Source organism: Lampetra fluviatilis, chromosome 31 (assembly GCF_964198595.1).
Source record: "Lampetra fluviatilis chromosome 31, kcLamFluv1.1, whole genome shotgun sequence".
Taxonomy (NCBI): domain Eukaryota; kingdom Metazoa; phylum Chordata; class Hyperoartia; order Petromyzontiformes; family Petromyzontidae; genus Lampetra; species Lampetra fluviatilis.
This window is the reverse complement of record NC_136305.1, coordinates 1,130,001-1,255,831: the sequence shown is the minus strand read 5'-3', so window position 1 is coordinate 1,255,831 and position 125,831 is coordinate 1,130,001. Positions and strand designations below refer to the sequence as shown.

The 125,831-nt window shown below is 47.3% G+C and overlaps 1 protein-coding gene across 4 annotated transcripts; it reads left to right on the top strand.

Moving 5' to 3' along the window:
- The first annotated feature begins 21,201 nt into the window (after positions 1 to 21,201).
- On the top strand, positions 21,202 to 87,596 carry LOC144943415 (fidgetin-like). 4 transcript variants are annotated; one of them, XM_078870803.1, is made up of 4 exons: positions 21,202 to 21,503; positions 74,817 to 75,929; positions 78,031 to 78,119; positions 78,763 to 78,891. In XM_078870803.1, the coding sequence occupies exons 2-3, from the start codon at positions 74,829 to 74,831 to the stop codon at positions 78,088 to 78,090; spliced, it is 1,161 nt and encodes a 386-aa protein (XP_078726929.1). In that variant the 5' UTR covers positions 21,202 to 21,503; positions 74,817 to 74,828; the 3' UTR covers positions 78,091 to 78,119; positions 78,763 to 78,891. The 4 variants fall into 4 exon arrangements, with proteins under 4 accessions (XP_078726929.1, XP_078726926.1, XP_078726928.1 ...); XM_078870800.1 differs by lacking the exon at positions 78,031 to 78,119 and having other exon boundaries at positions 78,763 to 87,596; XM_078870802.1 differs by lacking the exons at positions 21,202 to 21,503; positions 78,031 to 78,119 and adding an exon at positions 28,744 to 28,876 and having other exon boundaries at positions 78,763 to 87,596.
- The last annotated feature ends 38,235 nt before the right edge of the window (positions 87,597 to 125,831 follow it).

Sequence of the window (125,831 nt, the reverse complement as noted above, 5' to 3'; positions counted from 1 at the left end):
ACCTCCCGTAAAAATCCATGGGTGTGCACGCGTGTGTCATTACAGGCGCACGTGTGTGTGTGTGCGGCCACCACGGAGAGCGGTGGCGTGGTGGTCAGCGCTACGCTGCGCTGCGCTACGAACCCAGCGACCCGAGTTCGATTCCTGCTCACGGCCAACACCGATGGCAATTATCTGAACCGGTTCTGGGCCTCCCCTAGGTCCACTCAGCCTCAAATGCTACCTGGTGCGATGTGTAAACATCGCCACGAGGGAGACAAATGCGGCCGTGCGTGGTGTTAGCCACCCACCGCTTTGTGTACCGTGCCGGCTTTCATAGGTGCTCACTAACAGCACTTGTCCCAGCAGTCTGTTAAGGCTATACGGGGGGATCTTTGCCTTTGTTTTGTGGCCACCAGGAATGTGTGCGTGCGTCCGTATTTTGAGCAACGGCGTGGGTTCGTTCATCTCGTTCGTACGGGTCACGCTCCGTTTTGTTGACTTAGAAGGCCGTGGTTTTATTTTTTCAATTGTAATTCGTGCGTAATTTTTATTTTCTCGTGAAATATCGACGGTTTCATTTGACCGCCAGCTAATTGGGATTTCGTGCAGTCGGGGGGGGGACAATGCGAGCCTCGACGACGAAGACGCGGCCGTGATGCAGATGAAGGGTCTGAGAGTGGGCGGGTGAGGAGCGGCTTGAGACCAGGCAGGCCTCGTTGGACGCGAGGCTGCACTCGCGGTTCAAGCTCGCGCGTTGGTCACAAGCTCGCTCTCAGGCCGCTTGCACACCTGACATTTTCATCTCAAACTAATTTATGCTGCGTACATGCGCGGAGACAGTCCTCGCTTCCAGCGGTTACGCGGCCTTTCGCTGCACAAGGAGCTTTCAATCCCAAATTGCGGCCATCAACGAAGATAATTTTTTTTCAATTCGGAAATGATTGAACGGTAGCACCCAAGGCCTCGTCTCCCAAAAAAATAATTACTGAGTTTTTAGTGGCGACTTTGTGGTCGATTGCTGGAGCAGTTGGCCTGCAACTCAACCACGGAACACAACAACAACAACAATAGAGCATATTCGCACCCTCGCAGCCGCGCACATACGCACACGCCAACGTACACGCGTGCGCGTTTTTCAGGGAAGGTGCCGCAAAGACGGCGTCCTGAGAGTCCTTGAGAGTGAAAGAGACATTGTCGACTTCGAGAGGCTACGCCGCGCGCGCTTGTGCAGAAGGACGGTCGCCAATTTGAACAATAAATATGTTTCAACGTCCACCCTGCTGTTTGTGGCAATTGTGATGTCTTGTGGAGCATTGCATCCTGAGTTATTTAATTTCCAAGTGCCGTCTAGGCCTCACAAGGACACCTTGTGTATCCCCACACAATGTTGATGCCCCGGATTTTTACTTCCCAATTGTTTTTCTTTCCGTGCGGAGACCAGGTTTGCAATGTCTCTTTCCAAACGCGAAGGATACAATTTTTTTTTCCTCCTGTTTTTTTTATTTTGACTTCATGTGAAACGGAAACAAACTAAATAATGAAATATACGTACGTGTATTTGAATGCGACAGTTGGAGATTACGTGCAACGCTTTCTAGTGCTCTTGACATTACAGTATTAAATGTGCTTGCTGTCTGTCCCCTTGGGCCAGCCTTTCATCATACCAAGTAGGTGTCCACCTTCATTCGTCTGCTGCAGTTGCCAAGCCATGCAATGTTAACATAATTACCTCTCTCGGTTTACGTAGGAAAATCTGCTGCACCTTGCATTGGGATGTTTCAAGCAATTCCTTAACGGAGATTTTCTTTGCGCTCGGGCGGAACAAAAAAACACCTGGGAGCTCTGCAAGGGGGTGCGCATTAACCATGTCCTGCGTGTTGATACATTGATGGATACGGCGGCCCTTGGCCAATCCACTGCTGGATGAAAAGCGAGCCGTACTTTGACAGCCATGTGGGGAATTATTTGACCGTACCTCGCCACCCTGGTCAGCGCAGCTTGGTGGTGAAAGGGGGGCCCAGGAACGAACCGGTTCAGACATCTCACGAGCCACTGATACCATCATTCGTCATGTAAAATCTCTGTATGGATCTTAGTCCATGGGCCAACACAGTAACTGGTAACACCTTCAAGTGGCAACATTGCTGTGGTGTCGATGCTTGGTTGACAGCAGTGTCCGCGCAGTGGTGCATGCCTGCAACCCAGCGCTGTCGACTCGAGGGGGTGGGTGGAGCACGCGAATCTCGTGAAACTACCTTCCTGTGGGTGTCGAGGCGCAATACGCTGGCTTTCCAGGAAGAGGCAGTGCAGCAGATGAGGACTCCCATCTGTTCCACCTGTATGGGTGGTTCGTGTTTCACTCACATGTGTGGATTTTTTCCGGTCCTCCGGTTTCCTTCCCGGAGCATTAATTGGCAAATAACACCTTAATATACAGAGGACTGCAAAGCTTGGGGGTAGGGCTGGTGGGATTTGGCACAGGGTGACCGCGTGGCTGCCTTCCCACGTGCCTGTGGGTTCTCGCACCTCTCAGTCGTTCTGTCTTCGCGAGCGAGCGAATACTGTGCACGTTACAAGTTGAAATTCTATGAATTATGAGATTACTGTACGATTGATATCTAATTACCTCATTGTAGCGTTCATATTTAATTTACAGTGATTAATATTTGCAACAACAACAACAAAAAAGCACATTTATATTTTGATTGATAGATTTTATTCTACCAGGAGAGAACCGAATTAGACGTCAAGTGCCCTATTCAAGCGTGACGTGGGTCAGCAAGAGACGAGGCCTAACGGGCGAAGATAAAACCCCAGGCGTTACCAACAAGTGAAATGTGTGGCCACAACTTGTGCAATTGGGTGTTTCGCATTACTACTCATTTAAAAACAACAGCAGTGCCACCACTGGGCCACCCAGCTCTCGAAGAGGGCTCGAGGTCTGAGGGAGCTGCGTGAGAAAGGCTCTGGACGTGAGGCCTAAGCGTCCGCGGGCCCTGCCCCCGGTACTGGCGTGTTCACAGGCTGGCTGCGTCCGCTCATTTCCCCTCGATTTACAGCGGCCGCCTTCAAGGTGTCTCCTCCCGCCAAAAACTCGGCGGAGTGGAGAGCGAGGCGTGTTCGGGGGTGGATGGGTGGGTGGGCCTGATGCCCCTCCAAATTAAGTGGCGTCCCTGGGCACCGCCATCGGCCTGCCCCGTCCGCCCCCCCCTCCATAACCCCCCCCCCCCCCCCCCATCATTTTCAAATCCCCCGGCAGGCCACCGTAAAGCCGGTCGTGACCGTGGATCTTGCCAAACAGCAACGATGCATAGAATTAAATTACGGATGTTTTAAATGCATTCATGCGGCTGGTGAAGTTATTGGTGTTGACATTAGAGTTTTTATTTAACTTGGCCTTTTGCATCAGGGGAGGGCTAGGGGGGGGGGGCACTGTGTGCTGTTTGAGGGCCACGCAGGGCTGCGGGTGACAATGGAAAAACACCGCCGGACGTGTTCACGTGCCGCGCCTTGGCCGCCGCGCGTGGCGTTTCAGCCGAGGCACTCACGAACGCCTCCACCCCCCCCCCTCTCCACCCCCCTCCCCTGCAGTTCCCACAGACGCCTTCGCATTTAAATTTCCTTTAATTTGCCGCGGAGAAAATTAAACTTGCTTAAGGACTTGGAAGTGTCTGCAAATATTGAACTGCGCGTAGTTCAATAACGCTGTGCGCTCTTCTCCCTTTGTGTGTCAGAGTGACTGCGAGCAATGTCGAAGCGAAGCCTTTCATGGAGACGCGGGCGAATTGAATCACGCAGAGCTGATAACACAGAGGGCAGGGGCACATTCAAAAATTAAGTGTAAACCAAGAACTGGCGTGCCTTTATTCATTTACTCTGTGAGCATATCAATAAGTTGGCACTGGGAGCGGAGGCACACGCCTGAACCACAGATCAGGAGATGGTTGGTGGACCATGCAGGGAGGGGTGGCGCTACAACGACAAGGAGACAGAAGAGCAAGTGGGTTCCTGGCACGTTCGTGTGGAATTTGAATATCACCCCCCCCCCATACATGTGCGTTTTATTCACCACATCCACGGATACTCAAAGGGGAATTGGTCAAACATTCTAATCAGGGGCCATCCTGAAAATAAATCCTCAGACTCACTGAGGTTCTACTGAGAAAAAAAAAAATCGCAGTCATATGATTTGCATGGATAAATCATCCCTCTGAGTGTTACAGATCTAACGGAGGAATGCCACGTTGTAGCGTCTTCCCTGAACTGTGCGTGAATGTTTAATGCAATTGTTTTTAAATGCTTATTGATTTTTCGCCCTCGAAATCGCTGGGGCACGCGAATGGCACGGCAGCGTTGACGACGACCGTGTGAAACCTCGCAGGGCCATGGCACAACATTATCACACGAGACTAATAAAACACCGCCCCGGAGTGGCACTGCGAATGTTCCTGGGTTACATTTCGATTTAAAGCTTTCGTGACTGCAGGGATTCATCTTCTTGGTTCTTTCGGTAAAGTCAAATAGAAAGAAATTAATATAGTAATACAAATAAAACATTATAAAATAATTCTCACGACGTTTCGGCCACAAGAAGACGGTTCCACCTGAAGACGGAAGCTTGTGTTGCCTCCGAAACGTCGTGATTTTTTTTATTTCACTTTTATTAATTTTTATTTTTTTACCTACGTGACTTTGCCGAAAAAACCTAAGAATAAGAAGACGGCTACTTGCGTTGTGGCCGAAACGTCGTGAGAATTATTTTATTATGTTTTATTTTTATTATTTTTTATTATTTTATTAATTTCTTTCTACGTGATTTAACCGAAAGAACCGAAAGAACCAAGAAGATGTTCCTGGGTTATTCCGGTTAAGGAGGCAGTCCTGCTATAGGCCCCAGTGCGTAAGTGCACCCTGCGTCACGTCACGCACTACGCTTAGCAAATAGCACACGCGTCAGAGTTAACGCTGATGAATTACACAGATTAGTCCGGCCAATCAAAAACAGTGGGCACGGCTATCATAGAACAAGTAAACACACACATATATATATACAACCAGAGTAAAAAACACATCTAAATTGGCACCACTCTGGCAATAGACATTGCTTAAGCCAAGTTTGCGCGAGTCTTTAGAATATGTTGTCTCGAAACCTGCAAACAGCTTGTGATATTAGACGAGGGTGGTAGTTATTTTTACCGTGCCTTGGGTGTATATATAAAAAAAAGTTTAACAGTTTTTGATGAGCGCGTGCAGAATTGTTGTTTTTCTTTCGTCTCCGCTTGCCAGCCACGTCTCTCGGGCGTTACAGGTGTTCGGTGGCATGTTCCTGGCACTTTGTCAACAATATATATACACCATTAAAACAATAATACTTTCCCCACTATTTTGACCTTGAATCTGATCCAAAAAATAATTGGCTTCGCTCGTCATTAAAGTCACGGATCGTCGAAAGTTTTACCGCAATCCATTTCGGTCGTCTGTGAATTCTTGCCGTTATGACATTGTGTGGCACAGATGGACAGGCATGCCAGCAATGTCATACCTTACAAGTAATAATAAAAACTACGCTGTAAATCCACTGTTGCTTTAAGCATTTCACAATTACTTGTGTTGTGTTTGCGTTCACAAACATATTCAGAGCCATCGCACGGACACCGAGGTGTTTATTTTGGGCAAAACTGTGCAGTGAATCGGCTTGGCGATAGGGGGCAACAAGAGGCTGTTTCCTTGGTCAGCGAGGCAGGAGACCCTCCTGGGTCTTCTTCCATCAGACCCAGCAAACAATGCTAATACAGCAGCCTAATGCAGTGCTTCTCAAACTCCATTCCTCACACCCTCCATCTCGCCCTCGGCTCAGTTTTCCACGCACGCCAATCTTCTCCATTACAGGGCTACTCATCAAGTCGTTGCACCTTGCGTGCACCTGACGGTTGGTAGGAGCGGAAAGCTGCCCCGTGGTGGCCATGGGGGGGGGGATGGAGTTTGAGAAATCCCTGTCCTGATGTGACCTTATGGCGAATCAAGTAGAGCTCCTGAACGGACGCGAGCCCAATCCCACCGCTGGTGGTGTAATCGCCACTTTTAATGGGCGAGCGCGTGTCGGAAAAGTTGCGCGTAGGAAAAAAACCCAAATAACTTTTAGTAACTATAAAAAACAACTATAAACTTTTTTTTATTGTAGCTGGTAAGCCCTCACTAAGCTGTATAGCTCTTTTCCGAAGCGATCTGTCCACGAATGATAGATCAATGAAGTGGCTCATTACGTGGAAATTTATAGAAGCCAAATACTCTAAGTGCATGTTGATTCTAAATGTGGAGGGTAAAACTGGAGGATGCTGAGAAAAATCCACGCGACCACGGGGGGAGAGACATGCAAACTCGAAATACACAGGCGTTAGGAGTTGGGATCAAACCCATGACGTCCTGAATACCAGGCGTGGTGGTTAACATCTCTCTGCAATGATTGAATGTAAAACTGAGATGGTTCTGCATGGCTCTGTCCCACGGGACAGAACTCGGAAATGCCAGGAGAGTCTGAATTCCTCGAGCATGTATGGAAAGCGGATCGGGATCAAAAATAAAAATAAATGGGCAAGAGCAGGGAGAAGTGAAAACCAAATGAGGAGCAGTAATAGCAATGAGCCTGAAGCTTTCAGTCGGTGCATATTACTGTCGATGACATGGGTTATAAGCGTGCTGAATGGAGAAGAAATGGAGCAAAAGCTGAGATGTGCACACAGAAGCAAGGAGAGTGCACGCTTGGAATGGCACAGTGAGTCTGAGAGAGGAACGCGTGGATCGGGGATATGTCATATCGACTGTGAGAGACGGCTTGGGTAGAATACAACCCTATATGGGAGGATTTGCCGATGGACAAGGCCGGTGAACGAATGGCAGCCAAAGGAGATGACGTGCCCAAGAGGATGATGACCGCAGAGATCGATGCGATAAGCTCGCGTGCAGCAGGGAGATTGGTTGTGGCATCGCAGGACTGCGAGATAGCAATGACATGGGGAAGGCCGTCACGTAACGGTGGACACACAGTGGTAGATGATTGTGAATAGATTGCAATGTCAGTGGTTTATTTTGGAGCAAATCAATTGTAAACTTTTGCCATTATCAGGAAATGATTGCGATCGCTGCACGTTCTCCATCCCTTTCATGTTGGCCATCATATCAATGTGCAGACTTTTGCAGTTGACATATCAGTGGTATCTTCATCCCAAAAAAAGAGACGGCTCCAGCCTCAGATTTATTTATTATAATAATTGTAGCCAATGGCTTATTGTGATCTGTGGGCTCTTAATGTCTGGCTTAATGAGACGTGCGGCTTTTTAACAATTTCCCACTATGGTTAAAAGCGTTAATGGCATTGGCTCTGTCCGCCTGTCTGCAACACGGGGTCAGAATAACATTCGTAAAAGATGACCCAATACAAACCAACATTTATATGAAGGTGTGGTTACTATTTGCGACTTGTGTAGAAAAATTGACAAATCGATACAAAAATTTGGCCCAAAACTTGAAAACGGAAACTCGTGCTCAAATAACTATTTGCCGATCTGCAAATGTGTGTTTGCCTTGAACGCTTCCTTACCGCTAATGATTCCTTTTGGGGACAAACACGTGTCGGAAAGCATTACAGCATCCATGCACGTGCACGATTTGCCTTCCCTCGTTTTCCGTTTGCTTCCTGTGCACAGTGTCTCGAAGCAGGGCGCGTATTTAGGTGTCGTATAAAATCCAAAATTATATTAATGAGACGGCGCTGGGCGGGCTCCGCACCGCTCGTAGCGCGAGGCTAATTGCGCCTCGCATTCGCGGAGCGCGAGGCGTGTGCGTGACGAGCTCCCAAGACGATCCTCACACACCATATTTTCCTGTTTGCGCCCCCACCCTCACCCTCCCAAAAGAAACCGTATCGCATCAACAATCGTTTTTCACACGATGCATACGAAAATTGTCTTATGGTTGTTATTGTTTGACTTGCCATCCCACTGGGATTTTTACACTCAGCGTTGATATTCGGTGCTTGTTTTCTGGCAGACTTTGCTGGTTTTTTCCTGGATTTTTCTGTTGCGCGTCGCCACTTTAAGATGTTCTTTGTTCATGTTTTTGTTTGTTGCGTTTGCACCCGAGACAAAAGCCGCATGGCTCACATGGCTCTACCTAATACATTAAACTGAAATGTGTATATGCTGTAGGCTTTCACGAGCAATATTACGATTTATAATTGGTTTATTTTGGGTGAGGTCGTGTGTAACTAAACAAATGTGTGTCGTAAACCCTCCTCCACCCGACGCGGTCAGTTAATAAAATAGTCACGTGAATCAAAGGAGACGGATGTCTTACTGCTTCGGCAGCGCCACCTGTGTTGTTGTTGTTGGGGAGCGGTCTCACAACATCTACACTGGGTCCATCTCGAGATGTGAGCTCCCGTTAACAACCTGATGGTGCTGAATGCGGTCTCCAACGAAACGTCTGCAGCCACTTCAACGTCGTTGACATTCCCCTCCAAGGCCAACAACAACAACAAAACATCAACAACAACAACGCCGGTGGTGTGCTGCTGAAGCAGTACGACATTTGGCAGCTTTGATTCGCGTGACACTTTTATTTAGTGGCCGTGTCGGGTGGAGGACGGGTTTAACGACACACATTTTTACACGACGACCGAATCCAGAAAAAAAGGCAATTATGTTACAATCTTTCGATGGGAGTGGCGTGCTCACAAGATCATCTCCCGTCGCGCCCTCATCCCATTCCGTGGGCTCTCGACAATTGTTCCCGTAAATTATGTTTCCAATGCAATAATGCTCTTTTATACTTTTTGTTTTTCATAGAATTTTATTTATTTATTTGCGAATCGGGCCCGTGCTCTTATGCCACCATTGTGTTCTTCTACGCCACTGTCTTGTTTTTTTGTTAATCGCGAGCGCAATTGTTATTTGTAAAATTGCCTGCGATGTATAGCAAAATCACGCTGTGTAAGAGATGCACTGACTAAACTTTGCTCTGGTCTGCGTCGAGTTAAATTGATCGTTGCTTCCTCATACGTTTGGTGGGAGATTAACGCAGTGTTACGTTAGCTTCACACCCGCGCGGTCGGTTTTGCAGAACCACAACCTCCGATCTGAGCGACGCTTGGAGAGAGCGTCTGTCTCTATCGCGAGCAAACCTCGTCGCGCAACTGCTCACAACCGGTTGCACAGACGTCCACATCCCAGCGATTCAGTTGCATGCAGCCAAAGTTCAACACCTGATGGCTCATTCCAGGGACCTTGCTCCAGACACCCAGAGCTCAGCTCTAAGTCGCATCCAAACGCATGGCTGCATAAAACAACAAACGGAGCATTCTCGACTGCACGGTTAATGTGTCGCTGCGGAAATGTGTTATGAATTTAAATAGAGCTCTTGTGCACCAAAAGACACAATGAGGAGCCTTTCTCATCACAACTGTAAATTAAACACCACACCTTCATGTGAAGTTGTTGCATCCCCAAAAGTATGAATGATTAAACACAACGGCCATACCCTATAGCAACAACAAAATAATCCCATAATGATCAAACTGGGAAATATATTGTTTCTTTTTTACGACTCAATGTGACATTACCGAAGCTCTGCAAGTGCACATTTCTGAGTTTGTCCATCGTCACGTGGTAAGAGTTTGTAGATTGTCACGTGGGAGGAGTTTGTAGATTGTCACGTGGTAAGAGTGTGTAGATTGTCACGTGGTAAGAGTGTGTAGATTGTCACATGGGAGGAGTTTGTAGATTGTCACGTGGGAGGAGTTTGTAGATTGTCACGTGGGAGGAGTTTGTAGATTGTCACGTGGTAAGAGTTTGTAGATTGTCACGTGGTAAGAGTTTGTAGATTGTCACGTGGGAGGAGTTTGTAGATTGTCACGTGGTAAGAGTGTGTAGATTGTCACGTGGTAAGAGTGTGTAGATTGTCACATGGGAGGAGTTTGTAGATTGTCACGTGGGAGGAGTTTGTAGATTGTCACGTGGGAGGAGTTTGTAGATTGTCACGTGGTAAGAGTTTGTAGATTGTCACGTGGTAAGAGTTTGTAGATTGTCACGTGGGAGGAGTTTGTAGATTGTCACGTGGTAAGAGTGTGTAGATTGTCACGTGGTAAGAGTGTGTAGATTGTCACATGGGAGGAGTTTGTAGATTGTCACGTGGGAGGAGTTTGTAGATTGTCACGTGGGAGGAGTTTGTAGATTGTCACGTGGTAAGAGTTTGTAGATTGTCACGTGGGAGGAGTTTGTAGATTGTCACGTGGTAAGAGTGTGTAGATTGTCACGTGGTAAGAGTGTGTAGATTGTCACGTGGGAGGAGTTTGTAGATTGTCACGTGAGAGGAGTTTGTAGATTGTCACGTGGTAAGAGTTTGTAGATTGTCACGTGGTAAGAGTTTGTAGATTGTCACGTGGGAGGAGTTTGTAGATTGTCACGTGGTAAGAGTTTGTAGATTGTCACGTGGGAGGAGTTTGTAGATTGTCACGTGGTAAGAGTGTGTAGATTGTCACGTGGTAAGAGTGTGTAGATTGTCACGTGGGAGGAGTTTGTAGATTGTCACGTGAGAGGAGTTTGTAGATTGTCATGTGGTAAGAGTTTGTAGATTGTCACGTGGGAGGAGTTTGTAGATTGTCACGTGGTAAGAGTTTGTAGATTGTCACGTGGGATGAGTTTGTAGATTGTCATGTGGTAAGAGTTTGTAGATTGTCACGTGGGAGGAGTTTGTAGATTGTCATGTGGTAAGAGTTTGTAGATTGTCACGTGGTAAGAGTTTGTAGATTGTCATGTGGTAAGAGTTTGTAGATTGTCACGTGGGAGGAGTTTGTAGATTGTCACGTGGTAAGAGTTTGTAGATTGTCACGTGGGAGGAGTTTGTAGATTGTCACGTGGTAAGAGTTTGTAGATTGTCACGTGGTAAGAGTTTGTATATTGTCACGTGGGAGGAGTTTGTAGATTGTCACGTGGTAAGAGTTTGTAGATTGTCACGTGGGATGAGTTTGTAGATTGTCACGTGGGAGGAGTTTGTAGATTGTCACGTGGTAAGAGTTTGTAGATTGTCACGTGGGAGGAGTGTGTAGATTGTCACGTGGTAAGAGTTTGTAGATTGTCACGTGGTAAGAGTTTGTAGATTGTCACGTGGGAGGAGTTTGTAGATTGTCACGTGGTAAGAGTTTGTAGATTGTCACGTGGGAGGAGTTTGTAGATTGTCACGTGGTAAGAGTTTGTAGATTGTCACGTGGGAGGAGTTTGTAGATTGTCACGTGGTAAGAGTTTGTAGATTGTCACGTGGTAAGAGTTTGTAGATTGTCACGTGGGAGGAGTTTGTATATTGTCACGTGGTAAGAGTTTGTATATTGTCACGTGGTAAGAGTTTGTATATTGTCACGTGGTAAGAGTTTGTATATTGTCACGTGGTAAGAGTTTGTATATTGTCACGTGGTAAGAGTGTGTAGATTGTCACGTGGGAGGAGTTTGTAGATTGTCACGTGGGAGGAGTTTGTAGATTGTCACGTGGGAGGAGTTTTAGGGGTTTATTTGGGGGGGAGGAGGGTGCAGGGGTGGGAGGGATAAAGATATTCTGGCAAGGCTACGATGCTGCGAGTGTGATGTAGCTTGATATGTCATGAGCACGCTGCAGTGCAATCCATTTTTCCTGCCCAGACAAGAGTGAATTCCTGGTTGTGATAGATACGTAGCTTCTGAATGGAATCGGTCAAGTCCAGTTTGCATTTCACGATTATTTCTATTATAAATGTTTTTTTACGAATTTACGTCTTTTAGATGTACAAGGCACTCGGTGAGTAGTTACGTGTGTCTGGCGTGCATCAGCGAAATTAAAATGATACCGGGCCAAATAAACGAACAGACATTTTTCAACTGACGAGTTCAAGCCGGTCATAACAACTAACTGCGGGCCAAGCGAGTGGCCCCATTGCATTTAACTTCATCCTGACACTTGTGTTTAAGTGGCACTGACTCAGCAACTATTGACATTAACGTGCGTTGTGTCAGGTCGGATTTCATGCCAGCGAAGGTTTAAGCATTGACAGTTATCAGTCGAGCCACATCCATTCCTGAATAGCCACGAGTCGACTAAACTTGAGACCGTGGCTTAGCGGACGCCTTTTCAATGTTTATCTCATCAAACATTCCTGGGTTCATTTAGCGAGGCACCTCCTCAAATCCCGCATTGAATAATAATAATGAGTACTTATGCAGAATGCAAAGTGGCATATAATTGTATATTAAACAGCTCATTTGTTGAACATTATAATGGTTGCTGTGTCTAGCTAATGTTAAGCATGCTTTTGGAGTACTGGACATTTTATCGTCATATTTGTAAAAAAAAATATTATTTTAACAAACAAAATATTAAAATGAGCCTTACTTTTTAAATAGCCTAACTACGTTCTAATTGATAAGGTGGATAATGTTTCATGAATGTCCCATCGATCATAACCGTATTGCAACCCAGAAAAAATATTTGAACAAGCCCTGTGTTTAGAGAGAACTCCGAGCTATCACGTGCCCTAAAAACAATATTCAAAAATACAAATATTCACAAACTCTTACAATTCTCCACTGGGTTTTCAGATTGACAGGTAGGGGAAACAAAAATAACGGGGTCTCATTGTGACAAAATGCTTTATTTTTCGGCGGTTTCGAGCCACAGAGTTTTAAAAAGGAGCGGGAGATAAGGGTGCAAGCGAATGCTTTGTTCGTCCAAATCCTGGCGTTTATGGAAGATTGACACGGAGGCTGTGATCCAGCTTTGCTCAAGATTGATGCGGTGCAATAATCCGAAATCATTGAGCCGCTGATGTATCGCGGCATGTATTTGTCATCGCCGTGCAGCGTGGAAAAAAGGGCAAAAAAAAAGCAATTACATAATACCCCGGCAAAGCCGCTGGGGGACGGCTGTCACCACTGCATGCCTTGATAAAGACGTGGATAAGGGCTGCGATTCTCCCTGCTGTCATGTTGAAGTGGTATGAGGCAAGCCTCCCCCCCGCCCACCCAGCCAGCAACCCTGTGTTTAATACACACAATTTGCCTGGGCACGCGACAGACACGCGGCATCCCCGACTCGATGGAGAGAGGGGCGCTTCTTGAAAGAACGGCGGAGGAGCGACGGTAGCGGTGCCCGATGCACCCCTGGGGTGCGTCTGCTCGCCGCTGGAGGGATTTCTTCTTTGGAACGGGATGTCGGTTCGTTTAAGTAGAAAACGGCGACGATTGTCACCGGACGAGTGGACGTGACGGCCGGAGACACGCGCAAGATTTGCGGTGGCACGCGGCCCTCCACCACGGCCGATGGTGCGACCTGCAGAGATATTCCACAGCGGCCAAAATGCTCTGACAAGGAATTCGAGCGAAGGTTGCGTGTCACAATTAGTCAACCTCTGCAGTCATTATATTCGTAAAATGTCAGCCGTCATAACTGTACAGAGACCACTTGAAATGGCTGCGGCCGAAGGTCCGTCCGCATCATCGCGGGATGAATCGGCCTGTGTTTGGGAGGATTCTATCTGAAGGCGTGCGCTGTGCATTGCCACGCCAGCCAGAAGCCCCCTTTTAGCTGAAACGTTACATTCCTCAATGCACACCTCCTCCCCCACCCTCCCCACCCTTACTTTTTTTTACAGACATACAATCAATTAATTTTCACGCAACATTATTAAACATCCACAGTGACGGATCGCTCCCCGCTGGAGGTGTGGGAACAAATGAAGGGAGGTGTGACCGTGTCTCGTGCCAACGACACAAAGCACCCCCCCCCCCGACGTCGCTGTCGCACGCTGACCACACGAGAGTGAACTTCGTCGGAAGGCGAGTGCCGAGCTTGACTGTTTTAAATGGTAAAGAAACTGTTTGACCTTTCGCTCCGCCAAAACAGTAGTTAATTCTCTTGTTATATCTCAGCTTGAATGCTGTGACCTCATTTGGCTTCAAAGGCGCCTTCGCAGTCCCCGGGCTACTGTGTGTGGCACCTTGTATCGCAGCTGCGAGGCTGATTTCGCGTGAGGATATTTCACCCACTGCCGTGTGACTTTAACTCCACAGTTTACTGCCTCTCACCTGCCCGCTAGTCCTCGAGTTCACTCGGTCGTATTCGTAGGCGCGCGTGTGTGCGATGTGTGTGCATGGGATGTGTGCGTGTGTGCGATGTGTGTGCGTGCGTGTGTGTGCGTGTGTGCTTGTGTGTGTGTGTGCGATGTGTGTGATGTGTGTGCGTGTGTGTGCGATGTGTGTGCGTGTGTGGGTGTGTGGGATGTGTGTGCGTGCGCGTGTGTGTGCGTGTGTGCTTGTGTGTGTGCGTGTGCGATGTGTGTGCGATGTGTGTGCGTGTGTGTGCTTGTGTGTGTGTGGGATGTGTGCGTGTGTGGGATGTGTGCGTGTGTGGGATGTGTGCGTGTGTGGGTGTGCGTGCTTGTGTGTGTACGATGTGTGTAATGTGTGTGCGTGTGTGCGTGTGTGTGATCTTTGTCTTTGGCGGGGAGCGGTGGCGTAGCGGTTAGCAGCGCTGCACTACGAACCTGGCGACCCGGGTTCAATTCCCGCTCACGGCCAACACCAGTGACGATTACCTGAACCGGTTCTGGGCCTCCCCTAGGTCGACTCAGTCTCAAAATGAGTACCTGCTGCGATTTGTAAACAATGCCACTGGGGAGACAAAGGCGGCCGGGCGTGGTGCTGGCCACCCACCCCCTCGTGTGCCGTGCCGGCCTTCATAGGTGCTCGCTAACAGCACTTGTCCCAACAATATGTTACAGGCTATACCTTTGTGTAGGGGGCAGCACGGGAACAGGCTCAGCTGCGACGTGCCACTGACGATGTGCACTACTGGTAATTGAATCCAGGTAGCTAGGATCGTTTCAGTCAAGTGAAGAAGAAAGCACCACATTGCTCCGAGTGGATGGGGGTTGAGCCAGAGATCTGTCGTTGGACAAATTATTAAAAGGGAGAAGATGCAATTGTTGCACTGTGTGCTAACCACTTTGGCACTGCTCGTGTCCTGGGGCGTCTCAACGTAAGCTCAGTCTTCAACGAGCACCAGGTGTGGTGTTGAAATAGTAAGGAGACAAAGGTGGCTATGCATGCTGCTTGGTCACACAACCCAGCCGTGTGCCATGCCGGCCTCAATGATTGCTTGCCAACAGTAATTGCTTCTACAAAGTATAAGGATGATCTGTGGGTCTGTGTGTGTGTGTGGACTCATATGGCTTGCCTCCATCTACCAGGTCAGCAAAACTGCCAATGCCTTCATATTAATTGCACCATATTGATGATTAAATATTTTCACAGCGTTCAAGTTTTTTTTGCCACATCACTGCTAAAATAATATTTCAGGAATTGAATTGGCAGTCGTGTAGAAACAATCACTGAAACTATTGTTATCAGCACAATCAACATAACAACACTGCCTTCTACTGTAGTGGGATAGTTTCTTATATAAGCGAATATATGTACTGTATCGAGGGTCTTTGTTTATAACCAGGAGAGAACACATTTAGACAACAGGATATATTTCAAGGGCGACCTCGGTAAAAAAAAGATAATATACAGAAGAATAAAAGAATGCAGGTGCAATGTATGGAGTGGTGGCGCAGTGATTAGCACACTACTACGAGCCCAGCAACCTGGGATAGATTCCTGGCTACAGCTAACATCAGTGGTGAGGGATACTTACATTGGTCCTGCCCCCCCCCCCAGCCTTTCCCATATTTGACCTGCATGGTGTAGTAAAAACAAAAACAACCCCCATGGCTGAGAGGTTTGGGGAGGCCTTCAGCAGTGGATTGACAAAAAGGGCTCATGTTTTTTATTTTTACATGTCAGAGGAAAAAAAATATAAATGATGTGCAATTTAAAATTACAAACGTCAAGGATTAAACAACATGATTCAAATTGACACAACAAAACATTACATTCAAATTAAATCAAAATAGTAGATTGGAGATGACACATTCAAAAGCACAGGCATTCAAAGGTTAATTAAAAAACACTCACGTTCACAACATCTGGGTACTGAATAAAATCGCTTAAGTTTGACTCATGTTTATTCAATGGTGTTTCTTCAGCTCAGAGTGATGACGAAGGAAGCGTACTGTTGAAGAGGGATGCAGCATTTTACAATTCGGTCCTTTGATAAGGCTGCTGAATTCTTGGAGAGCGGTTTGTGTACAAGTGGTCTTTGGACAAAGATTCCTGTAACCAAGTCATCTATTGTTGAGTTCAGTTTAAAAGAGCTGTCCTCAAAATCGCTTCGGAGAAAGGCTGAGCACAAATAATGATTCCCCCCCCCGTCCACCCGCCCTAACGAGGTGAAATCCTTCACATCCATAATGCACCATTTATCCTAACGCAAACTATTGACTACGTTATGTCATTTTTATGTAACGCATCTTTGAATATTTACTGTCCGTTCTGTATCTAATGGAACGTAAAACCCTCAACCTCTACTCAATCGCCACCATTCACAAGCATTGCATAGCATGGGATGTTGCTGAATTTTTGGGAAATCTTTATTGCAATCGTTAACGACACACAAGCTAATAGGATTGTCTGACAGCGAAACCCAAACATTGTTCTCAATTAGTTCGCGCATTGCATATCGTTGCGTTTTCTTTTCTGTACATTTTGGCGTTTGTTGTTCAACAAGTTCAAGGCACTGCAGGCGTATATCACGACGGCAAATCCTCAATAATGATGGTTTGAATGAACCAAAATGCTCTAGTAAATGTCAGCCTATTTATTCAGTTAATTTAGAGCACCTTTGCATACTCCCCTCTTGGCCTAATCTTCAAGACTGCTGTAAGCCTATTTTGCGAACATAAAATGTATATATGAATATTGGATTTCCATAAAACATATTCATATATAGCATATATTATTGTAGGTTTCGTGTTGAAGAATATTTTCAACGGTTTTGTAGGAGTAAGACTTTCAAGCGTAATTAATTTCGATAAGGTTGGTTTCGTTGCTTAGTATTTCCAATAAAATCCCTTGTCTTGATATTATCACAGATAATTTATGGAAATAGTACTTTAAAGAATTAGTATATTGACACGATACAAATCTCACTGAGGTGGTTGTCCACATGGTTTTTTGTCAACCGAAACATCCCATTTAAAAAAGAAAATGTATTAACAATCCGCAGCACTCAAACTCCGAGAAAATAATTATTGTAGAATATTAGGAAATATCGGTAAATGCCAGGAAACAACAGGACATGTTAGGCAGGCCTAGTAAGACGACTCAAGTACATGCAGTCACCCTCGATTTCCCAATTTCTGGCATTCTAATGGACAAATTCCAGATGACACTTCCATGCAGTCACGGTGTGGCTTGCCAAAAAACTTTCAAAAACTTTCCAAACTGCGCGAGCCGTGGCATCGAAATCAATTTCATAGCAAGGTTATAAGCCATTTAGTGTCCCTGTGCAATATTTTAACTTTTATCAATTGGGGATTTAATTTGTAATCGTTTACGCGCTCATTAGGCTCGCAATTTAAAATCGTTGGCAGCGCGAGCACGAACCCGCTTACGTAGCATCGCCCGGCTGAAGGTCCCATCAGGTGTGAGCGAGGCCCTGGCATGGACAACACGTTCCCTCCCGTGTGTGACAGCTCAATCCGTTTAGCGCCGACGCGAGGCGCCGCCTTCAATAAGCGTGGTTTTGTTTACGTTGCTGCGTTGCCGTTCACGCATTGTGAACCCACATTGCAAACAATGAAAACAAAACTGGTTCAAGCAAAGCCCATTACCCAAATTCTGCACCGCGCGTCTTGGATGGCCACACGAGTGCTGACTTAGATGTTTTCTAAACGCAATGTATAATGGTTTCAGTAATAGTAATAATAACAATTTACTGTCCTTTCATCAATGCCCTAGATGAAGAACTTTTCACGCCGAGGCATTAGTTGTGGTTGGTTCACCATACTTCACCGGGTTTATCAGCGCAGACTTGCGAAGGGGTCTCTCCCAGGACTTGTTCAGATATCACTCACTTCTGATGTTAGCCGTGGACAGGAAATGAACACAGGTCGCTAGGTTTATATATTTGTAAATGTAGGGTGTAACATTACTTTCGAAAAATGAACTACATGAATTATAAAGTAGCCTTGCATCTGAACAGTGGCTGGGTTTTCATATAAAATAAGTATTGTCATGGAGGCTCTTTTTGCATCATGATTTGGAAAACCATTTTTTGTGGCTTTGGGATGAGACTTTTCTCTGGAGCAAATGTTCTATAAACTTTACAAACATTTTAAATAAACACCAAAAGCTCAAACGACCGAAATAAACACACTGACAAGACATTGATACATTGCACAAAATATAAGACTCTAATACGGTACAGTGCCATTGTCTATCTCTTACCGTGATGTTTGTGTTTGGGCTTTCAACGAGCACTTACACAAAATATATCTGCCACGGCACACGTAGAGGTTTAGTCAACATTGTCAATAGAATGCATGGCTAAGAATCCAAGTTAGATTTTTTTTTAAAATATACAGTATGTGGATGGCCGAGCAGTACGCAAACTGCCATGTACGCCAATCATTATCATAATTATTATAGCAGTGGCCTAAACACGGTGGACCTGGTCCCCGGTGCAATGTGGTTTACCTGTTTAATATCCATCCCTCCTCTTGTGTGGGCTCCCTGGCGCAGTTGCACCGTCTGTATACTCGGAGAGATATGCCACTGCATCATCACCGGCGAACGGATGAAACGCAGTATATCTCGAACCACCCTTTTTGCAATGACCTCTCAAAATATTCGACCACAGCTGGGGTGAGGCTGTTAAGGAAACGAAGGTAACAGCATGGACGCACGCAAACCACCGCATACCTGGAAGGGGTACAATTTGTAATTTGGTTGCGGTAATTTAGAATTTAGACCGTGACATTGACACACAAATGGCTTATTCTTGAGCACCACACTCACTCACAAGCCAACCACTCAAGCTAACCATATAACCACACATCCATACCGACGCTCACACGCAAACCATCCACACAAGAACACAATCCATCCAGGGAAACCCATACAAACCAATCGTACACCCACCCAGCCATAACCTACTCACCAACAAACCAACCCCAAGCGCTCACTCCCACCCACACACCTCAACATACGCACACCCTGACACACACTCTCTTCAAAGATACACACCCCGACTAAAGATGCACACTTCTTATGAACATCATCACGTATCAATCCAAATGTCACACACAGACCCCTGTCCACACACACACCTCTTCACAACCCAATCCACACGCTCCCTCCACACTCCCCAACACACATATACAAAGCCACACACGCACAAATACATCCTTGCTCCACACACCCGTACACATCCCATATAACATCGACACATACTCTTCCACGCTACCCTCCATCAACGGATACACACACACGACCATCAACACACGCTTCATCCACGCAAAAACACCCCCATTCATACACCCCATTACACACCATTCCACATATCAACACACACGCGCATACATACACAATCCCTCCATCCACACATACCCCTCGAATTCACACGCAACACCACACACGCACAATATGCCTATCAGCACATGTTCCACATCCCTGTACATGTTCCACACGACCAACCCTTGCACACCCTTACACACACACACGGACCCTCCGTATCACTCGCACACTCCAAATGTGCACACGCGTCTTCGCACGCTTGCACACTCTTGCCAACATACACACGTACTACATAGACACGCAACCCAACACATCACGGGTACATCCATCCCGTACACCAACATCCGCATATGCACTCTCGGCACAAACACACCCCTTCACACACACGACGAACAAACGACGGTCCCCATGTAGCCTCGAACAGACTGTTGGGGCAAGTGCTGTTAGTGAGCATCTATGAAGGGGGTGGGTGGCCAGCCCCATGCCCGGCCGCCTTTGTCTCCCTAGTGATTATGTTGACACCCCGCACCAAGCACTTATTCGAGGCTGAATCGACCCAGGACCGGTTCAGATAATCGTCACCGGCGTTGGCCGTGAGCGGGAATTGAACTCGGTTCCCCAGGTTCGCAGCGCAGCGCTAACCACTCCACCACCGCTCCCAACACACTGCCAAACACACACCCCTCGTACACACCGAACCACGCACAGCCCCCTCCACACACACACAACCCTCACACACCCGACCCACATACCCCGTTCACACACACACAGCTCTACCCACACGCATAAACATACACACGCCTCGTACACTCCAATCCACAGACACCCCCACACACACACACTACACCCCCTGCACACACACTCACACACACTACACCCCCTGCACACACACTCACGCACACTACACCCTGCACACACGCACACTACACCCCCTGCACACACACACTCACACACATTACACCCTGCACACACTACACCCTGCACACACACTACACCCCTGCACACACACTACACCCTGCACACACACTACACCCTCTGCACACACACTCACACACACTACACCCCCTGCACACACACTCACACACACTACACCCTGCACACACTCATATACACTACACCCTGCACACACACTACACCCCCTGCACACACACTACACCCCCTGCACACACACTCACACACACTACACCCTGCACACACACTACACCCCCTGCACACACACTACACCCTCTGCACACACACTCACACACACTACACCCTGCACACACACATTACACCCCGCACTCACACACACACCCCACACACACTCACGTACACTACACCCCCTGCACACACACACACTACACCCTGCACACACTCACTACACCCTGCACACACACTCACACACACTACACCCTGCACACACACATTGCACCCCGCACTCACACCCCACACACACTCACGCACACTACACCCCCTGCACACACACACACACTACACCCTGCACACACACACACTACACCCTGCACACACACACTACACCCTGCACACACACACACACTACACCCTGCACACACACACTCTACACCCTGCATACACACTCACGCACACCCGTCGCACACCCGCCCACCACGGACCGCGCGCATGCGCCCGGGGCGTGATGAGGAGGAGGTGGAGGGGGGTGCCGGTGGGGGGGGTGGAGGAGGAGGAGGCGGCTCGGTGCGGCGCCGAGTGGGGGTGGTGTGGGTGGGTGGCTGAGCGTGCGGGGAGGCGCTCTCTACCCCCCCCCACCACCACCACCTCGCTCCCTCCTCTCGCCGCTCCTCGCTCCCTCCTCCTCCTCGCTCGCTCGTTCGCTCCGCGGACATGGCAGGCCGAGCGGGCGGACAGCTTTGAAAAACTTGGCCCGCGTTCAAGACTCTCTCTCTCTGTGTGCGTGTGTTCGTGCGTGTTCGTGGTCGCGTCCCCTCTCGTGCACGAGGAGCCGAGAGCCGTCGTCGTCGTCGTCCTCACGTGGAGCCGCCCGCTCCGGGGCCAGGGGAAGACGGAGGCTGGGACTCGGGAGGCGACGTGAGTTCAACCACTGTACCACCACCACAAACACTGCTGCTACCACCACCACCATCATCATCACCGCTCCATTCGTGATGATCACTTCTCTCCTCCTGCTCCATCATCATTATGTGGGTCCAGGAGGTCGACCTGAGTTCACCACTCACTCAACCATCACGCGTTGCCGTCACCACGAGCGGGCTATACTCTTAACCATCACCGCCTTCTTCCTCCATCGTTACCATCACCAGGAGAGGAGACTGGGACCACAAGCATCGCTTGAGTGCAGGGTTAAAGGAGGCTCGGTAACGACGCGAGTTCCACTATCTTGAGTTAGACTTCGTCATGTCCACCTTCTCCATCGTTATCACGATCTGTGGCGAGGTGAGGAGATACCTGGGGAATTCTGTGGACGCGGGTTCAACCACCTCGAGACTCGATCATTATCGTCACGAGCCGCCTCCAACGCCATCTGAGTCCAGGTGGAGATGCCTGCGTCTTGGAGATGTTGTTGAGTATCACCTCCAAGCTAGCAACCCCAACCTTCCCCCTACCATCACCCACCACCATCACCCACCACCATCACCAGTAACCACCACCAGTAACCACCACCATCACGCACCACCACCATCACCCACCACCATCACCAGTAACCACCACCAGTAACCACTACCATCACCCACCACCATCACCCACCACCATCACCCACCACCATCACCAGTAACCACCACCAGTAACCACTACCATCACCCACCACCATCACCCACCACCATCACCCACCACCATCACCCACCACCATCACCCACCACCACCACTAACCACCACCACTAACCACCACCATCACCCACCACCATCAAACACCACCATCAACCATCACCCACCACCCACCACCACTAGCCACCACCACTAACCACCACCAGTAACCACCACCATCACCCACCACCACCATCACCCACCACCATCACCAGTAACCACCACCAGTAACCACTACCATCACCCACCACCATCACCCACCACCATCACGCACCACCACTAACCACCATCAAACACCACCATCACCCACCACCCACCACCACTAGCCACCACCACTAACCACCACCATCACCCACCACCATCACCCACCACCATCACCCACCACCATCACCCACCACCACCACTAACCACCACCACTAACCACCACCATCACCCACCACCATCACCCACCACCATCACCCACCACCATCACCCACCACCATCACCCACCACCATCACCCACCACCATTAGCCACCACCACCATCAACCACCACCATTAGCCACCACCACCATCAACCACCACCATTAGCCACCACCACCATCAACCACCACCATCAACCACCACCATCAACCACCACCATCACCCACCACCACCATCACCCACCACCACCATCACCCACCACCATCACCACCCACCACCATCACCCACCACCACTAGCCACCACCACTAACCACCACCATCAACCACCACCCACCACCATCAACCAGCACCCACCACCATCACCCACCACCACCACCATCACCCACCACCACCACCATCACCCACCACCACCACCATCACCCACCACCACCACCATCACCCACCACCATCACCCACCACCACCACCATCACCCACCACCACCCACCTTCACCCACCACCCATCACCACCTACCACCACCCACCACTACCACCATCGTCGCCGTCGTCACGCGCATGAGTTGAAGGCTGCAGGCGACGTTCGTGGCATCACCACCACCCCGAGTGAGACCTCCATCTCCATCCGCCATCCTCATCGTCTTCACTCCTCATCTTCGTCGGCTGAGGTCGCGTCGCGAGTTCCACCTCGACACGGGGCGACAGTCGCCCGTCACCATCACCGCCACCATCCGCCACCATCACCGCCGTCACCACCGTCACCGTCACCATCACCGCCACCATCACCGTCGTCACCCGGGGGGGGAGGCAATGGAGACGGATGCTGACACTCACTAAAGCACGCGAGTTTGAACTCGTGAACTCCTCTCATCGTCCTCGTCAACATCATTACCATCACCCGCATCATCCCGGAGAGACGCGAGTTCCACCATGGAACGAGAGGACAACTTTAACACTCCGTTATCCAAACATTCTCAATCATCATTAACTCTGGTGCCATACGCTACGTAGTCTTCGACTCGATTTGGACGACGACGCACTTCAACACTCCCCACAAAGCACAACTTGCACGATCTCCCTCCTCCAGCACGACATCTCTAGCGCCAGGGGACGATCCATGAGTGACAATTCGATGATCTCCCTTCTCGAAATCATCAATAGCCCCTCAACATCATCGCGAGCGTCGTGACCGTCATCACCGGTGTCACCTGTATCGTCACAATGCATCAAGTCATCAACAGCAGCGTCAGATCTCACCTTTATCATCATCATCATCATCTGTGGGTATCAATATCGCCGTCATTTAAAGCCTCTTCACGTTCTTTTCATCATATGTCGCCTTCACTCGTTTCGCATCTCGTCCCAACGAGAAGTTATTTAAATCGTGACCATTTAAAACTAAATACACAAAACTGTTGAGGACGTTTGTGTGCCTCGTTCGCGGTTCTTTTTGCGGTGTTTTGTGGAGCTAAAACGTCCACGGAAAGCGAAAGGAGGAGGGGGGCTTCAGCCTGGCTTCTCGGTGACGGGGGGGGGGGGTCCCCGGCCAGGGTCCTGTACACGGGCGGCGTCGGCCAATGTTGGAAAGGAAAGTCCGTAGGCTTTTAGTTTTGAGTAGGCCGCGGTTCTCAATGCTTTGGGCACCCGCCTGGCAGATGAAAACATTTTTTTATAAATTCTGCAAATGTCAAAAACCATTATGTGAAACATTGCTTTTGTTTCGTGAAATGTTATCTACGTGTGCTGGTTGTTGTTGTTGTTGTACAGTGTTCGCGTTGTCTGTGGTGTGTATTAATACAATGTTGTAATGTTTGTTGTGGTGTCTAAATTATTGTACTTTCATTTAATTTTCATATTAGCCTTCGCCTAACATTGTCAATGTTGATTTTATACACAGTAGCAATTTACCATCTTCAAAATATCGTCAACAGTCTGTTTAAAATGAATATAAATACCGTATCTTGGCATTGTGACAATCACGGGAATATTTCCTATATTAAGCGCTGTCAGTACAGCCTTGTGAATTGGTTTATAATTATTAGATGTGTATACGTAATTTCAGTATTTTCCTAATGTAAGCGCAGTGTAATATTTAAACCTATTAAGCTGTTTAATATTGTACGATTCGGCGTAGATCGGATAACCATCCGACTCGTATTTTGATGCTGTTGCTATTTTTGACAAGTTCCATTTCACAAAGCTGCCGTGGACTCGAGACTAAACAGAAACAAGTTGTTGGTGGTACAATAACCACAGACTACTCTTCAGATATTCGTTTCTCTCACGACACACAAAGCCGTGGCACTTGTACATTGTGTACATTGCGATACAAATCGGAAACAACGCGTTCCCAACATAACACGTGGTTGAGGTTTCTGGACACAACAACATCAACAGCAGCATTAGAACATTGATATATCACTGTGCGTATAAAATATTGGGAAATACGATGGTAAGAAGTGTAAGTATACCCTTAAAAGCAAAAGGCGCTTCGAGTAATGCCTGTTAAAAAAAGTTTGCAAAGTGAAAAGGTGATTAAGGGGGGAGTAAAGGAGTGGAATGTTATTCATCTGAAGGAAAGCAGATGGTTTTTATTGACGGTGAGCCGTCCCTGCGTGCAATCAATGGGGCCAAACAACGAAGGATAAACCCAAGTCCTTCACGTGAACCCGGCCCAGAACAACCTTTGTGGGCACATGGTATATTCAATACCTCATAACGCCGAACCTTTTCCCCCCGGCGTGGGGGCGAAGCAATGCGTGGCCGCTATTGGTATACAATAATAATAACGATGATGGATGGATAGGTAGAGAGCGAGAGTTCCTTTATTTAAACCAGGTGAGAGCACGTTGAGACAGCTCAATCTCCCGTGCAAGGGAGATCTGAGTACATTGGGATGGTGTACGGCAGCGCGCGTTTTCTATTTAGTGTTATCAATCATAAGACGGTTAACTCTGTGATGGCGATAATGATAAAGCTTAAACCAGTCAACCATTCGCATAATTTGCCCACTTTCTCAGATGATGGAGATGGTATTTTGTGTTTTTGCAGGAGACTTGTAATAATATCAAAGTTAAGATTGACCATTGCAATATGAGTGAAACCAATCTATGTAATTTTGAGAGATGGGAAATATGGAAATTTGAATTTTTTTAATGTTTCTATTTGTAAGCATGGACTCCAAGTACATTAGTGAACATTTTAAGCGTTTTAGCCGTTCACAAACATGGTCAGAATTTACATCTGTCTTGATCGTTTTTACGTGTTGGATGTTTCGTGTAAAACTGAGTATTTTCATTGCATTTAAGATCTACTTGTTTTGCGATTTGGTCATACACAAATATTTTCTGCCTTTATTAATGTAGATGTACTGCTATCTTAAGCAAACTTAATGTTTCCACAGTTTTGTGAACGTTTGCACTAGGGGCATTTTCCATTTAAGTTGCTGCAACATTTTTGCGTGATACTGTATTAAATGTCCAATGAAATAATAATGTATACTATCTGCAGTGTTTGTATGCACACTGTATGTCATCATCATAATCACCTTCATAATGAGCAATTCAGAACAGATCTCAATAGGCAATCATCACAAGCACGATTCAATGATATGCTTTTACAAAGGAAAACATGCATTGCATATTAAACCCATGAAAGTAAATATTGTAAAACAAGGTAATGCTACAACGTTTTGATAAAATATTACACACGTGAAATTAAAAGTCAGAATACCCATAAAACAATGATATTACATTAAAGACAATTAATGCCTAAGAAATTGACCATGAATATATATGCTCACTTCCATCATCTGCAACATACATTCTACAATAATTGATATACCAGCAGATAATATATGTTAAGTAGTACACACCTGCACACGTGTAATGCGGTATAATACTGTGTATGATGGAAAGTCTTGGCGTTGGACAGTGTGTATACACTCGTCAATAGAATTGGTTGTGGTTTGTCTAAATGTTTACATTACAATAGTTAAAATTATTTGAGATCTTAGTCAAAAGTGCTTTATGTAATTATATCTGTTAAAGTATCAAATGTTTAAGTACTTAAGGATGTGAGAGAAATTATAATTCCCCATGTAAAATTAAATGCAGCATTGCCATCAATGTTTCTTTCGTGGACTGCGATGCGTGCAATTTTTCTGTGTATATGATAGAAGACACTGAAATAATAATTGCGTACTATGATCAGTACTTTCACGTGCAGTCGGTGAATATCTGATCTCTGCTCTAAATAAGGGCCGTTGCCCAAAACATCAGCCTTTTTAAATACTTTTACCTTATAACGCAGTTTCAATTATTGTATGTGTGTACTACTGCCGAAGCTGTTTTTTTTATTTGTGTTTTTAAAGTTGCATAAATCCCTCTGCTAATGATGTTGTCAGTGTGTTTTCACATACTTCACTTAATCACTTGTAATGCTATGCTAAACCTACTAAACCAGGACTAGGATATATGAGGCCAGTGTTAATTCACTGCTCATTGCACTACACTTTTGCATTATGTTTGAGATAATGACAATATGTTGATGGTGATTGATGGCGATTCATATCGCTGTTGATGGCGCTATTTTATAATGGTGATGACATTCACGTAAATGTGTTTTGTACAAAATTTTACGCTTCCAGAATAATAATACAAAGCATCTGTTTTGTTGTATTTTGGTTTACATATTTATTTTCGAATTGTATCACCGTGTGCATTTTTTACTGTGTGCATGGTTGGAAGCATCGTGATGCCTTATATTTGGACTTGAAGATAAACTGTTATTTTTGCCATGAGACTAATTTGTAATGTCACTACTTATAGTGTGACATAAATATTTCGAGTTTATAAGTTTGTTTAAATTACTGGCACACGGCACATACACATCTGTATTTTTTCTTATTGCGCTTACCTTATCTGTACACTTCAAAAGACAATCTAATATTTTAAGGCACTGCAGTGTTTCAAATGAATGTTTAATAGCAATAAGAAATATATGCGCTAAATAAATAACTGTGTTTGCCCTTGCACACACATGACTCACTCACACTATTTGTCATTAACATTGCCTTGTGAAGGAAACATATATAATGTAGTTGGTTGACGTTTCGGCCAATGACCCTAATTCAGACAAGAGCCCCAGAGCTATTGACTTGAAACATCATCCCTCTATATATAGTTCAGTTATCGGGCAGTAGTCGTGATGAATGTCGTTTTTTGAGTTATGCCTGCGCACCAGGTCTACCAATGCAGCCCGTGATTTTTTCTGTTTTTATTTTGCATCAATGTATGGCTCTGCGCTTGCTGCTGTTAATAACTTCTTATACAGTAACGTTAGGCTGCCTCAACACCCGCTGAAAGGAACCTGTCTTCAGAAGGCTAAATCATAGGTGAGCAGCCGTCACCTTTAAAAACGCGTGGGATTTTTGTTCGCACTTTATAAATCGAATCACATGTAGCGCCGTTAAGTGGTAATTTTTTTTTACCAAAAATGCTACCAATAATTGAGAGAGATATTCTTGTGTAAAAGATCAGGGTGTTTTTTTCTCCTCCCCTAATAATTGTTACTGATATATATAGTACACGGAAGAGCACACGCATACCTTCACTCGCAGAATGATGCTTAAACGTTTGCTCTGGCAGCACTTACACGCGTCAATTAAAAGGGTGGGATAGAATACACTCCTTGAGAGGAGGGAGAAGGCCACCACTGTAAGTGCCTGGGATGGGTGCGCGATGTGGTGGTGGTGGGGGGGGGTGCTAGTGGTGGTGTGCTGGTGGGGGGGGTCTCAGTCAAGCCAATCGATGGAACAGACACGTGTAAAATCGACATCCCTATTCAGCCCGCGGTGGGGGGGCGCTTTAATTAATCGTGCACGTGTGCGTTAATTGTCGAATTGATCGCGATGCCGCCGCCGCACGCTGGCACGCCGCTCCACTACTCCGCCGCAGCGGTTGGCAGCGTTTGAGAGCTTCTCGGCCGTTTCTTCTTCGTCTTCGTTTAAAAAAAAATCTACACACACACGTCTCTTCTTCAGTAGTTTCAACCCCACGGCGATATTAGCTCGCATGAGGCGGTGCCGCATTAGCCACCGCCTGCCAAGGAGAGGGGTGGAGGAAGGCTTCCCGCTGTCCTGTCTGTGCGGGTGTGGACGGACGTGTTGATGACAGTTTCTGATTTTAAAAATCTGCAGCGTTGGCTCCAACACTCCGTTCTGGGAAAACCTTGTCCTTTAGGTCAGGTAATATGTGCGCGTGTGCGGTTGTGATCGTATGTTTATGTGGAACGCGCGTTCTATATGTGCCTTTGTTATTGCGCCGAAGTTACATTGTCAACGACTAAGTTGAAATGCTTTCATGTTCTGTGACTATTCTCTTTCGTGAGACAGAGTTTTTTCAGGATATATAAGATAAGTGCTTGATTTGCAATCTCATCCACCCTTATTGCATTGAAGCATTTTATGACCCAGTGCAAAAAACTGCTTTCAAAGCCTTTGAAATACGATGAATGCGTGCGTATCTTAATCATGAGCTCTTCATCACATGCGCGGCACTTGCAAACTATGCATTTTAGAAAGTGGATTCCTCGATTTGCCTTTCACAAAATTAATTTGACCGTATTTTGCCAACAGATCATTCACAGTTTTTTTTGCTGATTAATATTTCACTTTGCTTGACGGTGCTTTGAGAAGTCTGTTGGGACCACACACACGCGGAATGCGATAAATATGAGCGATTGTTGGCCCTGCCGTCAGGGGCCCCTTACTCGGTTTCCCAGAGACTGATGGATCTTTAATAACAGACTGGCTTCAGTTTAAAAAAAAAAACAATGCATTTTAACCGCTGCCTACTTTACTGTCAATTGCAGTTACGGCTGATAATTCTGATCGCTGAAGTACATCGGTCACGATTGTTGTTGGGTCAGTTTACATTTTACTTTATATCAATTTTGTTTGTGTTATTGCACTTTTGTGCATTGAAATACTTTCAAATTTGATTGGCAAGTGTTCTCCGTTCGTTGATGTTTGTCACAGAATCTGCCTGACTTTAGTTGTTTCCCACTGGCTCTATTATTGAACTAAATGTAAGTTGGCAATATTCAGCACAGTTATTCCCACTATATTTATTTTGTAAGTGCGCTATTGATTTTTTTATTGCTTATAAGATGTCGTTAAGCTGCAGTGAGTCACGGCGAGTTTGCCCCGCTTTGAGTGAGGACGTCGTGCGTATGACGGATGCTGAGAAACGGCTCATTCTTTGAGTGCAAATGAAAATGTAATGTAACCCGTCAGTTTTTTTGGGGGTAGCTGTGTTGGTATTGACCTCTCTGCCTGCGTTGAACTGAATGTTGTTAAAACAGCATTCCCCTATTTATAGGACGCGTGTCGTACCAAGTGTGCTCAAATTCCTTCCACGTGATGGGAGCCATATGCAGCTACAGTGGAGTCAACACGCCGAGCATAACTTAGAAAAGAGAATTCCAAGATCGTGTTGCATTTCGCCTGGTAAATATGCATCTGTAATTTCTTCAACGGATTTTCTACTTTCTTAAATTATTTTGTTGTATTCCTTTGTTGTTCCATGTACTAATGGCAGATGTACGCTTGAAAAGTGCCACAGATTAATACAAAAAGATACAACCCGACTATCTTTAGATGAGCCCAAACTAAAGCGCTCATAATGACATTCAAAATCTGTTAATAAATATTTCTGTCCGGAGCTTTGGGTGACCTTTTTGGTAAAATAAAACCGCCGCACGGCTCTGCCACACGAGACGCACGTATGCCCTGCGTTGCATTCACTGGCGTGGCGTGCGTGCAATCCCACCAGGTGCAGCAGCCACTGGGCAGCTAAGTACATACAGCGCTTGGGATGACACTTTTCAGTTTTCAACTATAAGTGAATCATAAGGTTAAACAACAAAGAAGGAATGTCAATCTAGGCCTAACTTGATGATCAATTCCTCGTGCTGTTGTGCCGCTTGTGCGCCCCGGGCCGCCGCTGAGAGATGTGTTCGCGCCTGGAATTTTGGAGAGCGCGCTCGTGGCAGAAATTCCTTTTCTCCCAACCACTCCGAGTTTAAAGCTGCCATGGGGTTGGGTTCCGATCGGCATGACAGACCATGGCAGCTGAATAATTACGCACGAGCACGCATGAGGTTATTCACCCCCCCCCCCTCTTTATAATTCAACCTTTTTTGTTATTATTTCCCGACTTCCGTGTTGCAGTGGTCGTTGCGAGGGTGATGGAAGAAAAAAAAATCAAATGAGAATTTACATAATTCGCTGATTTGATGCAAGGAGTTGTGCCTGCACTAATGCTGTAAGCGATTCTAATGGCGCAGCGTGCACGCTAACTCGGGATTGCGAATGCAGCGGTGTACGCGTGGGCCAGCGATTTATAGGTGCACAAACCTTGGCCGGTCGGATGCATCAGCATTCCCGCACTGTCCGTGAAGGTTCCTGAAGAACGTCTATGAGTCATTGAATCTGTGTCGCTGCTGCAAGCTGGCCTTTTCAATAACTGGCGCATTTGAAATAGAGGACGGTGGAAGCGAATGTTCACGATCGAACAGAAAATGTTTCTAAAATGTTGCCTTCACATCGGGCAACTAAGTCCACATTTGTGCATTTAGGTGGTATTATTGCTAAAATTTCTGTTATGACATTGGTGAATTAAAAAAACCGTGTCAGGTTTTATAGCATATGTTTGTTGGGTGTGCATTGTATATGGCAATGCGGGTGTGCAATGTGGGGAGCTGTAGTGCAACGGTTAGCGTGTTGCGCTACGTACCCGGCGACTTGAGTTTGATTCCCGTTCATGGCCAACACCAGTAACAATTATCTGAATCGGTCCTGGGCCTCCCTTAGGTCGACTCAGTCTCAAATGAGTACCTGGTGCGATGTGTAAACATCGCCACTGGGGAGACAAAGGCGGCCGAACGTGGTACTGACCACCAACCCTCTCGTGCGCTGTGCCGGCCTTCAGAGGTGCTCGCTAACAGCACTTGCCCCAACAGTCTCCTAAGGCTATACGGGGGATCTTTGTCTTTTTTTATACAGCCAATAGGAACATTTGTAGACGAAACATTTCAGAAATTGTCAAGTGAAGGGTTCTCTTTTTCGTTTGAATCATGTGCATTGCAGTATTTAATAACCACTGATGTTAAACTGTGATGCAATTTGCGAAGGAGCAAATGCATATTTAAGGACATGCGTGCCGACCGTTTATTTAATCACATTACGTCAGCGTGGAGGAAGTGCTAAGAACTTATAATGTAACCGAAATTGCTGAACATACATTGCCTGCTCAGCCGAGATGCATGTTCAGCGTGCAAGGCCAAATGTGACCTGTTTTATATTGCGCTTCATGGGAAGGTGGCTGGGTTATTGTGTGTTTTTGAGGTTCATATGGAGGTTGGTGAGGTTTGTTTAAGGTGTATCCACAGTGCATGAAAAGTGTGTTCACGCGGCCATGCCTTGTGGTGCACCTTTTGCACATTTTTATGCATTCGCCTGTGTGTGCTGGTCACTCAGCTCAAAGATTAACGCAGTATATACACGCGTGTGTGTTTTAAATGTGTGGGGAGCGGTAGTGTAGCGGTTAGCGCGCTGCGCTATGACCCTGGCGACCCAGGTTCGATTCCCGCTCACGGTCAACACCAGTGACGATTATCTGAACCAGTCCTTGGCCTCCCCTAGGTCGACTCAGCCTCAAATGAGTACCTGGTGCAGTGTGTAAACATCTCCACTAGGGAGACAAAGGCGGTCGGGCGTGGTGCTGGCCACCCACCCCCTCGTGTACTGCTCTGGCCTTCATAGGTGCTCGCTAACAGCACTTGCCCCTACAGTGTTTTAAGGCTATAAGGGGGATCTTTGTCTTTTGTTTTAAACGTGCACCGATGCACGCATGCTCCTCGCATTCTTAGTTGGCACGTGTGCGTACCCCTAGTGTGCATGCGCGCTTGTACACATTTGTATTTGGATGGTATTTTGTGTGTGTGTGTATATATATTCGGTCCATTAAATAACATTGTATGGTCGGTCGTGATGTGTGCTTGCATTGGGTATGTGTCTGTGCTCGTGTGCACATGCCTCGTTCTATTTCTGTGCGGACACATGTGTCTGCGTGTGCTGTTACGGCGCGTGCATGCACACGTGTGTCTTCGAGGTGTGCGTACGCATGAGTGCGTGCGCACGCGCGCACAATTTGTCGTCCGTGTGCACGCGCCTGTGTCTGCTCGTGTGCTCATGTTTGCGTGTATGTGTGTGTGTACGCGTAATATCCTTCTTCCCTTCTGACATATGCTGGCCGGTCTCCTGGGAAATCGGTGGGGCGAGTGCCCGCTGGATTTTTTTACGCGGCTTTGTGATTGCGTGCGCACGGCCTGCTATTGGTTTCAGGGCCTGTGCTCTGGTTTCTGTGCTCCCCCACCCCTTCAAATCTAACAAAGCCTCCTGATTCACCACGCTACAGCAATGCAGTCAGTGTGCTCTCTGGCATGTGAAAACACCAATACTTTTGGGAGCCAGATCATAAATACGTTAGGTGCTGCTGCATTCTGTTTAAGGTCTGTGTTGGGGACACTTCCTAAACGTAAAACCATCGCTGCTCAAATAATCGTCCTGATTGCATTAAGAATCGTAGGTTTGTCCATTTTCAATTTGTTGAGGCTCCAGGCTACTCTATAATCAACCACTGATGCAGTTTAATGCAAAGTTACCACAAAATCAATGCTCAAATAAACTGCTTGTGATATCACTCTTTTTATTTTTGCTGCAATTTGTATGAAGAACTTGTCACTGACAAAAGTGTGCGGTGTTTAGAATGCAAATCGCAACTGAGCGTGGCCTCCCATGGCTGTTTTTTAAGTTGCCTCCTATCGCCCGATGATTGGGACTCAGCTTGCTATTGAAGCGTACGGCTATTTCATTGACTTGTTGGTCAGGTTCATTGGACAATTCGGACAATTTAAAACCTGTCTTATTGTGAATGATTGTGTGTGGGGGGGAAAAAGCTGTACACTACTAATATAATAAAATAACTAAACCCATTCTTTTTTGTTATTTAAAATTAGACTTGCTCTCATCATAACTGTTTCGGTTATATTGAATGTTGGTGAAATAAATTGTGTTATTGTAAAATGCAAGTACAGTATTAATTGTTTAACTTAATATATCATTGTTTTTATTATTTTTAATATATAAATGAATGAGGTTAAGTCAAACGGTTTTGGAACATTATGTTAAGTTCAGACATTCACAAGTTTTATTCTATATCTATCAGAGGTGTGGACTCGAGTCATGTGACTTGGACTCGAGTCAGACTCGAGTCATGAATTTGATGACTTGCGACTCGACTTGGACTTGCATAACAATGACTTTGTCCCACCTATGAGATGTGGACTCGAGTCATGTGACTTGGACTCGAGTCAGACTCGAGTCATGAATTTGATGACTTGCGACTCGACTTGGACTTGCATAACAATGACTTTGTCCCACCTCTGATATCTATGGTAGTTTCCCAATGGAATGTACTCTGCCACCATGCCAAAGGTGTGGGGCCTAAATTAAACCTAACCCATGCTTGATATGACACTTAGTTTTGTACGCATAAAGCTTTCTTTAAAATTCCTGACCATACCTCTTATGTATAGTTTAATATGGGTGAGCGCTCGGTCAATTTAAAAGGCTAAAATAATAATTATGAACCAGGAATTTAAAACTTGCCACCCATATCCACATGATGAACTATGGACATTTGGATTGAATCTCAACTGGTGACCAATTAGGGCGTAAAATCCGTTTCCTTTTCATTATTTAAGCACAAGTAACTGCGCAGTCATTAAGGCTTGGCTATCGCACTTTCAGAAGAAAAGCGCACATTGCGTGCGGTAACTTTCGCTGTCTGCACTTGGCAGCGGAGACGCGGCGTAAGAGGAAGGAGAGTGCATCTAATACTCTTGGTTGGCAGCCAAAGGATCTCATGCAAGACGCAACCTCGTAATACCACAAATACCAGCGTCTGCTCAGCTGTGCAGCTCTGCCTTGCCAAAAAGTAATGTAGTCAGGATCTCCAAAAGCTGGAGTGCAGATGCACACTTAAAAAACAAACCAAGACACCCGAACAAAAGAGGGAGATGGCGATGATGCGTGGCAGGCCCCGCGGTGTGCAGCGTGCTGGCCAAAACGTGCGGTACAAGGGAGCGACGTTTGCGGGCTCCCCGTTATTGTGTAAACATGCCTTGATGGCGATTGGCTAATCCCAACGGAGTCCAGCTATTCCCCTTTGAATCATTAGCCACAGCCATTTGGGGGGCTTGGCCATTAAGGAGCGGACAAAAGATGAATGAGGTAATGTAATACCCAGGGAGGGCGCTGCTGTTGTTTTTTTCTCTTTTTTTAGGCAAGATACTTCTTTGTTTGCTCTTGCTAGCATTCTAATTTTAAATTTTCTTTGTTTTTAAACAGACAGGCTGCCGTTTAAGACATCTGGCGGAACGGTAATGAGCAAAGCAGACTTCTTGCGTGCTCTTGTTTCTGGCGAAGGTTTTCAGAATCTTTTTGACCGCTGCACCGCTTTAACTAAATGGTACACGATATGAGTAAAATATAGCTCGTTATGGACCGGTAATGCATCTCTCCAGGAGTACGATTGGCATGCAGGGAAAATAATGATGTGTCAGTGTTATAAACTAATGCAAGCTTTCATACTGCGAGTGCAATAATGAAATAGGGTTCCATGCCTCTAGCCTTTTATGTTAATAACATATCTTCCCCGCGGAGTGAGCGTTTACTTTGGATTACTAATATTGATGCACATTTGTGCAAGTGTTTATAAATGCATGTGTGCGAGTACACATATATAGTGTTACACTGTGCACTTAGATGGATTTTTATAAAATAATCTATAACGATGGTTCACCGTGACTTCTGGGAAAGTTATTTATTAAATCATTAATACTGTATTGATACATAACCATTAACAGATATGTGCCCGAAGTTCTGTTAACCATTAACCTGCGTCATTTTTCACTCATTGTAAATGTCCATCTTTTTTCACTTTTTCTAAACAAAATCAAATATATGCTGGCAAGCCCTTGAAAGGGATTTGAATAAATCTGTCAACAAACCACCACGGAAACTTCATTTTTGTCACCGCCTTCACTGTCTTTTTTTGACATATAAATTACAGGAATATGAACGATTGTAACCTGCCACTTCTTCCCATAGATTAGATCACAAAAACAACAAAAATGTTCCCAACACCCAAATGGCAACTGATGACACTGTAACACAATGTTTGTTCCTGGGTAGTAAGTGTTATTTCGTAATTGCTTATGCCTAAAAAGTATAGAAAATGCCTTCATATTCTGTTATTCCCCACAAACTTTGCTTTTGTGACCAGGACAGTGATATTTTGAAATCTACCTATTTTCAATGATAAAACGGGCGAATTTGTGTCTTTTCGTTCACATAAAGTCAGAAAAAACAACATGAATCAAAATTAACGTGTATTTATACTAAAGTAATACAAAAATGACTAGAAAATATTTAGAAATTAGTAGTTTTTCGAGATTTACGATTATATTGTAAATCACTTTCACGAATCAGCCCCCAAATGTAGTCTCCCATCATGTTCTCGTTGTACTGTCCTTGGTAGCGGCGTTCAAAGTCCAGTATATCCTAGTGGAAGCGCTCGCCTTGCTCCTCCGAGTACGCTCCCATGTTCTCCTTGAATTTATCAAGATGAGCATCAAGTAAATGGACTTTGAGGGACATCCTACAGCCCATTGTGCCGTAGTTCTTCACCAGAGTCTCAACCAGCTCCACATAGTTTCGTGATTGCACAGGAAGCCACGAACCACTGCGACAAAGCTGTCCCAAGCCGCTTTCTCCTTACTAGTGAGCTTTTTGGGGAATTCATTGCACTCCAGGATCTTCTTTATCTGTGGTCCGACGAAGACACCGCCTTTGACCTTTTCCTCAGACAGCTTAGAGAAGAAGTCTTGAAGGTACTTGAAGGCTGCCGACTTCTTATCTACAGCTCTGACAAATTGTTTCATAAGGCCCAATTTGATGTGCAGTGGTAGCATCAGCACCTTCTGGGGGTCTACCAGTGGCTCCCACTTGACGTTGTTCCTCTCCACAGAGAACTCGGTCCGCTGTGGCAAGCCCCGCCTGTGGTAGTGCGCCTTGGTGTCCCTGCTGTCCCAAAGGCAAATATATCAGGGAAACTTGGTAAAACCGCCTTGGAGACCCATCAGGAATGCCACCATTTTGAAGTCTCCGATGACCTCCCAGCCATACTCATCATACTTCAAGGCGTCCAGCAAGGTCTGGATGCTGTTGTAATCCTCTTTGAGGTGCACCGAGTAAGCCAGGGGAAGAGATGGATCCTTGTTACCATTTTGGAGCAGCATGGCTTTGAGGCTCCTGGAGGAACTGTCAATGAAGAGGCGCCACTCATTCTGGTTACAGGCGATTCCGATTGCCTCGAACAGACTGGTCACATTGTGGCAGAAGCAGAGCCCATCTTGACGGGTGAAGAAGCTGCAAAAAGGTTGGTGACGCTTCCTCTGATCTGCGACTTGCATGCTTTCATCCAACAAGTTCCACTGCTTGAGCCGAGACGTCAAACGCTCGGCATTGGACTTAGTGAGACCAAGATCTCTGATCAAGTCGTTGAGGTCTTTTTTGTTGGGGTAGTATGGGTTTCTCTCCTCAGCTCCACCTCTGAAATTGTCATCTGGATCTACATCTTCCTCGCTCTCTGACTTGCTGCTCTCTTCTAAAGACGGCTGCTCTCTCTCCGGAGGAGTGGGTACGGGGAGCTCATGGCAGTGTGGCACCGGGGCGATGGATGAAGGAAGGTCTAGATACGTGATAGCTGGTGCATTCTTGCGAGTCCGACGTTTGGAAGGGTCCACCATGCAGAAGTAGCAGTTGCTTGAGTGCTCAGTGGGTTCCCGCCAAATTCTTGGGATAGCGAACTTCATGCCTCTCTTTTCCCGTCTGTACCATCCTACAAAAATACATTCATTTAAGCCATGACTAATGTGTAAGAGATTCTCGCAACATTTTTCATGTATGATATATGTTTTCAATAACATTGAAAACTGTAAATTAAAAACTTGTACAATTTTACAAATTTTTACAAATTTTATCACGTAAAATTTCAAGTAATTGTCCATCTTACCTTCCAGAGTTTTTTTGCATTGCTCGCAGGTGAAATGAGGTTCCCAGGGTTTGTCTTGATCCCTGACAGGCATGCCGAAATATGCCTTGTAGGCCTCACACATCTTAGCAGATGCTTCCACAGAGTACTTTTTCGCTCTTGTCTTGATAAATTGGCCGCAGACCTCGCAAAATGCGTCTGCCGGATGCTTGCAGCCTCTTGATGCCATCTCAGAAAAATGCAGATTTGTATCCACTTAGGCAGCTGGAACTAAACTGAACTGGTGGGCTTAAGGCACCTGTATTTATACTACTATTACATTACTGGAAAGTTCTAGAATGTTCTAGAAGTTACTCCTAGTTTACTCAGCACTGAATCTATCTGGAATGTTCTGGAAAATAGGTCAATTTCAAAATATCACTGTCCTGGTCACAAAAGCAAAGTTTGTGGGGAATAATAGCCATTTTCTCTACTTTTGAGGCATAAGCAATTAGGAAATAATACTTACCACCCAGGGAAAAAAAATGTGTTACACTGTGATCAATCTAGGCTTGCGCGTGGAACGCCTTGTGCGGCCCGTTTCTCGAACTGGGAGCAAAATGGGATTAAAATATTTATGCGGGGATTCGGGGGCGGCGCTGGGTGGTGCACACACTCCCTGCGGTTGATGCAGGAAGGGGGATTTGGTTGGGTACCCAGCTACTTGTGCCAGTGGTTGTGTGTGTGCGTATGTGTTCCTTGCCTACGTGTGTGTGTGCGCGCGTATGTGTCTACGCGGAGCCGGGACCCCGCGGTCTTGTCACGCACAGTGGTTCGGCCACGCACGATGCGTTGCGGACCCGGTGACCTGGGTTCGATTCCAGCTCGTGGATGATAACAGCAGTGGCAAGTGGTGTATTGCAGCCTTTCCTGGGCCTCTCCTTGGTCTACTCGGCCTTAAATGAACGATACCTTGTGCGGTGGATAAACATTGGCACCGATGAGACAAAAGTTGTCAGGTGTGTTGCAAGAGGCATCTCGCTCGCAGCACTTTCACCGACAATCTGGGTGGCTGTACCGGATCTTTGTGTGTGTGAGCGTGTGTGTGCATCTGTGTGTGTTTTACCTATTTGATTATTTCTTAATTTTTTTTGTTTTGCGGAGGAGTGGCACGGGTGGGTTGAGGGGAGGTGGAGTGTGGGAGGCGAGTCGGAGAGTACGAAACGAAACCCAAGTCTTCGTCCTCTCTCCTGGTAGCAATTTATTTGCCCTTTGAAGTGGGCCAGCGGCCGTGCTGTGTGTGGGGAAATTATTTTAGCATGTTGGGTGGGAGGCCCCTCTGTAATTCTGCTTTGGGCGGTTTGGCCTGAAAATAGCTTTTTAACCTGCCGACTGCCTTGATAAGAGGATAAAAAAATTTGCCGCTCACGAAAATGCAATTGCAACTTATAGTTCTATTGCACAATGTTGTTTGGAACTCTCAACAAATAGGCATTCTATAGTATTTTGCAATGTAGATAACACAAAGTGGATTTCTTTTCCAGATGTAGGATTAGGCATTTTGTTACAGTTTTTGTTATTTATATTAAGACACCAAACTAACCCAAGAGAAACCACAACTGTCATTGTTTTGATCTTGTGAATAATGGGAACAAAAAGATATACGTTGGTAATGAAGTGTTACAGTCGAATAATCTCTTATACAATTTATAGACAATTGTGACTGAGTCTCTGTTGTAAATTCTCATGATCTTATAAAATGGCCAGGATGTTGAAAATGCATACAAGTACAGTAGGGACCATCCTTGTAGCAAAAACAATCCCACAACCTGCATCTTCAAATTTGGGCCCCCAAAATTGATCACCAAAAAACTGATTGATTTTATTCATAGGACAGGATAACTACAGTCTTCTGCTAAACACTTACAAATATATGACCCCCATAATCAGCAAACCAAGTAATTCGCCTCCAGTGGAGTGTGACACGAATGCTGATAGAAAGTGGACGAACCCAGCTACCGGTTGCTATTATACTTTCTAGTTAAAGTATAATATATTATTTTTGCTCCCAACCATTTATTATTAATTTGGCAATCAATGTGTCCTGGCTACAGATAACACGCTGTGTCCAGAGCTTGGGCAAGAGTGGTCTTTAGTGGTGCTGCCCTGTCTCGGCGGACATTTATTGCTTGACTGCCTCGCAGCCATCATCATCATCATCGTGCTTGCTCGCTTGCCTGGCGGTGGGGAGTTTGCCTCCCGAGTCTCCGCCTGCCTTTGTGTATTTCTGTAAATATTGTTTTGATTCATTTGCTCATCATGCCGTTTTGTGCCTATTAAGATGCCAGCCAGCATCCTGGTTGGCTAGCAGGTTGTGCTGGTGGCTGTTGTTGTGTCGCATGCTTTTATACTGAGAGTACAGAGCAAACCGTGTTCCTGCTAAAATTGATTTTTTTTCTGTCTCCAAAATAACATGTGTACAGCCGGATACATAAAAAAGACTGACATTCCCCCATTTAGTTTTATATACTGTTGAGACAAGTGATGTCCGTGAGCACCTATTGAGGCAGGAGAAGCATGAGGGCATGGTGTGGCTAGAACCACGCCCAGTGCCCTTTGTCTCCTGCGTGCTGATGTGAACGCATCGGTGAAAGTGCTCATCTTAGGCCAAGACTATGGAGAAGATGCTCACTCTGTTCGCGTGCCACTTTTCATTGATGTGCACGGTCAGGAATTGAGCTCAGACTGCCGGGAACACAGCGCAGCATGCGTGAACCTCATTGCTTCTTCGCCATATACACGTATATGCAGTACCAGCACATACGTTCGCACAGTTTTGTCTCCAAGGCAATTGACATTGCAGATCTTCTCAGGACGTTTCAAGTTGTGATGGCAACATCATATTACATGCAGACAGTCTCGTTTTATAATTAACACTTTTTTAAATTGATTCTGAAAGTCCTATCGCCGAGAAAGATCGCTTCCAGATCAGGGTGCCGATGTGTTGGCAGGGGGCCTTTTACGTAAAGATAATTTGCAGCACCAAAATTATTTTTTGAAAGGCAGTAATGTCACTTTTAAAAATACTTGGGTCAGGCTATGGTATTTCAACAATTTTCTCAACAATGTGGTAACGGCTATTACCTGTATTTATCTCAGCAAATTATAAAATAAATGCTACCTGCAATAAGGATAATATAATTTTAGTTGTATGCATGTCAGTTTCAAATGCATTTCTAACTTTAAAAAATTACAATAATTAAAAACAATGACAGCTATGCGAATCTCATTCTTTCCTCATCAAACGTATCGGACAATGTCATTCAGGTAAACCCTTCCCATTTTGTTTTAGAAAATTGATTTACCGCGCCGAACGGCATATTAATGAAGGCAATTATGCAAAGCAAAATGCCAGTTTCAGTATTCTTTTTGTATGCCCGAATGCCACTGGGTAACCCTTGTTGCAAGCGTGCCGATACACCTGTACGGAATGTAAATGCGTCCTGCTGCTGTGTGCGGCTTGCCCCTGCGTACGGGAACGCCGCCGCTCCACCGAGGAAGACGGCCGCACGGAGGACATGTGAAAGCCGGTGCAGCCACGGCGAGTGTACTTGTGGTGGCAAGGGGTGACGTCAATACAGTTTGCGCTCCCCAAGCACTCTTCCGTATGTCGATGGTGAACATTTGTGCCGGAGCATTGCGAAACTTCTCGGCAAAAAAAAAAAATTGTGAAAATAATCCGCTTGGGGATGCAGCGTCGTTGTGTATATATGTTCCCCAAACGTAAACTACGTTGTGGAGTGTGGTGGCTGCCTTGTCCACGGTGCTCGTAATGCCATCGGATTCTGTTCACGATCCACCACTGTGTATTCTACTTGAGTAAACTCCATATGCGGTATTGGTTGGGAGGCACATACTATATGTTGTGGTAGTCTTCTCATTTTGGTTCAATGTGTTTGTGAAATTTGCCGAGTGTTACAACTTTGCATTCAACATGACAGCTTTAACAATTAAAAGTGACATTGTCATTTGATCTTGATGTCTTTGATATGACTAGGCATGTAAAAATTCACTCTCGCAGAAATTCCTTGAATTGTTGTGGTTCAGGGTACGGATTCGACCAATGAATCAAATATTTATTTGGCCATTACGGTGACTGTAGAATGTCTAGTGACTGCATGGTTTACGTGAACAAACCACGTGTAGTGTAGTAAAGTATGTGAATATCAAATAATTCATTCACAATTCAGTGCAGCGTGAGTATAAGAATTGCTTTCAACCGACGAATCATTGCATGCTTGGGAATAACCATCTGTGCAGTAATTCAAAATATACCCTCATGTAGTGGTACACTTAGATATAGCGCTCACAGGTAATCGTGATAGTTTTTCTGCCCTAGAGGGGAGGGTACGCTAAACACCTTGTTTGTCATCGGGGAGGGGTTTTATGTGCACTAATGAGGCTGCAATTGAAGTTATAATTCGTAAGTCATTTTTACAATCAATTAATATCAATAGACACTGTGGTGTGGAGAAGGCTGGTTAATTTTGGCAAACATTTATTGTACCTCTAAATCAATTGCAATGATCATAACCTGCCTCGCGGTTTATAATATAATGTGTAACGTAAATCGGTGCTATTGTACGATTTCGTATGGAAGAATATAAATGGAGGTTTCCTTGTGAGCGTGTCATCAATGCCACAGCGTGCATGTCTGCATGCGTGTTTATTTGGAGACAATTTTGGAAAGGCAGTTTCTCTTAGTTGCGAACGTCCTCATTAAAAGTCTGACTTCGACCAGCCCAAGTGCAAAAGATGAATGATAACATTTTTGGCATGGTTGAGTAAAAAAAAGACTATTTTCTATATATTTTTTTCCCCTTCAAATATTTCAAATGTGGTCCACAACCCTATCTCTTGAATTGCACTTTAGCCGAGCGCTTGCAGTCCCTGCTGGCTTCTGCAATACCACCATGTTGCTGGGCTGATAGCAGATTTGAACGTGCGGTGCTTTTTTTCTGGCCCTATTCCAAAAAAAAGGACCGCCAGACCGCAGTCTCTAGCCAGTTGTATACGCCGCCCATGGGGGAGGTTATCAACCCCACGATTGTGGACATTTAATTGCCGGTGTAAAACTGGTAAGCTTTTGGCGGCCCAATCGGAGAATTGTATCTCCTGTCCAATTCTGGCTTTGATTGGCAGGCTTAATAACAACAATGGCACTCGTAATTGCAGTCGTACTCGTGTTTTATTGAACTATGTAATGTACTATTGCGGTGCATTATACATCGCAATAGTTGGATGGCCATGCATATATCCTGCGACCCAAACCTGCTTTCCACGCTCCTTATACCTGTTGTAAAAAAACGGCATGTGCTGCATCAGGCAGATTTCGAATACCTCTGGTGACGATATACCTATTGCACACTTTAATGGATGTTTTAAAAAAAATGCTGAAAATGCACTGAACGTACTAGACGTGCAACAAGTCAGGACAGGATCAAGCAGCTAATGAGAAACCAGTGAGCTACTGGAGTGTCTTGAGAACACGGTTTGTGTATTTTAGTGCTTTGTCCGTGTGCTTGTGTGCGCGCGCACGTGTGAGTGAGCCCGTGTCATTGTGCCTGCGTGTGTTTCCTGGCCAGATTTCTGGAGATTTTTTTTACTGTTCCTTTTTGGCAGCAAATACGAAGTACAATTTGCAACAAAATGTGTGTGTGTTGTCGCATGTTCTAACTTATATGAAAACAAATTAAGCAGGTGTGCTCCCCCCCACCACGCCTTTCCCAGTTTCAAGGGTATACGTTGTGTTATTAAATTTGCGTTTATTTCTTTACGGTGTCACAGCCACCTTTTGGAGGTCAGTGTGGTTTTACTGCTTTTAACAGAAGACAGGCTCCCAGATGTATATTTGAAGAGAATGGATGGACACATCACGAGCCAATTTAAGCACATTTTCCAGCTGACGTTAAGTACACCTATACCGATGCGTGCATATACTCCGTACGCTCGTGGATTTACACTGGCCTCAGGGATTCTTTTTATGTTTGCGTGGCTGTCTTCAGTGTTTAAAAGGCAGAGGAATTGCATGTGAAATGAGCCGGCTGCTCATCGGAGAGATCCTGCGATGTCCCCAAGGACTGCCTGTGTCTGTGACTGCCCCCTTAAAACCAGATTAGAGGAAGATCCACTGTAATGTGTGTCAGAGTTAGCCCGCATGCTGCTTGGGTTTTATACAAAAGCGGTGCTGGAGCGTTTTGGTTTTTGATGCGTTTGACATTCGTACAGTGATGTTTTTTGGTTAAAGCACAAGTGCAACAAAATGTGATCACTTTACACCGCTGGGTGTAATGCACTGGGAATTACCATGACGGGATAACTCGTATCCGCTATGATATGGGGGGGGGGGGCTTTTTCGCAGATCCTATTTTTTCCGTGGGGTAATAAGCGATTTTATTATTACCCGCATAGTAAAACATAGCGGATAACCTGTGGTTAATAGGATACACTTTCCCTGTGATTCCTCTTATCCTCAGAAAAATTGCAAGTATTACGAATAATAGGAAAATATGGCCGTGGGTAATAAGAGTTTTCAGGACCCTACAGCTGCCACGGATAATTATAAGAGTCACAGGTAATAGGGCCGCAGATAAGAGGCATTCTCCTGTTCTGTATTATTACTTGCGATAATGCGTTGTTGTGTATTTTGTGTTGTAATGTAAAAATGTTCGTATGAATCCAGGCTGATGGGTTATACACACAGACTACGGAGGCAAGTGCTGTTAGTGATTGCCTATTAAGATCAGCATAGTACCACGCACAGAGAGGTGGATTGTCCAGCATCACACAGGCAGGCCACGGCGCTGGTGTTCGCACAAGGCACCAGATACTGAATCCAAGATGGGTTGACCTAGGCCAGGCCATGTTCGCATGCTAACACACACACACATCCATATGTACACTGTGCGCACTACACATTTTACACTACAAATTGTGTTTGCAGATACGTGTCACCATATCTAACTTAGTGTAGCCGGCTATGCGTGTGTCCGGGTATATGTGTATATGTAAAATGAAACATTTATTTAACGCGGAACTAATTATATTGAATATTACATAATTTACATTTGGAATTGCAAGTGACATGAAGGCCACTTGGAAGTGGTGTCTAGAATTTATTTTTCAATTTAGTAGAAAATAATCATTATCTTTGATTAAAAACAGATATTGTATATCACCATTTCCACAGAAAACATTGGTCTTATATAGACTCAGCCCTACATATTTTTGTACATAATGGTTAATGCTTGGTATGGGTTTTTCTTCACGTCCCAAAATGTATAACCTTTGCATCGTATAACATTCTCCTTGTAGAAATACTCGACTGAATGCGATGTTCGTCACGACCTGGCAGCAGTTCTTGCAGTGATGCCACAGCTGGTGCTCACGGCACTGTACCATGGACCCTAAATAAATGTGAAACATCAGACCAAGCAGATTCCTTCGCTGTCGTGAGCTGTTGGTTAATTATGGCACGTACAAACAGGAAATAGGAAGTGTGGCACCGATGACTCGCATGTTTATGGGGGAGGGAGGGGGGGGTTGCGAACAGAAAGCCGGGTAATTTCAAGCGAGCATTGTGCAGTTAATGGGGGTTTGCGTACAACAGGAAGTGTTGTCACTGTGACATTGCTGACGAGGTCCATTTTCACCCTCACTGGGTGTATCATTCCCCTTGACGCAGAGACCCAATATAGTAAACATAGGGAGGAGGAGACCGTGTTCCTCAATAGCCTATATTTAGCCGAATAAGCGTGGTACATGGCCATTGCTATATTGCCTATATGCAATTTTTGACTTTCAATAAAATGTAAAAAATGAGCTGATGTACCAATGCGTCACAATGGCAGTTTTAATAATAATAATAATAATGCTGGCATTAAGATATACCTTGTGGAATTTCCCATTGCCGACTTTGCAAGTTGTTGGAAGAAAATGCTAAATACAATAATTGCTCAAGTAACAAAAGTCCCATCATTGCCCAAGAATGATCTAATAATTTCCGAGTGACTGAAAGGCTATGTAAGAATAGTCTTCCAAACGTAGCCTTTTCACCATAAACACAGTATCGAAATCCCTCACTCGCTCCTTTACCCATTCTAAATTATCACACGTTGGTTGTGCTTCTAATTTGAAAGCAGGAATATACCATATGCGAAACATAAACGTCGATTTGCAGTGCATGGGTTGATATAAATGTCCACCACGTACACGCGTATGAGCTTGCATTGGGTGCGGTAAGCGCAGCCCCCGATGTGGGGAAGCTGGAAAACGCAACCGCGTTAAATGAGCAGAAATTGGCAGAAATGGGTTAATCCCAATGACTGTGCCAGTGAGCACCTTTCCGCAGCGTGGCAGTCACAGGGCGCGAGGGAGTGTAACTAATAGTGTTACAGACTCGCGTAATCAAACCAGTGTCTGCATCGATACTTTTGATGGCTGACTGGAGACTGGACGGCCTTCTCAAGTACGTCCGAACAAACTACGCTCACTTGTAGAGAAGAGGGGTATTGATTTCTCCCCCCCTCGCCACCATTCTTTTCCCCCCTCTCGCCGTATGCTCGGCTTGCCCCGTTTGTAAAGTGTGAACCCCCTGGTGAAAAACAACTCTTCGTTCCCGGTTTTAAGTGAGACGGTAAAAGGTACATTTCTGTTCTGTTGAACGATTGCGAGTGTTTTTTAGTTTATTCATCATTGTGTCGGCGGCCTGCTATGCTCGAGTCGATGGCATCGATTGTCATTTATGGTTATAGGAAAATTGATGTGAAACTCAGCATCATTTAAACAATAGGCATCTTGGTTCGGTTAAGGGAAAAAAATGTTCTCCCTTCCCTGCTCCCTTTTCATGGTTTTCAAAAGCGGCACGGTCGGTAACTGAGATGGTGTTTATGTTAGAGCGGTGTTTGTTTTCTGTGAGACTTACGCTGCCTTGGGTACTAGTAACGTTGGAAGAACTGACAGCCGAACTGAGCACATCTAATCATCCAAACGCAACGAGCAGATGACTTTTACATGAGGTGTACCACACTTCCAGACCGGGCATTTGAATCGCTGCTCACCCCCCCCACACCTCTTTTCCACCCCTGCTATTTTTTTGCGATTTCACGCACCACCCGTGAGCGTTGATCTCGGTCGTAGGTTTGTCAAGAAGCTGACGGGAAGTCTGATTTAACGACTTGTTTGGTCGTCTCCCTATGACGGATACTGTTTCACTTTTAGATATCTTACTACCTAAGGCTGTACGCTGTGTCAAAAATGACTTTTTTTTTATTAAGTCATTTGGGTGCGTGTGCACTTGAACTAAAAAGACAGCTCTGTAGGACAAAGTTTATTTTTGGAGATCTGCCTGCCGCACCGTGTACCTGTTTCTTTATCCCTCACGAAGACTTGTTGTTGTAGCATCGACAGCGCACTGAGGCGGGTGGTTGAGAGACGAGGCTCGGGGTCTGAGACCGCAAGTGGTCACCGCCGATTGACCACATTCTCGTCCTGTGTCTGCGTCAGCCTCAATTGAAAATTAAGATTTATCTTCAGATCGCAGTGCTCAAGTCTCTTTACCATCATTGGTCCATATGAGCACTTCCACTGGCTTATTGGTTTCATTTTGAACCCTTTGTGAATTTACTGCTGGATGAAGGTCTTCCCACCCCCATGTCAGTCGTGCACGTGCTGTTTAGCTGTACTCTACCGCGCTGGTCAATGTCGATGTGTTATCACCATTTCCTACGGATTTTAGCCGTGGCCTGGAATACAACTCAGGCAGTCAGGTTAATAGGGCCTAATAGGGCCATGCACTAACCATTAAGGTGTATTAGCTTAGTGTAATAATTTGTTCATAGTAAACAATAGTGCTTATTTCTTATCCAAGAAAGCCTCACTGAGTCACTCGACGCTCTGCATTGGAATGTTTGTCCAATTTCATCAATTAATGTTTAGCATGTGGGAGAAATCCAGAGTATGCAGAGACAACCAATGCATATGGGGTCGTGGAACTCAGCACTGCCATCTCCTGGCTGTCCTGCAGCCCTGTACCTGCAACACCTGGCAAACCCGAGTGGTCACCCATTCAAATAATACTCAATCTCAACCCTGCTTAGTTTCCAAGATCTGACAAGATTGGACACACTTGTGGTGATTTGGTCGTAAGCTATATTTGTACAAATATTTTGATTTCCTTCTATTTCCACTTCCTTTGGTGGCCCCTTCCCAGAGAAAACAAAATGTAATTCCTTGGACTAAGGAAAACCATTACGTCTTGTCCTAACAGAGTCAGGTGTCAAAATATCTCAAGTAATGAACAGTTGCTGGTGCGGAGTCGTTTTCAATGGGAAGCGTTGCAAATCTCTGCGCAATCTCCTGGGAGGGGCAACTGACCAAGAGGGCTCAAGACGACCATCTCGCGCACATCGATTTTTGTTCCCCCCCCCCCTTTTTTTTAAACACTTTAACATTCCACCTATGCGAGTGCCGGTTCGTTGGGCCAAGGGGACTTGCGTCTTCTGGGGACGAGGGCACCTTTCGGTCGACATGCGGCATATTTTGTTCTAGCTTTTCGATTGGAACACGGTCAGTACCCAGACGTGGCAGTCGAGATTCTGGCCAATCGGCGGAGCTGTTGTTTCGTGCCTGAAACGCCGCTCCCCCCCACTCCCTGCCTCTTCATCTCTTGCCATTTTTTTCTCATCTCACCTGAAAAGCACTTGTGTACAATATTTCTGCGACGCAGCCATGTGCCAAACCCCGGCGTACGTACATCCACTTTGCGATGAATGCATAGCTATACCTACTTACATATTATACATATTATAACAACAATAATATTGACCAATAGCCGATGCATCAGCACAGCCGTGCCCGTTGAGCGAGTCGAACTGAAAGACAAATTCCCAACACATTGCCGTCAGGAGGACATCCCCATTGATTTCAGTTTTTTATTTTGAGCAGGAAAGTGATATTGCCTTGCCGTGTGGGTTGTACGGTTCGAGATCCCACTTTGACAATCGGCGTATTTTCGTCCACTTGCTCATGCGGCAGTAATGTGGTTTGGCAGAGATTTGTGACAGCTAGTGGTAGCTGTTGCTGCAGATGCTGCACATTAAATTGGCCCTTGCCCTGTCCTGGCGTGTTCTAAACTTAGCGTTTATTTAATTGAACATCACAGTCCGCTTAATTATCTGGCAGCAAGTGGATTTTGAGAGGCAATTAAAAAAAGTTTTTTTAATGTATGTTATTCTTTGCTACGTGAGATGTGAAGCACGTGTGTTAGCGGTGCCGTGTGTTCTTATTAACCTTTAGCCTGTAATTAACATACCTTTGTGTTTTATGTATATAACGTCATATTCAAAATTAAATACAGGTAAATTTCGCATGAAAAACGCTAATTGTGCTAATTTTAGGATAGACTTTTGATGGATCATACTTTGTGTCATTTTTATCATTTACACTTCAATGTTTTCAGAAGTGATTAATAATGGTTACCCCTGGCTATAAAAACAAAACTATCTTTACTTCATATACAGTGACGGCTGGAAATGTGGATCTTTGATTTCGTGGCCACAACTAGGCCGGTACGTTTGCCTAAGTTCACATTTTCAAATGCGTGGCTAAACGAAATGCGCATGCTCATGCAACATTGTTCAGTTTTTTTAGAAACGTGGTATGTTTGTATATAAGCGTGTGGCTTAAAACAGCGTGTAACTTTTGGAAATAAATTGTTTACAGAAACCCGAGCATGGATGAACAAAACCCACGTTATGGTAAAAAGTAAAATAAACATAAAACAACAATTGTAAATGGCAAAACATGCCATTCAACACAATTGACAAATAACCACGGCAGTATCATGTTTCTTCTAGTGTAATGTATATGGGTTGTTATATCAGTGTGATATGCCCATTCGAAGAAAAAAAGTTCTCATTTTCGAATTTTTTGTAAAGTAAAATTGAAATCGTGCAAAATCTAGCACCAGACCTACGTTGTAGCTGAGAATGTTTTGAAATGTAAATGTACTCCGTAAAAAGTAATAGCTCATTAGGCTTATAATTCAACAAACTATATTTCGTTAAAACATTTCCTTAAATAAAGCTCATCGTGGTTCTTGGCAGAGAATTTAGAAAATTATTTTTTGACATTACTTTCTGACATTTGTGCGATGATTTAAGAAGGATTATAACAAGTACGTCTTTTAATATCCAAGAAAGCAATGGTGCCCAAATCCCCATCCGTATTAAAAGTTTGTTTAAGATTTTTTTAAATCTCATACTTGACAGTTCAGTCAGATTCAGGGAAAAGTCACTTCCATTCTTAGTCTCCAGCCTGCCTCACAAGCCTGCGCTGCCCTCAGAACGCTACCTTTAAACGAGATTCGGCACAAGTGATAACAACGTTACGCAGCCCAGAAGGAGTAATGCGTCCTATTGAGAATCCTATCCATTACGCGTATGTATATTATTACGGCAAATAATCTGCCAGCCGACTCGAATTCAAGCCTGCCACCTTCCCCGTCTCTGTAATGATATCTCGACGGCCCGCTGAAATGTACGCACAGGAAAACCTCTCCCGTGCAGCCAAACAGGCAGATTCTCCCGTAGGCTGTTTTGTCTCCTGCGGATTGGATTAAATTAGAAAACCACCGGTAACAGGACAGTCCATTAGCAGCGGCCACCACAATTTGGATTTTATTCCCCCCCCAACCACCTCCTAGCCCTGAACCCCCCCACCCTCTTCTCCAAACGAGAGCATATCTTGATGGAGGGCTGTTATTTTCCACAGGCAATTTGCTGCACCCTTCACGTCTGCTGTCCTGGCATATTGCCGTTTCATTACGTTTACACAGTACAGTAATTTTATTATTGCGTGGTAGGGAGATTGCTTCAATTTTCTTCACGCTCGCCTGCCCGTTGTCTAATGCGTGCGCGTCTTTTAAATTGACCTATCAATGCAGCGAATGTCAGCGATAAATTACTGAAACTTCGCCAGGAGAGCGCCTGGCTTAATTATCTCGCCACGGCGATTCAGCACTACTTCATTACTGATCGGCTTCTCGCATTAATTATCCTCTGAGGCGGCTCGGCGCGCTTGCCCCGCACGCATGTGCACGCACGCGCTCTGCCTCTTGATGCGACAGTGTGAGGACACTGCAAAATTGCGCCCGTGCGCGCACACATGCGCGTGTGTGTGCGCATGCACACTGACAATTTTTTTTTTTGCCGGACTTCCAGCCGAGCCCGGCTAGATCGCCCACGCACTAAAGGCCAATGACATAGCGAGCCTGGCTTGTGCAAACTTAAGAAAAATCCGAACTTTGTTTCGGCTCGCGTAAGTTGCGCTGGAAAGTCTCTGGGAGTCTTTGCTCGCAGGGGGAAATTCTCAAACGCTCTGTTGTCTGCCTGCATAGAATGGAAGCCGATGCTGTGTTTTTAATGTTCGTGTCTTTATTCGCGATTTTTTTCCAGACAAATGGATAGAAATGGACTTGTACTGTGTTTTATTATCTTTCCCCCCCCCCCCCACGGGCAAAGTAAATAGGTTCAAAAAAATGTTTTGTTAATAAAGTGTTCAAATTTACATCCTAAATTTGGATGTCATTGTTAGCAATACGTATACATTGTCCATACATTACTATACGTGTCCATTTAGTATAGTCTCATTGGATTCTTAGAACATCTGAAAATAATATTTTTAAAAATGTCACGCCACTGCTGGATGAAGGCCTTCTAATGCCATATCGATGATGAGGCTAAGTTGACCTTACTTCATGCAATTCCGTGTGGGTTGCTGAGGGGGGTTCGGAGGGGATATATAGTCATGGTTCAGACATTCTGCTCTCACTTGGCTTCAAATGAAGTCAAAGTTACTGACTTACTTGGCAACCAACAACCAATATTTTTTATTTCCCACCGTTTGCCCATTTTCTCGCCACCCAATCTCGAGTATGAGACAGGACTCGTTAGATATCTTGGTCGTGGCCAGTGGTCTCGCATTTGGTGATGCGCAGGTAGGAGCAAGTGTCCTCCTTTAGCCCTTGCAGGTTAATAGGTTTGGAATGACTAATTACGTCGGTGGGCCTCATCACATGCACTTTCCGCTGGCCGCGGCCCAGAGCAGGTGGCCGGCGCTCACTGCTCCTCGGCGGTGGACGTCATGCGGAGAGAGCTGTTGTTTGTTTACGTGGCCGGGTAGCACCGTAGATATATAGTGTTGCGGGGCTTGTGGGGGTCTTTTTTTGTCTCCTTGGATGTATCGTAAGTAGGTCCTGGCAAGGGCACCTTGTGTTAGCGTGCTAACGTTACAACAGAGAGCTGAAAGAAATTAATATACGCACACCCTCTGTTTTAATGAGGACTGGTCAGAAAGTTCAGTGAATACGATCGTAAAAAGTGTCCATTGACTTACACAGCCAGAATAAAAATTGCAACACTTTTGATAAATGTCTTCTTAACTCATGAGTAAATAAGATTTCAGTGAAAACAGAGTGAACCTACTAAATGTTTTTGTATTGCTCTTGCGTGGTTTAATAGATAGCCTTAGGTAACCTTTATAACCACGGTATGGCCCATTGGGATGGAGTGGTGGCTTAGTGGTTAGCGCAATGCACTATGAAACCTATGATCCGTGTTCCCGGCCATAGCTAACATGCATGGTGAGTGACACCTGAATAGGTCTTGGGCCCACCCTCCCCTTGCAATCCTTCACAATTCCACACTGACCAGAGTGGTGAAGTATGGTCGAACAATCTCCATGACTGAAAGGCATGATGGGTTCTTCATCCAGCAGTGTTTTAACAAAGGGATATGAATTATTAAGAGCACGTTGAAACCAGAAGTCGCTTATTCAGGGCAAGCCTGGGATTAATGTTGTTTTACATGTGGACGGAAATTGGAGTGCCTGGAGAAATCCTACGCCTTCGAGAGAAGATCGCTTAAACTCCGCAAAATAAGTCAGCAACCTACTTTCAGTACTGGGAATTACAGGAGCCTTCCTGCCCCCGTTGGTGTAAGTGTTGATTAAAACCAGGAGCTTTAACATAAACCGAACATTGGGCTGGCATGACAAAGCCACTTATATTTCTTCCAAGAATATTATGCTCAAAACATTCCGACTTCCCACGTATATACTGTACGTACACACTGCAGCCCAGACCCTTGTCCTACGTGATGATTTTCTGTTCCGAAACCTCACGTCTCACCTCCGTGGTACCCGATTTGTGAAAGACTCTGTAGAGATGTGGTTTGAGGGGCAACCGGGTGAATTTTTCTGGAAGGGTATTGATTTGCTGCAGAAAAAATAGTGATTGCATTGATGCTGTGGGCGACTCCATTGAAGAATGAAATCATAGGCACGAGTATATGTGTGTGGTTTTAATAGTTTGTTTGCAAACACTTTCATCAAATATGTAGTCCGAAAATAAAGAACAATCATTGAAATTTGAAGGCAGAAAAATAATTTTTTGGAAGGTACAGATAGGCTTTTGCGGAGTCCATACAAAGGCTCTTTATTAGAAATGTTGCTTTCTGTTTGTGTAGGTGAAAGGTATATTTCTGGAAAAAAATGTTTTTTTTTACTACATCTGGATCTTACGCGCCACATTTGCTGAACAAGTGACAAATTATTGTGATGAAGCACCACTACCTGAAACATTAGTTCCTTATAAATCGTTCCATTTCATGTGTCAGTGAGGGTATAAAATTTGACCTTTACATATATATACACACACACAGACGCGCACAGTACACACCATATACACCGATAGACGTATAAAAACTCTTGGGTAAAATGTTAGCAGGTTTTTGTTTCAAGAGCCTGAGTTTGGCTACACTGTGACCTGCTTGGCAAGCTGCGCGTTGCTTTTTCATCTTGGTTCGGTGTAGCGTGTTTCAGGCTGGTGGGGCTGTTCACTTGCTACTGCTGCCCCAATCCCTATTTGACGACGACCTGCTTTCTTTCCCTTGTCTTCACATCCCGCTGTCTCTGTCTGTGCACCTCCTCCATGCGTGCTTCTCCCGCCCACCCGCCCACCCGCTCGCTCGCATTCTCACCTCTTTGTCGCGCTCGTCCTGTCTGCCTGGCGCGGAGGAATCCGCACGCCGTGCTGATGCCGCTAAATGCATGAGCATTGCGCTCTGTTTGGGTGGGGGGGGGCGGTGGCGGTGGTTGGTATCAAATTAGTTTCCCGATGTTTTTCAAAATTGTGTGTTACCCTAAACGCGCACTGTTATTCTCTCACTTTATTACTTATTTTTGTTTAAGACAACTTGGATACTGACAGGATGCGACCCTTTATTTGGCTGTTTTCACATGTAAATTAATAAATAACCGGCGGGTGGAAAAAAAAACCCAGAAATAATTGCTTAGTGCTCGTATGTGCTGCCAGATGGGCGAGGTCAGAAGGCCCACCGCGAGACAAGCCGAGCGGTCTATATCTTAGCTCGGCGAGTTAGCTCAGCACACTCTTGAACCTACCATGCAGCGCTACACGCTTGCAGATGCTCGCCTCGCATGCTGTTCAGTGCCCAGCTTCTCAAAACACTGCGTCCTGGCAAAACCTTTGCGTCCTAACAACGTCGGGATGATTAGGGTGGTATAGACCGCTGTGATTTTTCGGGTATTTTTCACACAAAGACATCAGGGCTGTGTGCTCGAATATGCTACGGCTGCTGCCTTGTCATTTGGACACCTGAATGAATGGATTTGTCTGAATTTTACTTTCTCCTTTCCGACCTTAAAGGACCGTGCCCATGGCGACGTGGCCGTTTGTAAACAAGAGAGTGCCTTGTTCCTGAGGGTCAGTCCCCATTTGCTGAGAATTGCGTTGGGTGGTGCTCCACTCCTTTGGCAGTGCTGAACCAGTGCTGGAATTTCCCTTTGGCAGAAACCAGTCTATCCATAGGACAACAACTTCCATTTACTCTGCCATTCATGAGCCGTATTTGTGTGTAGTTGATCCTTCCATGCTTAACCAGGATCACAGCTCCAAACCGATGCATGACAGTGAATGGGTTTGTGAATGGTCCCCAGAATGGGCTGTTTGAACACCAGTACCCAAGCTACTCCTGCCCCTCTCTGTAAGATGAATTTTCATACTATAGAGAAGCGTTTACACAGGTATGGCCCCAGATTGCTTGTAATTTTCAAGATTGCCATAGTTTTCTAACCGTCAATTGATTTATTGATCGTGTAAAGTCTGGTGCCCAATTTACAAGGGTTATGCCCATTTGTGCCCTGCTTTTTCTGCAATTGTAGCTATGCATAGATAGCTGTATGACGTCGGGGGCGGGTGAATACGGTGTATAAAATATAAAATACGCAGTGCGCATGCACTGTGGCTGCTCTGACCTCCCTTCCTATGAGCTAGAACTGTTGAGGTTTCAATGGAGTACAGCCACCGTTTACAATTCACTGGCTTGTGTTTTTTTACAGTGTCAAGATAATCAACACACTTGGCGCAGCCTGGTGGTAGCATTTTTATTTTATTTTTAGGCAAGTCATCCGGGACTGCCGAGGAGGTAAAACTGCCCGTCCTAAATAATGCAGATGCCAAGGCGGGTGATCGGGATTGATGGGGCCCAGGAAGAGAGAGAAAAAAATCCACGGCTTGTCATAACTGGAGGCCAACGTACCGTTTAATACGCCTTTAATTTCCAGTGTGTCCGTGGGGGCTTTTGAAGTGCACCGGCCGTGGGGATGTTGTTTGACAACATTTTTTTGAGATTAATACATCTCATAGTCTGTTGTTTTTAAAAGAACCATTAAACAGATGCATATTAAGCACTCATTTAACATGCTTTTGCATTAAAATGCAGCGGTATAACTTAGCCTGAGAAGCAGAAAAGCTGTTTAGTAAACATTGGCACATGGGTGGAATAAATATTGACCACTATCTTGTTCACCAAACATTCTCGCAGCAGTGATTGGTCTATTTATCCCAGTTCAGGGAATAGGCATTCAGAGCAGGAATTAATGAGCAACATCACGTAATCGAAAATAATTAACATTCCTTTTTCAGTCCACTGCTAGATGAAGGCCTCTGCACGCCGTATCAGTCATGGGGTTCCCCCCCCCCCATACTTTACAACGCTTCGCAGTGCGGGCTACTGAAGGGGGAGGGGGAGCCGGATTGAATGAGATATCACTCACCACTGATGTAATTTGTGGCCAGGAATCAAACTTAGGTCACCAGGATCATATCAGAGTGCGCTAACCCACTGCAACGAAACACACGTCGGTGGAAATGCTCGTGGCCAATCGTGAGCCCTCTGACTCAAAAGCAAACCTCACCCCTTTGGGCCAATCACAATGTGCCGTTGTCTCCTTCGGCGTATCGAGTGCCGCCCCAAAGAGCATTTTTTTCTGGTCCAGCTGTCATCTTGGTGGTGTTTCATTTCCTGCTCCAAATTTGTGGCAACCAAAGAAGTCAATTTCACCATCGGCTTTTTCAGCTGTGGTGGTTTCTGAGCTAAAATTGTGAATCTGATGTTCATTTACGAAAGAAGCGCCTCGACGGGTGATGTGAAATGTCAAGGCTTAATTTTGACATCATTGGTTAACCGCCCGTGTATTTTATAAACATGTGACCACATATTTGTCTTTAGCGTTGTACGTTGTTAGAAAGATATTGACATAACACCATACTCTCTGGTAAATGTAATCTGGGAAAATAATTTAGTTGTTTCCTTTCACTGTGGATAGAGAGGTAATGAAGATGTACTGTTAAAACATGATATTTTGTGTTTACATATTTCATCACCATCAGCCATACCACGTGCAAATATTAATATATACGGCTCGTGTCGGGGCGAGAGTAAGGTGCGTTTTATTAAATCAAAATAAATGCATAAAATATAAAGTATCTCTGTATGACGGTTAATACTTAATACGTGCGTGTTAATTTAGTGAAGAGCAGGCCCCCACGTATGTCATGGAGCAAGCCTCAACGTCCACACAGCATTTGTGCGCAGCACGCAATGAACGGTAAACGGTGGCTTGCCGGTACAGCACCGTCGTGGTTGGCGGCGCATGCCGATGGCCAGCCGGCTTATTTAAACGTTTTGATGCATCCCGTGCCTTGGCAGGGCAGCAGGGAGACAATCGGTGTGGGGCACCGCGCGTGCCACAAAGCTGCGCCTGCGTCCCCTACGCGCTTCTCCCGTGTCGCGTGTTTAGTCTCGAGCAGCAGATGGTTCCATTCAACGGCGTGTCAGCCCCGCGCTCCGAATGGTACGCTCCAACGTAAACACTGCACGTCGCACGTCTCGTGTAATTCCGTAATTCCACAAGGTTTCGGTGTGGCCTGACCGAACTGGTTTGGGTTTTTAACTCGGAATGTGCCACGTTGATGAGGGGTCACATGGGGTAAATAAAATTTCGAAATAAAAACACACGAAGGGGACAAAACTTTTTGTACATCGGATTCTAATACCCCCCTGCGGAGTTTTGAAGAATGTTTGGGGTCGTTATTGTGCTGGTGGCTATAAGCATGGCCAATAAGATGCGTGCCAAAAGGCAACGCTTCTCGCACAATGCAGTGGCTGTGTTTGTGTGCGCACGCTTGTCGCTGGCTTCACATGTCTACGGGTTTCTCTGCTGTTGTGCCCACAGGAGAAGCTCACAGTTGTCATTCAGTATTTGTAAGTGGTTGGTCGTCCCCGTGTCCGTAGATGCACGCTCTAGTGTCTGTAGGTGCGCACGTTACGGCCGTGCAGTGAAAACGTGTAGAAAGGCAACGTTACGGATAATGACCCTTTTTTAATGCTTCGCAAGAAGCAGTGTCGTTACGCGAAATGCTCGTGCTTATAAGTGCTACCGACGCGCCAGTGACAGCTCGCGCTCGTATGCACGCACACATGGGGACTGTTACTGCCGAAAGTGACGGCGTTAACGATGGCCCCTGTAAAGTATTTTCAGCCCGTGCCCGACACACTTGTTAAGACTGTTCATTGTGCTTGTAGTTGTGTGCGAGCGTAAAAGAATGAATGTGAAAACCGTAGCCCCACGGTGCATTGGCGAGCGCCGCCGGTGTGTCACGGCGATTCGCACGCTGTTGCCCACGCGAGGGGTGGTCAAATAATACTTTACATATATTGTGCTGCGGTCGTGGAGGAAGGGTCACCACCACCACCACCATCCCCCACCCTCCCCGACCCTCCCCGACCCTCCCCGACCCTCCCCACACCACACCAACCGATTCCCCCACCACGACACGAGTACTCGCCTGTCAGCGCCCCGAAAACAGCGGCATGTGTTTAAAATTTGTACTGTTCAGTCCAAAGTCCATTTTTGCAGCTCTGCGTAGCCCAGTGTGTACATAGTCTAACCCGCTGAAACCCACATGAAATTTTGTCACAAAATCACCATCAATGCGCCTGATCTTATCAGAATCTCAGAAGCTAAGCAAGGGTAGAGACCAGTTAATACTTTACGAGGGTTATGGGAGACTTTGTGACTACTCAGGTGTAGACTTTGGCTGAGAGGTGTCCTGGAGATGAGATCTATAGCAATGGATTATATTATCGAATCAAACTGTGTGGAGCTTTGATGTTACCCCTCATTAATGTGGGTTTATTCAGGGGGTTGTGGTTTCCTCCCACTTGCTGTTCATGGGACCCTCCTTAGAATTAGTTTTTGATTTTGTTGGGTAAGTAAAAGGCATTTTAGTGTCGGGTTGATCACTCTGTTTCCCCGATTGTCTACAACTCGCTTCCTCAACCATCCGTGCTGTCGATTCTCTTCCCCTGTCCAGGCTCGAGATGATCCTGTTTTGCTTTGGCCTGTGTACACCATCTTTAGGATATTGTTACATTTAGGTAATACCGTGTGTATGTATACATCCAAATTGTAGTGTATATACACGTACATTGGTTAGTGTGCTGCACTACGAACCCGGTGACCCGATTCCCGCTCACGGCCAACATCGGTGACAAATATTCGAACCTGTCCTGGGCCTCCCCTAAGGTCGACTCAGCCTCAAATGAGTACCTGGTGCGGTGTGTAAACATTGCCACTCGGGAGATAAAGGCAGCCGGGCGTGGTGCTCTCACCACCCACCGCCTCGTGTGCCGTGCCGGCCTTCAACAAGTCTGTTAAGGCTATAGGCGGGGTCTTTGCCTTGTTAAGTGTATATGTTTATACAACAGAATTATATTTGATTGTCCTACAAGCTTCAGAATGCTTGAGGAAATGCCTCCAAATGATCTGCGCATACCTGAAGGTCTCTTTTACATTCACCTCCAAAAAAAGGCACACGGATAACGCTTTCCAAGTCGGGTACCATTGACATTAGTCAACAATTGAAAAGAAGTAGCAGTGCCTTCTAGGGTGGCACGCGGTGACAACAACGAGGACGGTGAAATAAAACCGCCCACGAGGTCGCTCTACTTTTAAATTTGCGCCTTGGCTTTAGCTGCCATCTGTCAGGTGAGAGCCCATTGATACAAACGTCTGTTGCAAGAAAGACCTGCTTGTATTCTAAAGGGGTTAACAAGTTTTACTTTTAAAGTATAAACAACCATTTGTTGTACGTTTCTATATTTGAATGATGTAATGGCTGAATATTTAACGGCACGTTGCATTTAGTTGTGCTTGAGTTGAAGGGAGGTTTTGCAAAGCCAACTTGCGCTTATTTAGGAGGCATATAATCCATGGCACGTGCCTTGGTGCACCGAATAAAATGGGGGTACCCTGTCCCAATTTTTCCCCTTTTTTTGTAGCCTTGGCACGTGGGCCTGTCTGCCCATGGGCCTGAGTGCAGTTTCCACACTTGCACACTTGATAGCTATGATATGCCACATAATGAGTCACGCCCCTTGAAATTTAATGATCCGTTATAATTCAGGGCTCACAATTTGATTCAACAATTGCACGAACCACTGGATCACCTCTCAAAGAGTACAAACATGCCCTGTATGGCCAACATGCTGTCAGGGCAAGTGCTGGCACTGCCCACGAAGGGCCTAATGTGACTCTCCCCACGCCCGGCCACCTTTGTCTCCCAATATCTGACATTTAAACATCTCAGCAGGCACTTATTTTCAGGCCAAGTCGACCTAGGAGTGTCCCAGGACCGGTTCAGATAACCATGTTATCCGGAGCACGATGCGCTTACCACTATACCACCGCCATACTCTCTCCTAACACACACACACAGGATTTTTTTTTCTATTTTCTATTTCTTGTGCTGCCTCGCAACCGTTAACGCTTGTGAAAGGTCAAACTGAGACAGCCAGCCTGGTCACGAGGCCCTGCGTGTGCAGAGCACGTGTTGGCATAGCTCTTTCTAAATTGGCCAGAATTAAAATTTTCAATTGCCGGCTGGGAAAGAGAGCGTTTTCCTGTGTTTAAATGTGGTCTCTGTTAGCACATTTGAAGGCGAAGGTAAGCCTTGCCGTAGCTAAACAATTTTTTTAATAAATATAAAGGAGAGCTGTGCTTTCCAAAGTAGAGTTTATGAATAAACCTTGACTTAAAGCTTTCGTGACTGCAGGAATTCATACTCTTTGGGTCTTTCGGTAAAGTCACTTAGAAGAAAAATAATTTAAAAAATCACGACGTTTCGATCGCAACACAAGCAATCGTCTTCGGGTGAAAAAATACAGCAGGCGGAATGCTGAGGTTGTATTTTTTCACCTGAAGACGATTGCATGTGTTGCGATCGAAACGTCGTGATTTTTTATTATTTCATTATTTTTCTGTCTACGTGACTTTACCGAAAGACCCAAAGAGTGTTTATAAATCTACTTTTCTCTCCCCATTTTTTGCATGTTAATTGTGTGTTTTTCTTTCATGCCCTAAATTATTATTCTGTGAATATTGGCTCCTTGTAAGTGTTTACTTGTCGTTGCTGATCGACCAGTGATCTACTCGAGTTCGAATGTTGTCGTGACCGAGCTTAGTAAATACTACCTCGTTATATAACCAACCACTCGTGGACCTGGAAGAAAGTTCACCACTCTTATCAGGGGTGTTCACTCGAACAGGTTGAATGGCAATTTGAACTGCACCTTCGAAGATATGCACAAGAGCACTAACGCATCACTGCGGACGTGTACATTTGCAGTTGTACAGGTCTCCTCGACAAATGCGAAATTAAAACATTACACACACCCAAGTACATGTGCACACTACAGTTCATTGTAGAGCACAGTAATGTATAATACATTGTTGAGTGTCCTGTATATTACACAGTGTACTGTATAGTATATTGGCAAAAGCAAAGGAAGATTTTTTTTTTACCAGCGAGTGCGAATGTTTTACGCGGGGTTGCTAACAACGCAATCGATGTGCATAGGTCGACATCAACACAGGAGGGTGCTTTCGTGCAGGTGCGTTCTTGGTAAAGAGGAGGCACCGTCGTTAACGGCGTTCTTCATTCGAACGAGATGTTGCTGTATCCACGTTAAATTTTTGTAGGTCGTGAATCGCAACGAAAGGAGTTTTTAGTTTTCCCAATAAATGTCCGTCTTGCACCAAAAAAAATAAGCAGCAGACATTTGTCTTGTGCGGATCTTACCTGCGTCTAAGTAGATGGCGGCGTGGCTGCCTTTAGCCAAGAAGGCAACCCACTACGCTGCCTGGCCTTAACCAGAAACCCAGTCACCATTGTTCTCATGAGCGACGTCATGGACAGGTGATTGAATTTACGGAGCAGGGCTTCCACTGCAAGGTTAACGTGTCCTCAATATAGTTGCGTGTAATGTTACAGTGTTGCATATTTCAGAAAACATTTCCCCTCTGCCTCGTTTACGAGCGTTGTTTTACCCTCTGTAAAGCAGACTTCTTACTGCCAGTTTAACCTGTGCGGAAGTGTAAGCCTGTGGATGTCATGTGTCTGCTCTTGTATTTTTTGTGATGTCTTAACTTGGTCTCTTTATGGGTACATCATTCCTGCTGGTGTACATTTGTTGCCTTTAAACGTACGGCGGTGTTTTCTTCCCAACGAGAAAATGGCGCTGCTTAAATATGTATTTTCAGGACTAACATAGATGGAACATTTCGGCAGCAATATATTTTTAATCGTAGGGGATAGATTGAACGGTGTTCACAGATGGATATACTTACAGTGAATTATTGATGCTGCACCGTCATTTTGGCTCTCGTAAAATTCTACTTCTCCTCGGGACTCGGTGGCAAGACGAAGCCGTATAATTAGAGAAGCCACTGCTAATAATGTGACTTCACCGCGTATATTAATTTGCACGGTTTGTTACGGCGGTGTTAGTGGTCTCGTTCTCGGACCTGTGAACCAATCATGTTGTAACGTCCTATGAGCGTGTTCATCAAATGTTAATAGCTTCCATACAAGACCATGCGATCGTTGCTAATGGAGGTTTTTTTGTATTTAATTGGGAACAAGGTTTAATATACTATGGAAATTAAATGTACCCAAATTAACTTTGCTGAAGCGGCTCACGGTGAATAAATACACTTTTTTTTCTGACTATATATGAACAAAAACGGCACGTAAGCAATTAATTTCCCGCTGCGATGTCAAATAGTGCTTCCAGTATTTAGTAGAAGTTGTTGCGGCTATACGCACAAAACAGTACACAAGGACATCTTCAACAGACAGATGTGGCTGCCGTCCTCGTGTAACACAAATAGGGATTATAGTTTAGGCTTGTATTGATCTGTCGAGAAGCCTGGGATGCCAATTGGGATTTGCAGCAGTAAGCGCTAACCGCGCCAGTGGTGAGTGCACGGCCGCGGGAAAAGTTCCGTCCGAGCGTTTGCATGAGGAAGAGGAGCAGAGCTGGTTGAGCCGCAGCTGTTACTTTATTTTATTTACACTCGTTTACCCTGGGAAGCCTCACCGAGTCTCAAGGCTTTTTTTCAGGAGGGTCCATCGCAGAATGGGGCGATGTTGCTACGTGTCAATCCCACTTCGGTCATTTGCAGGTACGTTTTCAGCATTGGGGTGTTTGGCCAATACCAGCTACATTGTACGGTTCTTTTAGCTATGAAAGGAAACCTGAGAACTGAGAAGAATTCGACGCCGAACAGAGGGACAACATGCAAACCCCAAACAGAAAGGTGCCCGAGTTTGGAATCAAACTGGTACTGTTTGCTGAGAGGCACATGTGTTGTCATTTTAGCCATCCTGCCATGTATATATGTTGGGTTACGTTAAATGAATATGTTAAGTATGTGCCCTTGCAAGACTGGCAATTTCTGTACAAATGTCTGTCGCAATGAATATTTTCCCTCGATCTATGCTTGTGCAATCTCGCTGCGATGTTTTTTCTTTTTAAACGAGAGACCTGGGTACCATCGTGATGTAAATAGTTAAGCGTTGTTTTGCTCGGTGTTTATATATGCAAACCAGATGTTCCTTGTGGCCTCCAAGAGGTCATGGCACTGTCAATTGGGTTCATTATATGAAATCTGTTTTGGTTTGTCCATGTAGGGAGTTTTTCTTATGGTACTTTAAATGTATGTTTTAACACCGTAATCTGAGGAGGTAGGCTGTCATAAGTGGGCAGTTTTCAGAATGAGAAATAAAATACAATAAGCCACACATCCCTCGTGCACCTACGATGAGAACTAACAACAGGATTTCCATCTACCAGGCTTGTGCCACCCACCTTTTGCAAATGACAAATAAAATCAACTGCTTGCGCTCCGTGTAGCAAGGACTATCCTGTTATACCTTCAAGAGACAGCTTCTTTGGAGGGCTTCGGAAACACATTTTTCATCCTATGGGGAGAGCAATACAAGGGAAGACTGGCCTTCACGATCCAGTTAGGGAGCTGGATAAAAGACTCTCTCGATCACTCTTACACCCTTGCAGCAAAAACCCTGCCGGGACCAATAAAGACTCATTCGACAAAGGCGTTGGGAGCGTCGTGCGCTAATGTGTGTAAAGTGCCAATAACGGACATTTGTAAAGCAGCCGCATCGACGCCTGCAAACACATTCATCAGGCATTACCGCCTAGACCCCCTCTGGCTTCGGCCCAAGCGGCGTTTGCAAGAATAGTGGTGCCGTTGGCTATATTGTAAGTAGGGCTGGGACAATTATAGTCGATTAAGTCAATTAATTAAGAATTGTAAATGGGACTGCTTTTTTGTGGTCGATTACTCGGGGCCCCTTTAAAAATGGCATCCGCGCCCACATCCTGCGGGTAACCCCCTACCCAGCAGGCAGTGCAGCGCCGCTGATGACGCCGATGACGCTATCTAGGCCTGCCCATAGCCTCCCGTCCAGTGGCACATGTGGGAACAGAGGTGACGACTTGTTTCACAATTTCGTGTTGTTATCCAATTTAGTCGAGTGAGAAACCGTTAATCGATTCCATAAATCCTCGAACATATTGTTTGGTGGCAGTGGTGCCCAACTCAAGTGCTTATATGCCAATAGGTAACTATGTATGTGCCAATAACAAAAATGTTCATGAGGAAACTTTTTATTTCTTTAATTTATATCAGGGCTCGCATGGTCTAAAGTGCAGTCTCCAACTCTAATCCACTCCATGTCGCTCTTCTCTCTATTTGTATGCTATGAAGAAAGGGAGTTGCTTGAAATATCGTAGATCATATGCTTTTCCTTTCAATGAATACGAGTTTTTTTTTACTTAAATCATTGGATAGTCCAGCTGTAATTATCCAATATTTCAATTGAGTCATCCCTGTCTTGAGTCTATGCCACTGGCACATGGCATGGAGTGCTTACAGATGTCGTGGGTGTCAACAGCTAAAGCGTGAAAAATTATTGTCTCTGCTGCCACGTTGAACCCTGACCGCTTATCGTGCATTGGCCCTCTCATAGGTTTGACACGATCAATCAAGCTAGTACGTAAGGTCTTTCAAATTGTTTACTGAGGTTCCAGACAATTTCTCATTAAGAAGTGGCTTTACACTATTGAAGGAAATTTCCATTCGGTTTCATGTCATCTTTCAATTGTTCAGTGTGTTATTGTTACAATGTGAGCCACATTTCTTGAGTTATCATAAACGCCTACGAATTTGTTCTTGGAGGTCCAAGTCTTTTTAAAATAAATTCACAGATTCAAGGGGCTAGTGCACACTCTGCAAGGAGTAATGGAGTGTTGTTGGGACGTGTATTGTGTTCCAGTGACTTCCTCCTGCAGTGCCAGCTCCTGCAAAGAGAGACAGTGCTCCTCCCGTCACTCGCTCACCAGCGATCAGTCGCCTCACTATATCACGCTTTTATCGCAATTACCATGGCTAGTGTCTTCGAGAACTTGACTCGTTGATTTCTTGACCCGTATTGAGGACTCTGTCTAGCAGATGGACTGTGTTCAACCACAGCCCACCACACTGCAGGTCACACCACTTCTTCCGCTTCATCCCTCGCACCGTTCCGTTTTGAAATTCGTTCCCAAACTCGTATAACGTTGATCAATTCAAGAAACGTGTGAGCTCTGATCTATTACAGCTTGAACAGCGCTGATTGTTGCTGGCCACTGATGCTTTAGGCCTGTGCTTAGCCAACGACTACAAGGGGGTGGTGACTGCTCCGACACTTTCTGAGCCTCCCTCAGTGGACCATCTTCTGACGGGGTCTGCACCTATGGAGAGGCCTCTTTCAATAGTTCAAGATTCTTTACAAATCAGCAGTCCGTGCCAAGGAAGAGAGCTGTCATTACTGTGGATGTGAATGCAGACATTTTATTTTTGTTAAAAAATCTTTACGCAAGACCAATATCTTATTGGATGATTGTTTCTAATTGCCTTACATTTGATGACACACTTTCCTTCTTGACAACAGTTAAATGTGTAACCAAGATTGAAATGGATGAAAGGTGCTGAAGGCTATTCGTGCAATAACGAATGGTGTTGTGGCTCATTGAAGGAGCAACATGAATGCACAAATGGCAACAATGTGACTATTGGTGACAAATATCTTCGTGGCAAACTAAGCACAAATTGTACGGCAATGTATGTTGTGCGGTTTTATTTAGTAGATAAATAAATAAAGCCATTATTGTAAACATTTTTCTCAGACCTTGGATGTATACTTTTGAGGGCCACAGCTTAGTGGAATATGGAATCCATTGGAATTGCATTTGTCATCGTATTCAAAGCAATGTGTTGTAATCAATGCATGCTGTATGTCTGCAGGGAGCATTGTGGGTTTTTAGCAAGTATTCAAACCCAAGGCTGTGACAATGTATTTGGAAATCTAGCCCTCAAAACAGGAATGACGGGCTATGAAAGGGGACGGTATTCATGATTTGCTTGGCTTATGTGGTATATGTTTTCCACTTACTGCAATATTAAACCTGTTCAAGGTTTAAAGACGCGTCCTTGAAGACACACACATATACGAAACTGTCTGGCCAACTGCAAAACAGTGCCAACGCTCTGATGGCTTGCGCACTCATAACTGTATCCGTTTTTCGATATTTGAAAAACGTGTCGATTTATTGCGGCATAGAGCTTGCAAACCTGCGTTTGTTATTTCTACAGCAGGATGAGTGCTTCACGGACCATTGCGGTTCGAGCGATTGGACTCTTGTGCTGTATTTACAGAATATTTGTGAGTACATTATAGCACTTTAATTTACTGTAATTTGGCATTTGTGAATTTCTGTGCTTTGCCGCTGACGCTGATGAGCCCCAAATGGATGTATTGCCGTTATTGTATTTACATTAGCCACCTGATTGCTTTGTAACCTTCTCGTGATACTTTGTAGCAGTTCATTGTAGCGTTTTCTGTGTGCGCGTTTTAATTATGGCCACACATTTGCCGCTCATCATATTTGTCTATTTTACGTCAGTCGATTATTATCGTTGTCCATGCCAATCTCAGAGTGCTGAGGAATGTTTATGTGCTGGAGTGTTTTTGTCTGGTTCAAGGCTGATTGAGTTGAAATTTTCACCAATTTAATTTTCAACGGATTGACTACCACCACATCTTGTACCTGTAATTAATTGATCTGCAGGACAACATCAACGAGTGTCGGCCATCACCGCTCCCAAAAGAAGCACGGCTCGGAATGTGCGGCCATCTGCGGCGCGCTCCATCTTCTACGCGAACTTTCTGCGTTACCCAGCTCGCGCGCTGAAGCAAATCCCGATGCGCTGATTTGAAGGTCAGCTAAGTCCCTTTCGCAGATCCTCAAAGCGTGTTTTTTTTTCATCATGCGTCGAGCAATTTGAGTAGCCTTAATCACCCTTCGGCATCCCACGCAGTCCAAAAAAAATTATTATCTCTCAGTGTTGACATTCAGGTGCTGTCTGTGCACCGTCATGCATCCCCATGTGCACTTTCTCGGTTCAGCCCTTCACGCCGTACTATTGATTTTAACAGGCCTCAGGTTTAGCTGACTTTGTACTAATGGCTTGTTTCCCTGCCCGAGATCCATTACGGCAGTCGTTAATGACTTTTCCCCCATTGTGCCCGCCCCCTCGCGTGTGCCGTGCCCGGGCTATTGTTGCGCCAAGGCGCAGGTTTGGCCCTTGCTTTTTGTGCGAAAGGAGGAAACGTTCCATTGATCACGTTAAACATTAATACTTGTTCGCGTGTGACTATGGATCATGGGATCATGTAAAATGAAACTATCTCCACGCCGCGGCATCTTAGGTCATTCAAGACTTGTTAGGAATAAGGCGTAATTTTAAATGTAGTCGTGAATATTATCAACCGTTCGCTCCGTGCACATTGATAACCTTTAAGTTAATGTAAATTCGAATGAGTTTTAATATCGTGCACAGCTACTTAATTGCATGCACTTTTAGCTTAACATGGAGACCTTTTTACGTGTAGGTTGAGTTTAAGTAGACAAATACAAATGTGGTAAATAACTTAGTTTTATAGCAAATGCATTTGGCGTTTTTTTATATGTAAAATTTATTCAATAAAGTCATATGCGTGATTCATAAAGCAAGTAAATTTAAAACTATTTTGGTAAATGTGCAAAGTGATTTGAGAAAGTGTCCCATTTCTCACAATTGCAATCCTAATAGCGGTTTTTAAAATCATAAATCACCAGCATTTGTCGCATCATTATCATTATTTCACCTCGACGTTGAGCTCCGTGGAGGAGCAAATAAACGCCACGGAATAATTTTAGCCCACAGCCTCGCCCTGGAACATATAGATCTGAAAACAATTCCTGTCGCTAATGACTGCAATTGGTGACATTGAGGAGGGCCTTGGTGGCTTCATTGCGTTTTGTGCGACGAGCGATACTGGGGGTGCGGGAATGCTGTTGGGGGGGAGCTTTGGGTTTTTTTTCCCCTCCTCCCTCGGTCTTGTCCCCCCCCACTCCTCCTCCTCTACCCCACCCCGCGGCTCCCCAGGTCCACGTCGACGTCCGTGTTTGCCCATTGATACGAGCTCGCCCGCGGCGCGCTAATGGCGCGCCAATTAGCTGTGCGCGTCCTCCCAGGCCCTAATTGCCAGCTCGGGCCGCCGCCGCCAAGCCCAAAGATTGCTACCCGCGGCCGCGGCGCGACACACGCACGCACGTAATAAATGACTGCACCCCACGAAGACGGCTGGTTCAAACTGTAATTACCGCATTGACAGATAATGCAGCGACACAGATCTTTTGTTCTGCGTTTAGCCCAAGAAAAACAGTTTACCTTGAGGTGCGCGCCTCCTGAAGAGGCTTGGCTTGCGCGTCAACCAGCCGGTGCGAATTTCTACTGCCCCCCCCTCTCCTTCCTCCCCCCCATCATCGCCCACCGTGTATTTAATTCCGAGACTGTAAAAATTGATTTTTGTCGTGATAAATTAATTAAATGCATCGTTACGGTTACTTGCTGGCAATAAAAGCCATTGTGCTTGATGAAATACCTTAATTACAAAGTGTAGATTGGCATTTTTAATTTATTGCTGTTAAGTGGTTGCTGGAATGGTGCTTGGCGCAGGGCGGGGGGGAGCAAAGTCTGCGCGGTTTCTGAAAATAAGCAGGTGGTTTTGCAAGCAGCCAGCAGCAGCAGCAGAAGCCACTGCCATTAGTACATTACATCGCAGCACTGTGACATTGAGAGGTCAGCCCTTAATGATGGCGTCAAAACAAAATGTCCAGTGTCCATCACATTTGTAAAGTGTCACCCCGAGGTGTATGGTAAAGTCAACGCTTTAAGACGTTTATGCTGCACATATACACACACACACTCGCGGGCATGCGCTCCTAATGTGTGTGTGCATGCTCAGTTGAACACGTAGGCTTTCGCCGACCAATATTATTCGTAATGAAGGTTTTTTGGTGATGACGTCGTCCTGCTGCTGCTCTATTTAAGACGGGGGATGCAGGTGGATTGCTTCACTATTCTGGCAAATCGCCCGATGATTCTCGATGATGTAATTACCAGCGAAACGTCACGGCACTACTCAAATTGTAAATGTTGTGGGTTTATTCTCCAACACACCGGTGGGCTGAAGTGGTAACTATATGGCGTTTTGTTTACGCGACAATCCTTCTTACTAATTGGCTGTGTCGGGTGGTGGAGGGTCACGACACATTTATACTTACACGACCTAACCCAAAAACCTGTATTACGTGTGTTTGCAGTTCATTTTTAGCAGCTACGAAATATAATCTTGCCTGTGGCCCCTTTGAGTAGAATTACTGTACTTGTATCTACCCTACAACATATTAGCCACGCGAATTTCTATTAATGTGTTGCCCTGTATGTGTGTGCGAGCGGTGTGTCATGAAAAACCAACTCCCGTCTCAGTGGATCAGTCTCGGATATGTTAAGGCAGTTGTGTTGCTTTGCAGGTGAGGGTTGTACCGTTTGAAAGTGATGCAGGAGGGCTCGTGTTTACCCAACGTAACTGCTCAAACAAACTCATCGTGTCTGGCAGAGAGGCCCGTGAGGCTTTCTTCCCTTGTCGTGCGTTTGCGTTGTTTGAAGTTGGAGCGCTTTAAACAAATGAATGTTAGCTGGCCACGAGTTCCTGCCAGTCTTGACCCGTGTTATTGCCTGTTAAGCTGCCTGTACAGTTGTTATGGGCTGGTCTGATCAGATCCAGCCGATAAATGTTAAAGTGACATTTGAAGCTAATGGGGGGTCCGTCACTCTTGCCGACACGTTATAGCGGAAGCCATCCCTGTGCTTAATAGTCCGTAAGAGGCCAAAAGCGGCGGTATGATGTACGGAGCGTATTATGCGTGGCCCTGTGGGATCTGCCGCTTTTGAAATAGGTCATATAAAGAGACCTCCTCAAATAGTGTCTCAATGCCGGAGCCGTGTTTGTATTCTTTAGAGTTTAGGCAGTGAAGTTCCGACTTGTGTTTGATGTGCTCTGCCGCTCTAAAGGCTGCTGCTGCGCGTTGTGGAGGAGCGGCCCTGCGCTGGAAAGGGCTGAAAGGAGCCCAACAGAGAGGCGAGACCAACAAAGGGGGGGGGAAGGCTTTATTAATTGTGAAATCTCCATCCGGCATCCGTCCAATTTGCTGGATTGCCGACCCAACAGGCTTTTAAATGCGTAACCCAAGTGCATTAACGTGCCACATGACAACCTTTCTTAAAACAAATGGGTTTTTTACATTTTTGATTGTTTCACTTTTGCACACTTTCCCAGTATGGCAAGTGCTTTAATGTGTACATGTCTATAATGAGTACTGTGTTGCTTGATATTCCGTACATATTAGAGCGTGTGTGTGCGCCCTGTCACCGTCTCTTATATACCACATGTCTGGTGTGTCAACTGGGTCTTACCCTACATAATGCACTTGTACTAATGTTTGCGTATTTACGCGATTTTTAGGTTGAACATACTTGAGTGTAAAAATGTATTTAATGTAAATAGCTTAAAAAGCTAATTTTTATTTTTATCGTGTGCAAAGTGTGAACAATATGTTTTGAAATGTGACACATTTTATTAATCCTGAAAAAAAACATTGATAGTGTGTTACTAAAATATTGCATAATTGAATAATAGACCGTATTAATGCTTGCTTTACAACAACAATCTACACTCCCCTGCGGTCATCCAGCATATAAACGGCAGTGTTCTTGCCATTGCAAGTTCTTCGCGGCGAGGGGTATTTGCAATGTATCTATCTTAACCGCTGTAAGCCCAAAGTAATTTTGTTTAATTTTTAAACGTAATCATGTAAACATTCAAATTGAACCGGTTTTCATTGTCTTAAATGAGGATTCTAAAGCACTTCGTCCCAATTAGTGAATGAATTGTCCTGTAGTTCTACCGCTGTTATCCAGTATTTCATTTGAGACGTAAATGTGTAACAACAACACACGTTTGCCCGGCACTGATTAGCGTCCCTTCATACCACTGCTAGGCTGATTTAGCTCTATCAGCTGGGCCAACTCTACAAACTTTTACATTGCAGTACTCGCGACCGCTTTGCCTTCGCGCAAATTAAAATTCCGCTGAAACAAAAGAGACCGCCAAACGTTATTGTTAACCGCAAGAACAATATACACTTTCGGCGAAACAAAAGCCAGCGGCCAAGTTGCGCGTGTAAAACAAAACCAAAAAACCGGGACAGAATTTTAAAGAGGCGAGCGCGTTAATTTATTTCTCGGCTCCTGCTGCGGGAGGCCTCAATCAGGCGACCCGGCACCGCTGCTAGTGCGACCGTCATTTGCATGTCAAAGCGCTCGGCCCATTGTTTGTGAGACAGTATTCAAATCGCATTAATTGGAGGGCCTGGTTTATTCTGTCGAGAATAATTAAAGCCGTTGAGATAATTCTGCAGTTTTTTTATTGTATACATCTTATATAGAATCGTCATTAGAATGTTTAATTGCTGTGGATTTTTCCCCCCCATCCATAGACATTGCAAAGATAACCATTTAAGTTTGCCGCCAGTTAGTTTTACTGGATATTGATACGTTAATAGGATAACGCATGTGTCCTTGTTAATTTAAATTACGTTTTTAACAATTAGCACGTATCTATTTTTAGGTATATGGCCTACCTCAATTGTCCTTGAACTGACCTAGATTGCTGTGGTAATCTGCACACACGTACTATGAACAACTGTTGGTTTCAACAGAATATAATCACTCGTCTCGTTCCCTCGCAGTAAAGTGAATATATTTACATTCCCATAAAAAAGGCTTTTAAGTAAATAACAGAAGCGACTTTTTTTTCCTTCGCGTTTTCCTGACAATGTAACGCGATGGGTAAATGGGTGATTGAAATGTTCGCCAGTCCTGAACGTTGGCAGCGTTGGATACGTCCACCGGCTCGTGGCTGTGGATATTTGAAGACAATATCTGCTGTCAGGACTCTTAAGACGCACTGACTTATTAAAAGGTTACATCGAGTTTCGTGAAACGCTGAAGTTTGAAAAAGCTGACATTTCGGCCAACGGACCTTTTATATTTACCGTGCCAGGTGTCATCTTTGAAATCGCATGCCTTTGTTTCCCCCCCCCCCCCGCACCTATTTCCCAGAGCTCTCGTGTATATCCAATATAAAATGCTAACACTCGCAGTACGTGACAGCGGCTCATTACGAATCAAAAGGGGCCGTCGGTGTGAATGGAGAGTTCAACCTGCTCTTCCGGTTGCGGCCCTCGGATGTCCACGCGTGGCTACCCTTTCCCGCGAGTAGCCCGTTTGATCTACAAAGGGGGGAGGCGTTCACTTTCAGCGGCCGTGCCTCGCGCATTCAAGGCAATTTGTAGCACGAGCGGGTTCCGTTACGCTGACGTACGTCGCCGGCTTTGAGAATGAAACGGAATCGATTGTGTAACTGGGGGGGGGGGGCATAAGTGGGCATTATTTACGCATGCCTTATGCAAAGTGGCGGAATTGATGGAGCTGATCAAAAGACGCACGCGTGTGTCCCACTGTTTCCCGCTGCTGTCCGACGACTTGGAAACGAATGGCTTAACGAAAGAGTGTGGATTCCCGCTACACGAGCGTGTTTCGGGTGAGCTTTTCAGCTTTTCATAGAGCTGCTGTGTTTAAGAACCAAACGTAGAGTACAGCGCCAGCGCACTGATGCGTGAATGCATAACGTACGGCTTTGATTTTAGTTTTTCTTACGTATTCACATACATATGTGAAATACAGTGTCTACAAGGACCACATGTACATGTTAAATATTTACATTTATTCGGGGCAGTGAAAATATTTGAGATTCAGGTTTCGATGAAAATATTGCACCAACAAAATGTTATGCTTATGTTGATTAAAGCTACATATTGAAGACTTGAAATTACAAGATTAATTGTTTTTACTTTTATAGCCATATTCTCAGAATGTTTTGACAACGGCTTATATATACATAGCTATCACTTGGACAATGCGTTGTCCTTACCCATGAAGCTCAATAATCATCGCCGGCGTTGATTGCGCTTTTGATAAAGTCGGCAATCAGCGCGGTATTTTTGTGGAAGCTGCTTCATTAATGAGCGATATCTGAACTGATTCTTACCTCGCACCTTCAACCCACAGTGACCAGCGTGGCAAAGTATGGTCAAACAACCCCCATGACCGACATGGCTTGGGGGGGGGGGGCTTCATCCAGCAGCGGATGGACAAAGGGCCGTAAATTATTATTTATTGTACCTTAAAATGTAACGCCAAATCATCGTGGACTATTTCTGCTGCATTGATTAAAAAGCCCTTGTCATCATTAGCACATTGCTGGAAAACGGTGAAGCACGCATGCTCTGTGCCGCCAGATGCTGTGACATATGTAAGTGTCTCCGAGAGATGCCAGCCTCTCGGTGGCTGAGTTGGATGGACACTTCGGTCACATCCTAATGAGATGCTTGTCTGATCAGAGCATGCAAAGTTTCCAGCGCACACAGCTTGCATGTTTACGCGTGACATTAAATACCATATTAACTATTCCCGAGGGTCTCTCGTAAACATGCGGCGAAGAGTGCACGCTGAGCGTTGGCGACGCCAGGACATTGGCGAATGAAGAAGATGTAAATGTTCCTAGCATTAAGGCTTTTTTGGTATTTTCCCCGCCGAAGGAAGGCATTGTGTCGGCGCGCGTGCGTGTGTGCCAAGTAAAAAAAACGGGAGCGTGATTTAAATGCAAAGCCTGGCCGCAGGGCTCGTCATTGTGTTCAAATTGTGTCAAATACACCGGAGACCCGCGTAATGTATAATTTGGCATGCCGGCGTCTGTTTCGTATCGAGCCTGCCGCGTTGATAGCAATATCAGGCGAAGCGCACAAACGCACGCCCGCCGTGGCTGCAAGACGACAAGGAGAGAGAAATCCACCCGATAGGTTTCGTGAGGACCTTTTAAGCCAGTTCGTTCACTCAACTGTAAATCCTTCCTCTGTCATTTTAATTCCCTTGTTATGTTTTTGGTTCGTATGAATTGTTTGCAGTGGTTCACGTTTGTATTTTCTTCCGTTGTTGGTCTTTGTTGCTTCGTGTCTAAATATACACGTGCACTTACGTGTGCAGCATTGCATTGCTTCGGGGCTCTTCACTAAACAACGTGAGTTAGCTCTGCATATAAGTTCACAAAATATACATCTGTGTTGCAAGCTTCTGGCTGTGAAACTCCTACAGAGGTGACAGAATATTGACAAATGTGCTCTCGTTGGAGCTGGAATGACAGTCCGAAGGTCATAGGACAATTAGATTTGTTGGTTGACCTTTTATGACTTCAATGAGTAAAAATGTTTGTATGAGAAATGCATAGGGTTGTTAAACTTCTTGTATTAAAACAACACATCTTCATAAACAACTTGGTTCTCATTACAGCAATATTTTACCATTGTGGAATGGACTCGTTATCAATATAATCAATATCGTACTAATCGTCGACAGCAATGGTCAGAAAACGGTGGAGTGGTGGTGCAATGGTTAGCGTACTGCGCTATGAACGCGGTGATCAGAATTAGATTCCCAGCCACGGCTAACGTCAGCAGTGAGTGCTATCCAAACCGGTCCTGGTCCATCCCCTTCACCATTCTACGCTGACTAGTGCGGTAGAGTATGGCCACACAACCCCAGGCATCCTTGTTAATGTTTACGTGAATAAGGGTGACGACCATTAATGAATACAACCTCAAGAGCCGTGTGTTGCTGTGCGCGCCAGGTTCCTTAGAAGATGCAGTGGACACCCGAGCATCCGCACCAGCACCTGAGCCCCTGGCAGGCGGCGGCCGTGCCCCCTCCGGTGCAGATGCCCGTGGCGGTGCCGCCGCACCCGCCGCCCATACAGCGGTTGGACCTGTCGGGCGTGCCGCTCCCTGGCCACAAGAGCGCCGCGGCGGCCGCGGCGGCCGCTGCGGCCGCGGCGGCCGAAGCGTACCAGGTGCACCTGCAGCGCGGTCACTCGACGTACTCGTGGGCCAACGACGACATCTCGGAACTCACCGCCTCCAACCTGCTGAAGCGCTATGCCGAGAAGTACTCCGTGGGCGGCATGGACGGCTACCCGGACGGCGCCGCCAACAACGGGCAGAAGCCCGAGCCCGGCGAGCAGCCCTGGTCGGGCATCTACGCCATCAACCCGGCCGTGCCGGACCTCATCCGGAGCACGTCCAGCACGCCGCTGCCCTCCGGCGGGGACGCTCCGCCGGGCTCGCTGGCGGAGCAGCCGGGCTACGCCTCGCAGTCGGGCGGCGTGTCGCGGCTGAGCCCGGCGCCTCCGCCCTCCGCCGGCAGCGCCGTGCCGGTGAGCAGCGCCGCCGTGGCGGCTGCGGCGGCGGCGGCGGCGCGCGACTACGCGCCGGCCTACGGCTCGAACGGTGGTGGCGGCAGCAGCAACGGCGGCTACCTCTCCGCGCCGGCAGGCTACCCGCAGTGCGGGCCCGTGCCGGCGTACGCCGCGATGCCCAGCCCCGTGTACGGCTACTCGCCGTCGCCGTACCTGGCGCAGCAGGCGGCGGCGGGGGTCGCCTACCCGCACCCGCACCACCACCACCATCACCACCACCACCAGTCCGGCTCGGGGGCCTTCGTCCCGCCGCCGCCACCGCCGCCGCCGCCTCCTGGGATTTTTTCGCACGCGGCCGGGCCCGGCTACGCGGGGTACCCTGGCCACACGGCTAGCTTCGCGTCGGAGCCCGGCACGAGGAAAGCCTTCTACCCGGGCCGCGACGGGGACCTGGATTACGGAGGCTACCGGTCTCAGCAGCCGCAGCAACAGCAGAGGGACACGCCCAGCCCGCTGTACCACTCGTCCGACGGCCCCACGTCCATGCAGGTGTGTACGCGGTGCCGGCGCACGGAGCGCCTTCTCTGCCGCTGGTCTGAATGCAACAGCGTCTTGGGCTGTTCCGTGCATGCGATTTAAAGGCGCGTTATTCACAAGAGAGTATTCACAATTGTTATTTACAATGTAATCAAGGCAATGTATTTCTGTAATACTCGACTTATAACCAGATAAGACTTTTGGGGTGGAACAGGGATGAAGTGGTCAGCACATTACACAAGGATCTCGGTGACCTGGGTTTGATTCCCTGCTATGGCTAACACGAGTGGCGAGAGATATATGAAGCGGTCCAGGGCCCCATCCTCATTCATGAAACCCCACTGACCAGTATGGTGAAGTATGATCAACTTCACATGGGGAGGCCTTTATCTAGCAGTGGATTTCCTTCGGGCTGAGCATTATAATTCGATCATTAATTATGAAGGGCCCATTGAGATGAAGGATCTCTTTTTAGGAAGAGTATGACCTGAGAATTTATGATTCAGAATCAACATTCTCGTGTCCCACAACGATTCTTGGCAGCTTATTGTGACCTCTGGCAAATGTGTATGTTCACAAATGTTTGTTTAAACATGAGCCTCATGCCACAATCTGATTTTAATGATAATTTTAATTTGTTCAGATCCAACAAGGACATCTTTGCCACCCGTCACAGTTGGGAGTTAAACTTTCGTCATTGAAATGAGACGATCTTTACCATTGCGTCATCGTCATTGGTGACATTGGTGGTGGCTCTGATGGGGATGATGACGTAACCATTGGTTGCCCCAAGCCCTGTGCATTAATACCCCATGTGTGTTTTTTCTCTCCGTAATTCCGCCCCATTTCTGTTTGTGTATTTAAATTAAAATTCTATTTCATTGAAATTTGACGTCGTATTGTTTGGGGGGTGTGCGTCTTTGACTTTGCGCTAAATATAACGAGAGGGCCATATTGCATTGTGGAGGCCCATGATTTTTGAACAGGGAATGGTACTTAACCCATTCACCTGTCGCTCTCCGAGATGACATTAAGCAGTGTAATGGGAGATTTACATTTGTCAATTCCGGAGCATGTCTGTGGTGTGGATGTTGATCACCACAAAATGTGTGGGGTTTTGGACACTTGTAGTGACTAAAATCTTCACCCCTAAAACGTGACAGACATCCTGTTTATAATATCAGAATCTTTGTTTAGATTGGAGGAATCTGATGAGCTATGAAGCTCTTCTTCACAGATGTACAGTCGGTTCAAAGATGTCTCGTAGATCAAGGGATGTCCCGTAGGGAACCCAAACAACCAAAACACGCTTATGTGTTTGAATCTACTCCTGAAAATTTACATATATTTTTTTATTACAGTGCTATGAGTTTGGCATTCTCACTTTGAATCCCAGCCATGGCTAAGATCAGTAGTGAGTGTTATCTGAACTTTTTCTGACCGCTCATTGTACTATCCCGATCTGACCAGCATGGTGAAGTATCGTTAAACAGCTCCTATAACTTTTACACAGCATGATTGAATTGGCCAAGGGCTGAAAATGTATTGTTTTATATTCCTTGAAATACAATACATATTCTATTCAAAATGAACACTCTTTACTCTAGCAGCTGCACATATGTGTTTGTGTGTATATATGTATAGTATACGTATCTTTCACTAATTAAAAAGGCATGATGATACTTAAATAGGTGATTGAATAATTGCCAAGTGTAAAGAGCTCATGGCAGGTTCAGCCTGGCTAAGAGTTGCCCACTTTGTTCTGCGTTGAAACCTAAAACTCACGACTGCCCAAACCCACCCAGTGCGCCGAGCCTTGACTAGAAAGTACATTCAGTAAATTAGTGACACCTTGTTTTGCTATATTAAACTAAATGAGATTAAGTTGTGGGATTATTGCCACCCAATGTTACACGGGGGGGGGGGGGGGAGTGTGTGTCACCGAGATGGCTTTTGATGTAAAGTTTCTCTTGTGTTTCTTGTTTAACCCTACCTCGCCCCTTCCCCCAATCCGGCTAATTGATGCCACTCAGTGAGTGATGCCTTGACAGTGGAAAGCATTCTTGAAAGCTGCCAATCCCAGCGTTTGTTCCTGACTCTTGCCCAATTGTAGCACAGCAGACGACATCAAAGGAATTGTCCTGCTGCCCAGTCAGCACGTTCATTCTGGTGATCCCTCACATGGGCAGTCCGGACCGCTTGGTAAGACCCCCATCAGAGTTTGAATTGCTCATATGTCAATCAAATAATTTCCTCTATTTAATCACAGGTTAGCATTCATTATTATACAAACCTTTTATATATGTGTATGGTGGCCTTGGCAGCTCGTACAAAATAAATAAGAGTTAATATTTATTGTCCGTAGTTTAGTTGAAAGTAATTTTACAAATTGGGTCATGACATTAGGCACCGTATGACTTCAGCTTGTGAATCGGCTTCTTCGTTAAGCTCCACTTAACAAAAAAACACGCTGCATTTTGCCACAGTAATACGTGGCAGCATTTCTTGTGCAGCGACTACGACGGTAATAAATCCTTCCATGCCTGCGGGAATTAACTCGTAGTTTTCTAGTCAAGTTCCACTTTACAAAACCACGCCGACATTTTTCCCATCGTAATATGTGGTGGCACTATCACGGTGGCAGCTATGACAGTAGTAAAACTGCCTAATGTGTGTACCAGCTGGCTTGGTGCAGGCTCACCTGCTTGATGAACACCTTGGTGTCCCAGCCCAGCCACGCATTGCTTGCAGCAAAACCAGGGCGTTGGATCGGTTTCATTGTTTGCGCAGTGACATGAAACACAAGTTTTTTCCCCGCCTGGCGTGTTTGTGGGCATTCATTCAGATGCGTGGCACGGACTACGGTGAGGCTGCATCAGGAGTGCCGAGCCTGGGCTTCCAGCCGGTGAAGCCGCACGACAGCTTAGAGCAGCACCACAAGTACGGCGGCAGCTCTGTCACCGGAGGTGGCGGCACCAACGGCGGGCGTGGCCCCACCGCGCCCACGCCGACGTATCGTTCCGCAGAGCAGACTGTCGGGGTGGTGGGGCCTGGCATCTCCTTGGAAAATTGACAGTCTTGAAGAAAAATATTTCATCCCCGGTGCGATCTCGCCCAGTGCGGTGGCAACAGGAATTTAAAGAAAAATTTGTCCCGGGTGGGTGTGGGAAGTTATTGTTGTGCTGTTGCTCGAATGACCGTCCGTCTAAAAAAAGATTTTAAGGAGAACAACGTGGACGTGGGAAGAATTGGATCGACTAGCGCTGGGTGCATGTTTCATCTGAGAGTTTAGAAAAGGATGCATCGCAATCGCATTTCCAGTTCCTGCGAAAAGTTCTTCTGAGCGTGCAACCAGGCGCTCGATTGAAATGCTACATCACGGGCATTTTTGTTTCATTATCAGAGTTTACCAGTAAATTGTCTCACATTCTTTGACGCAAGGCGTGTGACATTCATGCGGCTTGGCGAGTGTATGAAGCAGGATTTTGCATTTACACCATTCATCTGTGGATGTCTCGCACACTGCCAATTTATCATTCGCACAGTGGCGGTAAGTTTGCAAGTGACTGCCCCCACGCAAGATGAAAAGACTCCAAGAAATACGAGCGATTCTCTTTGTGGTCTCTACTGCAGCCAATTCCCGTCAAAGCTTGAGCTTGTGACTACCTCACAATGATTGCTGTACATTAGATGCATCCTTTCGTGCATTGTCACGAAAGATCGTTATGCTATATTTATTGGCAGCAGATGGAATACATTGTGGTCATTCTTTTCGATAGAAAAAGTGTTCACCCAAAAGAGAGCAAATGTTAAATATACTTTGCCAAAGTCTTAACAAGGAACGAATTGCGATATTTCTCCAGTGATGGGCCCAGCAAATGTAGCCCATGGAAGCTCCGCTCTGCCCGATGCAGGGTTTAACGGGAAAACACTTTATGTTTTACCACTTACCTCCTCTCGTTACCTGCCAGATTTATTACTGTCGAGCAAAAAAACGTCGCTACGTTTAATTCTGAAGTACAGCCTTAGAAGAATAATGCACATTGTCTTACCGTTAAGAAGCTGCTTTGTGTGTTTTGCGTGCTATGTTTTGCATCGAGTGCTGATGACTCTCATATCTTTTGAAGGATCTTGGTCATTTTTTATAATTTTATTTTTCAGTCGTGCAGAAATTTACAAATGCTGCACCCCCTATTACGATAATAAACAATAAGAAACATACCCCACGATGAAATAAAAGCAACAACTGTGTCTACCTAAATGCTCGTCGGACTGAAACCAAGAACCTGAAGTCTCAACAGCAGCAAAAGCGAAAGAGGAAAAAGACAAAAATCAATTTTAGAAAAATGTAAAAATAATGGAAATTGTGCACCATTTTACTGTAACTTGGGACGTGCCCAAATGAAGCACTGCCGTTGCTGCCCGTGCCCTTGAATGTGGTTCGTTTTTTGTGGCGACGTGAGGCCGACTGCTGCGTGCAAACCGGGACTGAGAGCAGCAGCCATTTGCTTGTGTATGTGAGGTGTGTCCCTGTTCTGCGGGGGAGGGGTGGGTGGGTGGTCGATCGCAGAGGCTTGGGCACGAGTGTGGTTGGCTGGGGTCGTGGGGGCGGAATGGGGTTGCCTCGGCAAAGTGTGGCAGATAAAAGGCGATAAAACGAGAAGAAAATGGGGGGGGGGGGGGGAAATAGCAAAACGAAAGAGGTTGCAACTTTTAAAATATTACAAGACAAAAAAAGTGTTTTGGCGAAGCTCAAAATTTTGGAGAAAAAAAACACTTTGAAATTGAACCAAAACATTTTTGCGAATATAGCTTTCTTGGCCGTAGAGGCAATGTGCGTGCGCTACATGCCACTTTGCGTGCGGTGGTGTTCAGTGTTGTAGTGTTTTGGTTTTGCTGTGTTATTTTTTGGCTCAAAGTGGCAAGTTGCGAGCTCAGACTGACCTATCCGTATACCACATGCCAAAAATATCGTGTGACCTATACACAAATTTACAGTGAAGATTAACACCAGTGGGGATTGAATTTCAAAGGCAAGACCAGGATTCGGGTTTAAATGTTTAATTGCACAACACTGCACATTTCGGCATGAAGTGAATGGGAAGCATGCAAAAGTTTTTTTTATTGTGTTTGAAACACGATTGCAGCAATGTTGTACCATCTGTAAGCTGTGCTTTCTGTCTTTGGTATGACCTAACAGTATTTAAAAATACCTTTTTTTAAATCGGGTACTTAATTGTACATTTTAGTACGAACCTTGTTCCTTTTGGGCATATAATTGTGGACCCCACAAAAAAGGAAATAACAGAATCGGATCAAAATACGACCGAACAAAAATAACGTGGGCAACTGTATGAAAATTAGCAGAGCGAAGTGGTATGCAGGATGCATGCATATTTATCAGTGCTAAAATTGTGCTTCTGGGAAATCATTCCCAAGAACCATTCCCTAAAACCATGATGAATTTTACATTTGTCCATCGGGCTGCGGTGTCGGCGACGAAAGGCAATGGGGCGCGATGCTCGGCCGAGAGAGGTGTAGCCTATGCTGATGAGAGGAGCACACACACCAACAACTGGACCGCGGGAGTCCGCGGGAGGCATTTCTCATAGAGCGGCTGTGAATGAATGCATCGGGCCTGCCGCCACTCAAACTGCGGCCTCCGCCGCCGCCGCCACCACAAAAGAATTCCACCTGGACATATTTCTGTGCACTAGCAATTACACAGACACCAGGCAGGGAGCTCAGCTCTTTTGTAATGGACCAACATATTTCTGAAACGCACTTGAACCCACTTAATATACTTATTTGGCTTTTTCTCACGAACAAAGAAAAGTATGGTGTCTTGGCTTGCGATGGCTTGTGTTGGGGTGCTCGGAATGCCAACATTTGTTTTTATGCTACACATACGTTTTGATATATTCCAGCATTCATTTCCTTTAAATTCCACCTTTGGCTTTTTTCATTTAGTTATAAGTTTTCATTAATCCTTTATGCATGGCCGAGCGATAGTGTTTGCATAAAGTTAACATATTAAACAGAAAAAAATAGCTTTATGTATTCATTGGTCATCCCATAAACCTAGCCTGAATTCACTCATTTTTTTAATATTTGCAAGCCAAGGCTGAATTTATGAATAACGTTCGAGCATAAAATGTGCAGTATCAAAATGATTCTCAGCATTGTGTCTGCTGGAATTATTATTTTTTCATTCTTGCAAATGCAGTATGGATATTTAGTCGTGAATATTTAATAATGCTCAGCTCTAAATATGTTGTCCCCGTGGCGGTTTTATTAACAATTTATTGACTATGAACAGCAGGAATGCATAATGTATTTGCTTCTCAATTAGCACTGGTTTAGGCAGTGGAGGCGTGCACCCGAATGTTCGCGTCTCGTTGGCAATTCCCAACAAAACATTTTTTGGCAAAGATAATCCATCTCTAATTAAATTGCTTCCACTTTGTAGACGAATGGTACTCGCTGATATTATTTTTACATTTTTCAAGCCATTTAAAATAATATAGTGTCCACAACATGCCCCAGCAAACTCTGGAGGTCCATCCCTTGGCATCCCGCATCCCACACAGCTTGCAAGAGCGACGCCTCACAGACAACTGCCACCGTTGAACGTGTTGGACATTTCGGTCTCTCTACACATTTGCATGATCGTCATTTTGCCTCTGCAAATATGGTTAATTTCCTTAAACGTGGAGTCCACTTGGTTTGGGTCGACTACTACGCCTTGTGTGTGTCTGCCGAATTTGGCGCATGCCCTTGCTGCAGATGGTATACCGTTGCTGGTTAGCAACAAACTGCTTTTTTATTTGCGCTGGGAGGGGGTTAGCGGTCATTGGTCATTTGGTCTTTTGCCGCATCTTGAGAGTACAACCGTGTGAGATATTAACGATATTAAGTGTTAAAACTATTGCTCATGCGCCGGTCACGAAAAAAAGAAATCAACAACAAACGACAAATTGTTCTCAAATATCACGCAGGAAAGCAATTTTTAAACACTTAATATACCTCAAGTCGAATGTTTAATTTCGTTATTTGTTTTTCTCTCATCATTGCTCCGGGCACTGTGTAGTAGTCCTGTAGGTGTTTCGAGGTTTGGTGTTTCTCCCTCGTGGGTCTGCTCTGCACATCCAGCGCCCACTCGTCGCTTTCGACCACGGACGGAAAAGAAGACAAAAATGAAACGGTGTTAAATGTCAGAGAGAGAAAAACGACGAACAAAAATTGCAAAAACTGAGAACGGGCGCAGAGGGACACTGATTGTGTTTGCTGGTGGAGGAAGCGACCGTGCGGCGTGGACGGGGCTCCGTGAGTGCGCAGTGCTGCGTGCACGGCGAGGTAGTGGTGCTGGTGCAGTGGTGGTGCGGTCACATTCCATTGCGCTAATCCGTCTGCAGCACGCCAGCTCAAGCAGAAAGTTGCGCGCCCACAACAACGGACCTTCCGCATCACAAATTTTCACGACCGTTGAGGTTTTTGTCTTTTAACTAATTTATTATTTTTTTAAGATTTTTTTTCTCTCTCTCTTGTTTGGCCGCAGAACAAAGGCAACGAACAAAAAAAAACTTCCCACCAATGCATTCTCAATAAATAATAAGCAGTGCTTTCCCATTACCTACCAGCATTTTTTAGGGAAAACATACAATATCGCTGTCAAACTTGAGTTCATGCACGTGAATACTATCTAATGCCAACCTTTTAAGCGTCGCTCAATGCAAGGTACAAATGCATATCCCGCGGATTGCGAGCTGTTTACGCTGAACATTCATTCTTGGGCTCTTCTGAACAACAAGGCAGCAGTATGGTCAGCAGACCAGGCAAGCACAGGGTCACACCGCCATGATGCCCACATTACGATAATTGTTTGTGTTTTAGGAAAATCGAATTGAAGCTTTTTTTTTGGCCCACAGAACGGTCTTCACCTTTGGCTTTAGACCTCTGACCCTGCCCCCTCTTCCCCCATTTTACCCTTTCCATCCTTCACCGAGCTGGCTTGCGGGCAAGTTGAGAATATGGAACACTTAAGTAGACGTCTAGATTCCAAAAAATGAAGTCCAGTTTGTTTTTTTTGGGAAGGGGGAGGGGTTTCTTTCCTCGCTCTTTGATTGGTAAACTCAACTCATTCTGGGAGGAATTTTGACATCCACGAGCTATACATGTTCATCTTTCAACTTAAAAATACTGACACACGTTTAAATCCAATTAGATCACGTTTTAATTCACTCACAATAATGTCGATGCTCCACAACGTTACTTTCATGATATTCTTACGAAACATTTTCCCTTTCTTGTTTGTGTTACTTTGTTTTGCATATGTCTGCAGAGAGGCCGTCCTGGGTTTCGCCTGCTGCAGTCAGAACAAATTGGATACAGTTTATAGCACTTGCGTGAATCGAAACTGACCAAACGTAGCCCTTGGCAGGCTTACGTGAAACACGCGTAGTCGCTTGGCTTCGGCGTGCCTTTCCCTCGCAGGAGTTGGACGACCACTCCGACCAAACCAGACCCTTCACCGAGGCCACCCCCATTCGCGTGGTGCGCGGTGCGCCGCTGATGCGTGGTGCGCGGTGCGCCGCTGATCCGCGGTGCGCGTGACCGCCCCGTCGGCCTTCACCCGAGCTCACTCCGCAGAGGTGACGCTTCTAACGCGAGAATCTCGGCGGCGCTGCCTCCACGGGAATCCGATTCCAGGTTTGCGGGGATGGCGGGCCGGGGCTGGCGGCGTTAGCGGGGACGCTCGCAAGGGGTTGAGCTCAGCCGTCCCTCGCAACGTAGCGAATTTGGCGTAACAGAAAGCTGGGAAATTGTGGAGACGTGTTGGCTGTCTGAGGATGTGACCTTTGTGCAGCTGACCACCAACACTCGGCTTGCAAAACTTTGTAACCATAGCTCGACTTCACAACTCCCAAAACGCTTTACAAGCGGATTCCGTCAAATTGTACGTGGGCATCGTACGTACTCCCTGAGTGTGCCCCCATATGCATTGCACAGAGTTCTACATGTGGAAATTAAAATAGCGGCTCTGTGAAATAGTTAACTGCTGAAACATCGTCTTGTGTTTTGTTAGCATAATTTGAATTCCCACATGCATCCTTTGTTTTGTCTTCAAACCTAGAGGGGAATAAAAGACGAATAAGGCAACAATAGTAGCGACGCGCACATTAATTATGAAGTAGAAAAACTGCGGCGCCTCCGCAGTTAAGTGTTGCCCACATTCATCTGGCCCCGAGCACCCGCACGCAGCTCGAGATGAGATCGCCAGCAGCAGCTGCAGCTTGTGCAGCAGCTGCAGCTTGTGCAGCTGGTGCAGCTGGTGCAGTAACCCGCAGCCAAGGCCCTCTGTGCCGCACGGCTCCCTCCCATTGCCCGCGCTTTCTCGACTTGCTCCACAAGCTCCGTCTCGTTCACTCTCCCCAATCGCCCCCATCCACCCCCTACACCACCACCACCACCCCACCCGCTCATTGTATGACCTCCTTAAAAGCGCTGAATGCACAGACAGTTGATTGACGTCTGGTAAGGAGTACCGGGTGGTGAAAGCGAGGACGTGAGGTCTGCAGAGCGAGACGCGCAGTTCCCGCACAGACCTCAACTCTTTTTTTCCATTTTCCTCCGACCGCTTAAGTTGCTATTTTAATGCAATTGAATTGAATTCTATTTTCTCCCCCCCCCCCCCCCCCCCAATTTGTCCTGTTATATATACGCACATATACAGATCTGCGCCCACTGGGAGAACACTTGTCATTTTGTGAATTTCTTAAAGCAAGAGCCTCAATCCGAATTGCTGGTTCGAATGGGTTATTAAAAGGTTCGTCTTCGGAAGACTTTCTAAGCCGAGTCGGGAGCTTTGGAAAGCTGCTGTCAGGCTAAAATGTGTGTTTCTGAATCGGCTTGTGGTCACTGTCGCTGAACAACATTACGGCATGAACATCACAAATGAAAGCTCAAATATTGTTCAAAAGAACTCCATGGATTCCTCGTAGAGTCGTTTTTGTTCGTCTCCCAAACACCTAATGGGTGCCTTTGATTGATGGTCACGGGGGAGAAAGCTTTAGAGCTCGGATAATTAGTAATGGAAACACATTGCTGGCTGCAGCAATGTCTGGCTAATGCACCTTACCCTATCTTCTGAAGCTCGCTTGGCACTGAATAAGAACACAGAAAGTCGCGTAGAATATAGTTCAGCACTCCTTTTACATTTCAGAAGTTGAATTAGAAACCCTTGTCACCGTGTGTGTCGGTGCAATTTGAGCAAGTCACAGTTTCTTGTTTGTATCGTGGCAACTGAAATAGATGGATGGCATTCATATTACGTTCATTCTCCCCAATCACCCCCATCCATAGCTAATTCTTTTTCCATTAGAGTCCCGTCCCTTACAACGTTTCTTGGTCGTAATCAAAACAACATTTGGTGCGCAGAGTCACTTCTGCGTGTGCATGAGGACCCAAGTATCTGATTGGATTTGTCAGCTTATTAATTGCATGCCCCTTATCAAAATGCTGTTAGAAAACAAAGCCATGTTTAATTGGACAACTCGCTGATGGGTGAGCTTTTAAATTGTACTGTGCCGACTTTCGTATCGCCGGACGCACTCGGCACTTAAAACCATCATCTCTCGCCATCCGCAAGCGCTGCGTTACTTTTTGCCGAACGTTTTTCTTCTCGGCACGAGAGAGGTTGTTTTTCTTTCTCCCCCGTAAATCGTACTAATGGTAAATTAATCAAATATCGCTTCGTCTTCAGGAACGAGCGCGCGTGTTTGTTTGAGGATCCAAATGAAAAGAGGGAATTTTGAGGGTTTTTTTTTGCCCCCTTCCTGATTTTTTTTCTTCTTCCATCCGTCCGACTGAGCGATGTTTTTTTTTAGTTGCGAGCGGTGCGTTGACAAATGCAACGGTTTGGGGGGGGGGGTGCAAGAGAAGCGAGGTGTCGTCCCGACTTAACCAGGCCCTGCCTCACTGCCGTACCGCGTTATGCGTCATGTTTTGTGGTGGTGTTGTATTTATTTTACAGCTTTCCTTTTATCGTTTGTTGTATGTATAGCCGTTACAAAAAAAAACTACGTGAAAATCATCACACAAAAAAAAGAAAACCTGTACATTTGAAGAACAAAAAAAAAGAGAAAATTTAAGTCTACCTCAAAAAGACTGGTACAGTAGTAATACTGTCTCAGCAGTGTTAATAAAGTTTTCAAAATGTGCATTCTTTAGTATGTGTAGTGCGCGTAGGTCATAGCTAAGACGTAGGGCGCTAGAGTTATTCCTCAATATGATAAGCGTGTCCTTTTTTGTGGGTCAACCAAATTTTGTTGGTAAAAGCTTTAAAATGTTGTCACCTCACTAGCAAATCACTTTTCGGCTGTGTCTGTTTTGGAAACAGGACCGCGGCGCAAGCAATGTTCCTTTTGTTTTGTTATTTCGGAAAGTTTCTTTTGTTGTTGCTTTTGAACGTTTCGTAAATAAATAACCGTTGAGCTTGTTTTTGTACAAATCGCAGATAATTAATTAATGTTGACGTACGCCGCGATCGAGTGTGTTCGGGATGACGAGCGGCGCACCGTGCCACACGGGGTGGGGGAGGACGTGTTCGCTTGAACTGCTGTACAGAGTATCCAAATCTTGCGATTCTCATATTTTGACGTCTGTAAAAGATCGTAGTCGTGAGACCAATGGGGGTGGGGGGGGGTATCCGTGTTCTCTTTGCGGGGGTGTGTGGCGGGGGGGGGGGTCCTACCTCGATTCAAAATAAAACGCCCGATCAGTGTTTTAACAGAGAATAGTAGACCACAAAGCAAGACAGATATCAATTGAACAAGGTCATTTCCAGTCGTGTTTAGATTGTTTGTTTCCAGAATGTAGTTAATTCGCTTCCACATCTCATTGGGTTTTCATGTGATGGCACTTATTGACATGGCCACTGCATTGCACGTGAAGTAAAAAAAAAGTAAAGTACAATTAATGACTGAATTACAAAATTAAACCACTAATCCAAACTGAAATCGGGAAACACTTCCAACACAGTTACTAGCCAAAAATGAGACGCTGTCTGCTGAAATGTTTAATTTGAATCATAATTGCGCATTGCTTCATGGTGATGGGTTTCGTTGGAGTTTGCCGCCTTGGCAGTCTGTCTCTCTCTCTATATGATGCCATGGAATAGCTGTGAAGTCGAATGTGGTCATAGGCTCTGTTCTTAAACGATGTCTGCTTTATAGGCCGTGAATCTCCGATTCTGTTCTAATGTCGTTTCTGTGCTTATGGCGTGACATTTAAACTGTTGGGTAACTTTAAGTCGCGCGAGTTGCCAACTTTTGTTTGGCTTTACATCAGAGACTAAATTATTTAGTATTTTCAAAATCTCTAACCCCCCCCCATCCCTCTTTATCTTCTCCTTTTACGATCGGTGACATTTTACAGTTAAGATTACTTTTTTTCTTTGTTTCGAATCCTCCCACCTCCGCCCCCCTCCCTCCCCTTTCTTCCCCGTAGATGAAAACTAGTTTCCTTAGAACCCCGTGTATCAAATGACACAAGATTTGTGGCTTGAGAGATTTTTATGAGATACAAAATAACTTTATTGTATTTTTTGTTGTATATTTCCATGTTTTTTGAACATGGAAAAGGAGGCAAAAAACATACCTCAAATAAAACGGTCAGAATTTGTCCGTACGCTAATCTCGTCTCTCCTTTGCTGTGTAAACGTCTGCCCCCCCCCCCCCGCTGCTTGCATCGCCAAGACGATGAGAGTTCGATTGCTACGCTCACACAAGCCGCCCAAAGGCATTCACCATTCATCACAAACTATATTCTATGTTTAAAAACATTGTTACTCTGGTAACGCGCAAATGGCTTTGAGTCTGCAGGTAAAAAAAAACTTGGCAACCTTTTGGTATAAAAGTAAACTGTATCCATGACCTTCATTAATCTCCAGTTTACGAAGGGGCAGGGTAAGTGGAATTGTGCTCCACTCCACTCTTGCGCCTGGTGGCTCTGCTTTGCCTTGAGCGTGCTTGCACGTCTTTGTGCTGCCATTTCTCTGCTAAAATTACTCGCATATTTATTTCCTTTTGTCATTTTTCCCGATTGGGGTTCTCCACACAGCTGGCATTGGGACTTTGTGAGCGAGTTTTGCCCTGTCGCGCTTGCTGAGGATGTGCTGTGTTTTCAAGTGAACTGTTTGTCCTGAATGTATGCAAGCACACTCTCTTGCGTATTCCAAGGTTCCCCCTTGCCCAACCTCCGCCCTCTACACAATCCGTCAGCCCTCCTAGCTGTCGAATGGCAAATATTGTGCATTTGTCGCTATGTTGCTCTTACACACGTTCATCTCTTTAGAATTAAAATTTGGATTTTTTTTTAGTTGTTTTGTTTTTGTCCAGCTTATTTTTGCAACACGGGCTTCCAAGTTTGACGATCGACATCTGCGTTTGGTATTGGCGGAGCTGCCGCTTTGGCACACTGCACTTGCAATCTCGAGGTCCCAGGGCGGCAGCTGGAACAATTGTCAAGGTTATTACATCTCCCCGCCTCTGTCCATCCAGCATTGTGGTCGGGTACAGCACAGTTAGTCAATTGGCAGCGCGTGTGTGGCGGAGTGAAGGGTGGGCATCTCCTGCAAGAATTCCTGCCAGCATGGAAGAGAAGGCCAAACACCCACTAGAGGGGCATTGCAAAGCTCCCTCTGCTGGAGGCCCAATGTTGGCATGAGCAGGCCAGGCGGCTGCCCATTTGCCATGATTCTTTGAGGGTCATATGCACAACACAGCACCCCCCCCCCCCCCCCAATTGGCCTGGGATTGTAAAAGAGAAATTTAAAGGATGGAATGAATTGTTCCTCTTTCATGTTCACGATCTTATTTGGAGTAGTACTTGCTTTAACTTGTGGCGTGCAGGCCAAGCCAAATTTCCCACTGTATTCAGAGATTTGGATTCCTCCTCCTAGCTGAATAAATTGTAACATTGCACATCATTAAAGCTCTGTGTTTGGAAGGTCATTTGGACCTAAGAGTAAATAAACAAATGAACATTTTCTAAAGCTTTGCTTACAAGTCACTGGGTGGCTCAAAAGAGCCATTACCGGAGCAAGACGACCAAGCCTGCACCTCTGAGACATCTCGGCCTCCAGCCCCAGGGGCAGAAAAATGAGAAAATAAACATCAGTCCACAAGGGCCCTCGTATGCAACAAAAGAACTAATAAGCATTTTTTTTCCTCTCCTAATGTGGTCACACTCGCCACTCACGAGTCCAGGCAACCACAGGTGCAGAGCAGAGCGTGGACCGGCGGTCCCTGTGGATGAGGATCTGCAAGAAGGGGTATTGTTCTTATTGGGCCAACAAAAAAAGTCGGAAGTGTCTTGATGAAGCGAGACGTATTCTCGGCAGTTCGAGCGTCCACTCCCTTCATTAACTTAAAGCAATGCAAATTCGTTTCGTTTGTTTTTTTTACAAATTGCGTGGCCTGTGTTTTGTTGGTGGCGCAGTTAAGATCGGGGAATGTCACTTGCCACCTTTAAAAATAAAAAATAAACACGTCTGCTGCCGTTGCCATACGAAACCTGTGGGACTTGCTTGGCACCACTCCTGCAAAGGAACAAAGAGGCAGGTTCACGTGTACAGAACTTCACTTTCGCTGCCAACTTGAGGTGGAGCGGTGGCGCAGCGATTACAGCGCTGTGCTATGAACCAAGTGACCCGAGTTCGATGCCGAGCCACGGCTCGCAGATCAGCGGGCGGGTGACAACTGAACTGGTCCTGCGCCCATTCACCCCACCCCCATTCGCAAACCCGCAATGACCAGCGCGGTGAAGTATGGTCAAACAGCCCCCATGACTGACGTGGTGTGGAGAGGCCTTCATCCAGCAGATTCACTATGGGCTAAACATGTATATACAATTTACTGTTAAAAATATGAAGGCTAAAGGGAGGACATAATAACCAAACGTAACAAAATCATAATCTAACAACAATCCATTGCTAGATGAAGGCCTCCAGAAGCCACCATCTCGCCTTGTGGTCCTGCAACGCGATCACCGTGAAGACACTGCCGCCCTACACGATCAACGTCACCGCATTTCATCAGGAGATCATTTTGCCGTTCCACATGAGATTTTAACAAAATGCCCGGTATTTTTTGTTGTTGTTGGGCTGTTAGCTTGGGGCTGGCAGAAGTGGGGGGAGGTGGTGTGGGTGATGGTTGCAAGGTGGGACGGGGGTGTGGGTGTGACCTGCGCGAGGCCGCGGTGCGGTGGCGTTGGCTTGGGGGGTCTTGTGTGCACCAGGCCCCCTCAAGGCACCGGGGCCTAAGCTGGGTCAGGGGGTGCTGGGGCAGTGTGGAGGCGGGGGTAGGGTTCGGTGTTGGGAGGACAGAGATAATCACAACCATCTGTGGCCCGGCTCACGTAACACAAGCCACATTTCATCGGCTCTCTGGATTGACCACTCATCACAGGAGAGAGAAAATGAGAATTTTCATGCGTACTTGGGAGTCCAAAACCACAGCACCCCACCCCACCGACATCACCAACACAGAAACCGCTTCTATTTTACAGCTCACGTGAAGAAACAAAGAACTCCAAGCACATTTCATTGCCGCTCCGGATTTGCCACGTGAAGAGAGTGAGCGAGCAATATATATATAAAAAAAAATATTGTTTTAAACTTATGTCAATTTCTCGCTCTCAGAAAATACAATGTGGGCTTTATGTTTACTGAAAAGAGATGTGACTTCAAAGTTAACATTTGATGCTTGATATATGGCATGTGTAGTATGTCACGAAAATTAATTCCTAAAACTTACAGTGTCCTAATGGGAAATCTGGACTGGTTAGTTTCACGTTGTTCATGAGGAGCCCTTTGTCAATTCACTGTAGGTTGGGGGCCCTCCCCACACCGCGGGGGCTGTTTGACCATACTTCACCATGCTCGTGCCGCCTCACTCGCGTGATTCTTGCGGTAAACTTTACACTGAATGTGTATTTCGCCTGACTGGCCTTGCGCCGTGTTTTACGACCATGGCCCCTGGCGGCTCCGTTTCCCTGGGCTCGGTGTTCTTCGCGTAGCGTGGGACACCGCCACACACACCACACACAATACACACACACCATACATCATACAACATACACACACCACACACACACCATACACACACACCATACACACACACCATACACACACACCACACACACACACTACACACACACACACCAAACACACACCATACACACACACCACACACCACACACACAACACACCGCACACACACACACCACACACACCATACATACACACAATACACACACACCACACACACACCATACACACACACCACACACACAACACACACACCATACACACACCACACACCACACACACAACACACCACACACCATACACACAAAATACACACCATACACTCACACACACACAACACACACCACACCACACACCATACACACACACCACACACACACACCACACACCATACATCATACACACACCACACACACAACACACACACCATACACACACCACACACACAACACACACCACACACACCATACACACACCACACACACAACACACCACACACACAATACACACACACCACACACACACCATACACACACACCACACACACACTACACACACACACCACACACCATACATCATACACACACCACACACACACCATACACACACACACCACACACACAACACACACCATACACACACCACACACACACCACACACACCATACACACACCACACACACACCATACACACACACACCACACACACCGCACACCACACACACAACACACCACACACACACAACACACACCACACACACACCACACCATACACCATACACATACATACACACCACACACAACACACACCACACACACCACACACACACCACACACACACACCACACACACACTCCATACACACCACACACTCACCACACACACCACACACTCACCATACACACCATACACTCACACCACACACACACCACACCACACACACCACACACCATACACACTCACCACACACCACACACACACACCACACACACAACACACACACCATACACACACCACACACCACACACACACAACACACCACACACAACACACACCACACACACACCATACACCATACACATACATACACACCACACACACAACACACACGACACACACCACACACACACTCCATACACACCACACACTCACCACACACTCACACCATACACACCACACACACCATACACTCACACCACACACACACCACACCACACACACCATACACACTCACCACACACACCACACACACTCCATACACACCACACACCATACACACACCACACACCCCACACACACCACACACACACAGCAAACACACACCATACACACCACACCATACACACACCACACACACACCACACTCACCACACACACCATACACCACACCATACACACCACACACACCACACTCACCAAACACACCACACACCATACACATCACACACACACCACACTCACCACACACACCATACACCACACCATACACACCACACATACTACACACACCATACACCACACACCCACCATACACCACACACACTCCATACACCACACACACACCATACACACAACACACACACCACACACACACCACACACACCGCACACACCACACACACCACACACACTACACACACACACCACACACACCACACACACACACACCACACACACCACACACACCACACACACACCACACACACACCACACACACACCACACACACCACATACACACCACACACACACACCACACACACCATACACACCACACACCCATACACACCACACACACACCACATACACACCACACACACACCACACACACCATACACCCCACACAGCCATACACACCACACACACCATACACCACACACACACACTACACACACTCACACCACACACACACCACACACACACCACACACACACACCACACACACCACATACACACCACACACACACCACACACACACCACATACACGCCACACACACGCCACACACACACCACATACACACCACACACCACACACACCATACACACCACACACCCATACACACCACACACACCCCACACACACCACACACACGCCACACACACACACCACACACACCATACACACCACACACACACCATACACACACCATACACCACACACACCACACACACACCATACACCACACACACACACCACACACACCATACACACACCACACACACACCATACACACCACACACACACCATACACACACCACACCACGCACACCATACACCACACCACACACACAGACGCGAACTCCGCTCATCAGACTCCTATTGCCGCCGTCCCCCGCAAATCATTCTCTCGCCGTTTTTAAAGTCGCCCGTAGCGTCGTCCTCCTACCCCCGCCCGCCCGCCCGCGTCTCTCCCCATCCCCACGCGGCTCTAGCTCGAGCGAGAGAAGGCGACGAGCAGCAGCAGCAGCAGAGAGAGGAGGAGGAGGGGGGGGGACCTCGGGGCTCGGTGAGTGCGCGCGCGCCCCTTTGTGCGCTCGCGGCACTTTAGGCTCACGGTCACTGAGGCTCTTGAATGCGCCGCGGATTTTTTTTCTTCTTTTATTTTCTCTCTGTCCGTTAACTTGGCTCGGCCGCCCGGAACGCGTTATCACCTGGTCATCGCCACGCACACGTGGGGGGTGGGGGGGGTCTCCGGGTCTCCCGCCCCGCGTGGCTCTTTTCTCGTGGGGGTGCGGAGGGCGTGGAGGTGAATCGGTGGCAGAGATCTGCTGGGACACGACGAGTGGACGGGGTGGGGGGGAGGCTGCGTCTGTGACATCTCTCCGAATTTGTGCCGATGTCCGATGCTGGGCGGTCAGCAACACCTTGAGACAAATTGTCTCATTTTAATTATTTAAAGTCGTCCCTTGTTTTTCGGCTGGCGTTTTGATCACCGTGCTGTTGATGCCCTCCGATTTCTGTTCTTGTAGTTTTCGATGTGTTCCATGTTTCGTTTGCAACTTTCGTACTAAATTTTGGCTTACAACTTTCGGGACTGCTGGAATTCATATTCTTTGGTTCTTTCGGTAAAGTCGCGTAGATAGAAAATAATAATTAAGTAAATAAAAAAAGAACATTTTAAAAATAAGTTTCGATCGAAACACAAGCGGTCGTCATCAGGAAAAGGCAAACTGTTTATAGAGTTTAAAAATGGGCATAGCCCAAGTGTCAGCAGCATGGGCGGGGCAGCTGATGTTGATGTGAGTGTTGGTGGTGGTGGTGGGCAGCGATGGTGGTGAGTTTACACCGATTAAATGGATGGTGGTGGGAGTCAGGTTTTAGGTAGGCATCAGTATGGGTGGCTTTCCTGTAGACAGAGTGGCTCATTGAGCCATCTGGTCTCTTTTTGATTAGGACACCCAAGAAAGGTAGCATGCCATCCATCCTATTCTACTTCTATGGTGAATTTGATGGCTGGGTGTATGGAATTGATGTGGTTGAGGAATTGGGTATAGAGCTGGTCGGCCATGTGGCCATATGACAAACGTGTCATCCACGTACCTCTTCCACAAGGACGGGCGTAGAGTGGATATCTGGATGGCGTCTGTCTCAAAATATTCCATGAAAACATTGGCTACAACCAGAGATAAGGAGAACCCATTTGGGTGCCTTCCGTTTGTAGAATGTTCCATTCCAGGTGAAGTATGTTTTGGTGAGGCAGTGTCTCACCAGGGCCCGGTACATCAGCATTCAATCCTTGTTGGACCAAATCTTCAATTATTGTAATGCTATTGGGCACAGGAACTTTGTGAACAAAGAAACTACATCGAAACTAACGAGCAAACCGTTTGTTCTGTTCAATTAATGAAGCTGAATCAGTAATGATGCTGTTCGTTTTTGTAACGAGGCTGTTGGTGGGAACTCTATTATTTTTTGTGTAGCTACCATCATTAAGTAGGTCCTGAATTTTGTTATGGTATGTGGTTTTGTCCATGATGACTGTGGCATTGCCCTCGTCGGCTGAGAGGATGACGATATCATCCCTCTTTTTCAATTGAGATAACTCAAAACGCTCCTCCTTACTGATGTTGCTGACTGGTATCTTAGCGCTTTTGAGGGTTGCAGCGATTTGAGATCTTGCCATGTCTGCAGCGGTGTGTCCCAACACCTTAAGGGCGACATCGACCTGGGCAATGATGTCATCCACTGGTATGTGTTTGGGGGTGACTGCGAGGTTCAACCCTTTAGCCAGAACCGATTTTAGACCATCGGAAATTTAACTATTACTCATTTATAACAACCTTGTCAACGTCTAACTTTTTAATGTGTGGATCTGGTTTCTTCTTGGAAAGGAGGTTGAACTTGTAAATATGTTTATCTTCACATTTAGCTGACATTGTCGCGGCTGATGAAGCAGTCATGTTATCTACATGTTCCCAAGCAGATGTAGTAATTTTTTTATGTCAATGTTAAGTGTGATTTTAAGAGTGTCTTGTCCACATGATTTAGTTCAGTATGGAGGAGTTTAATTCTCTCTGAGATCAGGGCCAAGCCAGCCCTGCACAACATTCGTTTGGCATTGGGAGACGTAACAGCAGCAGTGTCTCTGTGTCTCTCTGTCATGTTTTATCGTGGTTTCAGGTTGCTTGTTTGATCTTCGCTTTTTTGTTATACTTTACCTCCCAACTAGGCATACGTATTAGTACATCACCGGATCGTGAGAACTGGCAGCTTGGGGAAGCCTTCATCCAGCAGTGGACTGGCCACGTTTGGTGATAATGATGAGAATGTGTACCTGTTGCTCAAGCCGCTTCACCACAAAGCAAACACGGTGTGCACGGGGAAAATAAACACGCGGACGAAATGCTGAAAATGTGCAGGCTGCAGGAGATCAAATGCACACGGGGTCAGATGGCGACAAAATATCTCATTATTCATAGGAATATATTTGTAATATATACAAGCACAATTAGCCAAAACTCACCGCATTCCTCAGCAGCACTGCCCGAAAGAGGGGAATATACACACAATAGGCGACGCTTCTTTGCTCTGAAACCAGGGCCGTTACCCAAATCGTCTCCGTGCTACGACGAAGAAGAAGAGGAGCCATTCCCCGCACAGAGCCACCTGTCATGTCTCACAGTATTCCTCCTATTCATATCCCTGGTTCTTTCGGTAAAGTCACGCAGAAGGGAAATTATAAAATAATACAAATATTAAACAAGAATAAATAAAAATAGTTTTATATAAAAAATGTTTTATACTTTTTATTATTTTATATTTTTATTATTTTATTATTTCCCTTTTACGTGACTTTACCGAAAGAACCAAGAATGTGAATCCCTGCAGTCACGAAAGCTTTCAATCTAATAGTATTCCTCCTGCTTATGGCAATGTTATTGAGGAGCGGCGTTGAGTCTTCCTTACTCAGCCCCGTGAGTTACCCGGGTACCAGGTTGCGGTGGTTACCATCTGTCTCGCAGCATGCCTTCCCCAATCGCAACAACAGCAACAACAAAATCACAGGGGCTGCGGGCATCCGAGTAACAAAGTCACCATCCATTTCTCCGCCAAGAGGGGGGTGTTCCTTGTTATTGTTTTAGGTGTGGGAGGTGGGGGTGGCGATGTCTGCAGTGTTGCTTCCTCTGCGAGCTGGAATGCCGCTTTGATTTTGGTGTGGAATGATGACCACACGCTGTCTTCGTGCCGCCCGAAGAATTCCACGAAACCCTCTGCGGGCAGCGGAGAAGTTCTTCGACGATGATGATCCAAGTGGAAACAAACGCGCGGCTCGGAGCGAGCGAGCGGCTCGGAGCGGAGTTACGCTGGTGGCACCCACGGACTTGTATCCCGCTGGAATGTTAAGTGTGCACGTGTGTGTGTGTGCGCGTGTGCGTGTGTGTATGTGTGCGTGCGTGTGTGCACGTGTGTGTGTGTGTGCCCGTGTGTGCGTGTGTGTGTGCGCGTGTACGTGTGTGTGCACGTGTGTGTGTGTGTGCACGTGTGTGTGTGTGCGTGTGTACGTGTGTGTGCACGTGTGTGTGCGTGTGTGTACGTGTGTGTGTGTGTGTGCGCGTGTGCGCGTGTATGTGTGTGTGCGCGTGTGTGTGCGCGTGTATCTGTGTGCGCGTGTGTGTGTGCACGTGTGTGTGTGCACGTGTGTGTGTGTGCGCGCGTGTGTGTGTGCGTGTGTGTGCGCGCGTGTGTGTGTGCGTGTGTGTGCGCGTGTGTGTACGTGCGCGTGTGTGTGTGTGCACGTGTGTGTGTGCGCGTGTATGTGTGTGCGCGTGTGTGTGTGTGCACGTGTGTGTGTGTGCACGTGTGTGTGTACGTGTGTGCGCAGAGACGGAGAGCGATGGGCCCAGTGGCTATCGCACTGCACCATGAACCTGGCACAATGCGTCCGAATCTCTGACACGGCTGTCATCATCGGTAGCGGGTGATATCACAAATGTGTCGGGGCCCTCTCCCCCTAGGTTGATTCAGCCCTAAATGAGTGTCCCTGTTGCAGTGTGCTCAGCGTTGTTACTGGAAGGACAACGGCGTCTTGGGGCGTGGTGCAGACCACCACCTCCACCTCGTGTGTCATGCAGACATTGATACTGGTAGGAACCCACTGGTTCCACCAGCCCACAGGGGATTATTGTGTCCGTCCGTCGTGCAGGGAGGGGCTGGGTGGGGAGGGTGGGGAGGGGCTGGGTGGAAAAGGTGGGGAGGGACTGGGTGGGGAGGGGTGGGAGGGGAGGGGCTGGGTGGGGAGGGGCTGGGTGGGGAAGGGCTGGGTGGGGGGTGGGAGGGGTGGGGCTGGGTGCTGAGGGGCTGGTCACCCCGTGGTGCCCTTATAAAACTCAACGTTTAACCTACTCACGCCGGCTTGTGCCCGCCCTCACAGTCGGGCATATTTGCGGAATACCCCACGCCGCCGTTGACCCTGGCCATTGACTGAGCAACCCAACAACGTTCCTACCAGCTCCCTCCAGCCAGAGGAACGTGTTTTGTGCTCGCTGACTGCACTTGCTCCAACAGTGTTGAAGGCTGCATGGCTTGCTGTGTGTGCACGTGTGTGTTGAGATATCGCAGAGGTGGGATGGGGTGGCCTGGCTCTGACCATGACAATCCTTTCGTCAGATTTCTTGTTACCGAATGGGTCCCCATTCTGCAGGTCTCTGTGAGTGACGTGAACATTTTTACGTGAAAACTAGTCTCCCTGAAGCAAACCACTTGACACAAATGCTTTAGAAAAATAAGTTCTCGCCAATTTGTATTGCGATCGTCTTCAGTGGTTTTCGTGAAATTGGTTGTGATGTCGCGTGTGGAAATTGAGTCTCATACATCAACGAAACGTTGATAATAACTTTAAATACCACTACAATGTCACCATGTCGTCATACGGCCACCCAATCGACGGAATTTCCCTATAACTAGACTTAGAAATGCGATGTAGGTGACGTTAAATTGTACATTTATGTTGGGGAGGAATCGAACAATGCACGGTCTGCGGTTCGAACGTCCATTCCATGCTGCTGATTAAGGTGGTGTGCACGGATCGTCGTCCACACTGTACTGTTTTACTTACTGTTCACACTGTAGTGTACTGTTTTACTGTACTGTTCACACTGTAGTCTACTGTTTTAGTGTGCTGTTCACACTGTAGTCTACTGTTTTACTGTACTGTTCACACTGTAGTGCACTGTTTTACTGTACTGTTCACACTGTAGTGCACTGTTTTACTGTACTGTTCACACTGTAGTGCACTGTTTTACTGTGAAAGTAAAAGTAAGTCATGATGGCCGAGGCCATGAAATAATGTATACAGGTAGGAGGAACAACAGTTCCACACTGCCCACCAGGGATTATTTGTCTGTCGTGCATAGCCCCTCCCAAACATGTAGCACGCTCCCGGATTGGTTGAAGTGCGTCACGTGACCGCGAGCTTTCTGTTGTGCACGAATGCGCTGTCCAACCAAGTTCCTACCTGCCCACTCCGAAGGAACGTGTGTTGGCACGTGGGGTGAGAGGAACTGCAAGATCCAGCTCGTTGTCGCTGAGCTGCGTTGGCTTCTTGGTCGCTGAACGAATGCGTTGTCAGGTCGCACGGATTGCACACAAAGTGCTCGCCACATAGGAACGACAATACCTGGCTGAGCTCCTCAAGGGGCATAAATCATCTTCCCGACATCCTTGCAGCGGCAGCAGCAGCGGATTTTGGCTAACCATGGAACAAAGGCGGTCACTGCATCGCGTGCTTTCAGATGCGCGTTTGCGGCCGTCTGGAACGCTCTTCCTTTCGATATTAGGAAGCCACTGGAGCTGTGCACTTTTAAATCCTCATCTAGATTGACACACTCATCGCTTTACAACTGATGTTTGTGTTTAGTTTGATTGGCTACTTTAACTCCTCTTCGCTCCACGGTTGGCTTCGTACAATGCGCACGAAGTTCAACATTCATGGTGCAAGTGATAGCAGAAGTGTCATGAGAAACTAAAGCAATTACAATGCCTCGTAACGCGTCAATAATCACAGTGTCATGTAGTATTTTTTTATTTCGTGATTTATTGAGAATTGTTTTCTCAAAGTCATCGATTTGACCATTAAGTATGCGCTTAAACAAAGGTTTGCTGCATTAATAAGTGAGATGTTTGCACGTAGTACGCGATCCCGTAACTGCAGCAAAATAATTTACCTCTGGTATTTGTTTCTGTTTTTAGGGCATAGGGATTAATCTGGTTTCACTATTCATTTGTGCGCGTAGTCAGTGCTGCTCCAACAGGCTTACACAATAACATGCTAATGGTAGGATATGAGACGTGAGTTTGTGATTGTCGCAGAGAGGAAAGAAAGATATCGACATTTTTGCCGGCAGTCAATCTGATTTTCCCACTCAGTGACCGTGAAACACCCCGGTTATAGTAACGAAGCTGTTATTTATTGTGCGAATTACACACTGCCTGCCTCTCATCGGCCGTGGTCTATCCACTGCTAGACCACGGCATGTGGTGTATCATGACCGAGGAGCAGCATCCAAGCCGTCTCGTCTTTGAGGCGGCGGGCACTGGTCAGGATGTGACACCGTGGAAGGGCGCCTTGCACGGAGGTAATGAATCACGTGCGTCGCCCGGAGACGTCTTACTTTATGACACGTGCAGGACACGCCGGCTCATTGTGGCATAATCACGCGATCACGAACACAGGCATGCAACATTGCCGAATCATTTTTGGTTGTGATGCCGCGGTCGTTGTGAACGTGAGCAGGTTTGCTGCGTTTCGTTGTTTTTCCCAGACCGCTTTTTTTGCGTTTGAATGTCTTTTTGTGATTATTGAGAATTACAGAGCCACGCATTATCTGTGAGCGTTCCACGATTGATCTCAATATCGGCATTCGGCTTTTGTGAGTGAGCACCACGTGACAGCGTGCGTGTGCATCTGTGTGGGGACGCCCTGCGTACGTACGGGTTGTCTTTCCTTGAGAGACGCGAAGCTCCATCAGGACAACATCTTCTCTGGCTCACAACAACAAAAACAACATTGAGACTCACCAGCCTCGGCTCCAGGCTGCACGGTCTCAGATTCGACTGCACAGGGAGTTCGCGGAGACACGGGAGGTTTCTGAAAGGCACCTCTGAGTTCGGCACCGCAGATAGAGCACAGCTGAGACTGTGAGATCGTACACACTGCTGTAGCCAGAACAAACTCACGCCCCCCCCCTTCCCGTTTCCCACTGCTGAAAGCTTAGCACCCTTCCAAATCCCTACAGTCCAGCCAAACGAATGTTGGAACAATATTGAGCGCAAGTGGTGGCTTTTTCTTGAAAGTTTGCACCAACCCCTGTATGCCCACACAGCTCCCGTGTGGCTGGATAAAGGAGGTTTCATTGTGACGTGGGCTAAAGAAGTGGGCACAGGAAGAGACCGGGAGGCGAGCGAGCGTGATGACGGCTGCCGCTGCCTGCGGTCGTGTCCGCCCTGGGCGGGTGCACGAAGACCGACGAATGAAACCGCCCGAGCAGCTGCTGCGGGTCGTGCCACGACTGTGCTGATGCCAGCCAAACACATCTGGGTCCGTCCCGTGGCCTCTCATCAGCAGGCCCTCGGTGGAGGAGGACATCGAGCCTGCAAGCTGGCTCCGGGGAGACGTCACTGGCATGTCACGGTGGATGGCAAATTTGTTGCCGTGATTTTTCATCGATGTCGGTTGACGTGGAGGCGCTGTGCGGATTGTTACATCTCACAACGCTGCACATTTACACATTTGCGTTGTCGTATTCTTGGTTCTTTCGGTAAAGTCACGTAGAAGGGAAATAATAAAATAAATAAATATAAAACAATAAAAATTCTCACGACGTTTCGACTGCAACACAAGCAATCATCATCAGGTGTGAGAATTGTTTTTGTTTTATATTTATATTATTTTATTATTTCCCTTCTACGTGACTTTACCGAAAGAACCAAGAACATGAATCCCTGCAGTCGCGAAAGCTTTAAATCAAAATTTGCGTTGTCGTTGACGAAGTGTCGGGACTGCGGTGCTTGAGCCGCCGAGCGCTGGGCCTCTGCCAGTCTCGATCCGCATCGCGCCGATCATTGATCCGCCACGGCCTTCCCACGCATTTGGGACGAGGGGCAATCAACGATCGGCCCGCGGACTCGGATAACCGCGATTAAAAATACCGCAGCCAGCACTCTCGCGCCGCACATCAACTTTCATTTCGCAAGTTTTCCCGTGCATGGAAATTGGGCGCGATATTGACACCGCCTTGCGTATCGATGTGCGGCCCTTCGATGTATTACACAGCGCCGGGATCTGCTGAATATTAAGGATGAGCGCTGTGGTCAATACGGTCCCGGTGACTTTGACAGCTTGTTACTGGTATTGACATGGGCGATAGAATTACAGAATTACATTATTTGTTTATATTCTATGCCCCCCCCCCTCCGTCTATCTCACTGTACCGATAACGCCGCCACATCAACGTAAGTGAACGTTGTGCCGTACGCGATGCAGCTGTTTAATCCCCCAGAAATGTAATTTACACAAAATATTCATTTCCAAGCGAATAGTTCCGTGGTTATTTCATGGTGCAATGTTTGAGCACACCCTCATTTTCACATGTACTGTATATACTCTACCATTTAATTGTGGATATTTACGATACATCGACAATGATGTATCGTAAATAGCGATTAGCGCACTGCACCGTGAGCCCAGCGACCTGAGTTTGAATCCCAACCCCATGCAGTGTCAATAGCGATCGACATCTGAACCGGTCCTGTGACCTTCACCGTCCGCCAACCTGCACCGAGCGACGTGGTGAGGTTGTGGTCAAATAAGCCTCGTGACCGACACACTTAGGGCGGCCTTCATCCACCAGTGACTTGAGAAAGAGCTCTAAATTATAATCATTGTTATCGCCACCACCAAGTATAATAACATAAATGACCACACGATGCAGCAGTGTACACCGTCACGATACATCTGATTTGCTACGTCAATAGAATTGGCCAAACATCCCATGTGGCAGGACCTTTGTTGAAAAAGTCTTGAGACTCGGTGAGACTTTGCTGGATAAATAATTGGTGTTCTTATTTCGCCTCGATAGGGATAACAGACATTTAAGGTCGCTGTGATGCTATTTTTTTGGACACTGTCCTTTATTTAACCTCATGGGCTTGAAGGAGTCCCAGGTACTCGTATTTGTAGTAAATTTTCATCTGTAAGCTATTTAGACAGAAAAAAAAACACAACAGCCCACTCATTTGGAATATTTTATAACAGCAGGGTTGTAATGTTTTTGTATACAGCGAAGCATTTCATTCAAAATCGCGAACGTCCTTAACATCATCATCATCATTGTCATCAGCATTAATCAGGAACAGTATTGTGCCTCTGTCATGAATATCCCTACATAATTGGCAAGGTAATCGTCAATCAATTATATCAATCACCATTCATCATCATTACAGTTAACACTTAATTATCATAATCATCGGCATGCATTATCCTAATCATACCCATCCAATGTGTTACACATTGGATTGCTCTACGCACCCCCCCCCACCACCACCATAGATTAATTTGTGAAATTCGTCCACCGGATGAATTGTAAAGTATGAGCGCGGTAGAAGCCTTAATAGCAAAACAAACAAGCCGCAGGAGAAAACAAAACCCTGCGGTTGATTTCTCTAAAATGCATGCAAATTGCCCGGCTTGTTGTCTTAAATCACAGCAGGAGCCCCATCTCGAGGATTAATTTACAGACAAGAACTCGGCCAAATTGAACCACACCTTGTGTGTGTTTCTTTCGCAGGGTAATCAACGCCGCGCAGAGGCATATAGATACAATTTGCGTACCTAACTCATTTATCACACGTAATGATACTCGAGTCCACCCTTTACGTATGGTTTGATATATTGAGTCCTCAAAATGTAATTGCGCATAGCGTCGCTTGAATAATTGAAGAGTAACCTCCAACGCAGTAATTACTTGCAGTGGCGATCCACGTCAGTCCACATTAGCGAGGTAAGTGCCGGGCCACTCGCTATTGAATGTATATCGCATGCAAGCGGTGCACATTGAGGACCCCCCCCCCCCCACTTCTCAACCCCCCCCCCACGCAAAGACAAAGATCCCCCGTGTAGCCTACGCAGGCTGTTGGGGCAAGTGCTGTTAGCGAGCACCAACGAAGGTCGGCACGGTACACGAGGGGGTGGGTGGCCAGCACCATGTCCGACCGCCTTTGTCTCCCCGGTGGCGATGTTTACACACCGCACCAGGTACTCGTTTGAGGCTGTCGACATAGGGGAGGATCGTTAAGATGGATGTGTGTTGAACTTCTTTCGCGCCGTACGTAGCCAACCGTACTCGTCGGAGGTCCGGGAGTAAGGGACAACAACCGAAACACAACGAGCGGTTCTCAATAAATGAGTTTTCAGTCAAGAGAATCGTCACCGGTGTTGGCCGTGAGCGGGAATCAAACTGGGGGGGGGGGGGGGGGGGCGGGTTCGCAGCGCGGCGCTGACGGCACCGAGGGACACCCCCCACACAGACGCGCCAGCAGCGCACGTCGACGAGACGCGCTCGCAGAGACTCGCGGAGACTCGATCGCGCGCGCGGAGAGTTCGCGCGCGCGAGCGGCGCGAACGGCACGGAGACACTCCCACTGGGCCGCACAGACGGCGTATCGGCGAGGTTAATGAAATGAAGGTGGCGTCGACCGCTGGATCCTTCGATGACAGCCGCTCTCACGCCTCCCCCGATTGATTGGCATTGGCAGTTGCCAATACAGATCGAGGTTTCGCCATCTCATCAAATAATCATCAACATCGTCGCGGCACTCCTCCTCCTCCTGCGGCCACCTCGTTCACCCCAGCGTCCTGGGCGCGCTCGCCATTGTCATCGTCGTCATTTTGAGAAGAGGTGGTGGTGGTCACAAGGCACCCCCATTCGACGTGACCTCCAGCTCCTCTTGGCTTGTGGGGGAGGGGCGGGGGCTCTAGTAGAGGTGTTTTGTGGGGGGCCAACGTAGCGCTCATTCACAGCGCTAAGCAGCAGCGTGAACGTTTTGCGGTGCAGGGTCCGCCGCGCCTACCCTGGGTCATCGGTATGTGTGTGTGGTCGTCGTCGTTGTGGCACAGGGTGATGGCTTCTGCATCTCACGTCGTCATATTCGCTGGCACTCGTCGTTAAATTGGTCGCCACGAGGAAGAGACAGCGAAGCTGTTTTGTGAACTTTCGTAATAAAAAAAAAATGGTTCGAAAAATATTTATTGGATTGTGGAGACAAGCTGCCTCTTTGTTGTGCTGAGTGGCCAATAGCGCGATGCTTTGTTGGCTGCTGCTGCTGCTGCTGAATTTGCCATCTCGTTTTCCACCGTCACTCTCTTTCCCGCCGCGCATGCACTCACCGAATCAAGAACTCCATTATTAAAATAAGCGGCACAAGACCACACTTGAGAACACATTCTTTTAAAATAAAATCCCCTCCTCTTTATCCCTTCCGCAAGATGTCTCAGGAACGTGCGTCCTGGAATTCCATGCTCATCAGCTTGCCGAGTTGATCAGCATCATTTCTGGTGGGGGCGTTTGACGAAGTGGGTTCAGTTTAGTTTTGCTCGCTCCCTTGTTAATGTATAATTCATTGGCAAAGGTTAGTTTTGGAAAGTGGTGGGAGTAGTGAACAGCGTCCAATTTGCAATCATAAACTTTTTGGCCGTCAATTCCGTTGTAATGTTGAACGACGTCTCGTGGCTGCTTCGAGGGGCTTCGCGAGGCGCTTGGAGAGGCGCCCGGGCTCCGCCTTTAGAAATCTTGTGCGGAAACTCTCTTCCGCGCAAAGAATAACTCGTGCGGCAGCCACAGCTAATGGGGAACCGTGTACCTCGTCACGCGCGCCGGTCCCGCGAGCGACATCACAGTACAAACGTCTCGACAACGCAGCTCGGCCACGGACGTGTGCTCGGCGGTAGGCAGCGGCAGGAATATATTTAATTCAGAGCGCATTAGCTGGCCGGCCGACGCAGCGTTGTGAATTTTTCATACACTAAATAGATGCTAAGCCATTCCAAAAAAAACAGCGGATTGCGAAAACTCGATCTCTCCACTTTCATCGCAACCGCCCACTTGATGGTTTTTAGCCGTGGGGGGGGGGGGGGTGTAGCGTGTGATGAGCATGCTCGCTGGTCTAGCGACGAGCCCCAACTCGTTTGTGGGATGCGGGCAGCATTTAGAGCCATCGAGGGCAGCGCCGGTTGTGAGTTTTGAGGCTGATCAAGGCCATCACGTGGGGGCTGTTCCGCTTGTGAGACGCGGCCTCGTTGTGCGCGGGACGCCCTTGCCTCGGTCCATCGGTCCGTTCGGCGCTCGGATTCACACGGATCGGAAACCCCAATTGAGAAATGCAACCACTTTCTTCAAAATTTTAATTTGGCATTGCTGAATCGCTATATAAGAAGAGTAAATCAGTTTGTAAGCGAATTCAAGTGCTGCAATAGTTCAGGCACTGATGTCAAGTATGTTTCTCCAGATAATTAAGATGTGGGTATAAGTGCGGAGATAAGTTTTTGCCGGTTTTGAAAGGCATTTGAAACAAATTGGGAACCAACACTCAAAGCAAGAAGGCGAAAGTGATCTGCTAATGTCAACTCTATTACTGTGGTTCCAGCAACTCTTTTCTTGCCACAGAAATATAGATAATTCGACTCGAAGATTTACAAACTGTAATAAAGGTATTTGGTTTTTCCCACATGGATTCGTCTGCCTGTGCAGCAGGTAGGATTTTAGGCGGCTTTTTAAAAAAAATAGAACCTGAGTTCAATTCCAAACCACGGTTGATATCTGTGGTGAGTGATATCTGACCCGTTCTCAGGCCTTTCCTTCTAAACTAAACTACAAACTCAACTTTGATTTATTATTTTACCAGACAAGGCCCACTGAGCTACATAGCTCTTTTTAAGAAGCGACCTGGCCACAAATTATATCCCAACGAAGTGGCTTATCACGTGGGAATTTATTACAACCAAATTCTCTGTACCAAATACCTCACCAACTGGCACTGACCCGCATGGCAGAGAATACTCAAACAACCCCCGTGACCAGCACAGTGTGGGGAGGCCTTCATCCAGCGGTGGATGGACAAAGGAAGGGCTCTCTGCTAATATTAGAATGTATACGTGTACCCTCAAGCACAGGTGGTGGTAACATTCACAGCGAGGATTGAGGTGCCTGCGATGCGGTGCTCGCGATGATTATTTTCAAGTAAAAATGTACGTTTGAATTTGAATGAAAAATTAGAGGCAAGAATGTAAAGACTTGTTTCCATCAGGTGATGTTTTTTTTTGCTCTAAAACACAGGCATTCCTTCAGAAGCAGGAAGGCTGCATATATGAATACTAAACACGTTGCCTTTTTAATGTGTGCTGGGGCGACGCACGGTGAATCGAGAATGCTTGACACTAATAACGGGTGTGATTTGAATGATAAATAATAATTTCCCTGATAGAACATTATATGTATATAAAACACACACGCACGCGCGCACGCGCGCGCACGAGCGGGAAAGTGACTAAGTTATCGTGGACAGCCCCGACTCCTCGCCGCGCGCGCTGAGTCGCTCCGTCTCCTCCCGAGCGCCCCGCGCGTTCTTGCAATTAGAAAATTGTGGCGACGCTCTCAAGGAGTGGCAACAACAAGGAGAGAAGCCACGGGCGAGGTGGGTGCCCGCCTGGCACCGGGAGCTTGCTGCCGGCACCGTCTCTCGCGGTGCGCGTGGCACCGCTCGCGAGTGTTGGCGAGTGTCTGCCGGGTGGCCAGCGTGCGTGTGGACGCGCGGTTGTGTGGCTGTTCTTTTTCTTTTTCGTCAAATTGAAATCCAATGCTTATGCCCGACCACTTTCCGCAGCATGCGCTTTTAGTTTTGCAGACGGCGTGGTTTGATTAACGGGCAAAAGAGAAAGAAAGCACATTTGCCTTGCAAATTAGCGACCTCCAGCCTGGGCCGTGTCATGCACGGGACGGTGCATGCTGATGCGAGTGAGCGGCGAGCGAGCCGCGAGGCTGGGCGCGGGTTGTTTTAGGCGGAGGGAGGTGGGGGCTGTGGGGGGCTGGGGAGTGTTTTACAAAAACCAACAACCCAACCGGCCATCCCACCGCCAGCACCACCACCAACCACCTCGACTGCAGGTTCTGGTCTGTGTGCTGCTGGCCCCGTCTCGAATGTCAAGCAGTTGCCAAGTCACGACGTCTTCGCCGTGTAATGTAAAGACGTGTGACGTCTAATAACGCGTGCTGTGAGTGGGTGGTTGGCCTCGCGGTGTGTGCGAGGTGGTGTGCGGTGGGATGGTGGTGTGTGTATGTGCGGTGGTGGTGTGTGTGTAGTGTTGTGTGTGTGTAGTGGGGTGGTGGTGTGTGTGTGTAGTGTTGTGTGTGTGCGGTGGGATGGTGGTGTGTGTGTGTGGGATGGTGGTGTGTGTGGGATGGTGGTGTGTGTGCGGTGGTGTGTGTGTAGTGGGGTGGTGGTGTGTGTGTGTAGTGTTGTGTGTGTGTAGTGAGATGGTGGTGTGTGTGTGGGATGGTGGTGTGGGTGTGTGTGCAGTAGGATGGTGTTGTGTGTGTGTGTGGTGGTGTGTGTAGTGAGGAGCGGTAGTGCAGCGGTTAGCGCGCTGCGCTATGAACCCGGCGACACAGGTTCGATTCCCGCTCACGGCCAACACCAGTGACGATTATCTGAACCGGTCCTGGGCCTCCCCTAGGTCGACTCAGCCTCAAATGAGTAGATGGAGCGGTGTGTATAAACATCGCCACTGGGGAGACAAAGGCGGTCGGGCGTGGTGCTGGCCACTCACCCCCTCGTGTACCGTTCCGGCCTTCATAGGTGCTCGCTAACAGCACTTGCCCCTACAGTCTGTTAAGGCTATACGGGGCATCTTTGATCTTTGAGTAGGACGGTGGTGTGTGTGAGACGATGCGTCTGCGTGTGGGTTTGGTGGTTTGCGAACAGCGTGTTGTCTTTAGTTTGTTGGCCTTCCCCCGCATCTCCGATTAGCGGGTTGGCTACGTACGGTGCGAAAGAAGTTCAACATACTTACTTACTGCTCTATGATACCCGACAACCTGTGTTTGATTCCCAAACACTGCCAATGTCAGTGGCGGGAGATACTAAAACTTTACCTTTTCAAGGTCGACTCAAATCCCAAGGTCAACTAAACGAATACCTGGTGCGGTGTGTAAACGTCGCCACTAGGGAGACAAAGGCGGCCCGGTGTGGTGCAACACCATCATGGTCACCCCCCCCCCCACACTGACCCTGCTCGGGTTGCAGAGCCTCAACGCTTGTAAGAAGTAGCAGCAGCAGCAGCAGCCGCAGCAGCGAGGGGCTGATGTGCCATCTGCCGAGGAGATGCAAACCGAGATCCAGAGCCCGAGATAGCGCCGGGCTAGGATGACCTCCCAAGCGAACTGCTGCTGCTGCTGAGGGAGGGTGGCAATCTGCCTCCACGTGACATCATTACAACTTCATGGGCCCAAGGACAGCTTCTGCGGAATTGGAGTGATGCCTTGTTGATCCTCCTTTTTAAGAAGGGGGGTGGGTGGGGGGCGCGCACTGATTGTAACAACTACCAGGGCATCTCCCTCCTCGGCATGCTGGAAAAGGTACTGGCAAGGATTATTGAAAATCGTCTTTCCAGACAAGACGTGGTTTGCATCCTGGGCGGTCCTGCGCAGATGTTGCATTCTCTGTCCGTCTGTTGCAGCAGCAGCAGCAGCAGCAGAGGAATAGGGGATTTGAAGGGACCTACACCTCTGCTTTATTGACTTGGTCAAGGCCTATGATATCAACAAGAGGCCAGGGATTTGGATGGTCCTTCATGCCATCAGTTGTCCTGACCCTCTGCTCATAATCATTTAAGACCTGCATGATGGTGGGCACGCCCGGGTATAAAGCTGCGTGTTTGGTGATTAGACCCATTTCCTCTTCACCTCAAGGTGAGGCAGCGATGTCCTCTTGCTCCGACACTATTTAACACAACATTTTACCGTCCATGTCTTCAGCAGTGGAGATTCCACCCGGTACAAATAGTTTGGTGGGCTTATCTTGTGATCACAGATCCTTGAAGGATCTGGACAGGAGTGACAGAGGCCCCGTCAGTGAGCTCCTCCGGCAGGTGAAGATGCTTTGGTTGAGTCGTGTAGCCGGCATGCCCAATCCCCTGCATACCCAAGCAAGTTCTGTTTGATCAGATAAGGGGGGGGGGGGGTGAAATTGGGGCAGCGTGGGTGAAAGAAGATGGGCTGATGTGACACAGGAGGACTTGGAGATAAGTCGACTTTACAAGAACATGTAGCAGCGGTGTCAAGAACAGCCTCTGTGGAGAAGACTCGTGGAGGGGCACTCCTGGGAAGTTGGAGGCAGCCGTCAATCAAGAAAGATAAAAGTGGTGGAGTGACGCAACAACGAGCGGAGCGCCTAAAGCCCAGCGTGATGGCACAGCGAGGAGCGCAGGTGGTGCATCTTGCAGCCATCTCAGACAGTCAAACCATAACACCCGAGTCTCCCCCTGACCTGCCAGTCAACCTGCAACGCTTCACATTGCCTGCAAGTGTATCTAGTCTGGCACAAGCGTTGTGGTGACGTCACCGCCACTGTTGCTGCTACTGTTGTGTCGACAATGTGGCAACCCATTCCATGATTTATGGGAGCAACGCAAACGGTCAGGGGCGACTTTCCTATGTCGTCTGGCCAAGAAGAACCCACAAACTCCACTTTTGAATGAATATTGGAAACCAGCAGACAGCGTTTAATTGCTAACAAAGTAGCCAATTCGTAACGCTCTGTGTTTGTTGACAGAGATGTGTGTATGTGTGTATGTGAGTGTGTGAGTGTGTGTGTATGCTCACAGGGCCAAGTCGTCGCAAAGCACTGACGACTTCCCTGTAAAACTAATTCAATTAACAATTACCATTCATCTCGGCATTCCTCCGCGCAAAAGTAATAATAATAATATTCCAGCAGTGATTTTTCACAACGTTCTACGCTCTTCTTCGTCTTCTTCCCATGTATAATGGATAGAGCGGTTACGCGTTTAGCAGATTATATATTTATTTGTGTGTTAATTAATAAATGAGCGTTGTGCGTTTATTTATTAATTTAAGGCAGGCTCCCGTGAAAACAAGGCACGCAGGGCGTGATGTCGGCGCGTGACGCTAATTGGTGGAGACAAGGAACGGGCAGCGTTGGCCGCCTTAGTCTGAGCCGCCTTTTAGCAGCAGCTTTCTCTCATTAGAGGCGCTGGGGCCCGTGTGTGCGTGTGTGAGAGAGTGTGAGTGTGTGAGAGAGTGTGAGTGTGTGTGTGAGAGTGTGTGAGTGTGTGTGTGAGAGTGTGTGAGAGAGTGTGTGTGTGCGTGTGTGAGAGAGTGTGAGTGTGTGTGAGAGAGTGTGAGTGTGTGTGTGAGAGTGTGTGAGTGTGTGTGTGAGTGTGAGAGAGTGTATGTGAGAGAGTGTGAGTGTGTGTGAGAGAGTGTGAGAGAGTGTGAGTGTGTAAGAGAGTGTGAGTGTGTGTGAGAGAGTGTGTGTGTGTGGGAGTGTGTTAGAGAGTGATAAAGTGTGTGAGAGAGTGTGAGTGTGTGTGTGAGTGTGAGTGTTTGTGAGAGAGTGTGTGTGAGTGTGTGTGAGAGAGTGTGAGCGAGTTTGTGTGAGAGAGTGTGTGAGAGTGTGTGAGTGTGTGTGAGAGAATGTGAGTGTGTGAGAGTGTGTGTGAGAGAGTGTGAGTGTTTGTGAGAGAGTGTGTGAGTGTGTGTGAGTGAGTGAGTGTGTGAGAGTGTGTGAATTTGTGTGTGAGAGTGTGTGTGTGTGAGAGTGTGTGAGTGTGTGTTTAAGAGAGTGTGAGTGTGTGTGTGAGAGAGTGATAAAGTGTGTGTGAGAGTGTGTGTGTGTGAGTGTGTGTGAGAGAGTGTGTGTGAGTGTGTGTGAGTGTGTGTGAGTGAGTGAGTGTGTGTGAGTGTGAGTGAGCGTAAGTGTGTGTGAGAGAGTGTGAGTGAGTGTGAGAGAGTGTGAGAGAGAGTGTGAGTGTGTGTGAGAGAGAGTGAGTGTGTGTGAGAGAGTGTGAGTGAGTGAGATCTGGACAAAGTCCAATCGGTGAGCTCCTCCGGCAGGCAAGGCTGCGTTGGCTGGGTCATGTAGCCCGCATGCCCAGCCACCGCATGCCTAAACAGCTTTTGTTCGGCCGGATCGAGGGGGCTAAACGGGCGCGGCACGGGCTCGGGAAGAGATGGAGTGATGTGGTACAGGAGGACGTGGAGCTGAGTGGACTTGCCGATGACTGGTACCAGCGGTGTCAAGATCGGCCTCTGTGGAGGAGGCTCGTGAAGGACGCTACTGGGCAGTTGGTGGTGCATCAGCCAGTCGTCTCAGTCAGTCGACCTGTGGCATCTGGATCAACCCGTGACCTCCTGCCAGTGGGCGTTCGACACTTCACGTGCCCTCAAAGTGCACCCAGCCTGGCACAAGCGTCGTCGTGACGTCACCACCACTTAGTGGCGAATGGCGGTTGTTGTTGTTGTGAGTGTGTGAAAGTGTAACGCGCTAACTGTTACGCTACGAACCCGGCCACCCGAGATCGATTCCCGCTCACGGCCAACACCGGTAACAATTATCTGAACCGGTCTTGGGCCTTCCCTAGGTCGACTCAGCATGGTGCAATGTGTAAACATCTCCACTAGGGAGACAAAGGCAGCCGGGCGTTGTGCTGGCCGCCCTACCCCCTCGTGTGCAGTCGCGGCCTTCATAGATTCTCGCTTACAGCACTTGCCCCAAGAGTCTGTTAAGGCCATAGGGAGGATCTTTGTATTTGTGTGGGCAAACCCACCCCCATCTGGTCAGTGATTGCGAGTCAGCGCGCCGTGGTGGCTGTGCGCAATGTCACCGGGAAGGCCGAGCCTCATCATCAGCCGTGTCGCCCTCATGGCTTGCTGGCAGCCACCACAGCGACTAACGGGGGGGCTCTGGACGAGTGCGGGGGACTGGTGACCCCTCCACCTTCAATTCAGTTCCCACGAAACCACGCAGAGACAATACACCAGCCAAGCTTGTGCCAGAGGAAGCGGGCGGACAGGCCTCGACTCGTAGCAGAACTCCATTTGGTGGTATCTATTGGACCTTTTTGCCAGGATCACAATAATGAAAGAATAAGAATCGGCTTCACCCTTTCTGGCAATAAAACAGGAGGTGTTGGGATGTCTAAACACCAAACAGATCCCTCCTGTTGCAAGGCATCAAGTCTGCATTAGCCACACGTACTTGTGGCACAACATGCCAACAGACGTGCTCTGACAATATCATATCAGCATTGTCTTTGAAACGCCAGCGACTGCTTTCTCCGTGGCCCTGTCGCACTCGCCAGCGTTAGAGCAGAGAACGCCAAAAGGCGAATAGTGCAGAATGAAGTAGACAGTCTCACAGGCGGTCGGGCCTGATGCTGGCCATGCCACCTCCTCGTGTGCCGTGCTGGCCTTCATAGGTGCTCGCTAACAGCACGTGCCCAACAGTCTGTTCAGGCTATAGGGGAGAATCTTGATCTTTTGTTGATTTGTCAGTTAATATCGATTCGCCAGATCTCCCAAAAGCTTAAGCAGGGTGGAACCTGGATCGTGCTTGGATGGGTGACCACACGCACAACAGCAGGTGCATCGCACTCGCGTCAGAGATGGCAACGAAGTGGGGTGGATAGATCAGGGTTGTTGATGATGACTACGTTTATTTAGTTTTTTTCGTGTGGATTGCTAATGTCATGTCCCAACAACAGACTCGTTTTAGAAGCTTTGTTGCTTCACAGGACCTTGACCATGATGGTGATGTTTTGAGGGAGACATTCATCCAGCAGTGGAGAGGTCATGGCCGATTACGAGAAATGGGTTTCATAGATTTCACATTTTCCAAAATAAAATGTAGTCCACGTGGAATTGAAAAGCAAAAGCACTAAACACTCTGCCAACATCTTTTTCGAGGCATCTGACACTGAAGATAAAACATGTCATACATTTTAGTTGGTCCCCATTAAACCCGTAACAATGCCTGCGGTGAGAGCAGGCTCGCGAAGTTTAATTAATTATATCATAAAATCCAATAAAACGCTGGCGGAGACTCCAATCCACCGGGGCTGCTCGTTACGCGACTGCACCCTCGCCCTGCCGCCTCGCCCACCCAGCCTCAATGCTCACGAGAGTCTTGCTTGGCACGTTTGATCAATTCCTGAGAAAAAAAAACACTTTTAAAAAGATGAATTTCCATCTTTGTTCACACGCGGCAGATAACCTGGAGTGCCTGGAGAAAAGCCGCACGCGTGGGAGAGGAAAGCGCTCGATTTTGCACAGACCAGACGTAAACCTACTTGCTGTGCTGCTTCTTACAGACACCACTACCTCCTTGACCTTGCCGATGGGATTCGCGAATGAGAATGTAGGACATCGATTGCCTCTGACCATAAAGTCAAAACATTATGGTCGTTCCCTACAGTTCTGCTTTGAATTGGGGCCATAGCCTGGAATGTTATCCCAAACTGAGTATTTATCTTATGAGGCAGCATGGACGATGGCAGTCGTGGGGCATTCTTCGTCTGTGCTTTTGTGGATCCATCGCAGTCCCAAAGGCCGGGCCGCAGTGGCTATGCCGCACGTGGCCTGTAGTCCAGCACTGAGGAGGAGGACAGGGCTGATGGTGGTGGTAGATCATCGACAAAACGTTGAGAAATTCTCTTCCCATGGTGTCAAGGTGCCCTACCCTGGTTTGCCAGAAGGAGGTACAGCAACATGTGGACTTGGTCTGTTCCTTCTGTACGGTGTAGCGCGTCGCCACTTCGCACGCGTGCGTCTTGTGATGCTGCTCTAGTTTCCATTGGCTGATAACTTCCTCATCGAACAGAGACGGTCACTTCATCGCGCGCTTTCAGATGCGCTTTTAGCGGCCGTCTGGAACGCTCTTCCTTCCGATATTAGGACGCAACTGGAGCTATGTGCTTTTAAATCATCTGCAGTGAAAATTCATTTCTTTATAGCTTCTTTTGGTGTTTAGTTTGTTGTCATTCCCCCGCACCTCTAATTAGCACGGTTTGCTACGTGCGGTGCAAAAGAAGTTCAACACACGCACATACAAGTGTCGTGCAGCACAGAGCTTTGGTGTGGGGGGTCGTGGAATGTGTCTCCAGCCCACCGCGTGGCTGCTGCCTTTCCCACTCTCCCTGTGGCTCCTCCTCATGCCTCTTGAGTCGTTCTCTCTTCTCTCTCTCTCTCGAGAGAGAGAGGAGAGAGTGAACAGGGGACGGCGAACGGTAACAGCTCGAAGTTACAACATTATTTATCATAAGTTGTAATTTCTCACCGCAAGTAACAATTTCAATTCCGCCACCGCAGGCATCGAGCGGCCAGACATCCGTGGAAGGCGGGGAGGAGAGACATTGCGGGGGGGGACGGAGATGCCCAAGATTTCTAATTAATCGTGGCGGTAATGTTGGCGCGATGCGTACTTGCTAAATCCCCACTCGTCTCCCCGTCAGTGTTTTATAAATTATTTCTAAGGCGCTGTTGCTGCTCATCCACCGCGCGCGGTAATTTGCCCTCGTGGGAGGAAAAAGCTGGGAGCTGAAACTTGTTTAAAGTCTTAATGCGGCTTGTCACGCGCCGAGTCTTCAGCAACGGGGAGGTTTAAGAATGCAGCGGGCATTGTCGGGGGTTTTTTTTGTCGTGAGAGAGCGTAATGAGCGCTGAAAAATGAACAAAAAAAATAACTCGATCGAGTCTGGCCGTGACAGCTTGTGCAATGGCCTAACAGGACACGGACGTTTTGATAATGAAACAAAAAGGGGGAAAAGTGTAAAAATTAAGGAGCGCCGCCGCTCCTCGTGGAGTGAAATAGCCGGGGGGGGGGGGGTGGGAAACGGCGCTCCACCATCATCGCCCCCCATACCGCGTACCCACGCACGCGCGCGTGTATGTGCGCGTGCATGTGCGCGTGCATGTGCGCGTGCATGTGCGCGTGCGCGTGTAAGCTGTGTCCCAGGGTCAATTGGAAACACAAGGTGACCCGCACGGAGTGTCAGTGTATACGGGCAGACAATCGTGCACTTCAGGTGCGGAATACCTTCGCGTTTTAGCAAACCCGACAAATCTACGCGGGGCGCGTGGCTTCGCGGGATCTAAATGTCCGTTGCTTCTTTCACCTCCGAATTGTGAAATTAAAGTGGCACGTTAATTATTTGCACGTGCCGTTTGCCAGTTTCTCACATTTGTTTAACATGTTGTCTTGCAACGTTAACAGCATGCAAGCTACGAGGTGGTAGAAAGCCAAAGGGCCACGTGTAGCCTTGAGCAGGCTGCTGGGGCAAGTGTTGTTAGTGAGCACCTGTTAAGGACAAAGCGCACGAGGAAGTGGTGTGGTGAACAGCCACGCCCGGTCGCCTTCGTCTCCGCATGGCTGGTGATGTCTCCACACCGCAGCGAGTACTTGTTTAATTGGAGGCTGCATTGACCTCTGGCCCAGGACCAGTTGTGGAATCACTCGCCACCGATGTCAGCCTTGGCTGCGACTCGACCTCAGGTGGCCAGTTTTGTAGATCATTGCGCGAGCCCCACACGTGCACACACGCACCATTGGAGCTGTGCACAAACTCGCCCATAAATTCCTTCGCATCGACAACGACGATGTATCCACTTGAAGTAAGCGATGTATTCCCGCTGTGTTGGCCAGTGTGTCGTGGTAATGATGTGAATTGAACATCGGAGAGCCGCGACTAAAGGAACACTTGAAAATTACCACGGGTTCTCGTCAAAGCGTGGAAAATCAATCAGTCAATATCCTTTATTTAAACCCACATGCAAGTCCATTCAGCATAAAAAAAATCTATTTTTTCAAGGGGGAGACCTGGGTTACAAAAGCAATACAGTTCACGTGCGATAAAAGGTCAAAACAATCGTACATGGTCAGAATATTAAGCGATACAGAGACAACCTTAGAATTATATGAAACATTAACTATTTAGCAGGATTCAGTTAAAAAATGTGACCAAATCAGCCGGATTGTACCCGAACTCATCAGACCTCAGAAGCTAAGCAGGCGCTGAGCCTGGCCGGTGCTGCTGCTGCAGGAGATCGCCGTGGGCCAACGATGGGCGCTGTCCGGGGCAGTGCAGCCAAGTCCACTGTGGTCCCGCACTCTTAACACCTTCACAGGCCCGCAGTGACCAGCATGGTGAAGTATGTTCAAGTGTCTCTCGCGGCGCGCGAGGCGTACCGAGGCCGTCATCATACAGTGGAATCAAATCACAAGGGGTCGTGGGTTCGATCCCGACCCTGACGCCTGCTGTATAGTCGGAGTTTGTGTGTGTCTCTCTCTCTCTCTCCCCGTGGTTGCGTGGATTTTTCTCCGCGTCCTCCCGTGTTTCCCCTCAATATTTAGAATCAACATCACGCGTTCTGACTATTCGGCTGCGATACACTTCCACACGATAAGCCACTTCGTTGCGCTATCATTTGTGGCCAGGTCGCTTCTGGAATATAACTATACAGCTCAGTGGGCCTTGCCTGGTAAAATAAAAAATAGTTTAGTTGGTGGTACAGGTGGTCCAGATGACCGTGGCGATGATCAAGGTGGTTGTGGCGAGGTGGTCATGGTTGTACATCATTACATGCCCATAACTCAGAGAGCCACACACAATATACCTGCCGGTGCAAACACACCACTGCCGCACTCTGTATTATTACGATGATTATGTATTTACCCAGGAATGCCTCGTTAAGTCTCCTTGCCTCCGTTTTTCAAGAGGGTCCTGCTCAAAGATGTTTGGCGAGTGGGAGAACTTCGGAAATGTCCAGACACGTCGCTCGCACGGAAACATCCACGCGCAGGTCCGGAAACATTCTCGCTCAAGTGCCCCACACTGCGCCCCATCGCATTGTGGCTGGCGTCTCGTGCGCGTGGCTGGTGCCATCATCTCATGATCCACCAACCCCCAAACAAAATCTCCGGAGCCGTCATTGTGTATCATGGCCATAACACGCAAGAGGGGTTTATTGAGCAGTTTGCGGTTGCGATTTAATTTAAAATGAGCATTTCCATTCCTTAGCTTCGATCACTCGGTTTAATTTTTCTCGACATTTTAGCCGAGGGCTCAAATCATCGCTTTAAAGTTGGTTATTTCTGTCTTGTTTAATCTTAACATTGCCCCCCCCCTCTCGTCTCCTGCCGTCGCGGCTCGCGCAACGACTGCATACAAATTCTCCGAACTAGAAATGTAGCTGTGCAGAAAATAAAATAATATTATTTTGGCTAAAACAGAAGAAAGCAAATGTAGTGGTTACCGGATCACAGAAGCAGCTGATTAACTGGGGGGGGGGGGGAGGGGGCTGAGAGCAATGAAGCGCATTGCATTAGCGGCATAAGTCGGATGCGAGAACGCGTCTTTCAAACGCGCGCGAACTGTCGCGGAAAACTTTTGCGATACCGATGCCGAGTAGTTCGGTGTCCAGGCCTGGCGGGTGGGAAGCTCGCGAGCTATGGAGGAATGGAGCTGTGGGAGAGGCTGCCGGCGGTGGTCATCTGCTTGGCAGTGGCCTCGTGGGGGAGTGGGGGGGGGGGCACTCGGGTGGTTGCTGGATTGGCTTACCCCCCCCCCCCCCCGATCTGAGAGCAGCTGGAGACAGACGCTGGGAGGGGTAACAATGCCGTATCCTCTGGAGTATAAGACGCACACTCGTTTTCCTGCAACAAAAGTTGGGGGTGAGTCTCAATCCGGTTGCTGTGTGCACGGGCGTGGTGCTGGCCACCCAACCCCTCGTCTGCCGTGGCGGCCTTCGTAGCTGCTGCTCGCAGCAGCACTTGTCTCAACAGTCTGTTCGGGCTATACGGGGATCTTTGTCTTTGTGACCACGTTTGTGTAACTCTATTGACACCGGGCACACATCTTACTTTCCGGGGTGTCTTATAATCCGAATGTTACGGTAACAATCGCAATGATTTGTTTATCCTTTGTAAGCCTCACTGAGTTTCAAGACTCTTTTTCAGGAGGGTCTTTCACTGGCATGTTTGGCCGATTCCATCAATTTATTGTGCGTTTGGCTTCATGTGATAAGAAACTGGAGTAGACAAATGAGACGCATACCAAGCCTACAATACCTGCTGTTCCCAGGTTGTCTCGCATTTCAGTTCCAACCAAGCTGAACCTTACCTAGCTTCCAATATCTCACGAGATCGGGCGCATTTATCATGGTGAATTGGTCACAGCTCAGGATTCACTGCTGGGAGATTCTTCAGTTACTAAGCTCAGGATTCACTGCTGGGAGATTATTCAGTTACCGAGCTCAGGATTCACTGCTGGGAGATTATTCGGTTCCTGAAAAAGTTCTCAGCGCGTGGAGGAAATTTTCGAGCATCTAGAACTGAAGAAGTTCTGAGTGCGTAGAGCGAAACGTCGGACATCATGCTGAAGGATGGGCGGAAAAACTCCCAAAACCCATCAGAGAGCTCGACATTGCTGCTGCTGCTGATGATGATGATGTTGTTGTTGTTGTTCCCAAGTGGCTGCGAGGCAGCCGCCAGTCCGCGAGAGTCGTCTCGGCGTCTCGCTCTGTGCCCTGTGGCGAGAGGTAGCCGAGTGTCGTGGACTTAGGAGCCGCTCCCGGCCGCCCCGAGTACCTCAAGTTCAAGTTCATTCATTAGGTATAACCCTGTGAGCCATTCGGCTCTTGAATCGGGTGCAACCGCAACAAACAAAAAACAAAAACATGAACAAAAAACATCTTAAAGTGACTATGTGCAAACAGAAAATCCAAGAAAAGACAGCAAAATATGAGCACATCAGCGGCAGACATTCAAAAGGATGAGACAGACGTGATGGGCGATTGAGCATACAAAGCAAGGGGGTGTTTGAGCCAATGGGCCTTCATCTCTTCTTCATGCCTCCCCGGGACGTCATCAATGTTTGAGGGCCTCTCAACCGCAGCGTTTACAAGCGTGAGATTTTCTGCCAACAAAGTTATTCTCATCAGCTCGCACACTTTGACTCGTTGTTGTTGTTGCGGCTTGCCTATCGCGCTATCCTCGCATTAGTCTAAGTGCCGGGTGATCAGACTCACCAGGAGTTGAGACCCCCCCTCCCCGCATCCCCAGTGCCAAGGTTGTATGAAGATGGTCGTACAAAAGACACAAGATCCCCCCCCCTATAGCCTACACAGGCAGTTGGGGCAAGTGCATGTCAACGTGCACCACAACTGTTTTGTCTTCAAATCCGAAAATATAGGACACGTTGTGTTATATTTGTCCAAATGGTCTCTACGTTGCCTCCAGTATAGGATGCTGTTGCATCCATTTGACGTAATAAATGATACACGATGTGCGACCACCGGCACGTGAGCCGATTTCGTTGCTCCATCTGCACTGCGGTTGTCCGCCCTCCCATTCACCAGTCGCCCCCATCGGCCACCATTCCTCTTGCTGATGTGTCCTGCCCATGCCCACTCTACCTTGTCTCAACAGTCAACATGATGCCTATGATTTCCATTTGTCCTCGGATCCACGTGCCCCTCTTCCTGTCTCTTCATTGTCATTCCAAGCTGCGTCTCTCCGCGCCTGTCTGTGCACCAAGTCAACGCGTGTTCCACTTGTCTTTGTCGGTGTCCAAGATTCTGATCCACGCGCCATGGCTGAGACCTTGCACTGGTCGACAACTTTATTATTCGGGGACGTCGAACTACGCCGATGTTTCATTGCTAAGCTCTAAATCGCGTCAACCTGCTCACGGCCACTTCTTGAGTTCGTTACTTTATTACTTCGTTACGTTTTTAATTCGTAACTTTTTTAACTTTATAACTTCGTTACTTTGATGACGTTCAACTTCGAGCAATTGCCCTGGGTAATTATCCAATCGGTATGCATACGAATTAAATGTTGTTGTTGTTAATACCACCCCGACGACTCGGGCAGAGTTAACTCTGGACGGACGGTGGTGACACGCAAGCATAGCCAGGAATCGATGGTGCTCGGTTGAATAATTCAGCCTAAAACCTCGGGCTACATTTGTCACTTTAATATTTGAGTGTCTGGGCAGTGTAGCAGTCTCCGTTCACATCGCTTGTGAGCATCGCTGTGAGATACAATTTTACTTGCACTCAAATTGTTCCAAACCAAAACATCCTTATTCAGATCTCCGCTGCAAAAACAAAAATATGTGAAGCGCCTTGTTGTGGAGGTCTCTGCGGTCGTGTTGAACAGCTCTCTGATGAGTCATCTGGTCGCACCGCGTGTTGGTCAGCATTGTGTCCGACGTTTCGTTCCACACGCTGACACCTTATTCGGTTCCTGAAGGTTCAACCAGGAAGCACGTCGTAGAGCAATATAAAGCATCTGAGGAGGCTCTCGCACTTAAAATGAAATATCCCCGCACCTCTGAATAGCACGGTTGGCTATGTACGGCGCGAAAGAAGTTCAACAGGTAAGTCAAAACGTAACGCAGAATACATGTGATCGTTTACAATGCACGCCTCTGGGTTTACAATCCACGCCTCCCTCCCCAGCGACCCAGGCTCGCTCCAGCTCGTGCTGTGAGCGAGCACCGTCTCTTGGCACGCTCAGCCTGAAGCCACCGCACGGAGTTGAGTCACGGGGACCTCTCCCTGGAACTTCTCACTGGGACCTCTCTATGGTTCCTCTCACTGGGACATCTCACTGGTTCCTCTCTCTGGTTCCTCTCTCTGGGACCTGGTCTCTGGTTCCTCTCTCTGGTTCCTCTCTCTGGGACCTGTTTCTGAGACCTCTCTCTGGGACCTCTCACTGGTTCCTCTCTCTGGTTCCTCTCTCTGGAACTTCTCTCTGGGTACTCGTCTCTTGCGCTCCGCCGCTCTCCGCGCCGCTTGCTCCTGTGAGCCCCGAAGACTCGCCACGAATATTCTCGTCCCCTTGTCAGGGGCTCCACGTTGTGTCCCCGCGTCGCGAACTGCCCTCACGTGTTGATCACGTGACACACCTGGAATCTCTTACTTTCACAATCAAGGCGGCGTTTGTTGCATACCAAGCAGGTTGTAATTCCAGCCCGGTTTGTCCGGGTCGGAGACCTGGGAAATGTTTCCGCAAGCGGCTCACCGCGTCCACTCGACCTCTCGCTGTGCCTGTGGCTACTCGTCAGCCAACAACCCGGAAAATATTCAGTGTAGAAATTCAGGGCTGCGCGCCGGTGTTTGTGGCCTGCGTCCTGGTCGCGCGAGTGACGTTGCATCTCCGAGCCACGCAAACAGCTGTGAGCCCTACAAGCGGCTCAACGAGCCACCCACACACACAACCTGCTCTGGACACATTTTGCTGGATTGACCATTCTGGCTTCACGATGCATTTCGCCATGAAATTAATTCACCCGAGCACTGCGTATTGTTGTGGCTCTCTCTCTCTCTCGCCACCGTGGGGTGCGGTCGCACGAACGAGCTGCTCCCGCTCCAACGTTGGTGTGGATGGAGGCCTGGGCTCAGGTGTGAGCCTGAGCCTGGCCTAGAGAGAGGTGAACTAGGGAGAAAACGCTAGTTTATTCTGCGTTTTTCTCCCCGTACATCAGCCTGCTATAGTAACAGTTTTTATTGCTACTGTTGTTGTTGTGTGTTTGTCTGGTTTGTGTGTTTGTCTGTGTGTTTGTTCTGCTTGTTTGTCTGCTTAGTTGGTCGCGTTGTGTGTTGGCCTGGTGCTTTTCACCTGGTTTAACACCGCGTGTGTTTGGCCTGCTTGTCTGTTTGGTGAGTGTTTTGTCTGTGTGTTTGTTTGTTTGTTTGTGTGTTTGCTTGTGCGTGCATTTGTTCGTTTATCTGTCGTTTTGTTTATTTGTTTGTCTGCTTGGCTGGTCGCGTTGTGTGTTGGCCTGGTGCTTTTTACCTGGTTTAACACCGCGTGTGTTCGGCCTGTTTGTCTGTTTGGTAAGTGTTTGTTTTGTGTGTTCGTGTGTTTGCTTGTGCGTGTGTTTGTTCGTTTATCTGTCGTTTTGTTTATTTGTATGTTTGTTTTGATTGTTCGTTTTCGTTTGTTTGCTTGTTGGTTCGGTCGTGTGTGAGTTCGTCTGTGTGTTTGTCCTGCGCGTGTGTGTGCTTGTCTGTGCGTGTGTGTGTTTGTCTGTCTGGTGGTTGGTTTCGGGCGTGTGTTGTGTGTTTGTTTGGTGTATTATTATTTTTTTTGGTGATTATTTTTTTGTTGCTGCTGGTGCTGCCATGCGGGCGACATGTTTCAGCCCAGCAGCACGGAGGCTCTCACGGATAACCACGGCTTCCGATGTTTTCCATCGCCGGGGACAGCACCCGAGGAAGTCGCCACTGCAGTAGCAACGCACACCGGGCTGCCTGCTGTCCAGGTGGTGCAAAGAGAGAACCGTGGCTATGTTGTGTACGTAGCCACGGTGGAGGCGGCGGCGCGTGTGGTGGAGAAAGGACTCGTAGTCGGAGGTGAGGGGGGGCAGCTGGTACAGTGCACCCCTCTCACAGCACCGACGGCGCGAATCACCATCACGGGCGCTCCACCATACATGACCGACGCGGAGCTGATGGGAGAGCTGCAACGCTTCGGCACGGTGGCCTCGAACATCAGCCTGCTGCCTATGAGAACGCGGAACCCTGCCATGCGACACATCTTGTCTGGGCAACGGCAGGTGCTCCTCATCTTGAAAGGTGGACGCACCGTGTTGGACGTGGCCATCAAGCGCACCGTTGGTAGCCGCGTCCACACGGTGTACCTGGCTACGAACGAACCACGTTGCTACGGATGTGGCAGCGTGGGACATGTGAAGAAAAATTGCTCCACCAAGGCGGGGTTGGGTGGAGCTGTGACAGGGACGACGCCGACGCTGCAGCCGCAACAGCAGCAGCAGCGGGAGCATCGCGAGCGGCAGCAGCAGCAGCTGCAGGACCAGCAGCAGCAACAGCCGCAGGACCAGCAACAGCAACAGCCGCAGCAGCAGCAGCAGCGGGTGAGGGAGCACCCCCCGCCGCCGCCGCCGCAGCATGACGTGCAGCAGCAGCCGCCGCAGCAGCATCGGCAGCAACAACAGCCGCAGCAAGATGGTGCCGTTTCCGTGCCGGAGCGCAGGGAGCCAGCACCAGAGAAGGAACCCGCTGACGAGGACGGTGGAGAGTTCACCATCGTCGGAGGGGCGCGGAAGAGGAGAAAGATGGGCAGGCGCGGGAGCGCCCAGCCCATGGTAACAGCCAAAACAGCTGGCGACGGTACCCAGCCAGCTGACCGCCCTGTGGAGGAGGGGGGGGGGCGTGGGTGACGCGCCCCTGGTGGAGACGACCGAGCCGGGAGCGCGACCTCCGGGCCCGACCTCACCCCCTCCAATGCAGGGAGAGGAACAACTGATGATCGCCACCGGCGCCGTGGCTGTGCTGGGTGGCGCCGAGGCTCCGGGAAGCACCTCTTCGCCTGTCCTGGGGGAGGGGGAGGAGATGGAAATGGACCCGGGGGAGAGTGGGCTGCCTGCGAGCGGGATTGTGCCCAGCGAGGGCCCGGCCCCAGATGGGGCGGCGGGGACGGAAGAGGAGGCCTGCGCCGACGTGGGAGGTGGCGTTACCCTCACCGACATCGGGGGGTGGCCCGACACCGAGGATAACGGCGTGCCGGGGGGTTTCGTGCCGGTGAAGGGCGACCCTCCGCCCACCCCAAGGTGGCACGATGAAGGAGCGAAAGAGAGAATGAAGAGGAAAAAAATGCCCAAAATTGGGCTCGAGCCCGGGGAGGCCCCCGTTCCGGGAACGTCGGTGGGCACCGGAGGGTGGGCTCGCGCCGTCCGGAAAGCTGCAGCTGTAGCTAATAGTGATGACTTGGAGGACGATCTGGACAAGGAGGAGTACCCCCAGAAGATTGGAGGTTGGAGGAATGAGGCTAGGCCGAGGGAGTGCACGCCCAAAGCCCTCCTCTTGTGGTTGAAGAAGACGGAAAGGAAGAAAAAGGGGAATATGATGAGGGAGCTGACGAAGGTTTTCCCCGATAAACGCTCCCTTGCGGAGGTGGTAGTGGACGTGCAATGGGAGCCACACAGTTACGGTTTCAGCGTTCGGGAGGCCCACCGGGTGTTGGATTTACTGGCCGAAACGGGGCCTCCCCCGCCCCCCACCAGCTCGGAGGACGAGCAGCCAGACCCAGCCTCGCCCAGCCCGTCGTCGCAAGGGAGCAGGGTGAGCGTCGTCAGCGGCGGCGCCCCAAAGAGACAGGCGGAAAGGCCAATGAGCTGGCCTCCGATGCCCGAGATGGAGTGCTCCCCCGAATACCTCCTTGGTTTCCTGAAATGGTCGTATGGGAAACGAAACATCCGCGTGCAGGACAGTTT

Excerpts from the sequence above, each read along its gene's own strand:
- LOC144943415 (XM_078870800.1), top strand. The coding sequence starts at position 74,829 with ATGCAGTGGACACCCGAGCATCCGCACCAGCACCTGAGCCCCTGGCAG. Across the intron at positions 75,930-78,762 it reads ACGGCCCCACGTCCATGCAG|ATGCGTGGCACGGACTACGG; the intron begins GTGTGTACGCGG and ends GCATTCATTCAG.